The sequence below is a fragment of the Apium graveolens genome, chromosome 8, assembly GCF_009905375.1.
Source record: "Apium graveolens cultivar Ventura chromosome 8, ASM990537v1, whole genome shotgun sequence".
NCBI classification, from domain to species: domain Eukaryota; kingdom Viridiplantae; phylum Streptophyta; class Magnoliopsida; order Apiales; family Apiaceae; genus Apium; species Apium graveolens.
Window position 1 is genome coordinate 264,678,119 of NC_133654.1, and position 142,368 is coordinate 264,820,486.

General features: G+C 34.5%; 17 protein-coding genes and 1 non-coding gene across 25 annotated transcripts; 10 read left to right on the top strand and 8 right to left on the bottom strand.

Moving 5' to 3' along the window:
* Positions 1-1,363: 1,363 nt before the first annotated feature.
* On the top strand, positions 1,364-9,391 carry LOC141678319 (uncharacterized). The gene is made up of 9 exons (XM_074484608.1): positions 1,364-1,742; positions 2,743-2,835; positions 2,916-3,020; positions 3,992-4,144; positions 4,976-5,074; positions 5,149-5,277; positions 6,011-6,190; positions 6,946-7,062; positions 9,000-9,391. Exons 1-9 carry the CDS (start codon positions 1,455-1,457, stop codon positions 9,159-9,161), a joined length of 1,326 nt encoding a protein of 441 aa, XP_074340709.1. The 5' UTR covers positions 1,364-1,454; the 3' UTR covers positions 9,162-9,391.
* Positions 9,392-9,999: 608 nt separating this feature from the next.
* Positions 10,000-18,282, top strand: LOC141678492 (O-fucosyltransferase 1-like). The gene is made up of 10 exons (XM_074484830.1): positions 10,000-10,130; positions 10,442-10,631; positions 12,050-12,128; positions 12,255-12,325; positions 13,044-13,132; positions 14,330-14,453; positions 14,530-14,813; positions 15,256-15,385; positions 16,937-17,619; positions 17,830-18,282. Exons 1-9 carry the CDS (start codon positions 10,123-10,125, stop codon positions 17,513-17,515), a joined length of 1,554 nt encoding a protein of 517 aa, XP_074340931.1. The 5' UTR covers positions 10,000-10,122; the 3' UTR covers positions 17,516-17,619; positions 17,830-18,282.
* A 2,158-nt stretch (positions 18,283-20,440) lies between these two features.
* Positions 20,441-25,256, top strand: LOC141678944 (small ubiquitin-related modifier 1-like). Its single transcript, XM_074485406.1, has 4 exons — positions 20,441-20,615; positions 22,970-23,119; positions 23,419-23,565; positions 24,946-25,256. Exons 1-4 carry the CDS (start codon positions 20,613-20,615, stop codon positions 25,000-25,002), a joined length of 357 nt encoding a protein of 118 aa, XP_074341507.1. The 5' UTR covers positions 20,441-20,612; the 3' UTR covers positions 25,003-25,256.
* Positions 25,257-27,418: 2,162 nt separating this feature from the next.
* LOC141679026 (putative small ubiquitin-related modifier 8) lies at positions 27,419-30,315 on the top strand. The gene is made up of 4 exons (XM_074485507.1): positions 27,419-27,657; positions 29,170-29,322; positions 29,611-29,757; positions 30,080-30,315. Exons 1-4 carry the CDS (start codon positions 27,655-27,657, stop codon positions 30,155-30,157), a joined length of 381 nt encoding a protein of 126 aa, XP_074341608.1. The 5' UTR covers positions 27,419-27,654; the 3' UTR covers positions 30,158-30,315.
* Positions 30,316-30,900: 585 nt separating this feature from the next.
* LOC141678504 (ER lumen protein-retaining receptor) lies at positions 30,901-35,606 on the bottom strand. Its single transcript, XM_074484846.1, has 6 exons — positions 35,326-35,606; positions 33,804-34,069; positions 33,560-33,675; positions 31,630-31,703; positions 31,454-31,517; positions 30,901-31,318 (listed from the first exon to the last, which is right to left on the bottom strand). Exons 1-6 carry the CDS (start codon positions 35,414-35,416, stop codon positions 31,282-31,284), a joined length of 648 nt encoding a protein of 215 aa, XP_074340947.1. The 5' UTR covers positions 35,417-35,606; the 3' UTR covers positions 30,901-31,281.
* A 3,325-nt stretch (positions 35,607-38,931) lies between these two features.
* Positions 38,932-46,539, bottom strand: LOC141678269 (protein ZINC INDUCED FACILITATOR-LIKE 1-like). 2 transcript variants are annotated; one of them, XM_074484547.1, is made up of 17 exons: positions 46,117-46,539; positions 45,248-45,288; positions 44,767-44,827; positions 44,568-44,670; positions 44,369-44,471; positions 44,160-44,213; positions 43,923-43,985; positions 43,603-43,649; positions 43,452-43,527; positions 43,119-43,325; positions 42,245-42,332; positions 41,353-41,438; positions 41,164-41,271; positions 40,550-40,594; positions 40,359-40,447; positions 40,015-40,058; positions 38,932-39,351 (listed from the first exon to the last, which is right to left on the bottom strand). In XM_074484547.1, the coding sequence occupies exons 1-17, from the start codon at positions 46,262-46,264 to the stop codon at positions 39,266-39,268; spliced, it is 1,449 nt and encodes a 482-aa protein (XP_074340648.1). In that variant the 5' UTR covers positions 46,265-46,539; the 3' UTR covers positions 38,932-39,265. The 2 variants fall into 2 exon arrangements, 1 of the variants encoding a protein (XP_074340648.1); XR_012557673.1 differs by lacking the exon at positions 38,932-39,351 and having other exon boundaries at positions 40,020-40,058; positions 41,364-41,438.
* A 6,109-nt stretch (positions 46,540-52,648) lies between these two features.
* Positions 52,649-55,706, top strand: LOC141678746 (purple acid phosphatase 15-like). The gene is made up of 7 exons (XM_074485117.1): positions 52,649-53,230; positions 53,320-53,511; positions 53,941-54,274; positions 54,363-54,580; positions 54,676-54,866; positions 54,963-55,247; positions 55,364-55,706. The coding sequence occupies exons 1-7, from the start codon at positions 52,957-52,959 to the stop codon at positions 55,475-55,477; spliced, it is 1,608 nt and encodes a 535-aa protein (XP_074341218.1). The 5' UTR covers positions 52,649-52,956; the 3' UTR covers positions 55,478-55,706.
* Positions 55,707-55,890: 184 nt separating this feature from the next.
* On the bottom strand, positions 55,891-59,573 carry LOC141678747 (PLASMODESMATA CALLOSE-BINDING PROTEIN 2). Its single transcript, XM_074485118.1, has 3 exons — positions 59,098-59,573; positions 58,633-58,666; positions 55,891-56,244 (listed from the first exon to the last, which is right to left on the bottom strand). The coding sequence occupies exons 1-3, from the start codon at positions 59,405-59,407 to the stop codon at positions 56,013-56,015; spliced, it is 576 nt and encodes a 191-aa protein (XP_074341219.1). The 5' UTR covers positions 59,408-59,573; the 3' UTR covers positions 55,891-56,012.
* On the top strand, positions 57,139-57,211 carry TRNAA-AGC (transfer RNA alanine (anticodon AGC)). The gene has a single exon. It is a non-coding gene; the product is annotated as a tRNA-Ala (tRNA).
* An 847-nt stretch (positions 59,574-60,420) lies between the features above and the next one.
* On the bottom strand, positions 60,421-67,373 carry LOC141680987 (ubiquitin carboxyl-terminal hydrolase 2-like). Of its 2 annotated transcripts, none has more exons than XM_074487054.1 (3): positions 67,120-67,373; positions 63,107-66,117; positions 60,421-61,241 (listed from the first exon to the last, which is right to left on the bottom strand). In XM_074487054.1, exons 2-3 carry the CDS (start codon positions 66,097-66,099, stop codon positions 61,001-61,003), a joined length of 3,234 nt encoding a protein of 1,077 aa, XP_074343155.1. In that variant the 5' UTR covers positions 66,100-66,117; positions 67,120-67,373; the 3' UTR covers positions 60,421-61,000. The 2 variants fall into 2 exon arrangements, with proteins under 2 accessions (XP_074343155.1, XP_074343156.1); XM_074487055.1 differs by lacking the exon at positions 67,120-67,373 and adding an exon at positions 66,360-66,601.
* Positions 67,374-80,902: 13,529 nt separating this feature from the next.
* LOC141678170 (ethylene-responsive transcription factor ERF062) lies at positions 80,903-82,428 on the top strand. The gene has a single exon (XM_074484422.1). It carries the CDS (start codon positions 81,218-81,220, stop codon positions 82,313-82,315), a length of 1,098 nt encoding a protein of 365 aa, XP_074340523.1. The 5' UTR covers positions 80,903-81,217; the 3' UTR covers positions 82,316-82,428.
* A 162-nt stretch (positions 82,429-82,590) lies between these two features.
* Positions 82,591-86,410, bottom strand: LOC141678770 (high mobility group B protein 15-like). 2 transcript variants are annotated; one of them, XM_074485151.1, is made up of 7 exons: positions 86,292-86,410; positions 85,261-85,469; positions 84,875-84,953; positions 84,523-84,682; positions 84,316-84,444; positions 83,464-83,864; positions 82,591-83,359 (listed from the first exon to the last, which is right to left on the bottom strand). In XM_074485151.1, exons 2-7 carry the CDS (start codon positions 85,446-85,448, stop codon positions 82,859-82,861), a joined length of 1,458 nt encoding a protein of 485 aa, XP_074341252.1. In that variant the 5' UTR covers positions 85,449-85,469; positions 86,292-86,410; the 3' UTR covers positions 82,591-82,858. The 2 variants fall into 2 exon arrangements, with proteins under 2 accessions (XP_074341252.1, XP_074341253.1); XM_074485152.1 differs by lacking the exon at positions 86,292-86,410 and adding an exon at positions 85,582-85,951.
* A 712-nt stretch (positions 86,411-87,122) lies between these two features.
* Positions 87,123-89,328, top strand: LOC141680916 (uncharacterized). Its single transcript, XM_074487003.1, has 2 exons — positions 87,123-88,231; positions 88,839-89,328. The coding sequence occupies exons 1-2, from the start codon at positions 87,123-87,125 to the stop codon at positions 89,326-89,328; spliced, it is 1,599 nt and encodes a 532-aa protein (XP_074343104.1).
* Positions 89,329-94,759: 5,431 nt separating this feature from the next.
* On the bottom strand, positions 94,760-101,634 carry LOC141677356 (uncharacterized). 5 transcript variants are annotated; one of them, XM_074483248.1, is made up of 5 exons: positions 101,352-101,634; positions 100,433-101,131; positions 98,535-100,027; positions 95,172-95,233; positions 94,760-95,091 (listed from the first exon to the last, which is right to left on the bottom strand). In XM_074483248.1, exons 2-4 carry the CDS (start codon positions 101,124-101,126, stop codon positions 95,180-95,182), a joined length of 2,241 nt encoding a protein of 746 aa, XP_074339349.1. In that variant the 5' UTR covers positions 101,127-101,131; positions 101,352-101,634; the 3' UTR covers positions 94,760-95,091; positions 95,172-95,179. The 5 variants fall into 5 exon arrangements, with proteins under 5 accessions (XP_074339349.1, XP_074339348.1, XP_074339345.1 ...); XM_074483247.1 differs by having other exon boundaries at positions 94,760-95,047; positions 98,535-100,060; positions 101,352-101,633; XM_074483244.1 differs by having other exon boundaries at positions 98,535-100,060; positions 100,433-101,141; positions 101,352-101,633.
* A 10,139-nt stretch (positions 101,635-111,773) lies between these two features.
* Positions 111,774-114,524, top strand: LOC141679036 (receptor like protein kinase S.2-like). Its single transcript, XM_074485519.1, has one exon. It carries the CDS (start codon positions 111,814-111,816, stop codon positions 114,346-114,348), a length of 2,535 nt encoding a protein of 844 aa, XP_074341620.1. The 5' UTR covers positions 111,774-111,813; the 3' UTR covers positions 114,349-114,524.
* A 1,215-nt stretch (positions 114,525-115,739) lies between these two features.
* Positions 115,740-119,720, bottom strand: LOC141678946 (protein PHR1-LIKE 2-like). The gene is made up of 6 exons (XM_074485409.1): positions 119,449-119,720; positions 117,866-117,942; positions 117,611-117,665; positions 117,124-117,202; positions 116,975-117,044; positions 115,740-116,270 (listed from the first exon to the last, which is right to left on the bottom strand). Exons 1-6 carry the CDS (start codon positions 119,633-119,635, stop codon positions 115,851-115,853), a joined length of 888 nt encoding a protein of 295 aa, XP_074341510.1. The 5' UTR covers positions 119,636-119,720; the 3' UTR covers positions 115,740-115,850.
* Positions 119,721-121,803: 2,083 nt separating this feature from the next.
* Positions 121,804-123,789, bottom strand: LOC141680917 (putative pectinesterase 29). Its single transcript, XM_074487004.1, has 5 exons — positions 123,560-123,789; positions 123,225-123,384; positions 122,926-123,135; positions 122,572-122,813; positions 121,804-122,138 (listed from the first exon to the last, which is right to left on the bottom strand). Exons 1-5 carry the CDS (start codon positions 123,787-123,789, stop codon positions 121,964-121,966), a joined length of 1,017 nt encoding a protein of 338 aa, XP_074343105.1. The 3' UTR covers positions 121,804-121,963.
* Positions 123,790-140,015: 16,226 nt separating this feature from the next.
* On the top strand, positions 140,016-141,520 carry LOC141680919 (F-box/kelch-repeat protein At3g23880-like). The gene is made up of 2 exons (XM_074487005.1): positions 140,016-141,104; positions 141,455-141,520. The coding sequence occupies exons 1-2, from the start codon at positions 140,016-140,018 to the stop codon at positions 141,518-141,520; spliced, it is 1,155 nt and encodes a 384-aa protein (XP_074343106.1).
* The last annotated feature ends 848 nt before the right edge of the window (positions 141,521-142,368 follow it).

The following is a 142,368-nucleotide window of genomic DNA, read 5'->3' on the forward strand; positions in this document are numbered from 1 at the left end:
GAGCAGATGCATAAGTTGAATGGGGAGGAATCTCCACGGTTGACGAAATCACCTGAGTTGTCCCTGATGGTGTTCCTTCCTCCAGAGCTCTAATTGTTCTCCGTGTTCTCGCCATGGTTGTTGTTGTGCTTTCCCACAGACGGCGCCAAATGTTATGGATTAAAAACTAATATATATAATTGCTGTATTTATTACTAAGGAACGTGAGCTTCAAGGCTCGATTTGACTGCTCTTGTGTTTCGTGACTCAATCTGCCTTAACAAGATGCCTACGTACCTTGCTGATTGCCAAGGATCAAGTCAAGAAACGTAGTTCTGATTTGTGGGGTGAGGCCCCTTATATAGATGTTGGGAGTCCTTGAATTGGACTTGGTATAGGAGACCTGGTGGGCAAGTCTCATAATTAGAATGGACTTTGGAGTCCTAGATAGTAGGAAACTGATTCCTTATCCTTTTAGGTCCCCTTGAGGATAATCTATAAGGATTTATATCCTTATCAGGACTCTTCTCAATATCTGATTTTTCCCTTATTAATTAATTACGAAATTAATTAATAATCAGGGCTTTTGGGCCTCTTTTATTCCATCAGACCTGATCTGGTCCATCAGGCTTAACCTTTCTGGTCTGAATATCATACATCTTCTTATTGGGCCTATCAGCCCATTAATTATAAAATCAGGACTTATTTATCCCTATCACTTATGAATGAATAACTATATTGCTACCTGTTTACATTATTCTCATAGAAAATATTACAACCCCATCACTTGATGTGCTACACCTTCGATGACTATTCCTTAGGATGGTTAGCCATTAAAGGTTACAATTTTCCCTAACATAATTATACAATGTGATTTATTTATCATCAGGATTTATACTTGATCTCTTAACAGTAGATAATATAGTAGTAGGGGTCATTTGGAATAGGTATTACAATATCATATATCAAGTTTACTTCAGATTTATTTTTCTCTAATTCAATACTCAACCCCGTAGATTTTTCATATATAATGGGGATGTAGGTACGAGGGAGTAGTACCATAAATCAACTATATTTCTACTATTTATTATGTATTTAAGTAATCAAAAGTAGTTATTAATACCAAAATAAATTAATAAACCAAAAATACATTACAATTATAGTAAAATTAATATTTTTAATTAATTAAAATTAATGACTCAAAAATATTTTTAATCAAACAGATTCATTCTAACCTTTAATTAAACACATATATATGATAATTCAATCTCATACCGTCCTAACCCGATTTCTGATTTCAAGTCAGAACCATTCCATAAATCAAATGATGGTAATGATAATAATAATAATAATTAGGAAAAAATATTATTATGAAACCTCATGTTTGAGAAAAATGAAATGAAAAATCCTCACGACACCTGCCTATACACACATCTATACATACACAAATCCCAATACAATTTCTTCAATCAGCGATGGCAAAAAAGCAACTCCCTGATTGGCTCAACAGCTCTCTCTGGTCCACCAATCCCCCGCCGGCCAAGGCTCCGTCTCCTTCCGATCACTCTCCGGTTGACCGGAAACCGGTTGTTCCGGTGACACCTCAAACCGCAATTAAACCGCCGGAGCCGGTGAAAGTCGAAGTAAGAGATCCGTTGCGCGATCGTGTTGGTAGCGATCATCAGAATGAGATTGATAGTGGTGTTAGTTCTTCGAATTCTCCGGTCGAAGATGTTTCGAAACAGGCTCAGCTCTTACAGGAGGTTGTATATAGGATTATATGTGATTGTGTGTGTGTGTTTTTGTTTAATTTCTCGATTTTTTATGTAATGTGATCATGCTTGACCTAATATCGAAAAGTGAAATTAGAGAGCGGAATAGGAGGGGGAGTTGTAGTCTAGTTTGATTGATTATGATGAAATGTGCGTTGTAAGTAATTAGCAAATCGATAGTTTAGGTAGGTTGTAGAATTAACGAGAATTACGAGTAACGGATAATAAAGTGGAACTTCGTAGAAAAATTTCTGTAGCGCAATTTAGTGTAGTGGTTATATGTATTGTATTGTTGCTATCATGTACAGGAGGTTGTGTTTACTCTTAAGTTATGTAATATATGTGATTGAGTGTGCGTGTGTGTTTGTATTTGTTTAATATCTCGCTTTTTATGCAATATGATCGTGCTTGAACTAATATTGGGGTGGGGGGAGAGAGATGCAGTTGTAGTCGAGTTTGATTAATCATGATGAATATGTGCGCTGTAAGTAATTAGCGAATCAAGAATTTAGGTAGCTTGTAGAATTAATGAGAATTAGAGTAACTGATAATAATAAATGACAGATGAATTTCTGTTGCTCAATTTAGTGCAGTAGTTTTATGTATTGTTGCTATTACACTTATAGCCACTGATTGTATTATGCGCATTTAATTTGATGCATGTGTTGTGTCATTTTAATTGATTGTTTTTTATTGTTAACTTACTATCACTTAGAACTAATTTTAAAAGATCTGGTAGAGAAAGTAAAAGGAGAATTGAAAAGATTGGTGTTTGAGTTCGACTGGATTATGAATAGAAAATACATTTCAAGTATTTTAAAAATCGTGTAATCACCAAGAAGGAAGAGTGATTGATAGTTAAATGCTCGCCGTTGCTTAATTTATTGCAGAAATTTAATGTACCATTGCTATTACAGTAATTTTCTATATTTTTATTTGTGTTTACGACTTATGTATTCTGATCATTGATAATGTATCTGCGTTAAAATAGATATCGAACAAGGTTATCAGTTTGAGTGAATTGCGGAGACTTGCATCCCAGGGTATACCCGATGGTGTTGGTGTCAGAAGTGCGGTTTGGAAGGTATTCAATCTTTCGAGTGTTAACTAATCTGATGTTACTATAGGAATCATTGTTTGCTAGTGACTTGTAACTTATTTCAGTTGTTATTGGGGTATCTCCCTAGTGATCGAGCGCTTTGGCCTTCTGAAGTGGCTAAGAAGAGGTCTCAGTACAAGAACTTCAAAGATGAACTTTTGATGAATCCCGTAAGTTCTACTTTCATTAATTAAACATCTATTCTGTTGATCTTTTTCTCCAATTTTGTAATATATTATTAATTGTTATTTAAAATGTGAATCACACTTATAAGCAGTGTTACTTGGTGACCAAAGTGTCGTATGTGCATATCCTTTTACACCCTTTTATGTTTCAGACTTTCAGTTGTAAAAGCTTTTAAGTGGTCATTTATCTTTTTAAATCTGGAATATAATTTGGATGAAAACAAGCACTATCTCGAAAATGTTTTCTTTGTGCATGCAGTGAATGAATAACTTTCTCCTAAGCGTGTTTGACTTTTAGATTAGTTGTACGCAGTAAGAACTAAGAAGATTGTTAAATGCTGAATTTAGACTTTGAAACAAAAATGCATGTCCAAGTACTATTTGGGGATCAAAAATGCTTTTCGCTTTCCGACGGTCGTTTGGTGTTGCAAATTTCAATTTTTTGATAAATTGCAGTATGTAATAAAGTCGTATGCTTTTATAAAATTTAACTTTAAACTATTAACTAATTTAAGAACAAATATTATAAGTTGCTGCAAATTCTGCTGCATCATTAGGGGGCTTTAAGGAATTATTCACCCAATATTGCCACCTGAATAATCTTGTAGGATAAAATGAGTCGTCTGCAACTCTGCTTTTAACCTGCTGCAGGAGTCATAATTGAATACCTAAATTCGTGCATGTACCTACTTAGTGAACGAATTGTTATTGATTGGACATAGGAATGTTTCAGCCATATGAATCATATGTATTCCTCTGTTAAATATTACGAAAGGTGTATTTATGTGCCAGATAATATAGTTCAATGCTTACTTATGCTGTGTGTATATTTTAATTTGATCTGTAGTATAGCCACTTGCTCGGTATCTTATTAGGATAGATAGTTGAGAATAATGTAATTGAATGTTAAAATACTGTTTCATCTGTTGATATCTGAATGATTCATGGCTAGTCAGTCAGAAATTGCAAGGAAGAATGGAAACTCAGTCAGTTTAGTCTCTGATGAAGCAAGGAGTGAGAGCAAGGGTCTACTCTCAAGATCAGAAATCACTCATGATGAGCATCCTTTAAGCCTAGGGACGACAAGCGCCTGGAACCAGTTTTTCCAGGTACTGGCCTCTAGATTCTGATACCACAGTGCATGCCTATGAAGTATAAACTGTTAAACTCACAAATACATTGCATTGGGGTCTATCGCGGTGCAAATATTCCAATAAGATCCTGGCTTTGAGTCTCTTACATGATAGATGTTGCTCCCACATAGTGTAGGAACTTTTGAAAGGCATATAACTTGTCAAATTTTAAGCAATTAGCATTAGTCAAGAAATACGAAGATGGTTGCATAATTTGCATTAGGTATGCAAACATTTTCACCTTCAATTTAGTTTCTTACATATCTAAATGAGTTGACTACTCGAGACTCCATTTGGGTGCAGTTAGCTGGGCTAAATGGAGTCGAAATACTAGGTCATTACTCGTCTCTGCTTTCCTGTTGCATGTGATTTATGATCTGGGGTAGATAGCTTTAGTTCCTCGTTGAATTGACCAGAAGAGGATCAGAAACTTTGTGATTTAGGTACTTAACAGAATCTAACTGGGTATCTCGTATCATATCAATTCCTCAGCACTAGTCGCTCATATACAGTCACTTCTACAGCCATGTCAGAACTTAATGCTGCTAAGGAGATTCTCAATATTGATATCTCATATATAGATATAGGTCTAGATCTTTTCATTCATTTATTCAGTTTCTTACCAAATTTATCAGATTGTAGCTGCGATGGTGCTTCACATGTGCTTCTTATATAGGCCTTGCAATTTCAATGCAATGGAAAATTGACGCAGACTTGTTAAAGTTGCAAATAGTATCTTGTATTATTTTCAGATATATGTAGGTGATAGAAACTGCATTAACTGAATCGAAGACCTCCGCTTTGTAGGACACCGAGATTATTGAACAGATTGACCGAGATGTGATGCGTACTCATCCTGACCTTCATTTTTTCTCAGGAGATTCGTTGTTTGCGAAATCTAATCAGGCAAGCTCTACTTATGTATCTAATGAGCTGTTGCCTTGCTGAACAATTTTCTTAAATGCTTTAGCTACTTTCAGGAGGCGCTGCGGAGTATATTAATTATATTTGCCAAATTAAATCCTGGTATCAAATATGTTCAAGGAATGAATGAAGTATTGGCGCCTTTGTATTATGTGTTCAAGAACGACCCCGTTGAGGAAAATGCAGTAAGTAACACCTCTTGATGCTTAAGGTTCTACTCTGATACATATTTTTGATTCCAAATAGCAGTCATCTACATGCAACACTTAAATTAGATTGCCTTTTAACTATTGTAACTATTATTCGTATTATGGTATGCAGCATTATCTGTATGGTATCTTGAGTTCTTCCATGTTAAATCTGAAGCCATTTTGCAGTTTTGGGTTAACCGATTAGTAGGATTATTGATTTTTTACCATCACACATTTTTTTGATTGAGCAGGTAGACATGATCTTCAAACATCAGAACTTTAATGCATTTTCAAGATATATTTGCATGCATAATTAAATTTCAATGTTGAGGTTACTCCACTTGCAGTTTAGGCTGTTTAGCATATCAGTCCTTTAAATTTTTGGCAATTGCTGTACGGAAAAACATTTTATAAACTGTATATGTATAAATCATAGTATATTTCTCAGGATAGAAGTATAGGCAAATGATATTCTATTATATCCATCAAGGGCAGTGTTGGAGACCGGAGTTGTAGTGGAGCCTTCACAAACAAGAGTTATTAAAATCTGGTAAAATGTTTGGAATATGATTTGCAAAGTCACCTCTTCATCATTCGGTGTTTAGTCTTAGCTGAACATCGAGCTAAAGAAGTTTTCATCATGAGCTGCTTTAGTATCTCCATTGGAATAATGATTGGACATATTTTACCATAATATTTACTTGTTTTTCCTTTTCCACTTGTGCAGTCCTCTGCGGAAGCAGATTCGTTCTTTTGTTTTGTGGAACTGATAAGTGGATTCCGCGACAACTTCTGTCAGCAACTTGACAACAGTGTGGTGGGGATACGTTCCACAATTACAAAGTTATCACAGCTTTTGAAAGAGCATGACGAAGAACTTTGGCGTCATCTTGAGGTCACAACTAAAGTAAGACACCGACGACTGACGACTCTCAACTCCATTTATGATTAAATTTGACTGATCATAGGAAATGTTTATAGCTTGAATACTACATTCTTCCTGTTCGAGGTACACCAGCTCCATATCAGTGCATTATCATGTAAAATAAGAATTGCATTCTGTTTGTGACCACTTTGTATTACCACTTAGTTGTCGAGAAAGTACTCATGGTTCCTGATGGTAATGAAAGACCATCCCTTATTTCACAGGGTCTTCTCCTTATCTACTCCATCACACACTCTCTTTGTGCCGACTCCCTGGACCAGTGTTAAAATATATGAACTGTTTTTTCAAAATTTTAATGTCCGAAGGGTCTATATATTTATGACCACAGGGGGACTGCGCTAGCCCCCTTGACAGGCACTCTAGAATTCACTAATGCTCTTCTTCCATAGCTCATGCCGGGTGCGGCTCCAGAAAGTGGATTCATGGGTCTACCGAGTAGAAACAACATGTCTTAAAAGATAAAAAGTGGATCTTTTTTTAAGTGCAGATGAACTTTTACAAACATGCTGGGCGTAGACTTTCCTCCTGAGAGCTCCTACGCTCCTCCAGTTACATATTTCTTTTTTCTATGCCTAGTTACTATGACACAAGCAAAAGCAATATAGATCTATGAACAAAGTAGTCTCATGCTGGGTCTTCAGTGATTGTAAAATGCATGTGTTGTGGGTATTATAGAATCTCTGTCCTTCCTGATTCTGATATTTTTTAAATGACAGGTAAATCCCCAGTTTTATGCATTCAGATGGATCACCCTACTATTGACCCAAGAATTCAATTTTGCCGACAGTCTACACATTTGGGATACACTCTTAAGTGATCCCGAAGGTCCTCAAGTGAGTAACTTTTGTTTTCTTATTTCTGCTCATTTAGTTCTCTTTATATATTTTAAATTATTCTTTACGCTGTGCTGCTTTTGGCAGTGGGTTTAAAAATTCAATAATTTTTTGGCACGACTGAAGGCAAGTTCCATAATTTTCTTGTGGTAACTGAAATTATACAGTAATCCTACACATTACCTTCCAGTAGAAGTCTGATTATACAAATATTTAAAAACAGGAGGAATAACTGTAGATGCACCATGAATCAACTGTATATTATTCTTTGAAATCTGTATTTATAGAGAGTTCTATACAACTGCTTTTGTCCAATACTAGGTCAGCTCTAATTATAATTGAATTTTAAATACAAGTAGAAGTTAAATACAGTAAAACCTCTGTAAATTAATACTCGATTAATTAATAATCTCTCTAAATTAATAATTTTGTCCGGTCCCGACTTGGGCCAGTTCAAAAAATGATCAATTTCGATAAGATAATAAGATAATAATTTTTTTGAAAACCCTGTATAAAAATATGGTCCCAATAAAACTATAAATTAATAATTCCCTTATATTCATAAAAATATAGCTATTACATCTTTGTAAAATATGATTCAATTGTAGTTTGCTTTTTCATATAATTTAAATCAACATGAAGCTCATCCCTAATCTTCCTTATTACATCCAAAAGCTCGGGTGTGGTGCTTTCATGTTGCATCAAAAAGTTATTAAGCATTTTTGATGCCTTGAGTGCTTCTTTACGTGTAACCGGCTCCAACGGTGTTGTATCGTCTTCAAAATCATCTTCAACACTATTTTCAAGGATGGTGTTTGCAATCTCTTCTATACTCTGGACCTCGGAACATGATTCATTTTCACCCGGATAATCTAAGAAGTTATTAACATCCATTTTATTACGATAACCTAGATCCTTAATCATCACCTCAAGTTCATGAATGTATTCTTCCGGAGTTGTATGTTCATTTAAATTGCTCGAAACTTCATCTATGGAACGAATTTTGCAATGTTGAAAGCACCTTGCTATTGACTCTTGTTTTACATTTGTCGTCCACGTCGCGACTGCATAATTGATAGCATCCAAAACATTAATCTTTCCTGGATCAGATTGTCCCAACTCATAACCTTCTAATAACCCACGATAAAATCTCCTGTGATAGTGCATCTTGAAAGCTCTTATAATTCCTGCATCACAAGGTTGGATTTTTGATGTCATGTTAGGTTGGATTTTATATTCACATAATGCTTTTCTTGCTTCATCCGTCATTGTTGATTTTGTGACACCTTTTAGATGAGAAGCCATTGTTTTGTTTGTATAATTTTTCCCCCGATCTAGTATATACAGTATATATAATATATTTTATGACTACACATACATTGAATACTTTCTATGTAAAATACAATGAATTAAATTAATTCATGTACTTTGAATTTTCCTAATATACATTGAATATTTTCTATGTAAAATACAATGAATTTAACTTATACACTACATGGACTTTGAATCTAATATATTGTACATTACATTGACTTTCTAAATTCATATACATTGAATTAATTGAATTAAGTATAAAATATAAATTGTACAATTCATTTTATTTAAATTTATGTGAATAAAAATTTAATCAAAAGTTAATTTTGTTTGCTACCGAAAATTCTCTATAAATTAATAATTATTAATTTATCGATTAATTAATACCTCTCTAAATTAATAGAATTCTCCGGTCCCAACTATATTAATTTATAGAGGTTTTACTGTAGTGAATAAAACTAGAAAATTTAAGTAGGCTGGGGAGAGATAAAAATTCAGAAGTCAAATAAATGGAAGTCTTTAAATTTATAGACAAGCACCTGTATATTCAGTAGCTTTACTTTGATGGCAAAGCATCACAAGCAAATGACATTGAAAAATATGATATGCCGCTGGTATTGCAGGAGACATTGCTCCGGGTATGCTGTGCAATGCTCATTCTCGTGCGGAAGCGTTTACTTGCTGGTGACTTCACCTCCAATCTCAAGCTGCTGCAAAATTATCCGTCATCAAACATTAGCCACTTGCTTTACGTTGCCAATAAGTTGCGTTCTCATCCTGGCTAGATGTTGAAGTACTTTTTCCCTCCGAGGAATTGTTGTAGTGTACTTTACATGTGTTTTTGTACAACTAGGTGCATGTAAATTGACAGCAAATTTCTCTTTTTTCTCTAATATTTGATTGGCATATGTACTATTAGCAATTTTAGCATAGTGTATCATGAACGCGTTCCTGCCAAAATGATTAGTAGAACACTTTTTTTTTATATGAAATAAAATATTTATCATTCGTTTTCCTTGTCCATTTTCCGTACATTTCTTCTATTGAAATATGCTTCGATGTTTTTTTTTGTCTCAGTATGCTAGGATGCTTCTATTAGTACAATTATTCATCAATAATGCTACTTACCCCGAAAAAGATTTTAAATTTTTTTCAAATAACATGCCGTTATTTTATTCGTGAAATTTCATATTAATATACGAATGGTCCATTTCACTCATGTGAACTCAACTAATATCGTTACGACAACTTAATATTTGAATTTTGAACGCACTTTCGGGTACCGTAAGTGTTTCTCATTATTTAACGTTAGAATGAAATTCTAAGTATACTTCTTATAAAAGAAACAAATACATAGAAACAATTGTAATAACAAAGTTTCCTAATAAATTTGAAAAACCATAAGTTGTGGTTATTTTTTAAAATATTTGATATAAAGAAATATAGCAACACTATTAATTTATTAAATTCATTTGAAACATATATAAGCTAGTACATATTTTCTTGTTTATATTATATTTGAACTAGATTAATCATTAAATTATATTTTATGGATCTCCTAATTTATAATTTATTTAAAAAGGTATAAAAATAGAAGGTGTAATAGAGAATCTAGAGCAACCGCAGCAGCAGAGTAGATTTGTAGTTCTGTGTAAATCCCAATTTCTCAGTCACCGACTTGATCATAATTTATAAAATCAAATTCAAACCTCCTCTCGTCCTTCTTCTCAATCTGGATCTCTCTAAATGCGAAGGTCTCTCTCTCTCTCTCTCTCTCTCTCTCTCTCTCATCTCTCTCTCTCTCTCTCTCTCTCTCTCTCTCTCTCTCTCTCTCTCTCTCTCTGTCTCTCTGTGTGTGTGTGTGTGAATCTCTCTCTCTCTCTCTCTCTCTCTCTCTATCTAATTGATAGTTAGCTCTCTCTCTCTCTCACAGCACATACAACACAACACATTTGAAATCTCTCTCTCTCTCTCTCTCTCTCTCCTCCCCCCTCTCTCTCTCAACACAACACACAAATACACACATTTTTATGGAAATATAACTGTGATTTGTTAATTGCATCAGAATTGGAGATGCAATGGCACCGGCGAAGCGTTCCGGAGCTCATAACCGTCATCACCAGCTGAAGCAACTGAGTGGCGGAGTGAAGAGACTTTTCGGAAAGTTATCGATTGCGATTATCGTGCTTGTGATATGTACTCTCTCCTTATTATCATCTACCAAGACTTATAAACCACCTACAACTCCTTCTAAGGTAACTCCATCGCATAATTTCCGCATTTCTGCAGTTTCTTAATATTTTTCAATTAATGTGAATTTTGCTTATAACTTGCTTATTTTCGCGTTTATGTTTAGTTTATCACGTGTAATGTGATTTGGATTTATGTGTGTCGTATAAGTTAAGTAGGGAGGTTTGGATTAAAGTTGGTTGTCTTATCATTAAATGTGAGATATGATTATGTTTGTTATCCTATTTTGCTTTGTAATTTCCGTTTATGAAATGTGTTGCTAATACTTGACTGTTATTTGCGTTCAAGCTATTATGTTTATTTGTTCGATGTTTGTCGTAGAAATTATGAAGCAAGCTTTATTTGCAATTGATTGTATTGTCATGAATTACAATTTTTGAAAATATTGGAGATTGTATGTTTTTTGGTGGACATTGGAGATTGTATGTTACTAGTGATTTTGACTATTATTTTTATAATAACTAATTTTGTTTGTGGCATGTAACAGAAATTACGAGCCAAGCTTTTGGTTAGAATTTACTGCGCTTTCATTAAATTTTACTATTGTTCGCATTTACACTAATATGTTTATTATCAGCTGAAATCTTGTTCAATGTTTATCGTAGAAAATCAGGAAGGGAGCCTTAGCTTGTAACTGATTGTATTTTCATTGTCTTTAAGGATATTGGGGATTTGTGGTACCATCAATTTTAGAAAGAGGGGCTCTGTTTAGATGACCTTTAACGTGTGCATAGTTAATTTTTTTTAATTAATGATCTATGCCCCATTTGGCATGTTATGTTTGGAGAAGATGTCAATGTACAGAATTTGGTAGTTGCCACTTGCCACGAGTACTTATCTGCAAAACTATTCACATATATACACACACACACACACACACACACACACACACACACACATATATATATATATATATATAATTTTGTCACTTTCTGCATTTAACACAAAAAATGGAATATTTTATAGATATGTTGATGTGAAAATGTGAGTGGCCTTCCTTAGTGATAACCATAACCCAATGTGGTGTTGTTAACCTGACATGAGAACTGAATATGATCAAATGAACGAAGCCAAACATTGTTATCTTTTATACAATGTTTTTAAAACTGATCATTTGCATTTAGCAAAAAAAGAAAGTGATATTTATTTTTTGAGGCTTAGCCTGGTATATATCATGTCCAGTTTCCACATGAAATTCAATCCAATCCCGATCATTGCTTAATGCAGGCCTAAAATCTAGTTATTATTGATAATCTAGTATATAGTCATAGACTTCATCTTTTTCTGCGATATTCAAGTTTCATAATTGGTTCCTATTTTCTTTGATTTTTAATTTTCTTAGTATGCCCCACTTTAATTTTATATTATATATCATATATACATGTATGTGTATTTAGTTATCTCTTTTACTACGTGTATGCAGATTAGCGTAGAGAACCTTTGGGGTACTGTCGGATCTGACGGTTGGAGACCGTCATCTGCTCCACGATCTTATTGGCCTCGTATGTAAATAAACTTATTCAATACATATGCCAGTGTAGCTGCAGTCCATATTATATTAAAAGATCTACTTTCTCTTGGATGTGCATATTTGAAATTTCGTTTATTTTTCCCTTTACGAATGGCAGCTCCTCCAAATGAAAGCAATGGCTATCTGCGTGTTCGTTGTAATGGAGGTTTAAATCAACAACGTAGTGCGGTTTGTTTCTCCTTTTCTACATGAGCTGTGTTTCCTTTGCACTTGTCATAACATATTCTTTTCTGAAAAAGTAAATGTAAATTTCTGGTCTTGCTATGTGATTAAAAATGCTTACCATTAATATAAGTTATTTGTTTAAACTTATATTTTTTTTCCTTTGTGATTTAGTAAGATCTAGTATTTGTTTATATCTGTGAACTTACATAGATATATATTTTAATAAGATTTAAGCTACACTGTTTTTAAAGAAAGTAAAACAAATCAAAAGTCAGGTGTAGTTAATTAAGAAAGTCTTATATAGAGGCAACGATATAATTTTCGGGGGATCAGAAGTCATATCACTAAAAACTAAAAAGACACTATTGACTTATCATAAAAAAGGGACACTATTGAAAAAAATTCCTCATTGGATGTTGGAACTTGGAAGTGGTTTGCAGAATGAGAATGGCATATAATTTTCTGTTAGATGCAAAGCATCTGGCTTTGCAAAGTATCATCTTAAACTGACTTGCCATGACATGTTTAACCTCTATTAACAGAATGACGTTCATTTCGAATGCTTGTTAGATATATGTCTTGGCTTCTAGAACAATTGGAGATAATATTACAGTTAAAACACTCATTTTATATATGCGCGTTCAATCAAAAAACATCTGATTCGGTATTATTTTCAGCCTTGTCAACAAGGTTTACTGATCAATGCTACCTACTTTTGTAGATTTGTAATGCAGTTCTTGCTGCAAGAATTATGAATGCTACACTTGTACTTCCTGAGTTGGATGCAAACTCCTTTTGGCATGATGACAGGTATCAACAATTTTCAACATTCGTTCTACATTACCTTTGGCCTGAATGCACTGTTCATAATTATGCACAATACATTTGAACTTGATGGACATGTAACTCTCAAGTCAAAACTATAACAAATTGGTTAGAATTGAAGCATAACAAATTATTTGCGCAAAGTTCAAACTTGAATGCCTCGTATTACATTGACAAATTATCATAATTTGTAGTAGTTCCAGTTGGTAAAACCGAAGTTAGGGTTGTCAAACGGATAATTCGGATACAGATCTGCCTGTATCCGTATCCGGAACCGATTTTGAAAATTTATATCCGTATCCGTATCCGGAAATATTTAAAGAATAATATCCGAATCCGGATCCGACGGATACTATCCGGATACGGATAATATCCGGATCTGAATCCGATTTTCAATCAGATGTTTTATTTTATATTAAAAATTAAAAAATATTGAAAAAAATATAGTAAAAATTAAAAATTTATTTTTAAAAAATAAAATAAGAAATATAGTGATTTAATCATATTTTATTTTTTCAAAAAAATAATTTTATTTATCTTTTCAATATTACCGTTATCTTTAAATTGTTGAACTCAAATGCTTTTTTTCTATGTCTATAAAATTTTATAAACATAATATATCCATGTATACACACACACACACACACATAAACACACTATAAATTTAATATAATATATTTTTAAATTACTTAAATATTTAAATATAATAATATATATTCGGATACGAATATTATCGGATACGAATATGCCTATATCCGTATCTGTATCCGCAATTGTCGGATTCAAATACGGATAATATCCGCTATATTTCGGATACGAATGTGGATTTTTCGGACGAATATCGGATTTTTCGAATTTTTTTGACAACCCTAACCTAAGTATCGGTCCAACAAAATTTACATTTGACTTCACATATTTTCAACTAGAATAATGCTTTCAGTATCAGAAATGAGAAAACAAAAAAAATTGTAAACTACTTTGCTCAGTTTCCAGATCAAATGATCACGATGCTAAGTTTTGGTAGGAAAATGAGCGGCCAACTACATATGCAGAAGTTAAATATATTTTAGATACAAAAATTCTGCAGACGAGATGGCAGAAGCCGGAATATCTATTGGTAGCAATAGTTTCTAATTCCATAACTTGATAATAATTTTCAACAGTATTCCTATGTTTTCTCAGTGGTTTCCAGGGTATATACGATGTCGAGCGTTTTGTTAATTCACTGAGGTATGATGTACGAATAGTGGAGAAGATTCCTGAAATTCGAAAAAATGGAAAGACAAAGAAGATAAAGGCTTTCCAGGTAAAGAAGCTCAACTTTTTGTCTCCAGTTTATTATTCGTAGAAGCTTAAACAATATTCGTGTCATTTTGGTTTAGATTCGACCTCCTAGAGATGCTCCTGTCAGTTGGTATACAACAGAGGCTTTGCAGAAAATGAAAGAACATGGTGCTATCTATCTCACTCCTTTTTCACATCGTCTTGCTGAAGAGATTGACGTACCGGAATACCAGCGGTTGAGGTGTAGAGTTAACTACCATGCCCTCAGATTCAAGCCTCATATTATGAAGTTAAGTAACTCGATAGTTAGCAAGCTTCGTACACAAGGCCACTTCATGACAATCCATCTTCGGTTTGAGATGGATATGCTATCATTTGCTGGGTAAGTTTTATAAACATTTATGGTCTGAACATGTTAAGTATTAATATTTACTTCAACTAGTATACCATCAAATGTTTAATTTATACCAACAAAGAAATAATTAAAAGGTAGCGTTGAACCATGTGTTTGCACGCGCTCACACACATATTGTATCTTTCATCCTTGATGAGAAGGAAATAGTTCCGGGGGTATTTATGTATGCGTCACGCAGTCTACGAGAAGCCCAGTCTGAATATACCCATTATTGTTCTTGTATGGCTAATTGTTTTAGTCAGTATAGATGTATAGTACTATAGTGAATTATTGGTTGTTATGGATCTGATCAGACAATTACTTTTTAATTTCCTTATCCAGTTTTTTTTTTTTTTTTTGCTAAATTTATCCAGTTAATTTTATTATTATTAAAGTTGGATCTCTATATACTTTGATTTGAATCTTGCAGATGCTTCGATATATTCAATCCCGAAGAGCAGAGGATATTGAAGAAGTACCGGAAGGAAAATTTCAAAGACAAGGATCTTAAATATAGTGAGCGAAGGGCTATTGGAAAATGTCCGCTAACACCAGAAGAGGTATAATTTCTTAGATTTTGCTTTTGGTGCTCATTGCCTAACAACCTCAATCTTGTTCATTATGGTCAATGATGCTTAATATTAAAAAATGAATACCTATATATATGTATTCAGTCAAATGAAGGATCTTATAGTTTTGATAATTCATTTAGAAGAACAAAGTCTATGTTTACATTAGAATATGTTCTGTGTCTTATGTCTAATAAATAAAAGTCATATGTGTTCACACTAAATGTCTTTTCAATTTTCAAGGTTTTGCCTAGCGAATACCCTCCCCTTTTGGTTATAAGAGGTCGAGGGTTCAAGTTGGGTGGATGCATGTGTTTTTTAAATTCTGTAATAGACTATTAACAAGAAATGGGTCTTTCAACGAGTGGGAAAGTAAAGTCTAATTAGATTGGAAATCAAGACCTTTATAGGATGTATTTAACAAAAAAAGGACCTTTATAGGATGTGAATATGTTTTGCCTCCTAGAATTATAGTAATACAAGAACTACCAATATATTTTCGGGCAAATTTTTTTTTGACTAATGAATCGGGGCACTGATAATTGTATTGTTTTAGTGATACCATAATTACATAAAATTTGTTATTATTGTTAGTATCTTCATCTATTCATGAACTTGAAAATACTTATGAGTTAGGTAGTTTTTAAAGTTAAAAGCTTTAATCTAACCAATATAGAAATAATCAGGAATATGTGTCTATAAACCCTCACCATAAGAAATTTAAATTCATATATCTATATAAGTTAAATTTTAACAGAATGCAAATTTTCTTTTATGTACAGAAAAAGTTATTGTTTGCATCAATATATTTTTTAGTTTTTTTATCCAATTTTTGAATAAATTGTTTTAACCATTAAAATTATTCATTATTTTATATAAACTTGAAAACACTTAACTTTAACAAGAAATTAGTTACTGGTCGTTGTGATAAGTTTCTACATTGGTGGATGTACTCTAGTCGCTCATTGGTTGTATGGAAACCTAATTTCGGATAATTGTATACCCAGTAATACTGGGCCAGTATTGTTCCTGTGACAGCCATGAAACAAAATACCGTGGTAGGGGTACCATAGTTGGTGCTATTAGAAGAACATTGCTAAGAGCAAGTCCAATGGTGTGCTTTATTATGTTCTATACCTATATTATAGAAAAAAACTAAAATTTATCACTCCAATGGTATTCTATATTTTGTGCTAAAATAGCACAATCCTAAAATTTGTGCTAAACATAGAACAAAAGATAGGTGGAGTTATAATTCACATCTCATCCCATCTCATCAAAAAGTAAAAAGTTAGCTAGAAAAATTAATTTTGTATTCAAAAGAGTGGGGTACTTGGGGAGTTGTTAATTTGGATCAAAGATTCAAAATATAGAACCAACCATTGGAGTCATGATGTTATTTTAGCACAAAAACTACTTTTTGGTGCTAAATTATAGCAATAGCTACACTTATTTTTACACCACCATTCTAAGGAGTTATCTTCTCAATGAACACAATTGATTTAAGGTTCCATTAACATCTTCTTGCCTTTTGGTATGCAGGTTGGTCTAATTTTGCGTTCGATGGGATTTGATAATTCCACAAGGATATACCTTGCAGCTGGAGAACTATTTGGTGGTGAACGATTTATGAAGCCTTTTAGATCCATGTTCCCACGCCTTGAGAACCACAAAACCGTTGATACCTCTGGCGAGTTAAATGAGAATACACAGGGCTTATTAGGCTCTGCTGTGGATTACATGGTTTGTCTTTTGTCTGACATTTTCATGCCAACATATGACGGACCTAGCAACTTTGCCAATAATCTAATGGGCCATCGCCAATACTATGGTTTTCGCACCACACTCCATCCTGATAGAAAAGCCCTTGCTCCAATCTTTATTGATCGAGAAAATGGGAAAACAGCTGGTTTTGAAGAAGCTATTAGACATGCAATGCTTAAGACAAACTTCGGCGCTCCTCATAAACGAGTCTCTCCCGAGTCTTTCTATACAAATTCTTGGCCTGAATGCTTCTGCCAAACATCTGCAAAAAATCCTGCTCACAAATGTCCACCTGAAAATATACTGCAGATACTAGAAAATCAAATGGATAATGTGACTTCTGTTGAAGAAAATTAGGGAAATCCATGACGCATTTAAGTCAATTAGCTTATTAGCTCTATATGTAAAGTATGTTACCCACCACGAGGGCAAAAAGGTTTTACCAACAGTTTCATCTGCAGGTATGTATTTATCTTTAGTTGTCATTTTTCTGCAAATGAGTATGCTTACATTTTTTGCTGCTTTATATGTATGGCTAAGTTAATTTATTTACGCTTTCATATTGTGCCGACTCTTTTTTGATATACCTATTGTCGCCACTCAGTGATACTGATACATACCAACCACATTCTGTGTATAAATTTGATTCTGATTAAATTTCCGTTTTCCAGAGACTTTGTGGTGGCTCAGGCAGAAGGTACCAGCGTTTGAGGTAGGAGCAGAACTTGATGAATATCCTTGACGGAGTTCTAAATTATATGATGCGAGGTTTATGTACACTAATAACAGTTTTGTTTACCTTCCTTAGTTTGCTGATGATAACAATCATGATATATAGTTTTCCAAACCAGAGAAATTATAGCTGATGTTTAATGTACAGGTTTGTCGAGAACCCATCATTGTTTAAGCGCAGAACGTTTGAACTTAAAAGTTGAATCACTTAACTTTACTTCAGTATTAATGGTCGGTTTTGTTTTTTAGAATGCTCTACATGACTGTAATTGCTTGTGTAACTACCGAATCGTAATTGTTAAAGTTGCAACTATTTTTCGTCGGAAAAGTGAAGGAGTTTGCTGATCGGAAAAACTCAAGCAGCAAGTCATTAAAAACCAATCTTTCTTGCACATGATTGCTAACACCCTGGATAAATTTTTTAGAAAATTATTACTACATCATACAGAGCATATAAAATTGTGTATTTTATTGTATTTTGACCATATTTCAAAAACTATTATTTTTATCAATTTTTAATTAAAATAAACCATCATGATTACGCATTTTGAAAATCGGAGCTAATAGTTTGAGCCTTTGAGGTACCAATTTTTTATTTATCGAATATGTTACTATGATTTTTGAAAAAGAGAATTATGGACTGAGGATTACCTCATATATGAGGTAGCCTACTAGAGGTTATATCATTTTCCCGTAAGGGTAAATTTGTAAATAAAAATAAAAATTAGTATTTATAAATATATTATTAAAATATATATAGAAGAATCTTATAAACTCATGAGTTCATGCTCACCCATTTTTCTTTGTAAAAAAATCATCGACTCCGTCAAAACACTTGCATAACTGTGTTTTCAACTAATATATTTCCCACATTTTCAATTTCATTGGCTCGCCAAATTATTTTGATTCGAAATTGTAACAGGTAAATAAATCTATATTAAATTGTCACCTCCAATAGATATTACTAACAAAGTTGTCAAATGATGACAAATCATTAAATATATTATTTTTTAATTTTCTCTCAAATCCATGTCACTCTTGGCAACATTTATTAAAATTTTGCTCCAATAGTTAAACAACTTTAAAGGTTGCCAATGTGATCCCTCTATATTAATTTTATATTTAATTCAATATAAAAGTGGGTTGAATAATATACAATTTAGATGTTTTTTACGACTTTTTGCTACTTTAGGAAATTGCGGGGTTGCCAAATTTTGATAACTTTGGTAGACAACCTTTTGACAACTTCCCAACTCCAATAGGTAGGCAACCAAATGTGTTATGCCACATAAATTTGGCAACCTGCTTGACAACCCCGATTGGAGATGCTCTAATAAAGTTCGTAACAAGTATACTAATTGAGTATACTAGTACTCCCTCCGTCCCGTTAAATATTGTTCCTTTTGATTTTTTATACTGTTCACGTTAATTGATTGACTACTAATTTACGTTTAATTTATAATATCAAATATGTTCATGAGTGATTTTGTTGGATTCATATTTACGAGTACTTTAATACAATAATTTTTTTATATTTAATAGTAATACGAAATTAAAGATATTAATAATAAAAAATGTGCATTGACAAACATGTACAACACAAATAGCAAACGTTTTTAGGGATCGAAGAAGTAATTATACTCTATTTAGGCCTAAAATATCGATAGGCTATACAGCCTACAGGCTACTCCTAAAGAAATGAACAGACACTTGTTTGGTTTCTTGTCAAATCACTTTTGGGTTGTAAAGTGGGAATATAAAGGCTTATATAATTCACTCATTATTTTTCTCAATTTTTTTTTTCTAAAATAAAAGTTTAATGTTACAAATTTTTTCAAAACAAAAATAAAAGTTATTTGTGAAACTCTCTTTTTTGTAGAGTTGAAATAGTTCTACAAACTTAAAAAAATGAAGGAAAAAATAATTTAGTTGACAAGATTATTTCTGAAATTTAAAATGTAAAAGGTGAAAATTAAAGTAGTAAAATGTTATTTTAGAGCAATTTTTTTTGTTTTCATTGCAATAGAGTGTGAAATTACCAAATTACCCTTATTTTAATCTTTTCTAGAGCTATTTATCGTAAATGCATGGGCAGTTTGATATTTTCACTCTTTATTTGTTCCATAATTTGATATTTTTATTCTTTATTTGCTCCTGAAACAAAAAACTTTCTCCGAAAATAACATTTTTATTAGTAATGGGCTCCTATAAATATGCAATGGTTTACTTGAAGTAGAAAGTGTGTCAGTGTGCGTGTCTTAAGTAGAAGCACCATTTCTGGACAAAGTTTTGAACTCTCGTACTTTAAACGGTCTCTCTAATGTGTGCCCAATGTCACAATAAATACTAAATTTTATGACTTTGGTGCATTTTTATTGATGGATTTGTTGTAAATGCACGGGGTCGTCAATATTTATGATTAGATGACCAATCAAAATACACCAAACTCATGTGAGTTTGTATTTATTGTGTGCACTTGGTCACACGATACAAAACCCGTATTTTAAATACTAGGTACTGTTTGTCAGTCATGGCAGACCTATGCAAATGCATCAAAATCTTAGCTTCCTTAAATCTTCTAACCAACCAACATTTAATTACACATAGACTTTCTCTCTTTTATCTTTCTCTAGCTAGTATTCAATATACTAAACAACTAAAGCTTTTTCAAGAAAAGGGATCAGAGTTTAAACCTCCAGAGTTCATTTAGCATTTCTTGATCATGGTAAGTATTTTTACATTCAAGATTATTGTTGAAATTTTATAGTTTGATCTTGTACTGATATTTGTGTGATCAGTGTTGTACATTTTGGTACCTAGAGTAGCTGGCCAGGTTCAAAATAGCTAATTTAGTTTGGTATATAAACACACACAGAGAGAGAGAGAGAGATTTGTAGGGGGAGAGAAAGAGAGTAGTGTTTGCAGGGGAGGGAGAGAGAGAGAGAGAGAGAGATTTGTAGGGGGAGAGAAAGAGAGAGTAGTGTTTGCAGAGGAGAGAGGGAGGGAGAGCGAGATAGAGATTTGTAGGGAGAGAGAGAGAGAGGGAGAGAGAGAGAGAGAGTAGTGTTTGCAGGAGAGGGGGTGAGAAAGAGATCCGATTTAAGTAGGTAACTTATTTTGTCTCCTCAGACGCATTTTAACTATGTTGTAAGTTATTTATATTACAAAATTAATTAGTAATTTTGGATGTGTTAGTGTAATTTTATCTTTTGACCTGATAATTGTTGTTTAATTGTTGATAAGAATGTGTATCATGTAATTTAAATACGTAGTAGTTAGTTACTTTTGGTATGTTAATCGAGGACTTCTAATTGTAGATACTTTAGCCATTGTTAGAATTGAGTCCTTTAGGGCTTCAAACGTATGTTGGGGGAAAGGGAAAAAAGTGTTGTCAGTAAGTTGACGAATTCCTCATTTTTGTATCAGTGACCATCGTAAACTTGTAGGTTCGTTTCTGTATTGTTTTGGAGATGTGTAACTGTGCAACCGTAGATGAGCAAACAATTGTTCAGCTAGGAAACTCTCTATTTAACAGAAATACTAATGAGTGCAATCATTACCCGATACTTCAAATAGTGGCATAAGTAATGACTAGCTTTAGTACATTAAAAACACACACACACACAACAATCGTCATTGGTGATTGAGTAGTTTTTGATCTTTTGCAATGCTTCTTAGTAGTACTTACACTCTGATTTGAGTGCTAAATGTTTGAGTTCTTTATTTTGGTTTAAAATAAAGACTCGCAGTATTGACATAACTGTTTGTATGTGTATGTAAACTTATGTTTCTCTTGCTTAATTAGTGACTAAAGTTAATTGTTATATTACATCAAGTCAGGTTAATTGTTTGTAAGTTTGTAAATGCTTAGAATCTCTAATTCTGAAGATGAGGATTATTGATATGAAGTTATGAACTATTGCTTTTGAATTTAGCTAGCATGCTTGTTATTCCAATTCAAATGTTGCGGATCTAGTCAAATACAGCTTAACTGCACAAGCCTTGAGCCTCAAATGTGTTCAACACAATATTTGTATTAGTACCTTCATTTTGGTGCCCTGTAAATCTGAATTTACTCTGGACTCGTAATACTTATGAGTGAAATGTAAAGTTAAAGGGGATCCTTATCAATCGACTTCCATGTTTCTTTTTACGGCGAAGGAGAAGTAGGCGAATCATCCCCAAAATACTTTATAGGTGAGGATCCACCGAAGAAGTAAGGAAATGAGTGGCAACATCTCGATCCTAGAAAGCAAAACTTTCGCCCGCTCAGCACGTACTTCACCACACCTCTTGGCTTACGGGCAATCTACCTTTCAGTTACTTTGTACGAGACGGCAGCGGCTGGCTTACTTTCCTCTGCTCTTACTCCCGCGCTCGGGAAAAAAGGAGCTACTGACACTGACTACTCTCTGCTATCTTTTACATTACGCCATTAAGGAAGCAAACTCTTACCACATCATTTAAAAACCAGGTATACCAGTTGAAATGGTCATGGAGCTCTCTGATTATGTGGAGCGTTGGGAAATTTTGTCTTAGAATTCTTTAGGGTTCGGAATAAGTTGGGGGAAGCAAAGTGTTTTCAGTAAGTTTCCTTATTTATGTATCAGTGAGTATCGTGAACTTGTAGGTTTGTTTCTGTATTGTTTTGGAGATGTGTGACTGTGCAACTGGCTTTAGTTTCTAGTGATGGAAAGTAAGGGCAGCGGGTTATTTCTTGTGTTGATTGTTTGGTTATGCTCGATACACTACGTTTTCCAGAGGTTTTCAGTACATTTATTGTACTAGAGATGTATAAGGTTTTCTACTTTTCTTATTCGCAGTCTTAGTTACGAGGACTTGAAGGGCAGAATATGGAAGAAAATCGTCTTGTTTAGTTATTAATTAATAGATTTTTGCATTTGCGTAACTACCCAATGGAAATTGTAGGCAAGCTAGAATTATGATAATTCTATGCTTATGGTTTTCGTTGAATACATGCTTTACATGATTCTTACTCTAGTATTGGATGGGATGACTAATTGCATTGCTAGATGATCCCTAAAGTGATGGCCTTTGTGTTAAAAAAAAATTTTGAAGGATAAAATGTTCGAATCATCATCATCCCAAGGACATCTAGGCAAGAGGCCAGCATCATCATCAGCTGCTCTAGAGAAACGAGGAAAGAAACGAGCAACAGAAGGGCAGGAGGAATCTCAGAGACAAATTTCACTCACAGTCAAGAGTCAGGTAATATATGTTTCGTAGTTCAAGCAAATGTTAGCCACAAATTTATTAGGATTTATATTACATTGATAAATCCGATAACATTGCCACAAGTATTAACAAAGTTTGTTCTAAAAAAATGTGTGTACATGCTTAATTGAATATTCACAAGTTTGATTCGACTCTCTTTGAAATGTGCAAGTAAATTCCCATAAATTTTCTGATAATCATTCATTCTAGTGCAAGTAAACCATTCATTTGTTCATTCCTTCTAGTGTATATAATCTGCTTCACCTCTTTTCTTTTATCTTTTGTTTTAAAAGGATAAAGAGGTCCACTTCCAGGTTAAACGTTCAACTTCGATGGAAAAGATCCTCAGGAAGTTCTGTGAGAAAGCTCGACTAGAATACAGGACCATGAAATTCTTTATGGACTCCCAGAGCTTCCCGGTGAATAGCACTGCTGACGAGGTAATTTATTTCCCATCAACTTGATAAATACATTTCCATTCAGTTTTCTGGTCAATGCCATAGCTTATAATAACATTGTACTGAATCTACTGATACATGCTGGTCAGTTTAAATAGGCCAAAAATTTGTTTTATTACTGAAGGGACAATTTGTCCACAAGAGCATAACAGGAAAATGGCCACTAATCCTCTAAGATAGAATCTAGATCACTAAAATATGTTACAGCTTTTGCAACTCTTTAGGCTGCAATGAGTTTTAAGGCTTGGATTTATTGCAACTTCTGGCACCATAATTGATACAGAATACTTGTTGCAATCCTCATCTAGTCTACCAGTCTTTTCCTAAATAATCGAGGGATCTCTTTGTTGTTAGATATCTTATCATTACGTCAATTCCATACACACCAGAGCATTGAGATCCCTAGTTACTTTTTCGCGTCTACTCCCTTCCAAGTCATGAAATGGATTTTAAAATATGTTACAGCCTCCTCGCAACTAACAAGCATCTCAGAAACACTTTTGACCTGGACTGGAGTGTTAACACACCGCGTGCAATCCTCAAATTCTAGTAGGTGCCACTGTATGAGGAGGGCTCTAAGTGGTAGTGATTCCTTGCAAATGTGCCACAGAAAAGGTCACGTTTTAGGTATACTTGTCAAGCTTTCAGATGTTCAACCAAGCCTGGTGAAAATTTTCCAAATTACAGGACTTCCATAGCATTTATGATTATGTCTTTACCAAGTACCTTTCATCCTTAGAAAGAGCCCAAACCAGACAATCAGCTGAAGCATGCGTACCAAATGGAATTGCTTGACTGCAATTACCCCCCCCCTCTCTCTCTCATGCTCTCTCTCTCTCTCTCCCTCCCTCCTCTCTCCCTCCCTCTCTCTCTCCCTCTGAAACACCTTATAGCTCATCCACACCTCAGCACTAAAACTACTTATGCTTAGAACTATGGAACCCCAAAAACAATGATTTCTTGTTTCATTGAAAATAACAACACCTATTTAAGGACATCTACCAACAGTTTGTGTTTTTGGATGAGTTGGTTTTAACATGGTATCAGGATTGTTATGGTTGTCCAGTCCTGCAATGATAATGTTAGAAACATGATACATTCAAATATTGTGAACTCTTCACCTACTGAATAGAATTGCATTCATTTGTTAGAGAGCATATTATTGAACTGCTTACTCACTTGTCAGTTGTCACTTAGACTAGGGATTTTTCATCATTTTTATTGTAGTCCCCTGGGAAAATAAGGATAATCTACAGGGTAAAACAGTGTTCTAACTTCTACTGCATTTGCTTCAGCTTTGATGTTATGCTTCTTGCTAGTTTAGTTTTCACATATGCATTCAACTTTTCTGTTTGATGATAGCTTCACTTGAACGACGGTGATGAAATCGAAGCACTGGGATGGCAAACCGGAGCCTGAGCTTCGCGCTGAAGATGAAACCATGAGGTGGCTATGCAGCTAATTGTAGCAGGAACTGCAACTCTATTAGTTAGTTTCTTTAAAAACTGTGGAAATTTAGGATGATTGTTAGTTTAATTTCAGAACTTCTAGATCCATGTTTTCTAATTCTGTTCACAAATTCCCCTAATCTGTAGTATAATATTTAACAATCTGCATTATCATTAAACTCAGCACCCAAGTAACTGTTCATCAGTGCATTTGTTTCAAGATCATTTCAATTCTTCATTAGTATTATGGCAATCTTTTATTTGAACTGGTTTTCCTAACAACTAAGTGATACCATGTTACTCGGACGTAACTAGAAATTTATATATGGTACTCGGACTCAGGAGTCCGAATGAATACATGTTCAGGTATCGGAACTGGTAACACACCTTTCAAAAAATATACATATTTTTGACCTATAATAATTGTCCAAGTTCGAATGCTCATATTCTTGTATCCAAGACGGGTGCTGGTGCTGGTGCCGGTACTCGAAGATAAAATGAAAGATATTTCTATTGCACAGAGTTCAAGTGAACATACACATACTATCAGGTATGTCACAACTTTATTCTTAGTACACATAGTTACACACACTAGCAAGCACAACCATGCTTGCAAGACACCTTACACACAAACTTAAAACAAACCAACACATATTAGACAATCAACACTCAAGCATGCATCCCCACCGCAACACAAGCAATTGATCTTCAAGAGGCGCATGCAACACAAGTGCAAGAATCACCACACTTGCAGAACTCCTTCCCGGCCCGACCCGCAACCTTGTTGGAGCAGTTACAAGGATTGCAGCCACAGTGTGAGCCACAAGAACACTGCTTATGCTCAGTTGCAGTACTAGTACTGTGACACCGGCATCCTTCACCACCGTGACACGGTACCGGGCAACCGCACGTGTGGTTGCAACCGCCGCCACCACCACTGCCTGATGTTCTTATATCAGCCATTTTAGCTAGCTCTTGGTTTTGATGAGTGTTTTTGTTATGAAGATGAGTGAACAGTGATGAGGCTATTTATAGATAAATATGAAAGGTGGGGACTTATCTGTAGTTGTGAAGGAGACAGATGGTGCTTGTGTGAGAATGACACGTGTGTTATAGTTGTGTTACGTGGCAACATCATGCATGCAGAGGCTGACACGTGCATTTTAACAGTTAACTGGTGTTGAGTATACGGAATTACTCCCTCAGTCCCTTCCAATTCCAATTGTTGTCCGACAAACGCATAAAAAATATAGTTATGTAACTTATTTTTACAATTTTCTTTTTCTGAATAAAAGTTGAATATTTTAATTTTTATTCAGAAAAATAAAATTGTAAAAAAAAATTACTGAACTATACTTTATATGCACCTTAAAATGCATGTCGGACACTCTCTAAAAAATATAAATAATTGAAAGCGACGGAGGGAGTACATGATACATACTCCCTTCTTTTATACGACGTTTGAATTTTGTAGACATGATCACATAGTTAAAATAATAATTTTTAAATTTTTTTTTTGTGAATAAAAATATATAACTAAAATTTTAATTCGTAAAAATAATTTTTTATAAAATATTATTTTAACTATATGGTCAATAAATTTAGAAATGTGTACACAAAAGTCAAACGACATATAAAAAAACAGAGGGAGTATTTATTTATCCAAGGAAATGTATTTGTTAGACTTTTATTTATTTTTTGTTTAATGTTTAAAAGTGATCATCAATTAACTTAATTTGATCATTATGTTAAAATCAAAAATGAAAATTAGCTAAAATCAGAAAATGTTAACCCGGGAAGGTAGGACTCGTTCTGGTCTTCAATATGGTTATTAAAACTTGTTATTTGACTCATGGATTCATGACGAAATCTTGTTTTTAATCTTCAAAATCTCAAAAATAATAAAAAGAATCAAAGTCAAATTTAATCATGATTCCATGAGTCAAATATAAAGTTTTAGTAATTAACTAGCCTAAAACGAGTTCTACCATTCTATTCTATGTTATTATTTTTCGATTGGGGTAATTCTTACTTAATCAAAATAATCAAATTAAATTAATTAATAATCAATTTAAGTCAAATTTGCAATCTCTACTTAAGTTAAATCAGCCAGCTAGTTAATATTTAACCCATTATTTTTCACACTCCTTTAATTACAGCATAAATTTATCTAAATTAATATTTTAACTAACACATTTTAAATATTTTTTTTGAAAAAATGACAGTTAAAATAAACTTCAACCACATGAAAAGTTTGTTCACGTCCGAAGGTAGTATTCGACACACTAATAGTAAAAATTATACATCAAAGAGCATCATTGTTGAGATAGGGGAGGTGAAAGAGCATTTATACAAGAAACTATATATGCACTGTATTTCCTCAAGTAGAATGAGTGTCAGTGTGTTTGTGTTTGCTAAAACCATCAGTTCTGGGCAAAGTTTTAAACTCTCAAACTTGAATGCAATGCTGCTGTTCAGTGAACTCATATTTAGTTGCATATATAATAGTTGTATCTTTATCTTTGTCTGTTTCTCAAGAAAACATAGAAAATAACTAGAGCTTTTCAAGAAAAAGGATCCAAGCTAGTGCAAAGGCCAGAGTTCATTTAGCAATTTCCTGATTATGGTAAGTTTTTCCCTGCTGAAATCTCTGTATTCCTGAAGTGTTTGTGTGTGTGTGAGAGAGAGAGATTTGTAGGGAGAAAGAGAGAGAGAGAGAGAGAGAGAGAGAGAGAGAGAGAGAGAGAGAGTAGTGTTTCCAGGGGAGGGAGAGAGAGTGAGAGAGATTTGTAGGGGGGAGAAAGAGAGAGAGGAGTGTTTGCAGGGGAGGGAGGGAGGGAGAAGAGAGAGAGAGAGAGAGAGAGAGAGAGAGAGAGAGAGAGAGAGAGAGGGAGGGAGAGAGGGAGGGAGAGAGGGATTTGTAGGGAGAGAGAGAGATTTGTAGGGGGGGGAAAGAGAGAGAGTAGTGTTTGCAGGGGAGGGAGGGAGAGCGGGAGAGAGAGAGAGAGAGAGAGAATAGGTATCTGATTTAAATGTTTGAGTTCTTCACAGTATTGACATAACTGTTTGTATATGCATCTAAACTTATGTTCCTCTTGCTTAATTAGTGACTAAAGTTAATTGTCATATTACACCAAGTCAGGTTAAATGCTTTTAACTTTGTACTTATACCTAGGATCTCTGATTCTGAAAATGAGGATCACTGATATGAAGTTATGAACTATATTGCCTTCGATTTTAGCTAGGATGCTTGTTATTCCAATTCAAATGTTGCGGATCTAGTCAAATACAGCTTAACTGCACAAGCCTTGAGCCTCAAATGTGTTCAACACAATATTTGTATTAGTACTTTCATTTTGGTGCCCTGTAAATCTGTTGATCTTGAAGGGAAAAATTAGGAATCAAATGCATTATAATAGATGTAGGTGGCAGGTCACACTTTAGGTTATAAGTTTGAAATTAGCCTAGGGCCTCAGAACTCTGAATTTACTCTGGACTCGCAGTAATTATGAGTGAACTGTTAAGTTTAAGGGGATCTTTATAAATCAACTTCTATTTTCTTTTTACGGAAAAGGAGAAGTAGGTGAATCATCCCCAAAATACTTTATAGGTGAGGCGACATCGTTTTAAACTAGGTATATCAGTTGACATGGTCATGGAGCTCTCTGATTATTTGGAGCGTTGGGAAATTTTGTGCGAATCAAATGCTCTAGAAGAATTGTTGTTTCTTTGTGTGAAACACTGAACTCGTTCTGGACTAAATTTAGAACTCAAGACAGTATAATCTAAAATGCATAGTTTACACCTTCTGCAACTTTGTTATGCTTGCATTCTTCTGCAGTTTCATATGTGGCCATTTCGTGGTCAGAAGATGGAGACATTACCCCCTTCTTTTTAACTTAGCAGTATAGATTATTTTCGTGAGAACCTCTGGCTGTTAATAAAAAAAAAAAATTTGCTCGAAGTCAAGATAATGAATTCTTTGGTGTTTAGCTTCAAATAAAGATGTAGGAAATTTTGATTGAATGTTTTGACGGGGAAGCTTCAAAAAGCTATTAGAAAGCACAATGCAGGGGGATGTGATAAACATCTGTTTAGATAATTAAGGCGTGCTATTAACAAAATGTTTCTCCTGAAGGATAAAATGTGTGAATCATCATCTCCCCGAGGTAATCAACTGGGGAAGAGGCCAGCATCATCATTATCGGCTCAAAATAGACGAGGCAAGAAACGAGCAGCAGAAAAGGATGAAGAATTACATGGTTTTATTCTCATCACAGTCAAGAGTCAGGTAACATTTATTTTCTAGTACAAACAGATGCTAACAGCTTTAGTATGATTATATTGAATTGATGAAGTTAATATAGTTGCTAATAGTAATAAGTAATAACAAAGCTTGTTCTAAGAAAAATGTTTACACGTGCTTATTTGATTGTTCAAAAGTTCAATTCAATTTTTTCAACAATGTGTAAGAAAACTTTAGATATATTAATCTGATAATCAGTGATTGGAATGACATGCTCTGCTTTCTTGTGTATCTAATATGCCTCACATCTTTTCCTTTATGTCTTGTTAAAAGAAAAAAGAGGTCTGTTTCAAGATTCAACGGACGATTAAACTGCAAAAGATCATCAAGGTATTCTGTGATAAAGCAGGATTGAAATTCAGTACCATGCAATTCCTCGTTAATGGCTCTCGGATCCCCCTGACATCAACTGCTGACGAGGTAATTAATTGTCTGCAATCGAATATAACAGAACTCCATTTCCATACTGTTCTCCGGAGTCTGATCAATGTCAGTCTATAGAAATACAATTAGTGCTTTAAACAATCACTGTACTAGTCTTTTAATTTTTGAAATTAAGCTTGAAATCACTGTATTAGAGTTGCAATTATTTGTTAGGGAGCATATTTAGAACTGGTTGATTTCTTGTCAGTTGTCACTCAGACAAGGAGTTATTTTCAATTTTATTTAATTTCATGGCAGAATTAATATTTTCCTTAGTGTAACACAGCCTAATTTGGTTTTCACAATTGTTGGTTGATAGCTTGGCATGAGCGATGGCGCTGAAATTGAAGCAATGGCCTTGCGACGCAGGGGTGGCAAAGCAGCTGGTGTTATTTAGAATAGTGTTCTTCCAGTTATAACAACTTCATGCATTTTAGCTTCTGTAAACATGTTCCCCAGCTATGGATGCTGATTTTTAAGAAAATTCATGTGCAACTCAGCTTTTAATTACCTGTTTGATCTATGATTTCGTATTTCATTTGATCATGAGATATCACCATTTCATTTGGTTTTGAAAAATCATGTCCATTCTACATGAATCAAATTGCAATCTTTAGATTCCTGGACTTGTTTTCTGACAGAAGTACAGATTTGACAATCAGATAATGAATCTTGTAATTGTAAATTATTTTCACCTTGAATCAAAATTGTATTGTACATATGCAAACATAGCCATACTTTCACCAGGCCTTGGTACATGCAGAAACATAGTTGAACTGTTGAAGCAACAAACATCTGCTTGAGCTTTTTTATAGAACCTGACAGTAATAGCGCGCGATTTACTTGCATTCATGTTAGAGCGCATGAAACAAATGCATCGCCTGTGCATTCAAATCTGGATAACTAAGAACAGCAGATGTTGAATCCAGCATAAACCATCAAACCACCATGAATTTCATGCATGAACAGGAAGCAGAATTGTTAATAACATTTTTGATTGCCAAAAATGACACATTTTTGGTTTTATGTTTTGGACATCTCGACTCGACCCCAATTTGTGCCAAATGTACACTTTCTCAATGTTCAAGCATAAATTCAAAAAATATTGAACTATCATACAAGGACATAATGGTTTGTAGATTTTGAAAAAGAGCGAGTGTAATCTTTTTATAATTGAAATGTAAGATTCCGTATCAGGACAAGGATTAGTCCTTGTTCAAACAACTGTGTAATGCAACAATTGCAAAAGATACTTAATACTAATTTAACTAGGTGTTCAGTAATGAACAACACAACACTAGTGCTAATGAATGTCTTTTGGTTCCGTATTTTACTAAAAAACACCACCGACCTCACTATTAAACAAGAACAATTCTGCATTTGACAGGCTTACACAAAGCACAAAAAAGTTGATAATAGACAACATCAAAGTGCTAACACCTGCAACCAAACACCTATATATTCGCGTATACATCTTCAGCACTGTTAAGTGTTAACCAGCACAGACATTCAAATTGGTGCTCAAGCTGGTAACTGAAGCCTTACGTTATTCTTCCAGCTGCACACGATTGCAACGATACAAAACCAAGTTAATACGTAAACTTATATATATATATGTATGTGTGTGTCTGGGTGTGTGTGTGTGTGTTTTTGTGTGTGTGTGTGATCCACATTTTAAAGGTGAACATACTACCTTTGGAAGTAGTAGTAAAAGAAATCAGCGTAAAGCAGTGTCTGAATAAGCCCAGATATCCAAGCTGAAAGTTGCAAGCATTTTCATTTTGTTATGGATAAGAAGAAAAGGATTACAGGACTGATGGAGAAAAGGAGTGTAAACCAACTTAAATAAAAAAAAAGTACAGCACATACTTATCCAATGAACAAAGTGGGGTTCCGTGAAGTAGCGGTATATCCAGTTCAAGATGTATAATGCTCTATATGCACTGCAAAGAGAAAAAAACGTTACGTGCTGCTTCTCATTCCAACCCACAAGTAATAACTTCAATAGTAAGATGGTGTTGTAGACTATGTGAATAGTACACAAGCAGTCGTGTTTGCTTTGTGTTATACTCTATATTTTAACTAGACTACAACCAGCTTTACATAAGAATGATCCATCTCACACGATGTAGATTTTGAAATCAATGGACATATTTTTTTATTTTAAAGTTACTGGATATATCAAATGCCACCCTGACTTAAGAAGTACATGTCAGTGACAACTGACTAGATCTTCCAGCAACACATGTTTATTTTATAAAATCATAGGAGTATTATTACCAAGTATAAAAATATGTCATATTCACGTTTCAAGGTGGGAAAAATATTAGTTGGTTATGTAAATTATGAATTTTCTTTAATTATTATATCCACGACAAAAAATAACCATGACCATAACTATAATTATCTTTAAATGATTATGTTAATAGAACCATAACTATCTTCTACATAATTATATAAATGAATCAATTTTTTACAAATAATTAAATAATAATAGTTGTCAACGAATAAAGGAATTCTATATTTAAATTCATAATACTGATAAACGTGAATGTCTTTATTACAATCAAGAATTTATTATCATGCTATATATTTATTTTATTTTAATGGAGATTTTTTTAAAAGTGTTGCTTTCCAAGAGCTATATTGAATGATGTGCCCTGAACTGAGTTGTACGTAAAAACAGAAGTTGCACTTGAAGTACTTATTGATATGGTCGATTAGATACTAAAGATGTGCCCTGTAGTGCAGGGCCTGTACTAAGTTAAGAATGCAAAGGTCCTCTAGTATAATCATGGTATGTATAGACTGTTTACTCCACAGAATGCTTTCAAGTTCATCCTAAGATATCAGAGACTATACAAGTCACCCCAATAAATTTTCATCTGCTAGTCTACGACAACCATCCTGGACCTTCTAATGTTACTAATGGCTCAATTTGCAACTATTTGCCCTGTACTGAGTTGTACGTGAAAACAGAAGTTGTACGTGATGTACCTTTTGATATGTAAAGTCAGATTACTAAAGATGTGCCCTGTACTATGTTGAGAATGCAAGGGTCCTCATATTTAATCATTTTATGAATAGACTGTCCACTCCACAGAAATACAGAATGCTTTCAAGTTCATCCTAAGAGATCAGAGACTCTAGTATACAAGTCACCCCCATTCAATTATCAGCCACTAGTCTACGACAATCATTCTGGACCTGCTAATTGCTTAGAAAAAACATCAATTCGTTCCACAATTACTCAATTAGTGCAAGTTAACATTATTGAATAGTAATATCTTTCTGGGACACAGAAGTATGCTAGTATGTCACTGTTTTCGTTATCCAGGACCAACAAATGTCTAGAGAATTATCAGGAATTGATCATACATTAAGGAATTGATCATACATTAAGGAATTATCATAATATATCTTGTTTGTTAATTCAGTTTATTGGATAAATAAGACTCACAATCAAATGCCTAGCAAGAGAAGCTTGAAAACAGAACATGATATATGCTTTCTCATGGCATCTAATTCAACATCAATGCTAAATTAAATTTTAATGTTTTAAGGCTTTAACATGTCAAAGTTCATAATGATGGTGTGTAAGATAAATAAACATGTAACTATAATCTGTAAAATATAGCCAGAACAGAATGAACCCCTAGACTGTAAAGCAATTGGCATTTAGACCCAGTACCCGCATATCTATAGTTCAACAAACTACAACTAATCATGAGTAAGATAATTGTGCATCTTGTAAATGAACTATTTTTTACTGAAACAAAAATCAGTTTGAAGTCATTACCCAAGAAGGAACACATATTGCCCGGTCAAATTGTCGATATTTCTTGTCCTTTGTAGCAACACCAGCTGAGGAAGTATGGCAATAGCCTCCAAATATAAAGAAAACGTCCACATTACCTGTTCAAATATACAAAAAAGATGTAATTAGGAATCATCTTATAGCATCTCAGAATTGCTAAATTAACTTAACACCCACCCACACACACACAAAGAGAAGGGTATGCGCAGTACTGGGAATATAATACCTCTCTAAAGGTGAACCTTTCATTTATTAATAGGGCCAAAATAAAACAAGGCAGCAAAAGAAAGTAGTGGCGAAAGGTGTCTTGGTCTTTATCATAGGATCTGCGGACAATTTTGTGGCGTCTTATGTACCAAACAATCGAGAAGGAGCTTCCCAAGAAGATTAGCTTCATTACAGTATTGTATAACGAGACATAATCGGTAAATATATCCAAGTAGCGAGTAGCGAAGACAAGAGCATAAAGCTCTTGAGTCTTTAGTGAAACCCCTGAATGCAAGTTAAGAAGCCAACAGTCAAAGGTCAACACGTAACAGTAACACGAAAGTCAAAACTGATACCCCGACATGCAGAGTATTGGCAAAAGTCCACTAGCAAAACTAATAAGTGCACAAAAAAAACCAGCACTGTGTGCGTATAAAAATGTAATGCAATTAACTTAAAAAATATTGTGTGCATGATACTATTCCTTGCCATTTCTTTGATATGTATCCTCACAAGTTTCAGATAACCACACCACTTTCGCTTTCAAACTTCTCAACTTCTTAAAGACCAAATTACAATAAATGTTCCCTAGATGTGCATACTGCAAATTTACCACCAACACCAGTTAATCACAGTATAAATTATATCCGTCCCACCAGTGATAAAAGATAAAACCATATAGCTGACTGACATTCATCTTATTACCTGACGGGGAACCCCTATGTTCCATCAAGTGAATATAAATCCAGTTGAAGTTACTTTTTACTCTTCAAATTCCATAATCATGAACTCTCGATACCGTTAAACAGTCCTAAAACCTTAATGCTCTGTTTAATCGGAATGTAATGGAAAATCATGAACATACAAGGAGAAATAAAGACACAAGAGGAAAGAGTGAACAAACATGAGGGAGTGCGAAATTTTCCATGACAAAGTTTGTTATAGAAATGAGTATGAAGGAGAATGGAGCAATTCTCAAATGGGTGGGAGTTCATATATATTTAACCTCAGATTCTAAAACACAAAACCTTCGAAACATGAAATATTCGCAACAAATACCTTCATATTAGAAAAAAAACTTCAGGGAACACATGTAACTACTCGAAAATCCACAAACCCGCAAACTAAACTAAAACCCATCTTGCAATTCCACCAAGAAACATCAAGAAACCAAAAGGGTATGCTCCAATTGACAAGAAAAGGACAAATACACACAAACATACATAAATTTTACAACTTTAACCACTAACAAACAAAAACTTAACAACTTCATAATCAAGAAACCTAAAGGGTATGCTCCAATTGACAAGAAAATGAGAAATAACACATCAAAGTACAAAAAGTTCGCAACTTCACTCAGTAATATACATAAAGATAACAACTTTATAATCAAGAACCAAAAGGGTATGCTTGAATTGACAAGAAAATGAGAAATAGCACACATAAAGTTAACAACTTTAAACACTAATTTGCAAAAAGATTACAACTTTATATTGAAGAAAGTACAAGAATGAAGAAATGTTAGTTGGGAAAGAAGGTACCAGCACAAGATTTAATGGTGTGGATCTTGAGAAGCAAAACAAGAACACTGGCCAAATGGGTCATATCCCCTGCTAATCTGAATATATTCATCCTTTCTTTGTATGTGTGTGTGTGATTTGTGTGTGTGTGTATCAGTGAACTGGGAATTGTTAGCAAAACTAGAGATGATATGAGCAGATCTGTCCTAATCCTAAACCAGAAACAAAACGAGAAAATGTTGATTTTTGATTTTGGGTTTGTTCTTAGCAAGACTGTGTTTTTTGAGTTTTTGTGGATTTTTTGGTACTTTTTTTATAAAAACATTTTATTTTTTTAACTAAAAAATGTTAACCTTCTCTCTCCTTGTTATATATTAAAGTGCTTGCAAATTATATTTAAAATTATTATAAATTGAGTCATTTTAATAATCGTAAAATTACCGAGATTTGAACCTTGTCAATGTCACTCTATTGAACTTTGACATTCTATTGTGATGTACATGTCATTCTACCGTTACGTATTGAGTCAATTTTATTATAATATTTTTCTATTATTTTAACTTAAGCAAAAGTTTGTATATTTCATTGAGTCCTTACTATTATAATATTTTTCTATTATTTTAACTTAAGGAAAAATTAAGAAGACCAAATATATACATCAAAATTCGAACATTGACCTTTATTGTTAAGTAGATGTCACTATTATTTTAACTTACGCAAAAATTAAGAAGACCAAATATATACACCAAAATTCGAACCCTTGACCTTTATTGCTAAATATATGTCAATACGCATATCTCATTGGGTCTTATTTAAAAATCTTATTAGATAAATCACATCTATTCTTTTTATCATAATATTTTTCAATTATTTTAACTTTTGAGTAAATAAAATGTTGTATTATATTATTTATGTAACTCCATTTTTTAGTTTTCATAGTTTAATTTATAATTATATCTCCTTCTATATATTAAAATATGACTTGGGGAAATTGAACAATTTTAATGATGGTAAAATTATAATTTTGCCCTTTTATGTTGGAAAATTATAAAAATGTGTTTTCTCGCACAATTTTTGTTAAAAATAGGTATATTATTGTATCCACTAAAAATCAAACTCTAAATCTCCTAATCAAAGATTTCATATCACTATCATTATGCTACATTGTGCTACATAATATCCTTACTTACTTTAAAATTCTTATTAGATAAATCACATCCTCTTTTTTATCAAATTCTTCGTTTATTACTTTAATTTTTGAGTAAATAAAATGTTCGTTTATATTATTTATGTGTCTTCTTTTTAATTAGTTTTTGTAGTTTTATTATAAAATTTTATAAACGCCAACACCTTATATTTGTTTCACTCAGCTTATATTCATTTCCAATTTATTTCACTCACTTCACATTTTTAAATTCATTTTGTCTATATATATATAGAAAGAGAGAGTATGTTTATATATTTTATTAATTTATTTTTTTATAAAAACAGTACTTAAAAAAATTATAATAATTTTAAAGTAATCTATAATTTTATTAATCAAAATTTTACATTATAATAGAATACACATTTTTAATTTGTCATTCATTTACATTATAAATCAATTTTAATATGATTTGATATTAAAAATATGAGCTATTATCAATGTTTGTATATATTACGAATTATTAGACTATTATTGCCCGCATCCCCGTGGAAATCCTTGTTCCGGCGGAGATCGGTAATGAAAAGAATTTCCGTTTAGGATTCAAGGTGTGTTCGGGGATCGCGGGCGGGATTGTACTCCCCGACCCTGAAGTGACACAATGCATGTCCCTAAAAAAACTTCAAATATTTTTGTTATAATGATATAGTTTTCATTTTTTTTAATAACATATAACTTACAATAAATATCTAATCTCAAACTGCCGGGGTAAGTTAAAATCGAACTCTACGATAAAAAAACAAACTCTCATCACTTAAGTTATCCAATACCGCTTTAATAATATGTATGTAAAGAAAAATAAGTAAAACAATTCAGTGAAAAGTTAAAATAATTATTTATCGTATTCAAAAATTATTTCTGTATAAATACAAATTTGTTTGAGATAATATTTCAATATATATGAAGGCCCGTGCCTCGCACGGGTTTTTACGCTAATTTAATATTAATGCAGCCAATTTAGTTAAATATTTGTTTGGGTTGTGATTTGTAATTTAGATGAATTGTTTCCAAATTCTTTGTTATATGAGCAGATATGTAAATACAAACTGAATTGTGTTTGTGGGCAATTTTTCTAAAAATGTGAATTTTGAAATTTTTTTATCATAGTTATTTGTTAAATTTAACAAATCAAATAAAAATATTATATATGGTCAGAAATTTAAAAAATTTGATAGTAGATCGATAGGTACATTACTCGTCTTTTATCTTTTAATATTTACATTTTAGTAACTCTATTTTATGGTATATTTTGTGACATAATGTCATAACAAGACTAAGTCATACTGACAACCTCAAGTTTAGTTGTATTCTTCATACTTGTAACACTTAATGTCTGTAAAATGTAAATGGAGCAGACTGGAGCATTTTTCTCTAAACAGTGTCAAGCCTAAGAATTCTATCTGGAAGAAGATTAAGAAGGTCATGCCTCAAAAGAATTATGAAGAAGCTTGGAGTTGAATAAATCTGTTTGGTGAAAAACATTCTAAGTCAAGATCTCTACAAGTCACATAATTAGTGTTATAGAGAAGTCATTCGAGAACTCAGAAAGACCTATCGAGAACTCAGGAATTGTCTATCGAGAACTCAGGAAATGCTATTGGAGATATCGATAAGTCAGATACCCATTTGAGAACTCAGAGATATCGACAATTGTACATTCATTAGAGAACTCTGAGTTATCGATAAGTCAAAATCCATTAGAGAACTCTGAGTTATCGATAAACCAAACTTCACTAGAGAATTCAGAGTTGTCGATAAGTCAAGTCAACAATGAAGTTTCAGAGATATCGACAAGCCAACATGCCTATCGAGATGTCGAGTTCTCTACAGCTTAATTGGAGATCTCGAAGTGAAGAAATTTCTCTAAGTACAGAATTGCAGAACAGTTCAATATCCCAGGTTGCAAATCAACAAACAATTCACACAGTTGGATTGACAAGTCTACAAAAAGCAGCTTGAGAGATGTGCAAGATCAATGACAAAGATTAACTGACAGAGGAGATTAAAGTAAACACGGGATGCTAAAGATATTGTAAGCCAGAAATGGAAGATTTGCTTTTCTATAAATAGAAATGACAAGTGCCAGTTTAGAAAAGCTAATAGCATATTTATTACACACTGTGTAAACCAGCAGTTAACTGAGTTATAAAATTAACACTGGTCTTTAGTCAGAGTAGAGAACCAAGATAGAAAATCTAGTATTCTCTCTCAAGAAAGAAGCTAAGTTCTAAAACAAGAACTTAGAGATTTTGTAGCAAAACACTGCTTGATTTTTAATATAAAATTAAGTGAGTTTTGAAGATCTTTGTTCTACATATTTACATTGTTATTTATGTTTAACATCTACTCCACAAAATCATTGATAACAATCAACTGTTAAACTCAGAGCAAAACCAAAAAATAAACATTTAAGTCAAAACACATTCACCCCCTCTGTGTCGTATTCATACCTAACACATAAACATTGAAAAGCATCCAGATAATAATGCATCCTGGCTTGACACACTTCTTCTGGTTGCATCAGTTTCATGAGCTTTGAGGCCTAAATTTACTTGGTTGTGCTTGTACTTAAAGATAACAAAGTTTGAACTATACTGCAACTATTTTTAAGTTCTAAGATATACTACTAATAGTCTATCACAGTAATATTAATTTGCACTTTGTAGCAACCAAACTACAGTACAGTAACTTTTTCATTTCTGCTACAATGATTGATCCAAAGTATAACATTACATTCACTGCAACTAATTTTCAAGGTTACCGCAAAACCAGAAATGGTTCAAATGTCAATGCAATTCCGATTGCTTCGACTACATTCAAGATGAAGAAAACTATCTGATTACCTACAATACCAAAAAGATTTATAAGATGGGATGCATCATGCATGCATGTAGTTAAGCAAGTAATCAGTTACAGATAGAACATCATTATCAGAAAATGATGGCTGCTCTTATATGTATGCTCAAACTTCAATAAATTTTCGTTGTTTTAGCTGTTTTTTAGATAAGCATTTGTTGTTTTAGCTTTTCGGTGAACAAGTTGAAGACTTGGCAGAAGAATGAACTTGGTCTAGCAAAGTGTACTATGCAGATACTCCTGAAGATATCTTGATTTTCTCGGAATCACTAGCAGATGAAGCAAGAGCTCAGAGCGGAACCAAGGGGGCTAACCTAAGCTGAAGTTCCGAATAAGATTTTTTTTTAAAAGCCCCGATTTTTGGTTAAAATTTGTAGAAATTTTACTTTGAGCCCGGCTAACCTCATGAGATTATTAATAATTCTTTTTAGCCTCAGCTGTTTCGTGATCCTGGTTCCGCCAACCACCAACTGGGAGTGTATCATGGGCATGGTTTTCCGGAAAAATAACTAAAGTGTTGGCTACGAATCAGAAACACATGCACATGCGAAGGGACAAACAAGATATTGGAATAGAGATACAAGCCCTAATAGGCGATTTTCAAAATTAGGAAGAAAAAAATTTACATGGTAAGCATATAGGAAACATACCAGGTAGGAAAGCAGCATCTTGGCGGCTTTGCGCCCAAGAAAGGCTGCAGCAGGAGGAAAATATTAGGTGAGAGAACAGAAATATTCATGATCCATACTAAATGCAGCAGTCTATTTAATATACATACTGGCCAATTAAAATGACCACTCACATGATCGATTACTCGACTCTGTTGTGTATTTTTACATTATTCAGATCTCTTTATCATTTTACTTTAGCTTATTATGATTTATGCTCAACCGAGAATCAGCACAAAATTACAGCGGTATGAATGAATTTGCTTGTGAATCTGCAACATTAGGCGGAAAAAAAATGGATTGAGGATTTTGATAAAAGAACTTACAGTGCCCCTCCACCTGCTGGACCAATCGCCTTGAAAAATGACATCGCAGTCATGGAAATGCCATTAGCAGCACCTCTCTGGTGTTGATCCTGTTGTTATCATCCAAGGCTTTATATATGATACCATTACATATAAGAATGAATGGAGAATTTTGAGAACGAAATACCAAACTAAGAGGAGACAGAAATTACCACAGCCCTATTTTGAAGTATGAAAATGCCAGTTGTGATGGACACCTGGGAAAAGACATGACTATTAGGTTCAAGAATCAAGAAAATTAAAGCAAAGATCTCTAAAATTCGGTTCACTGGACTACGGGCATCTGTGAATGAACCTCTTTTGAGGAGAAAGTATTGATAATAAGTTCCGTTCTTCATCTACTTATTTATCATATATTAAAACAATTTGCATTCATCATTGCAAATAAATTTACATGCTTTAATTTGTGTAAATGAATGATTGCTACTCTTCCGTTTGCCAAAACACCTATCTTCTCAACTAATTCATTGCTCATTCACCATCATCAAGACCAATATCGTAGTCTCTTAGAGAACATCTGATAATGGGTTGGCCTTTGTATTTGCATTTTTTGATGCATTATGTTTCAAGGAATCTATTATACCAGATTACAGATGTCCTCATGTCCATTGGAAAAGAATATTGACGCGTTTTGTAAATTTCAATAGATCCATCGTCTAATGCTATTCGAAATTAGTGTAATCAAGCAACCAATCTTAAGATACACACTGCATACGTTGAGTGCTGGTAGATGTTGAGAGAGCAATCAATTAATTTAGGAGCTTACAGATAGTATATTCTTCAGCACAGAGGCACATGTTAGTAAGACTGTAAGGGTGACCCCTGATAGCAACGCAATATAGGGATAACTTGTCAAAAGCGGAATACAGGCAAACTGTACAAAAAGTTGTGCACCTGTTAGATTCATAGGTACATGAAAAATAATATATCAAATGCAAGAGGTTATATTGCTTACTCCTGACACACGAGTTACAATGAGAAACCCGAATCTCCTCTCTAACAGCGGAAACAAGAAAAGTTGAAAGACTAAAAGTCCCAACCCTGCAGATAGAGCATTTTATTAGAGTGATTAAATCACAAGGTTCACAAGAAAATAATTTGGCTCATTATGATGCCTACTTGGTATGAGTTGAATGATACTGTAGCATATCGGCAGGTTGTTAATAGTACTGCAAAATTAACATACTTGAGGTATACTACATGAGATTACTTCTACTGTATAATGTAAGAGGGGATTCCCAGCCAATATGTTAACATTACAGCTAACAAATCCAAATATTTTTAACTATTTGAAATGCTTAACATATTTTATGCTAATTATAAACTTAACATCATTATCATCCTTATTATTTGGGAATAATGATTACTATTCTTATGTTTAATTTGGTTTTTGCTGCATCTTCTGCTGTTGTGCAGGTCAACAATTTTTATACCTATTCTAGTATCTTCTTTAATCTTTATCGTTCCTTGAAGAAGGTAGGTTCTCAAATTTGAAATCATGCTCTTGCACAAATTATGAGCAATTCACAATATCACAAAGCATCAATGCTCATTAAGTTTAAGATTATCTTGATCAGAGTAAAATCGTGGTCAGCATAGGACACAGAAAAGGCACATAAAGTTAAAACTTGATAGATAATTGATCTAAATCAGGGACTTGCCCTATACTTATTTTCACGAATCACCAAGGAAGCATTATATTTTAAGTAAAAATCAGAAGATTTTGAAGACATAAGCTTGCTTGGACTTCTCTTCCGGTTGTTAAAACACAATTTAAGATGTCCTTAAAGACACAAGGGTATTCGGACTGGATGTGTTTCTTAGAGGAATATCGTAGATCCATGTACCTGAAAATGCTAAAACTTTACCAACACCATCAGTTGAAAAATTCAGCCCTCCTAATTTCCTAGGGCTCACTGCCCACAATGAGAATATCTGCAATATACATGAATTAACTGAATTAGCAGCAAGAAACGAATTACTCTTCAAGAATAATTTTTTTATTAGGAGTCAGCACTCTGATTTATCAAATGTCTAGTACGGAGTAGAATTATAGAAACAGAAATCATCCCAAATAGTTAAGTACTTGCATATATGCTTTCATTTGACCATGTAACTTCAAGTTTATGTAATACGAGAAGGTAACACGGAGAAGGTTATATGTTGAGCTTTGACATGTATTCCTATCTTCAAATAAAGAGATGCAGGGGTTTTGCAGCTGGTTAGTTTCTAAACAGAAGTATTTTGTAGTAATAAGGTTAGTTTCTAAAGCTGTATAAAATAACTATTTTGTAACTTCAGTAACAAAATTCTAGGGCTCTTCATCAGATCAACTGAACGCATTTTGCAGATGGTTGCGAATTGAATTTTAGATAAACGCTAATTTAATCACAACAGGCGGATTAAATCAATATTGCACTCACTGCAGGCATTATCTTTAAGTAGTACAATAGACAAAATTCAGAACTGATGTAAATTTTATGGCAACCTGAGTCAAAGTCATGATCGGATGAAATTACGAGTGAATATTAATTATTGATTATAACTGAATATATAGTTAGTAGTTACTAACATTTTTTATGAATATAATAACCAATATCCAGATATTCTAGTGAAAACAATGTAATATATATCCCCAAGTCAAACATTAGCAATAGCTATTGTTCTGATAAAATTAAGAATTAAGATAACATTGTGTTTTAAAATCGAACTGTTTCTTACCTCTTGGTAAGCTATATCGTGAAGTGAAAAAACACAATAGACTAAAATTGATGACATCAAGGGCCAGTTCTTATACAGACTTTCAGAAGAATCTGTTTTCATAGTATTAATCATGACTTCCTTCCTGTCAGATCCATACGCACTCTCTAACTTCTCTAAAGAGTCTTGACGCGGTACCTTGTGGAATTCTGGCATGTGCAGTGTCTCCTGTCAATAAAAAAGCTCTTGCCAAGTGAATACATCTTAGGTCCAACAGGTCCTTCTTTAATTGACCCTACTGGTAGGAATGTGAAGAATTCTTATTACAAGAAGGATAGTGTACTAAAAGCATACCGGAAGCCAAAAGCAAGTGATACCAACAACTAGTGCCACAAGTGATATAATAAGGCAGGGTAAAAAATACGGGAACCTGCACAAAGGTCTAAAATTATGACATCTGTACTTCAAAAATAGAACTGTAGTAAAATAATCAAGAAAATATTACCTCCCAAATATAGATTCTTGAGAAAATACTGAAAATTTATCTGCAGGCTGAGTTTTAAGGAGAAAAGAATGAGCCAAAATGACTACATGCATCACAAAAAAGTTGAGAAACAAAATGTTGGGATAAACAATAAGTGATATAACTGAGGCTATCAATTTACAGTTTTTTGTGTTTCTACTTCAGACTTCTTTCAGTAGTAGGAGACATCCCCAAAATAATTATATGACCTTGAATTATCAATTTTACATAAAAGAAGCTTAATATCCACAATGAATGTTCTACATCACCAGTTCTTGAAATAGGAAAACGTAAAAAAATACCTGCGCAAAGAAGCCTCCTAAAGCAGGGCCAATTATCAATCCTGCACCCCATGCTGTACTAACCTGACATCAGAAACGATAATAATGAAAATACGAAAATAAGAGTAACAGACTGATTTCTATAGAACTGATGTACTATGTTATTTAAGATGTGTAAATGTAATGTCATGTGCCAGTTCAAAGAAATAATGTACTATTATATAGAGAATGTACAATGTCATGTTCCGGAAAGCTTACAGTTGCTAGCGCTAAGGCCTGGTATTCGCGCCGGACAAACTCACTTGCATATGCCTGACAGAAGTTAACAATGCAAGATTAATGAAATATATCGTGTACACGATAAGATTACAGACACATACCTGCATCAACACATGAAACATCACAACGGAAAATTAGCAGTCAAACTATTGTGCATAACTGTAACGAGTCTGATATATCAGGGATACCTTTATTGGTCCAAGTAATCCATTTAAGCTTCCAAGAAGAAACCTTGTACCAATGGCCATCCACAAGTTTACACTAAGGCCGAAAAGAGTGTTGAACACAACTCTGCAAATGAAGAATAATTGAAAATTATATACATGAGAAGCTTATTGAAAGTAGCCAAAAAAGAATCTGTTAGCAAGGTATTGAGAAGTCCAGTACATTGCGAAAGTGCCAAATATTATAACTACTTTGCGACCATATCTATCAGCCACCCTGCCCCAAAAGACAGATGTGAGAGCCCTTCCCAGCAGAAATGTAGAACCTTCATAAGTTTTAGAAATCGATTTGAATCAGTTAAAGTGGCTTGTTATAACACACTGACAATAAAATTTCGAAGAACATGGAAACATTTACTCACCTACATACCCTGCATAGTAACTTATATCCTCTTCTTCTTCCGCAATATGAAAGTCTCTTACCTGGCCGGGAATGATAATGTGGAACTGGTGAGTCTACGAAGAATTGTAGAGTTATGACCATAAGAGATGTAGTGTGACCATGTGAGTGATGATTACGCAGGTTCTATCATGCATGATTAAATTGCTAAGAAAGAGAAGATGAACTAGAAGTAGGTGGCATTGATTTCACTATGAATGTATGGAAAACAATAAGTACACAACACAACTAAATAGTAAAAACCCTTTGAACACATTTCATTAAGGAATAACTTTTTCTTTTACAACAGGTGCAACCTAATGGATATATAATTGTTCTTTTAAAACTAACTGAAGAAATTGATGTGGGGATAACTTTGCATATCAACAGAAACATGTACTTACCATAAACTAAAGAAACGGGAAAAGAGAAGATATTGGCAGAGCTGCAAAACATGTACTTACCATAAAATAAAGGAACGGGAAAAGAGATGATATTGGCAGAGCTGCAACAGGTATTACAATGCAGTAATAGGCATTAGAACCTTATGATATGCGCAAAACATAGCAGATTAAGAAGACAGGAAATTTATAAAACCCTGTATGTGATCAGCATGTATTACGGTTATGGTGCTAGTATGTGTGTGAGCAATGGTAAAGCAAAGATACTGATTGCAACTTGAGGCATAAAAATTCTGCAACTTTAATATAAACATACACTTGAATTTTCCTGGCATTATCTTTATTAGAAAAAACGCATACGCCTGCCACATTTTTGCAGTTAATTCAGCGAGGTTGACGACCTTCTTATCTAAATTCAGGCATACTAATCCAAGGACAAAAGCACAATTGATCACTCGCAATCATTTTAGCTCTTACAGTAATAGGCCTACCTTCAGATGCTCTGATAGCCATGTCTAAACAAAACTGTTATGCATCTGTTGTCAAATACCTAAACACAACTATAATGCATCTGTTGTCAAATGCAACATATACTTCCTCTATTCCAGAAATATAGTCTCATTTGCTCAATTTCTAGATGTACTCATCTGGTTCCAAATCTTTTTTTGCCTTGGATAGGACTGATTTGTACTGAATTTTCAGTCACGGCACTCTCAAAATAAGGAAGACGAAATTTACTTCACGGCCAATAGGGTCCTGTCTTTACAGGCATTGGTTCGTGCTACTTAGAAAAACCAATTAGAAATGAGAAATTACCAAAATTTCCTTAGGTCGAGTATTAACAATTTCTAGTCAAAAGGTGCACCTTTATTGTTACATACTAGTATAGCGAGTAAAATTCCATATTATTTGCACATGTTCTGTTACCTCACCTGAAGCAAGCACCACAACCCATATTGTAAAGACTTCCTTGTATGGCACACCTTGTTGCAACAGTTTATGCCTGTCAATTCTACAGCCAGGGCAATTCTCATTGTAGCCTTGCTCCAGAAGCGTCTCGTTGATATCTTCTGTAGCCATTTAATCTAAACCAAATGCCTGTCGCCACTGCCTATATCACGAGAAAATCCTATCCCACCTGCACAAACAACTGAACTGTTGTAAACATTGCAACAGAATTTCCTTAGATGATGCCTAGTAAATGGTTTGCATTCACATCAGTGAACCTAAAACCTCAGGTTAAAGAAAAGAATAACAAATTTTTAATTCTACTTGAAATTAACACATAGTAAGCCCCTTTCTGAATAGATGCATATGTAAGAAAGCAATTTGCTTTCGGAATTTCTGTATGCAGTTGGACAACTTCATACCAGACAACAGATCATAAAAACAAACACAATTCAAATTTTGGCATTTATCATGTCATGACAAACATGTTCCCCCCTATACAGTTTCAGCAACAATTCAAGAAAACCGCGGTATTCAATTGCCTAAATATGTTACTATAAGTATGTCTCCACTCATTTAACATCAAATTTAACATCGTCACTAAAATAGAGATACTAACATCAAGTCAGTTAGACAGAGATGCTACCTAACAACTTCATATACCGAAAAAAGAAAAACCTTTATAAAACTATCAGAAGAATCAACAAGCAATGCTTCTGCACATGTTCTCTGTATACTCACCGATCAGTTACATTACACCAGAAAAACCTTTTTTTTTGCATTCTGCATTATAGACAAGAATGCCTCGAATATTAATATCAGGGGCGGCCCTGAGATTTACGGGACCTTAGTCGAAATCAGTTTACGGGGCACTAATGTACCTATAATGTACCTATATCATGCAATCTTATATATATTTACTAAAGGGAGCTGAAAATTTTGGGGCCCGAGAAGCACGTCTTGCTCGCCTACAGTACGGGTCACCCTGATTAATATGCAAACAAACATACTCCAGCTCTTAAAGTTAGAATCTTAAATTCTTAACATTCTCTTACCACAGCACTTGATTAGGCCACAATTTCCAAATAAAAAGAAGTAAAGAATTTACCAATTCACCGTGCTTTCGGAGTCGAAAAATCCAAGAATGCAGACACACAGACAAGCTTAGCTGCAGATTAATCCACCCTTTGAATCAAAAGACAGCATGCAATGTATCAAACAACAAAAATGGTCAAAGAAAAACATGAAATGAATGTGAAATAGCAAAGTTGAATACATGCAAGTTCTAGCTACAGAGTAAATATGACAAGTATCAAGAAATGTTGTACAAGTTTCATTAGAACCAACCATATGCCAAATGTATAGACCCTGGTTTTCAGGACCTATGTACAGGTTGAGGGGCACCAAATTAATTTCTGTGACATTTTTGTAAAATCTAATTTTTATGAGGCACTTCAATATTTTTACTGCTGCTTACAATTATTTAAAAATTTCAAATTACCCAAAAAAAGGATTCAGTATGTTGAGGGAAAATTAAATCTCTGACCTTATCTTAATTATTTTTGGTACAATCTATAAATTTAATAAATAATATCTGGCGAATCAATCAAAAATTGAATTCAAGGGCCACAAGAAATAAATCTTTATCACTAGATACTACAAATACCCTGAATTATCATAAATATTTTATTCAGGTTAATGTATTTAATATTGTTATTAAACCAATTTTTGACGAAATAGCCGGAAATTCGTTGATCTAATAAAAATTAACTCTATTAATTTACGGGCTACTTCGTCAAAAATTGGTAATAGATCGATGGCCGTCAATTTTTATTGATCAATTAATAAATTATAGTTATATCACTAAAAAAATTATTTCGTCAAGTAACTGCAATTGAATGCTTAAAAATCTAATTGTTTGACGTATTCAAAATTTTATTACATTCTTTGAATTTTAAGTTTAATAAAAAGAATATGAAATTTGGTGGTATTTAATAAAAAATTTGAAACTTTAACGACTAACATCCAGTGTTCTAAAAATCCCCGATTTTTAAAAAATCCCCGATTAATCCTTAAAAAATATTTGGCCGATCTATTTTTTAAAATCTGATTAATATTTATAAATTATTTTTGAATTATATATTTCATAATAAATAAGGTAAATATATTAAATATTATTAAAATATTTAAATATATCCGATTTCTGTTCCGATTAATCTCTCCGATTAATCCCTAATTTGCCGATTAATCCCTAATCGGTACCTAAACCGATTAGTACCGATTACCGATTACCGATTTTTACAACCATGCTAACATCCAATTGAGATTATGAAAATGCAGATCTATTCTTCTTCTTATTTTTGACAACTCAAAATTAAGTTGGTGACAAAGATATTCATTTTAGAATATTCTATATAAACAGGGAAAATCTTTTAAATTTTGTTGACTTTCAAAAATTTATTGACTTGAAATTTTTCATAAAGTTGGCGAAGATTTCACATATATTTTTTACGGATTTTCACAAATCAAACATAAATGCAAGAGATTTTGATAAGATACTGATGGATTTGCATAATCCTTTTAAAATAATCAACTTGTTAGTTATAATTGGTTGGTTAAATTGGACTATAGGATATTATGTAAAATTTTAACATGTAAAGTATTGTATTTCGATGTTATAGGCGTTCTTTTACATATTTTTTACAGTCCGTAGTTGTTTAACAAATATAGACATCATCAAGAGTTTGTCTATAGTTGTTTATTAATCGCACTGATGAAGAGGGGATTAAAGATTATTTCATGGAGAAGGAAAGATTGAACGAGTTGTTGCTTCATGAAGAAGTATATTGGAAGCAAAGGGCGAAAACGTTTTGGTTGACTGAGGGAGATGCTAATACAAAATTCTTCCATGCGAGTGCATCAACTAGGAGGAAAACCAATTTTCTTCCTTTCCTTGAAACTGATTCAGGAGAGAAAGTGAGCAACCTTGAGGATATGGGTCGGATGGTAAAAGATTATTATACTTCTGTGTTCACAAATAACAATTCTGCTGATTCAATCCACCTAGGTAAGGCTGATAAACGTGTTACGGAGGAGCAAAACGAAATGTTAGTTGCAGATTTGTCATTTGAAGAATTTTCAACTGCAATCAAGCAAATGCACCCTGACAAAGCTTCAGGTCCAGATGGTTTGAACCCGGCTTTTTTTCAAAATTTCTGGTCTATTTTGGGGCGTGAAGTCTATGAATGTTGTAAGATTTGGCTAAACACTATTTCTTTTCCAGCACAACTAAATGATACAAATGTTGTTCTTATTCCTAAGAAGGAGAATGCTTGTTGTATGAAAGACTTACGACCTATAGTTTTGTGCAATGTCTTGTACAAGATTCTAGCTAAGGTGTTATCAAATCGGTTGAAAATTCTACTGCCTAATCTGATCTCTGAAAACCAATCCGCCTTTGTGCCGGGCTGTAGCATAACTGACAATGTGCTAGTGGCTTTCGAGGTTGTTCATCACATGAGAAGGAAGAGTAGAGGTAGTGAGGGTGAAGTTGCTCTGAAATTGGACATTAGTAAAGCCTATGATAGGGTTAATTGGTCATACTTAAAAGCACGGATGCAAGCTATGGGTTTTTGTCAAAAATGGATTCAGTGGATCATGCTTTGCGTTTGTACGGTCTCTTATGAATTCTGTTTCAATGGTGTTTCTGTAGGACCGGTTTGTCCTTCCCGTGGTTTAAGGCAGGGGGATCCATTGTCCCCGTACTTGTTTCAATTCTGTGTGGAAGGCTTATCAAATGCTTTGGACAAAGCTGCTTGTGAGGGTCGTATTCGTGGTTCGCAGGTTAGCCCAACAGCTCCAACTCTTACACACTTGTTATTTGCGGATGATAGTTTTCTGTTTTTTCAAGCTAATACAGTTGAAACTACTGTTGTTAAATCTCTGTTGAACGAGTATGAGGCCTTATCGGGACAATCTGTGAATTTTCAAAAATCTGCTATCATGTTTAGCTCTAATGTTCGACAATCGGAGAGGGCTGTTTTGTCTGGTATCTTGGGTGTAAGTAATGATCTCCAGCAGGGTAAGTACTTGGGACTTCCATCTTTTGTTGGTCGCTCTAAGAAAAGGGTGTTTGGTTTTGTTAAAGATAAAGTCCGTAAAAGGTTGCAGGGGTGGCAGTCGAAGTCGATATCTCGAGCGGGTAAATCAATCTTAATTAAAAATGTGGCACAATCTATCCCCTCGTACTGTATGTCATGTTTTTTACTACCCAAGTCCTTTTGCCAAGAACTTGAAAGAATGTTGAATAAGTATTGGTGGTGCACCTCTTCAAATGATCGACGAGGTATTAGCTGGCTTTCATGGGACGCAATGAGTTCATCGAAGAGTAAAGGTGGTATGGGTTTTAGAAACCTTTATGGTTTCAATATAGCATTATTGGGGAAACACTGTTGGAATTCTATAAAAAAGCCTCAATCATTGGTTGCTCGTGTTTTTAAAGCACGTTATTACCCAAATTCACATTTTCTTCATGCCTCTGTGAGTCCAGGCTCTAGCTATGTTTGGTCAGGAATTATGACGGCAAAGAATAGTATTTTTAAGGGATACAAGTGGGTGCTAGGAGATGGTGTGGATATAAACGCGGTTAAAGATCCGTGGATTCACGGCATGACTGATTTCTGTGTGACACAGGGCATTGAGTACGGAACAAATCATATCCCTGTTTCAAGTTTTTTCCAATCTGATTCTAAGAGTTGGGAGGTTGAGAGGGTGAAATCATTTTTCACTGAAGCAGATGCTCGCTTGATTCTGGCAATGCGTATTCCTCAGACTAATGTAGTAGATAGACTAGCATGGACAAAAACAACAAATGGCCAGTACACAGTCAAAACTGGGTACCAACTTTGGCACGAGTCCAATGTGGGGGTTGGCACTATAATTCAATCAAATGGCTGGAACAAGCTCTGGAGATTAAATCTTCCTCACAAGATCAAGATCTTTCTTTGGCGTTTCTGCAGAAACAATGTGCCTGTTAGAAGAAGATTAAGTGCTAAAGGAGTGCGATTACCAATTACGTGTCCCATGTGTATGTCAGATGTTGAGCATATGGCTCATGTGTTCTTTGACTACCCATTTGCTCTCAGCTGTTGGCAATATGCTGGTATAGTTTATGATATGCAAATGGTGGAAGATGTTACAGAATGGCTCCTTCAGAAGATCAGTATTGCTTCAAGTGAAGAGACAGAAGTATTGGCTAAGGTATTGTGGGGCATCTGGTTTTTCAGGAATAAAAAAGTCTGGGACGACAAGGTAGCTACTAATGTAGTGGCTATGGACTGGAGCACTAAATCAATAGTAGACTGGAAGCTGGCTAAACAGAATAAGTCTTAATTCCAGGCACTGAGTGCAGGAGTTATTGCTCGATCGTCTCACAAATGGAAGCCACCTGATGAGGGATGTTTTAAATTAAATGTTGATGCTGCTATAAAACTCGGAACAGACACTTTTACTATAGGTCTAGTCCTTCGAGATCATCGAGGACATTTTGTGGCAGGTAAAACTATGTGTATCCGAATGGTGAGCACTGTCCTTGAAGCAGAAGCACTGGCCTTGCAGGAAGGAATAGTCTGGTTGTTTTCGATGACCCACCAAAAAGTATGCATTGAGTCTGATTCTCTCCTTTGTGTGCAAGCGATTAAAAATGCTCATGAGATTCATTTAGAAGTAGGTCACATTCTGGATTATTGTCGTGTGGCACTACTATCTAGACCAGGTTTTTCAGTAATGTTTGTTAAACGGCAGGCAAACAAGGCAGCCCATCTTATGGCTCGTTTACCTTGTTCGCTAGATTGTCCAAACATATTAACGTCTCCTCCAGAATTGTTGTTGGAGACTCTTTTGCTTGATGTTTCTTAATGAAATCCACTCATTTTCTTCAAAAAAAAAAGAGGTTGTCTATATTTATAAACTGAATGTACATGAATTTTTTTTACATAATCTCTATTTTTTATTTATATTATGTATTAATGATTTTTAGTTAAAGGTTCCATGTGGTCGGACAATCTTTTAAGGAAAATATAGAGATCCCAATTTTTTATACCAAAAAATTCCCCAATGTGTCATATGAATATTTGGTAACTTTCCTAATAATAATATAAGACCCTGTGCCTATAAATTAAAATCAGTCATGTGTCAGTCAAGTCATTTGGTAAATTTTTTGGGAAATTTTTTTTGATACCTAGCACTACTCATCTTTTAGTCAACTACATTTTAATGCATACTCACCTTCCCCACTAATTTAGCTTAACACTAAAAATGATCAATGTGGGCCACCTGTTTGTCACAATCTTTGCTGATTTATTGATATGAAACCAGAAAATGTAACAAGCAAGTTAAAGAAGAAAACAACTTAATATAGCATGATGAAAAAACCAACTTAACATAATATGACTAGCAGTGGTCGAGGTCTCGATTTCTTTTGAGAGAGGTAAAGAGTTCGGCAGTGTGCATAAAAAAAAAATTAAAGTATACAGTTGACATATATTCTGCTGCAATTTGATCAAGAGGCCTCAGAAACACTAGCCCATTTGCTCTTTTTCACTTTCAGTTTTAAAACAATCCCACTTTTCACAAACAAATTAACAAATTATTCCCACCATTTACTCCAAGTTATATATTTCTTAACAATCCATGCAACTTTTTGGTTAAATATACAATAAAAAATCTAGCCACATGCATAAACTTGCCATATAAATGTATGTTTGTGTTCTTGGAAAACACAGCTTCAATTCTTCTGTCAACTTGGTAATATTTACTGCTATTATATGAAGCTTAAGATGAGGTTTTTTATGGATTTTTTGTTGTTGATTTTAGTGGAATTTGTAGTGGTAAGATTAGTTAATGGTGAAATTCCAACAACTCTTGAAGGACCATTCAAGCCAGTTACTGTTCCATTGGATGATACCTTTAGAGGGCATGCTGTTGATTTGCCAGACACTGATAAAAGACTACAGAGGTCTGTTCATGGCTTTGAGCCTGAACAAATCTCTGTTTCCCTCTCCTCTACTTATGATTCTGTTTCGATTTCGTGGATCACTGGTAATGTTTGTGTATGTGTGTGCGCGTGTTAATTTGATTTTTTCGATTACCTTAAGATGTTTGATATTTGATTTTGGTTAATTCTGCAGGTGAGTTTCAGATTGGAGATAATATTAAGCCTTTGGATCCAAAAAGTGTAGCAAGTGTGGTCTATTATGGGAGGTTAAGTTATTTCTTGAATAAAGGAGCAAAGGGAAAGTCTCTCATTTACAATCAGCTTTATCCCTTTGAAGGCCTTAAGAACTACACTTCTGGTATTATTCACCATGTGAAGCTTACAGGTACGAGCATCTCCAACGTTGCTAGCTATTTCTCTTGTTTTCGCGTTATAACAATTAACAACTATAACGCTACGATATCGCTAGTCAAAATTTCGTGATCACATAACAAATATAATGTTAACTAAATTTCTGAAGAAAATTATATATAGCTGGTTTACTTGTTCTCTGCTAGATAAAATGCAATTCTATAATTTCCTATGTTACTTGGACTCTTAATTTTACCTTCAAGTACCCGTGTCGGATACTCGACACTTGGATATGGACGCTCGGACTCGGACATTTTTTTTAAGCCAAAAACATGTATATTTTACAAAATGTTGCCGAGTCCGATACTTGACACGTGTCGGTGTCGGACACTTCTAGCCAAGTCCGAGTAACATAGATAATTTCTAGCAACATGGTAAATTTGGATTTTTTTTAATTTTGCAGGGTTGAAACCGAAAACTAGATACTATTACCAGTGTGGGGATCCTGATATAGCAGCAATGAGCAAAGTGTTGAGTTTTGTGACCATGCCTGTATCTGGTCCAAGGAGTTATCCTAGTAGAATAGCAGTGATGGGGGACCTTGGCCTCACATATAATTCTACCTCTACAATTGACCATATGAAAAGCAACAATCCTGATCTTCTTCTCTTGGTTGGAGATGCATGTTATGCTAATCTGTATCTGACAAACGGAACAGGTTCTGATTGTTACTCGTGCTCGTTTGCTGATACTCCCATACACGAGACTTATCAGCCTCGATGGGATTACTGGGGAAGGTAATTAATATCGCGTTAGCCTTATAAGTGATTAACTGATTCTGTCATTCCAGTTCTATAATGTAATGCAATTATGTACTGGTTTCAGATATATGCAGCCTCTGATCTCGAAAGTTCCAATAATGGTTGTGGAAGGAAATCATGAGATAGAACTGCAGGCTGGAAATTTAACATTTGCAGCTTACAGTTCTCGATTTGCCTTCCCTTCTCACGAAAGCAAATCTGCATCTACAATGTATTATTCTTTCAATGCTGGTGGCATACACTTTCTAATGCTCGGATCATACGCTCCATACAATAAATCAGGTAAATTTATGATTTTCATATCCTCATTTCAGCTATGAGTTACCCTTAGGCCTGTACAATATAGTCTGCATAATCGATTTATTGTCATATTTCAGATGCTCAATACGAGTGGTTGATACGAGATCTAGCTCGAGTTGACAGAAAAGAAACTCCGTGGCTTATAGCAATGTGGCATGCACCCTGGTACAACACCTACAAGCCACATTACAGAGAAGCTGAGTGTATGAAGGTTGCAATGGAAGAGCTGCTATATAAATCTGGTGTTGACATTGTTTTCAATGGTCATGTAAGTTAATCAAATTTATTTTGATGTAGGAGTATTGATAATATTTTGTCGATATGCAAGTAATTGTGACTCTTGTACTCGTTGGATGAAGCGCAGGTTCATGCCTACGAGAGGTCTAACAGAGTATACAACTACACACTAGATCCCTGTGGTCCTGTTTATATAACAGTAGGTGATGGTGGCAACAGAGAGAAAATGGCAATCAAGCATGCCGATGAGCCTGGTCACTGTCCAGAGCCATCTAAAACACCAGATGAGTTTATGGGCGGATTTTGTGCATACAATTTCACATCAGGCCCTGCTGCTGGCAAATTCTGTTGGGATCGACAGCCTGAGTATAGTGCAATCAGAGAAAGTAGCTTCGGTCATGGTATCCTAGAGGTCAGTATCGTTCTTTTTCAGATAGTATTGCTCGATCTCTGGGGATACACGAGTACCAGACAGAAGTTATGAACAAATGTGAGTTGATTAATAGTGGATGTGTGACTGTTGTGCAGGTAAAGAATGAAACGTTTGCACTGTGGACATGGCATAGGAATCAAGACATGTATGAGAAAGCAGGTGATCAGATTTACATTGTAAGGCAACCTGATAGGTGCCCAGTTGAATAAGGTAACGAAGAACTGGACTATAAGCACGTATGGGTATGGGCACACACTAGACAAACCGAATTATAATTTGATGCACAAGGAGTTGAAGCAAACAGTGTCCATCATCATATTCACACACACAAATTTGCTTAGTTTTACAAGTCTGTCATTTATCAGATTGTGAAATGATATTTTTATTTGTATTATCAGAGGAATAAAAGATTTAAATTTTGCCGAAGTATAATTTTGAGAAATATTATCGACGTTTGATATCATGTTAAGTAACGGATAGGCCTATCTTCACCTATTTTGAGAAGTAACTTGTACTAGATAGATTGAAGGAATTGAACAGAGTGTGAGGCCTTAACATGGCTATCTAAAGCGGGTTTTTCTTGATCTAAATTTGTTTTTAACCACCAATAAATAAATTCCTAGCTGCAGAAGAGAAGAACCAACTTAGAAGTTTTTACAAAAGATGGCTTCAATTCTAACAAAATTGTACTAATCTAATCTCCATAGTATTACGATGATCGATCTAAGCGATCGTCTACTTGGGTTAAAAGACAAACAAGACAATAAGAGGGAAAGCAAGATGAATCAAGATTCTTGTAACTGATGACTCTGCTGAAGCCGATGAAGGTGGTGCATCAGGTAATGGAGCGCCTGGGTTCAATCCCGTAGTTCCAAAAGTCGGTGAAGTGCCAAGCGGTGGTGGTGGTGCGTTTATAAGGGGAACTGTGGTTGGTGTAGTTGCATCTATCCCTGGTGGAAGTGTCCCTCCAGCAGTGCTGCAATTTGAGGAATCGAATAAGTTGTTTTCAGAAAAAAAAGACAGACAGAATCTAATCTTCATAAAATATACACATAAATCATTGCTTTACTCATTAATCTTCAAGCTCATTATCTTCCAACTTTTACTTAAACTAATTAGATACTATATTTTTCACTTGCATAAGAGCATTAAACAATGTTATAACAACGACACTTTAAACATAGAAATTAGTTGTAATGATTACCGGAAGTGTTATGCTAGGAGTGGGAAACAAGTTCTGAAAGAAATTCTTTTGTTTAACAAATGCAAATCAACGTACAAATTGCAGTCTACATGCAGGAACAGCTTAAATTTCTTTAATTTATCTTTTAATTATTTTAAACTTCTCTAATGCATCTTTTACCTCCTTACACTACACTTCTGCATCTAACATCCTTTGTTTAAGAAAAAGGGCCAGAATAAGAATTACTGAATACTAATTGGCACATTCATTAGAGCATAACAGAACAGCTTAAGAGGCGAGAGTAAATAATTGGCATCTCTTGAAAGTGATCAATGTTCGGAACCATTTCAAAACTCATTTCTAAAAGTTGCATCCTCTCAACTAGACAAGGTTAACATTGCCCCAGTTGGACTCGTACTTTCTACGGTCGCATCACAAATCTCTTAATTCCGTAAAATGATCCAAATCTACCAACATATAATAGATGGGAGAATTACGCCACGTATTTCACTATTTCTAATCCACTCCAAGCTTATATTCTTCTAGTTCTGGTCCTGTGAGTATCAAACCACATTTCATGGCATAGACTACAGACCCAGGGGACTAAGGGACCACTAAACTGTTACTATATTCTTACTTTTGTGATTCCTCCTTGAGATAATTTGACTTGTATAACGTATCCATCATGGGGATGTAGCTCAGATGGTAGAGCGCTCGCTTAGCATGCGAGAGGTACGGGGATCGATACCCCGCATCTCCATTTTTTCCCATCCCACTTTTCCGCCACAATTTTTTTCTGGGCAAATAATGTGGATGCACATTCCTTTATGTATAAATCACTTTTCGAGCAAGAACATCATCTCAAATTTCTCACATTTCTTTAAGGGTTGTATCAATAACAAGGAAATTTCAAGCTTGCAAATTCTTTTCGGATTAGATCAACGAGGCTAAGCATTGTCCTTCACCGTTTTTATTTGTCAAATAATGTCGATGCACATTCCTTCACAAATAAAATCAGTTCTCAAGCAGGCAAACATAGAACATCTACTTCCTATATAGTATTGAAACCTTATAGTAAACTTATATGTATTTTCATTTTTTAGAAAACTCCGTAATTATGAATTACTCCATATATTCTATCTATTTATGACTATCGTCCATCAACCAGTGTTCTAAAAATCCTTGATTTGTGCAATTAATCCTCGAGTTTCTATTTATGACTATCAATCAATGTTATAAACAGGCAAACAGAGAACATCTACTACCTGTATAGTATTGAAACCTTATAGTAAACTTATATGTATTTTCATTTTTTAGAAAACTCCGTAATTATGAATTATTCCATATATTCTATCTATTTATGACTATCGTCCATCAACCAGTGTTCTAAAAATCCTTGATTTGTGCAATTAATCCTCGAGTTTCTATTTATGACTATCAATCGATGTTATAACATCCTCGGTTTTTCGCGGTTAATCCTGATTAATCCTTAGAACATAATTAACCGTTTCGATTTTTCAAATATATTTATATTTAACAATAAACTATGCATATATAGTACAACTTACCCTGTGTAAGTGTCACGGATAAACTAAAGCTAGCAATCTAGCTAGACTTGTCTGACTGCATAGTGATAAGTACAAGTCTGGTCTTTGGTCAAAGAAATAAAGTTGCCATCTGCCAACTGTACCTTGTCCACTAATCTTGACCCTTGGATTAAAAACAGATCAAACGGCTATAAATCACTGTGACAACCTCAAACACAGATGGACTCCACTCATGCATACACACTACTACCAATGTAAATCATACTTACACGTGGCATGCATCTGTAATAATAAAAGCACACTCTCTCAACTCTGATTCACCAACATTTACACGTGGCATCACATCAATTACAATGACACACTCAATTTTTCTTAGATTTATCTTGGTCAAGAATCAAGAAATTACAACTATTCACAACTTGTGTGTTTAGAATATAGTTGCATATGCCTATGTTCAACATGTACTATAATTAACAATACTTTTACGAGATGTCGAGGTTCGAATATTGTCAAATCGAGGATGAGTGCTAGTGTGTTTATTTAGAAAAGAAGAAAAAAAATAAACACAAAGAGGTACATGACAATGCAATGAATATATTAAGATAAAGAGGGACAATAAAGATAAAGTTGATACCTTGAAGAAGATGGATAAACACAAGATCCATAACCTGCAAAAAAAAAAAAACCAAACCAAGGTTATAAAAATTAGAAATCAATTCTAACTCAATTTAATTCCAGAGATTACACAGAATGAGTACTCGGAAAACTAATCAGATATACATGCATAGATTGCTAGAGGTCCGAAACATTTTATATTCTGATCAATGTTTCGGACCTCTAGCATATAAAAATATAAATTGATAAATGTCCGTAACATTTATCAATTTATATTTTTCGGTAACAAGTGAGAGGGAGGGGGAGGGAGAGAGGGAGGGAGGGGGAGGGAGGGAGGGAGGGGGAGGGAGAGGGAGAGAGAGAGAGAGATTTCAAGTGTGTTGTGTTATATGTGCTGTGTGTGTGTGAGAGAGAGAGAGAGAGCTAACTATCAATTATATATATATATATATATATATAGAGAGAGAGAGAGAGAGAGAGTAACTGGGATCAGTTTTGGCAACAGTAGCAGAAGCAGAGAAGTCACAAGAGCCAGGAGCCATAGCCTTCCTCTGAAAGAAACTATTAAAAGCATAAGAAGCATGAGCTTGAATGGTATTAGGCAAAAAACAGAGCCCAGAAGGTTGAATAGGAGTGCAATCAGCTCCAGAAGCACATGCATAATCTAGAGCCAGTTGCAATGTATCATCACTAGCATCACTTCTGGCAACACACCAGGTTCCTGTCAATGGTGCAGCCCTGGCTAGGTGAATGGTTAGTGAGACTAGCACTAAGAAGTGGAGTTGTGTAGCCATGTGGGCTATGTGAAAGTGTTTGATGAAATGGAGTTTTGTGGTTTTGTAGTGTTGGTAAAGCTAAGGAGATGTTTGATAATAGTAGTGTTTGTGTGTGTGGATTTGTAGTGCTTTTGGTTTCTTTTGTTTATGTTGTGCTGGTTCTTTTTCTTTATCTAATTGTGGGCTTTATCATCTTTTTCTTTCTTTTTATTCTACAGTGAGACAATGGTGCTGGGGCTGGTGCACATTATCGGTGGCCAAATCTAAATTTCGAAATAGTCGGAGCTAAAAAATTATACCGTTTATGCAAAATTAAAGAAGAATTAAATTTCGATTTTACTGAATTTCTCTTGAAGATTGAAATTTAAAATTACTTTTTTACTAGTATAAAAGATACGAACATATAAATAAATAACGACTCAAATTATTTACATCTTCTACATGAAACGAGAGAAATAATGGTGGCTGGTGCACATTATCGGTGGCTAAATCTAAATTTTAAAATAATCGGAGCTAAAAAATTATACTGTTTATGTAAAATTAAGAAAGGATTAAATTTTAATTTTACCGAATTTCTCTTGAAGATTGAAATTTAAAATTACCTCTTTACTAGTATAAAAGATACGGACATATAAATAACAACTCAAATTATTTACGGCCTTTACATGAAACGAGAGAAATAATGTTAATTATTGTAATATTATAGGTTTTGTTTTTATGAAATGCTAGAGCACCTGCGGTTATTTTACTGATAATGAGATGAAAATTCGAGTGCATATATATGTAATCATAAATTAAAACGTGACAAATATTATGTCACATCATTTTGAAAAAAAAATTGGGAACTAACACTATTTAACTACTTAAATTATTCTGAGCCCAGACTTATCTCTTGTCGTTCCAGATTCTGGTTTCGATTCTCGCTCACCCCAGAGATTTGTTACCACAGATACTCAATTGTAAGGCATATAAGCCAAATTAGTAAAAAAAAAACAAAGCAAATTTAACAAAATTACTTTTCTTCTTAAATATGAAGCACTTCAAGTCTAAATTTATTATTTGTCGACTGATCTAAATCTAACCGTCAATTTGACATAGACTGGCACGTTTAATTTCTGCCCTTGGTTCGAACCTTGTCAAGAACAATGCCGATCTGCGAATGTGTTTAACTAGCCACAAAAATAAGAAAAAAAAATACTAGAATCTTGTAGATAGCTAATACTTGAGCTATAATAGAGTATACAATATGGTGAAGATTTGAGAATTTACTGCTGCCACAAACACTGAGACTATCAAGTGGTGCAGTAGCAAACCACGGTATCGTATTTGTAGAAAAGATAGTAAACAGATTCCGGAGGGAAATGAAATGTGTGAAAGACTGAAGCCAAATCCGGTCAATATACCGGATTAGGCCATCAAACCTTTGTCTGCCAAAAAATAGCTCATATGAACTTTTAAACTCATTTTGCCTTAATATAGGTATACAACTTTCGTAACTTCTGTAACAAACTTCTCTGCTTCCCCCCATTTCCACTCCGCATGTGGTAGAGGTGCTCATTAGAATTTCTCAACTCTTTGAAAAGGAACAATAAATGAAATGTGAATCAACTCTCAAATTTCATCGTAGAACAAGATATAGGCGTCACACCGTAGAACTTCTTCAAAAGAAACCTGGTGAACATATGCATCACTGGCGTGGTACCATGCATAGTCACCACTACTTGCTTTCTCAGTTTCCACACCGTTCTTTATGCCTCCTCGTACATATGCCACATAGTGGCCTCCTCTTATCGTCCCCAAATGCTCAACCACACCAAGCAGTCGATAGATGCAGCTTCTTTTTTCTGTGCACCTGTAAATTTAATTCAGAAAGTTTAATATAAAACATCTCTGTTATGCAGATACAAAGACTGTGCATAAACTGCCACTTTAAGGCTTTATAAACATATGAACTAGTGGATTCAAGGTTGCGAATAAAGAAAAAGCGCACACAATGATGGATATGATAATCACTTATTGAGCACAAAATGAATAAATATCTGGTTGTTTACACATTTCCATCCATGCATCATAGAGATTAAGCTAATATATAGGACAGACTCATAATGCTGACATTGCTTCGAAATTGTTACATTAAATGTTCAAAAACCGTAATTCAACTTACAACAGTACTACCCATTATGATGTTATAATTACCTCTAATTACCTCAGCAACATATCCTTTGCTGGTAGTATCAGAGGTGTTTTTCGATGTTATCGAAAGAGTTGCTTTAGCGTAAATCGAGTAGGCTGAAAAGTATTAGGCATTGTTTGAGTCTCCACTCTACAGTGCCATAATTCTAACCTAATGACATAATTGATATCAAATAAAAAATTCAGGCTCTCTAAATCATTGTGCTATCAGACAACTCTCTTATTCAGCTTACTCATGATCTCTGAAAAAGTAATAACTTTTAGTATTACAGATCAGGTCCACACGGGAATTACACTAGCAGAGTCCGAGTAACTACTGCCTGGGTAGGGTGAATCACACATCATAAAAACAACCAGGAAGTGCAAGCTGTCAAGGATACTAGAGACTAGACAGAAAGTATTTGCCTCAAAAGTGTCAAACATTTTATTTCTGGTTGATGCAATGGGCAGTTAAAGCTGGTGGCCTACCCTGCCGAAGGACTACTATAATAACAATCAGTTCCTGTGGATCTGTGCCTAGTCATCAGAAATGCCGACACCGTCTTCCTCTGACCTGTGAGTTAGAATCAAATTCCTAATGTCCTAATGTCTGTACAAGACTTAATCAGTTCACTTAGAGGATAATAGGAAATTTTATCCAAAGCCTATGTTTCTCAGACACGATTCACATTCAAGTGTTGCACACTGTATTCCAGAATTTTAAGACACGGGTAAGGGGCCAAGGCATACAAACAAGTGCATTAAACAACAATCAGGTTTGTCCTGAACAATGAGAACAAGATCTATAAGAGGCCAGACAACTAAATTGCAGATTATATCCCAAAATGCACATGTCTCGACAGCCATCCAATAGCTAACTTCACACATCTCAGACTGGCATTTACACATAAATAAGTGAATCTTTCTTTGGACAGAAACATCTCCACATGATGACACTAAATACAAATATAACTTCGGTTTCAAAGTTTCTATTTTCTAATAACATTAATATTAAATCCAAGTAAACAAGTTGGTGAATTAATAAAAATTCTCTTCGGGCAACAGAGTAAGGAGTACACAATTCCTGTTATAATTTCATAAGAATCACTACACCTAAAACGGAGAGGTGTAATAAAGGTATTGTTATTGAAATATAAAAACCAATGTAGTGTGTGGAGGGAAGATAATATCATGCACATTTTGATTTAACCCGAAACCCAACCACAATGTGAAGGTTGTGCTTTTCTAGGGACCTATACTTATTAGCTTCTAAATAGAACCGGGTACCTAGGTTTATTTCTTAATTTTTTTTCTGTCAGGATTGTGCTTTTCCAGAGACCTTTACTTATTAGCTTCTAAATGGAACCACTTTCCCAGGGGTTTTTTCTTAATTATTTTCTTGGAACAGAAAAGGAAGAGGTGTGCCACACTGCACCTTTGCTTTGCACATAAGGTTAAATAAGAGTCCTATATTATTATTTAGTAATAAAGCACTTATCAAATTATATTATACACTTAGAAGTCAAGTGAAAAACAAATTCACACCTGGGATGCATGTATGGTCTTAGATCAACCATATCACCAAAATCTACATGACCTTGCAATTTACTAATGCGACCACGAGCATCCTGGCTGAACCTCTTCAGATGAATGGTTAAGATGGGAGGGGCCCTGTCAATCAGAATCCTTTTTGTTGCATCTCTCTTCACCTTAATACTTTCCGCATCCACCTCTTCATCCTCACTACCTGATTCTTGTTCCCCAGACGGGGAATTATGTTTACTTTCTTGAGCATTATTAGTGTCACATCCAGCACCGCCAGATTCATTAATATTGCAAGAGTCATTTGAATTCTCCCCATTGATTGTGAGCTTCTGAAATGAAACACCAATCTCATATTTTTCTTCTTCCAACAGGGGCTCTACTGGAAGATGATCATCAGGTTTCTGATTACTTTCACTTGTGTGGCTCAAATCACCATTAATACTTCCATTGCTTGAAACCAACGTTTCATTAAGATGATCAGGTACATCACTTTTGCTATTTCCATTACTGAGGCTAATGCTGCCGATAGGAAGAGATTCATGATTTCCAGAACCTAAAACAGGATCCTTAACTCTGTCCACACCTCCATTCAGTGAAACGTTTGATTTTGATTTATTAGCCTTCATTAATCTCCTTTGTTCTAGCAGAATTTTGGAACAATTTTCACATTGCCATGCATGTTCATCTTCAAAAAGTAGCTCTGGCTTTGTAAAATAAGACATGCACTTCTCCACCGATACTGGAGCATCAGTATTATCAATCTCATCTAGATCAGATCCACTGCTATTTCCAAAAATAGTACCAGTTCCTACAGCTTCATTTCTGTTTAAAGGCATCATAACGGGACCTTCAACAACTTCAGGTTCATTAAATAGATCTCCAAACACGCCGAAGTCCATGGCATCTTGTTCATAACCAACAGGTGACGGTACGACTTCAGCTACACTGTTTGATGCGCCTTCAGTAGTAAATATCTCGTCTTTGTAGGGAAGTAACAATACATCTGAACTTTGAACCTGCAAAAGGGGCTCATCTTCCCATGAATTTACTCTATATAACATTTTACTGCTGGAATCGTAAGGCACAACCAGGTCACTAGATTCTGAGCCATGATTTTGAATTTCACAATTTAGAGTAGCATCCTTGATGACAAAATCTTGCGTTGCAGATATGTCATTTCTTTGAGAATACGTATGAGGATCGTTGGATACACCATCTGGTTCAAGGTAATCCATCGACGTCATCGACGTCATCGACGTACAGTTTTCCGCAGAAGGTTCTGTTTGTTCCATACAAGGTAAAGCATCCTGCTTACTAGATTCCATAAGTGCTGAACTACCAGCATTTTGCAGTAATACAGTATTCTCAGAAGCATCCTCATTACCAGCATCCATAATCTCGTCTTCTGCAGCCAATTCAAAGTCACTGAATACTACATCTGGCTCAAGGTAATCCAGCCATGATGTATCTTCATCTGTAGGTACAGTTTTCTCCACAACATTGTCGGGCAACAAATTATTAGATTCTTGCTTCGCAGGATTATTCTCTAAAACTGAAACATTCTCATTACTGGCAACAATTTCGCCTGTAGATTCTGATGTAGAAACAACTAAGGGAGGCCTTATGTCCTCCACACTGAGTGCCGTACCCACCATTTGGGAAGAATTCTGGTCACCGTTTATTAAGTCACTCCGCATATGCACTATATCCGCACTTCTGTTAACCTTTGAACGTATCCTTTGACTACGTTTTGGGGGAAGCTTTTTTTTGGGTGGAGTAACTGGTTTAGCCTTTTTGGATGGAGGTTTTTTACTTGGTATAGGAAGTGAGAGATCTAAAAACGGCTCATGAACTACTGAGGAGTGCGAACATTTCATACAAGTAACAGTACTACAAAGCATTCCCCCAAATATAGCATCTACAAAAGTAGAAGCAACATTTGGAGACGTCTCGTCCTCCTCTAGAGATTTGGTTCGCTTTCTCCAACTTGACTCTTCAGTACATAACCCATCCAGCAAACAACGAAGTAACTCATGACTATCATGTTGCTGAAATCCCCTAAATTGAGGAGCCTTTACACAAACACATCCAAGAAAGGCTTTAGGAGAAATTACATTCCTCACTCCAGTGCCGGAATATGCTTCAACAAAAAGCTTCTTGAGAGAAACTGTAAGTGGCCCGATTGACTCCTCCATTTGTAAGAAATAATCACGCAATTTCTGCATGGAAAGAAGATTTTGCAAAACCGAGTTAAAGAAACAAGTGTTTCCTAAATTAGTTAATCCTCTGGCCTTATAGCCACCTCCAGCATCTAAAATACTGAATGAAGCATTTTCCGTCTTCATATCACTTAAAACACTCCCACTCCCGAACCATACATCTTCAACATCAGCAGATGCTCCTTCAGATGGTCGTACCTTCATCAATTTCACAATGTCAACCAGAACATCTTTTGGGTGACCATTCTCTTCTGAGTGTTCAACCGGAATCAACGTACTACAGGGAAAGCACCACCGAAGTTGAGGTTTTTTAAATTGAATTGCCAAATGATGCCTGTTTTGTCTGGCATGACGAACTGCGTGACTTTGAGGCGTTGTTGGGAATCCGATCCCTCCACATGAAAAATGGCCACATTCCAAGCACATCCATATAGCCTTTCCCGCTGAATTTGAATCCCCCGACCCACCTCCTTTTTTCTTTCCTTGTTTACCTTTTCCCTTACCTGCTCGCCTGTCATAGGATTCTTCTCTACAATCTTCACATTTTAAAGGACCCGGCGACCCTAGTTTAAGGGACACTTTAACCTGGTTAAAACCCTTGTCAAAGTGAGGACATAACCGCCTTTCTTCCGCAGCTGGCACTATAGCGTCTGTAGCCTTAAGGCCAACAGTCTCATTTGCAGGAGCAGATTCTTCAGAAGCAGTGGCTAATTTAGCAACTCGCTTCTCCTTGTTAACAGCCCTAGCAGCCTTCTTCTTGACCTTCTTTCCCATTAATCCCTGATACTAATCCTGTAATTAACATTAAAAAAAACAACATTGAAGAAACACAAAAATTAAAGCAATGTTTACAATACAGAAGCAAAAATAAAAGGAGTACAAAAAGGATCCAAAGCCTTTTAACCTTAGCCGTAAGATTGTAAGAACCATCACAACCATTCAATCAAAAAGTATATTAACATAAATTAAAAGATACATTAACACTTGTAAAAGCAAAAAAGGTAATCTGGCTAGTGGCAAGACTACTTCCCGACCTCCCATATGCCCAAACGTCATGAAATGGAATCTTTACTCTCCCCTCCCAGCATACTTATAAATCTAATGCATTAGAAGAAAACACATAACACACGCAGCATAGTACACTCGAGCTCAAGCTTAGAACAGTTCTCAAGCTAAGACCAGCTGTTTTGCAGTTTCGCTCAAGCTGAGAACAGTTCTCAAGGTAAGACCAGCTGTTTCGCACTTCCAAAAATTCGCAAGACAATCTGCACCGAAACTGCAGAACAGTCATTCTCACGCTAAAACTACATAGGCACCATTTGTGCACACATAATCTGAACTTGTCTACAAAAACCTACAACTAGAGAACCCGTATTAATTGAAATTTGCCCTAAAACTATATAAAGATATAAACTGAACTAGTCCAACTACAAAAACCTACAACTAGAGCACCCATATCTATCTAACTTTGTCGAAAAACTATATGCAGTTATAATCTGAGCATCTGAGCTACTCCAACTACACGAAAACTGCAAACAACTAAAAAACCCAAATTTATCGAACTTCCAAACCAAATCTATCAACACAAAAACAAAAATCATTCCAACACAAAAAACCAATCAGCTGCCTATACATACAATACACACAACTATAAAAATCACAATCAGCAAACTATAAATTACACACAAAACTATCAAAAGAACACATACCATACAAAAATGAATCAAAAAGAAAGATACCCAGATGGGCTAATACACATACAAAAATCAAATAATCAAGAAAACAGAGATTTACCAAAACCCAAATCAAGAACCGGGTCAAGACCCGATTTTTAACATGACCCGGAAAATAAATTAGGATCTGAAGCAAACCCAACAAAGCTGTGGGCTTGTGTTGTGTGTATTTTACTCAATTATTATATTTGTATTTGTATGTATAGGTGTATGTATAATAATTAAGTGAAGTGGGGAAAGAGGGTTTATCTGAGGAAGAGGGGTTGAATTGTAATAAGAACACCCTTTGGGCCTGGTGGTACTTGGTGCAAGTATAGACCAGTATTTTTTTACAAATGTTGTTGTGCTTTGCTTGCCCTGTTCAACCTTTTTTTTGCAATTTTATGGTTAGGTAAAAATGGAATGAGTTATTTTTTCCCATAGATTATTATTTCTAATTTATTTTTTTGACAAATAATGAAATTTTATTAAAACTCCAAATCACTTCTCAGTACATTCTGAATCTCAACAGGAATAGAACTCTTATCGAAAACTCGATCTGGAAAAAAACATGACAGACGAGCTAATTCGTGCGCCGCCATATTAGCAGATCGTTTAACAAAAAATAGTGACATTGTATTTGACTCCACCAACATATTCCGACATGATTGAATAACCTGCCCGAGAGGAGACACCATTCGCGTCTTACTTCGAATGGCGTGAATAGCAGTCAGACAATCTGAATCCACCACCACCTTATTACAGCCCTTGCTTTTAATCCAACTGAGTGCTTCTTTAATCGCCAAAACTTCAGCCATAATAGACGACACCATACCTGGAAGATACTGAGTTCGCGCTTGAAGAAGATCCCCATGATCATCCCATTGCAATCAAAGCCAAACCTGAAGCATTATCTCAGAGAAAATTGTTACATCTGTCGAGATCTTCATATATTCAATCTGTGGTGCAACCCAAAGCTCCTTCCCGTCACCTTCAACAAGATTAGGATAACGTGATGATTGTTTATTCTTTTGGGCTATATTTCATTGTAGAATAAACTGCCTAACTTTTGCTATAATAACATTCAGATGAGTATAATTCTTGTCCCAGACAAAATCATTTCTAACTTTCCATAACGACCAACAAACTGAAGCCACTTCTGCTCTTTTCTCGTTGTCACAGACCTCTAGAACTCTCTGCCACCATCGGAAAAAACTATAATTCCCGTTTGCAGTGACGTGAGGTAATAGTTGTTGCCAACATTGAGCTGCCAAAGTACAATGACAAAAAATAAGCTCCACTGTTTCATCACCATTTCTGCATACTTGACAAACTAAGCTGACAGGTACGTATTTCTGCATTAACATCATCATTGTAGGCAAACAATTCGACAAAACTCTCCACATGAAATTTAAGATCTTTGGAGGTGCTTTTACTCTCCACGTCTTTCTCCACGTACTATTATGATCATCATGTCTACATAAATTCTTTTGTTATTGAAGAAGTCTACAGACACTTGAACAGAGTAATGCCCTGACACTTCTTTTCCCCGGTACAATTCATCATCCTCGCCCGTCTTTGCCAGATTTATACGCCTAATGCACTGCTGGTCACGAGTATTGAACATGTTACTCAGAATTTTCACATCCCACCCCTGTGATCCGTAGACATTAAATTAAGAGAGGTTTTAAGATTGGCTAGATTTTATTTTGTTTCTATTTTGTTGATGCTTGTGAAGAGGTGAACAATTTATCGGCACACAAGTCCAGAGATAGATGCAGTGCAAGCGTAATGCACTTCTTTTCATTAATTAGATAATTATCTTTTACTAGTTTTTTTCTTCGGGACGTTCGCTTTTCGGACTTTAAGATTTTATTATCTAAATTTTTGGGACATCATACATAATCTTCGGTTATATGATAATTTTTACTATAGAGTCTGATTGCATGGTGGTTATTCAACTAATCAGGAGTAGCACACCCATGAGATCGAGGTTTGGCATGGTAATTGAAGCTTGTAGAGGAATAGTTTATCAGCATAACAACTTTAAGTTATATTTTATTAAGCGGTCTGCGAATATGTCGGCTGACGAGCTTGCTCGAGTGTCACATATGTATCCTGATCGTACGTTTGATTGGAGGTCTGTTCCGATCAATGTTAAGGATTGTATTCTGAATGACTTAATGATATAAACATCCGCATTTTGTAAAAAAAAAAGATCAAGGGTGTATTGTTCGGCTGCTATAACACATACTCGTATATGTTTGGGTTTGATTTTCTCAAAATTTGAATTGATCGACCCGTTTTTTAGTCCTAGTTAAAATTAATATTATTATAATGAGAAAAAATATTAACTTACCAAAAATATTATTACATTTGTCCAATCTGACTAGCACACGTTTTAGGAAATTAATGTTTGACTTGATCTTAATCACAAAAAAGAGCTAATGAATATTAAATTAAGTGTATTTTATTAATATGTGAATATTAAAGTAAATGTATTATACGAATCTGTGATTGCAATAATCCTAATGTATGCCGTAAGTGTGAAGTAAATGGGAAACGCATGTTATAAATAGGGCTGAAAACGAATTCGAGTAATTTGGGTTCGAATCAAGATTCGACTCTTTAATAATGAATATAATTTGTATTCGTACAAAAAATGGGTGAATTCAAATCCTAAATTAAAATTCAAACGAAAATCGAGTTCGAGTCGAATTTCACCATTCTAATATTGCGTCATATTTATACAGCGCAATCCGAATAATTTCTCATTGTTAAATATGTATTTATTAAAAATATTTGATTCGAATATATAAATTATGTTCATAATATATATTACATGTCATACATATATATTAAAATAATTATGTAAAATGATCATATTTTAGTTTTATAATTATTAATTCGAGTATTTTTAATTTTTTAGTATTATTTTAGACGAATTCAAATATATAAAATGAATAATCTGGTACCTAATCGAGTCGAACCGAATCAAATACAAAGAGTCGAATATAAGCAAAGTGTAAGATTTTTTATTATATTTCAGACCGAATTCAGACGAGTATTTATAAACTTGAGCTGAATCTTTATAAACTTGAGCTGAATCTGATCATTTATTTTTCACATTTATCGACTCATTTTCACCCTTAGTTATAAATGAGAATTTAATTTTTTTTGAACTAGGAATGACAATCGGGAAATAGATTTAGCAAAAACCAAACCCGAATCCGTTTTTTTTTTGCAGAACCCGAATCATTATATCCAAACCTGAATTCGTCTGGTTTTGTTCGGGTTCAGTTCAGATTCAGATTTGTAGATCTTCACCAAATTGCATCTTAATTTCCACAAATTATAGTGAAAGATTACTGAGTCTGATTTGAGCAAAATGCTCATAGATCTGACGATATTGAAATTTGAGGTTGAATAAGAGGGTTAAGAGAAAAAAATGGATCATACTTATAACAATAAAATTATTGGTGAAATAATGCAACAATATTTTTTGTATACTGTTGAAAACATGTTTTACGATTAAAGTCCAACAATAATAGATTTTAATACAATAGTTTATAAAAAGTATAATTTTTAAGTACTAATTTTACCAGTAATATATTAGTATAATATTGATACTTTTAAATTGTAAAATATTATTTATATATTAACACGGGTTTCTGACTGGGTTTGGGTTCAAGTCAGAACGTAATGAGTTTTGGATTTTTCAGGTGGGTGCGAAACGATATCCAACCCGAAAATAGTTCCAGTTTAAAAATTAAATCCAAACCTGAACCCAAACCCGAAATATTCTAATTTGATAAAATCCGATCGAATAGATACAGATAAAAAAGGAAAGTAGGTCAGGTAATCAGGAAGTTCGAGTATTCATTTTTTTTTTTTTATATTTTGGTGTATCCGTTTGTGCTTGTACTGACTTTGCGTCAAACTACTACAAACCGCACACACACTTGTACATTAGAATCAGACACACACACACACACTTACATACAGCCTACATCTCTAACTCCAGTTTCTGGGTTGTCATAGTTGACCTCAACACCTCTTCACCAGCTGCTTCACAATGACTCATATCCTTCATTCTTTACTTCTTGCTGTATCTTTGTTTTACTTGCATGATGTTTTTCAAGATCTTTATAATGCTTTGTGTGTATTTGTGTGTGTGATATTGTTGAATATGAATATGTATATGTTGATCTTTAATGATGAGGATCTAACGAGGTAACCAGAGAGAGAAGGATAGAGAAAGAGCTAATGCTAGAGCTGGTGCTGGTAAGAAGGGTAAAGATGATGGTCTTACTCCTGAACAACGCAGAGAAAGGTATGCTTACATCCTATACTTAAACTTACACATTTGTTTTTATGTCAAATGGGCTTATTTATCTTGTTGTTGATTGAAGATGTTTAATGTTTTGTCATGTAAGCATGTTTTTTTGTAGATATGTAGATTGGGTATGTATATTTAATTAGTCTTCTTTTGTTAAAGTAGTCATTAAAAAGATTTAATCTGTGGTTGTGTGTGTGAGTGTGAGTGAGAGAGGGAGATAGATAGATGGAGAGAGAGAGATAGAGAGATAGAGAGAGAGAGGGGGGGGGGGGAGGGAGGGAGGGAGAGAGAGAGAGAGAGGGAGAGAGAGAGAGTTCATTGATTGAAATTGTTCTTGATTGAAGCTCTTGACCCAATCTCCCCTTGTCATGGATACATATTATTTATGCAGATACAGTTAGAGTGTGTTTAAGTTTTGATTTCTCTAATCTAGTAAAAAGATGTGATTTTTGTTTATTTTGGAGGATTTGTTGTTTTTTAGTTTAGTGGGGGTGTTTTTTGTGCATATAAATCCAATGCGATAATCTTGTTCTTGCTTAAAGTTGTTAAAACCTTTCGTTAAATTTATGTAAATAGAGTTAGTGTGTGACGTTTTTGATATCTGTTCTTAAAGATAGTAAAAAGATATGATCTTTGTTGATTTTAAGTTTGAAGGGGTTTATTCTGTGTATGCAAATGCAGGGATGGAAAAGCACTTCAAGAAAAACAGGCAAAGAAGGCAGCCGGGGAAGCAGCAGGAGGGAGTAAAGATGCCGGAGGTAAAGGCACTAAGAAATGAAGGAACTATCCGGGTTCTGTGAATTGTGTGACTCTTTTGTTGAATTCTCTAATGTGAGTAAAGGCAACATAGTCTTATGTGTTTGATCTATGTTCTGTTTTGATTTAGTTGATCAATTGGACACCATTTGATTTGTTTTCAAGAGATATATACACTATAGTATCATGTTGTTATCTTATGAAGATCTACGTTTACTTATCTTTGCCTTTTTATTTTGGTTCCTTTCGAGGCAGATAATTTAAATGATAAAAATGATACAAGCTTTTGAATTACCTCATGCCGGCCTTTACTCAAAAAAGCAAGCTTGCGAAGAAAGATTTGATATTGATTGTGTTGAAACCTCAAGATAACAAGTTAAGATAAGAGCTTAACTTGAACAGATTTAGTCAATTGTGGTAACAAGTTAAGATAACAGCTTAGCAAAAGGTAGAAGTAGCTTTAAAGTAGTATAGTTTAAAGCTGATTTAGGATTATTAGTTGTGAGGACTCTAGAATTATTAATTGTGGGGACTTTCTAATAGTTATTGCTTAGACTTTAATATGTTGTTTTGGTAATATATTACTGTATTGTATATTAATATTTTTATGATTAGGTCTATTGTAATTTAATGAAAGATGACCACTAATGATAACATGATTGAACTTTAGCAGTTTATCGTTATAATGTGAACATCTGATTCCTTTGTATATATATAAAATGTCGGTTAGACATAATTTATGCATACAGTATGTATCATGTATCTCTTCTACGCTTTCATGGTGGTAACATCCTCCTTTATTTGTTTCCAAGCACCCAGAGCTTAACCAGGATGCTTATTGGAACCGTAAAAGTAATGTCTAATTTTTCACAAATACTGTAGTAAGATCCACGTTTACTAAATTCTGCCTTTCGTGTTTTAGTTTCCTCAAACGCGTATAAGCTTCGGTAAGAAATGACTTGTTAATCAATTTCTTCATGTTGGGTTTATTTTAACATTGCAGTTATTGTTTACGAGGCATGTTCTATTGGTTTCTTTAAAGCTCATTATTTTGAATTTGTTTTCCCTTCTAAAAGATTGAGATAGTAATATCATGAGAGACCTAATAGCTATCACCACAAAAATGCTGCTACTGGTAGCACAACTAATATCCTTGGAAGAATTTTTGTTTAGGACTTCTAGTTTTAATAATTTTAACTCCTTGTTAATTGTCACTTGACCATTGACGTGGTTATGAAGAGAGACCACTTCAGTGGGACAATCACGCAATTATTATAGGTCCAGTCTAGTCTAGTAATGTGATTAGTGAAGTATGGGCTATTCACAGTCACAAGATCGGATCTTTATGGACTATAGTCTTATAATGTGAAAACATGATTCCTTGTACATAATAACTTCATAGGTATTATCATATCTATAAGAGAAAGTAAATGTACCTCTTGTACAACGTATTTTCTTACTTTCTTCTTAAACATTTTTAGCGTGCCTACTTTTCGGAGCGTGCATTGCTTGCTTGACCATGTTACTTGCTATAACTATGAGAAACAATATCCAATGATCATGGAACAGAGTAAATTCAGAAACACAATGGTTTTTTGTTGCTGCAAGAATTTGAAATTAGTTGGTCAGGTAGTCTTGTATGATAATCCTGATGATTTTTAGTTGATTGCTAATAAAAGCAGTATATGCGGTGTTATTTAAAATAACATCACTTGTCCTTTAAAAAACTTCTTTAGATAGTGAGAAACAACCCCATATTGTCCATTAGAAGCCTAATTGAGTATCGTTTAAACTAAAAAGTGATGAATATGAATGCTGATATCGACACCATCCCCTTTATTACATGACTAATAAGTAATAACTGATTTGCAGTCTGGTGAAGGTGGCAAAAGTTGTAGGCTTGTCTCATAGGGAGTATGAATTCTTTAATGCGTTAGATCTGTTATAAACTTAGGTTTGAAAGGAAAATAATTACATCCAAAAGGATTTTTTTTCTTTGTCGTGCATATGTCCCATTAGTATTTTCATACTCAACAAGGTATAAATGAGTTTGTGACGTTTCTTCAATACGAAATTTGCAATGTATGTCGCGCCACTTGTCAGTTGTCTAAAAATGGGCTAGTGGGAGTCATTTCTTTTTATATATAAAAAGTCTGTTGCAGTTTGTTGTATCTGTACCTGTTCTATTTAGATGCAAAATGCAGATGATTTCCTTATGGATTTGTATTATTATTAGATACTAAATCTGATCGGAAATGGTTATAAGATTACCGTCAACTTACAGCTCAGATGCCTAGATCTTACGTATCTATCTCTTTGCCGCTTTGAGTAAATTTTAATGTACTAGATTTAATGTTTTAGTAGTAAAGCTGAAATGGTATTAACAGTAACAATACAAAAGGGCCTTAAGATCCAAAAAACTGCAGAAAACGCTGTAAATATTAATACAAAACTCTGAGTATGCTAGATATTTAACAAATAGTGGGGAATCACTCTGCTTTAGTTAGTGATTTGTTATACAAGGTTCTAGTGGCATTTGATGTCAAAGTAATGCAGGTACGGCAGGTAATTAAGCGGATATACTTAAATATTTATCCAGATAGACGATCTGCAACAGTTTTGCTTCAAGCAGTAAGTTAAGCTTCCAGGACTGTAATGCAGTCGATTGTTAGCTGTTAGACGGCATTAGTTCAGGGGTTTGGAGTTGCACGGAAAAGCCCCTGATGTTTTAACCTTCATAAACTTCATCTGCTTGAGCTGATATATCTTGTCAATTCCAAGTAATACTTGCCTACAACAGGTAGATATTAATATTTTGTTATGCTCGTCGTTTTTAAAACAAAAATCTTTCTATCTATATACATTTGTCAAAAAGTTAGACATGGTTATTAGTTGAAGGAGACCTGATTAGTTCTTTGTTGTATCTGTAATGAAGTATGATGCTTATAGAAGGTGCAAAGAATTGACTATATATGCAGGTGAGCTGTTTGTTAAAAATATACTAAAATACACCAGAATGTTATTTCTGGTCCTATTCCCCGTAAATATAGATATAAGGCCTTCAAGATTTAGGGCCCTATATTTTTAGGGAACTTTTGCGGTGGCTAATCCTGCGCTGCACCAACACTCTCTTTGGCTGAAGTAAAATTTATAGTTAAATTCCTAATACTCATATCCGCAGTTGGTTGTGATGCTTTGTATGTTAAAACGGACTATGCTGCTGATGAAAATAGTATTTGAGGGTTGTTTTGGTTTACAGCAGCTGCGATTTCAGTCAGGAGTGTTTACTGTCAGCATTGTTGTATTGAATCAACCTGAAATTATTATTTCCTTATGAATAGAGTTTAAACAAAAATTGGTTTATAAATTTACAGATTGCAAGTTCCGATACAGACTGTGATATTAGTTGTTAGAGCATGTGCAGTGCACAAACCCAAGTCCACTGCCAAATTCTGACATTTGTGTGCCAGGTAAGCAGCAGCGGGTTCAACAAAGAAGCTGGCCAAGTTACTTCAATGCAAAGCCCAACTCTTAATTTTCTGTAGGCCATATTTACACTTTCTTTTTTAAAAAAAAAACTAAAAAAGAGCCATATTCATACATTATAATTACATTTTATTGTACGCTACATTTCCTTTTGTTTACTAAGCAAATTAAATATTATATTTAATTAGTGATATGATAAATATTCGTCTCTTTATTTTTATTAAAATTATTTAAATAATTAAGAACTTAAAATTTTTAATAATTAGTGAAATTTACAACGGCTCACTACTTTTTCAGAATTATAATGTTAATATTAACGTTCTGTACACATATTCACAGGAAACATTGTTAAGTTTGTGATAGAAGAAAGATAAAATATAATAAAAAAATAAAAAAGTAATCAACTTGCAAGAGTTGGCCAAGCCCAAGTAGCCGGGCCTGACCAACTTTCTTGTTTCCACTCCAATGCATGTGCCTGACCTAACTCACTCTCTCTCTCCCACATCACACACTCGGGCTCCTGCTGCACTTGCTCTTAGCACCACTATATGGAGCGCACGTAAATCTTGAAGCCCTAGCATTCACAGGGCTGTATCAACTTATTGGTTTTAATTTATTTTTTTACTGAACTTCAATTTTTTGTTTCAATTTTTGCTGAATGTTGGGCTATTCGGCATTGGGGACATCAGTATCAGAATGTGTAAAGTGTAAACCTGCATTTTATAATACTGTATGTTGAGGCTTGGGACAAATGTTGTACAAAAGTATGTTCAGATATATTATGTGTCCGTTTGGGAAATTTTAAAATAAGTAACTTATGACTTAAAATGAATAAGAGACTTATAAGTGATAAGTAGATAAATACTTATAAGTTAAATAAGTGTTTGGTTAAATATCAGAATATTTTTTACTTAACTGAGCTAAAATAAATAAATTTCAAATATAATTATCTTAATTCGTAAATTTTAAATTAGAAAGATATATAAAAACATTAATTTTAAAATAAAAAATAAAAAAAAAAACAAAAAAAAATGAAAAATGAAAAATAAGTTGGGAAAAAGTACGTCGTTGCTAACATTTAACTTATAAACTTATAAGTTGTAAATTCAGCTTATAAGTTGGGTCGACAAACACTCGTCGATAAGTATTTATTGACTTATAAGCCAATAAATTACTTAATCGGGAGTGGCCAAACAGGTCCATAATATATGTTTGCAAAAAGGACATCTAACAACACAAATTGGGGTCATTGGCTCATTGCTTTGGCCCTTGCCCCTTGAATTTATTTAGTTATACCACTACTTGGATGACAGCATAGCTGTGAGGTTAAATCCATAGACATCTCATTTTATACTTTATTTATATATTTATTTATTTTGCTAGTTATTTTTTTAAGAAATTGGTTAGGAGCAAATGATTGTTAACAATATATCGGCCTGGTTGACGATTAGCTCTTAAGCTGTAGCAGATTGACTTGACTATTTTTACTGGCCGATTGAGTAAATTGTTTTGACTCTTTATATTTCTTATAAATGCACCTTAAAAATTCTAGATACTGTAACAATTGTTTGGTCCTGACTTTGTTAGGTATATGCTTATACTTGTTTATTTAGGGGTTAATTATCAAAAAAGTCACTTACTGCATTCAAATGTATCCAAATGTTTCAAATGACTCACTGATCGCAAAACTTACTCAAATGAGTTACTCAAAAATTTATATCAAAAATATCACTCAAAAATTTATATCAAAAATATCACTCTATCGTTGGTCGAAATTCTTTAAAATATTATATATTGAGTTTCACATATTTTTTATGAATGATATTACATCCAAATGAAAGGTTCCGAGTTCTACTATTTTAGATAATATTGTTAGATTTTTAAAATTTTATCACCTATTTATTTTTAACTTTTTTTTATTGTTTTATTTGATTTAAATAAAAAAAATAGTAGATAAATTTTTAAAAATCTAAATAATATTATCTAAAATACTATATTTCAAAATCTTTAATTTAGATGTAATATAATTTATAAAAAATGTGTGAAACTCAATATATAATACTTTAAGAATTTTGACTAATGATAGAAAGATATTTTTAATACAAATTTTCAAATAAGTAACTTATTTGAGTCAATTTTGTAAACAGAGTCACTTGATACATTTGGACCCAGCAACTTCGTCTTACTTGCTAATTAAGCCGTTTATTTAGAGAACAAATGTTGATAGTAAAGCTCTAGTATTATCATCCCACGAGTCACGACATGAATGAACTAAAAAAACTTATCCAATGACTCCTACGCATGTCAAGGGGAATGAATCCACAGTCGATACAGATGCATACATGTACGAAACTCATATTTTATATATACATGTAGAGCCTCAACTTCTTGAATATTATGAAAATAATTAGTGGCTATCCATTGATCACCATACTAGTCACACTTGTGAGAAATGTTGTTTGTAAAACGACGTGCTCGTTTCAATAGAGTTGTTCACAAATCGAGCCGAACGGAGTTTTGATCGAGCCGAAATGAGCTTTAATTTTTTTTCTGATGAATCGAGCCGAACCGAGCTTTCTTAACGAACAGAACACGGTGTTCGAGCTCGAGCTTGTTAACGAACAAGCGAACACGAGCTTTTATCGAACGTAATCGAGCCGAACACGAGCTTTCTCCGTGAAAGTAAATAAAACTATGTATATCATACCCTTTCATGATCATGCTTTGATTTATGTTTTACATACGAAAAATGTGAGAATATATTAGATATAACTAACTTAAGTTGTTAGGAATCATCAATTTGACTCTGGTACATGTTTAATAATAAAAATAGTGATTAGTCAATAACAATCCAGCATTTGCGATTAATGACATGAATGTATGTAAGCATAAGAATCTCAACTAATTGTAGGTGGAAGTCATGATTAAACTCGTGGAGTCATAAGCAATTACAATTAATTTTCAGATTAAGGATAATATTTCTTAATCTATCTTCTAATTAAAGGGTTCCTGGCTAACTGCATTTTCAAATTTTGCAAATTTGTACAAACAGTGTGAGTTTTTTTTTAATTCACAACAATCGATTGTCGACAACCTTTAATCCGCTATAATTTTTCGCGTTAAATGAAAAATAGAAGTGATGGATTAAGCTCGAATAGATGATCGGGTGACCTGTATTCATAATTTAAGTATGATATAGGTGTATTCATGCTACAATCAGTGTTCCTAAAAATTTCCGATTAATTCTAAAAAAATATTTGGTCGATTTAATTTTTGAAATCCGATTAATATTTATAAATTATTTTTGAATTATAAATTTCATAATAAATAAGGTAAATATATTAAAAATTATTAAACTATTTGTTAAATATATGATTCTATTGGGGCCTTCCTCTAACACCTTAAGGTTTTAGATGAGCTAGTTACTCAACATGGTATCAGAGCTTAGGCTGACGGGAGAACTAAGGTTCGATTCCCAGCCACCCCAACATTCTCACAATTTATTGTGGACACTAAATGTAATTAATGCCCCAAAGATGCGCGCCGATGTTCCACTTTTCGACCCATAAATGGGCTTTCGAGTAGGGGGAGTGTTAAATATATGATCCTATTGGGGTTTTTCTCTAACACCTTAAGGTTTTAGATGAGCTGGTTACTCAACACTATTTAAATATATCCTATTTTTGTTTCGATTAATCACTCCGATTAATACCCGATTTGCCGATTAATTCCTAATCGGTACCTAAACCGATTAATATCGATGGCCGATTTTTATAATAATGACCGCAGTACAATGTATTTGGAACAAAACTGTATTTATTTGGTTAAGAATCCTCCAATTTTAACTTAACCACTCAGTCACTATCACTCAAAGAATATTATCATTCTATAAACTGTACATATCATCCTGCATGTTCTCTCCATAATTAATACTATTTTTTTTTATAAATACTGCTAGGTTAAGAAATTTCCACACATCATCCTTGTTTTATGACTAAAAAGTAGTGGTTGATGATGTGCTGCAAGGAACAATTTTTATTCTTGGGAGTTGTTTTGTAGTGTCTGAACTAAGGACAAAAATCAAAATAAATATAAAAAGAAAAAGTAATGTTTGATTAAGAAAGAAACTAAACTAAAGAATGGCAAAAAGCAACTTTGGTAAACATGGGTTTATGTCTATTGGTCTAGTTCATCATATCTTATTATAATTTGGCAGCATAATTTCATGTTACTCCTCTTGTCACATTGCCAAAGGCTATGTACTATAGGAAGAACTTGGTCATGTCCACAAAAGACCAATTTCATAGTGATTAAAACAAAAGCTGTAAACAGTGTACAAGACTCGTAAACAGTGTATAAGACTCTTGCATCAGCCTATCTCGAAAGTAATGGCTCAAACTTGTTAAGGTGTAGGGATAATGGGTTGTTAAAGTGTCTTCAAAGTACTAATTTCATATCGATTAAATCAAAAACCGTAAACAATGCACAATACTCTTGCATCAGCCTATGTCAAAAATAATGGCTCAAACTTGTACAGGTCCGGGGAACTGAGTTGTTAAAGTGTCTTCAAAGCCAACTATGAGACACGTAGAGGAGATGCCAGAGAAAAGACAAAATAATGTATGAATTGATTGGACCATTTACTGAATACTGGATCTACTATTAGAATACTTGCACTAATGCTTCTTTCTTACTTGTTTAACCAATTTCATATAAAATTTGGAAAGTTTCAACAAACCCTTTTGTTTAAGTTAATGACTTTGTTGATGATAATATTAAGTACTAATTAACATGTTTTAACTGCAATATAATTGTGTTAGTTCCAATCATTGTTATGGACCACTCTTGAAGGGCAATATGTGTGTTTAGTGTGTGCATGTGTGTGTTTAGTGTGTGTTACTTGAATATAGAAAGTTTGAAGAAGACAAGAAAATGAGGGTTACTTAACAAAAATTACATGATAACTGAAAAAAGCTTACTTAAAAATGGTGCAGCCAACTTAAAGAAAGAGGAAAAGTAAAGCTAGCTAGAGAATGAACCATAGAGGTTCTTTAGGCCCTTGTCATGGATCAATGTATATTCATCTTGCCAACCCTAAAGGACATGGAATATATTAAGCCAATAAGAGATGCATGAGTTGTCTCCATTTTATTGGCCACCAGAAAAACTGAGTTGGGAAGCATGAATGCTTTTGGACTAAAAAAATACTACTCCATAAGAGTGAGTAGTTTTTTTACGGAAACAACCTCTCTACGGAGCTGAAATAAGATTTGCGTATATTTTATCCTCTTCGCTTAGTACTTACCGTCCTAAGTATATATTGCTTTGGTATGGTTCATGTAGTGCTTGTGAACTATGCTTATGTGACTTCATGCCTAGTTTACCTTGCCCTTTAACCACAGCTTTGACACCTCATTTCTTAAATCTAATAACTACTTGGTTTCCTCAATAACAGCTTATGTTAGGCTGGTAATACTTGTATATATAAGGTTGTCTAAATCTACACATTATTGCAGTCATTTGGGATCCTTATTGCTTATTGTTCACTGGCTAGCTCATTGTTTGTTCTTTTTTCTTTCTGTTATAATTCACATTCATCATGGATCAACAGTTCCCTAAGATAGAAACCTTTCTTCCCAAGGAACTAATGTTGCCTTCTTATTATCAAGAAATAGTTCAAGGGTCTCAAAATTTTGCAGATCCTAGTGTTTGGAACATTTTTCAGTCCAGCTCCGAGGCCAATTCTCCGGTGGATCAGAAGTCTTCTGTTGCAGCTTTGAGTACTTGTAATGTTTCAAACTTAGAAAGGGCTCAATTTGCTAAAGAAAGTTCATGCATTCCTCTCAATTTTCTTGAATCTTTTCCGCAGTTGCATCAACTTAGACATGATCATGTCTCTAAACACAGTTTGGTTTCACCAAGTACTAGCACAAGATTACCAAATCTAAGCTTGTTTTTGAATGATCCTTCAATCTTAAATGAATCTAAACAAACATCTAAGTCAGAAATATTTGGATGCAATGTCTCAACTTCTCAACACAGTGATCAGGCCAGTTCAGAATGTCTAAGGATCAACCAAAATTTGTTGACTAGTTACACAACTGAAGGTCTTAGTGACTACTGGCTCAGCACTACAAAAACTCAGCCAATGAAAAACTCGGGGAAACGAGTCCAGAAGCCCTCATTGACAAAGCTGTATAGGGGAGTGAGGCAAAGGCATTGGGGGAAATGGGTTGCGGAAATAAGGTTACCAAGAAACAGGACAAGGGTGTGGTTAGGGACTTTTGACACAGCTGAAGAAGCTGCTGTTGCATATGACACAGCTGCTTATTTGCTAAGGGGAGATTATGCACATTTGAATTTTCCAGAAAAGAAACACCAACTTAAGGCCAATTCTTTGAACGGCAGTACTGCAGCATTGCTTGAAGCAAAACTGCAAACAATGTCTGGGAATAAGAAGGCAACTGATGAAAGATCAGCAACATCCAAGAAGACTTGTGAGGAACCGATAACAAGTAAAAACTGCAGAGTTGAAGAATCGAAGGGAAAAAGTGGAATAATATTAACTGAGAAAAATAAGAAGCCACAGGAGATTTTCTGTGCAGAGAATGTTGATGGTGTTGATCAGTTAAGTAGAATGCCATCTTTGGACATGGACATGATTTGGGATGCGCTTCTTGTCTCCTCTGATTCATGATAATTTTATGATTGTACCATGTTTTGGACTTGTAATTTAAGATTTTTGTATCTAATTTTCTTCCAGATTTGGAGGATCCATGTGTTCTTTTTTCAAGTAAAACCTCTTGTTTTATAAATCTTAATCTTTCTCTCTTATGCTACTTCTATATTTGTTTGGTCATTTGCCTTTCCAGTTCAATGGTCTAGATATGATTCCATCATCAAACTCAGAATAATATCATTAGGATAAACACTATAAGATGGCTTTATTGCAAGCTATAAGTGTTTATTTAGATGAAGAGATGAAGACTGCAAGATGTTTTGCACAAACATGACAACCCTTAAAAAGTACAAGAATAAACATTTGACAGCATTTGGATTCTTCATAGTTAACATAAGATATAGAAAATCAAGAAAAACAATAAGAAACAATTCTAGAGAAAGCCTACCTTCGTACATTGCATTGAATCTTGAATACATTGTATGTTGCTTCCTAGCTCACCAGATACTGGTACTTAGGTGCCAATTCTGTTCCAGTTCTATCTCTGGTAGTTATCTCGAATCACATACCGATAGCTACTGTTTCACTCTGTGTTAGTTTTTCGGATTCTGTCTCCAAATTGTGTGCAGACTTTTTCTGCAACTCCATTTGATCATTGGCCTCCAGGAATTTTTCACCTTCATGTCCATTCTCAACAACTTTCTTCTGCAACTCTAAGGCCTTTTCGTCAACCAAAGTTTCCATATCAACACTCTGAGCTCCAATATCTACACCAAGAGACTTCACCATATCTCTGTCCCTATCTGCTGTCATACTGTCTAACAAGTTGCTCTTGTCACTCTTCCCAGAACTCGAATCATTTTCCGGAGTTTGTGGAGAATCTCCACATTCGGTTTCAATATTCTCATCCCCATCTGTCATATTGATATCAATATTCACAGCATGCTGTTGCTGCATTGGTGAAACATCACCTACAACTTGCCCTGTCTTTAACCTTTCTCGGTAATTATCCATTTCAATCCTGTACCTTTCTTTGTCTCTGACAGCTTTTTCCTGATAAACCTGATAAAAAATGTCAAATATTAAGCCAGATAATAATTGAAATACTAGTTATTAAGCAAGTGCATGAACTTAGTTAAGCAATGTTGGTCAATTTAGTTACTTACTGCTTTGCCAGGTTCAGTAAGTTTGTTCCACAATTCACCGATCATCCTACTGATTTTTCTGTCCTTTCCTGGATACAGAGGTTTCAGCCTTGCATGCTGCTCGGCAAAAAAGAAATTATAGCCACTTCTATTAGGTTTTGGATGTGCAGGATCCCTCTTTTTCATCTCACATTTCTTTCTACGCTTGCGTCGCTGCACACCAGTTGTAGCTGTGTTCTCATAAGTTTTTGAACCTGTACTTATATTTTGCTTCACTTGATCAGCAGCTGCATTTTGTGGAGTGTGATAAAGGACACCTCTGAGTGTCTCGGAGCCAACTGTAACAGTAACAACATATCCACATTCAAATTTTGCATCGATTACCCCATTCACAGTTGGAGGAGCTGGAGTTGCTGGTACCACTGGAGAAAGAAAAATCATGCATCACAAAATCTATTTTATGACAAAGCATGCTTGGATTTTGCCTTAAAAATATATCGTATTGTGTCACTTCTGCTAAACTAAGCGTTCATAGGGGGGTAAAGGTTGAGCAAACCTATCCTAGAATTAGTAGATACCGCGAATGGAGGTTAAGGGTCTCCCTAGTGGTGAATGTATTACTTCCCAGACAAAGATTCTACTCGTGTGAGAAGTCAAGAGTAACTGTTTCTTGAATACAGATGGGAAAATGCATATCTAAATCATGCAATTAATCAGAAATTGGAACACAGTACAGTACAAACTGAGCAAATCCTTGCTGGAAATTTACTTAAAATTATGTGATCCCCCTAGGAAAAGTCAGAAACAACCATGATCAAATGCAACACAGTGTTCTTATACTCATTCGTTAGTCGAGGGGGAAAAGAAAACCACCTCCAGAAAGCGACTGTGCTGTGTCCATCTGGGGTTGCAACGGAGTCTCCTGAGCATTTGTTATTGGCAATGCAGATGAATGCATAGCATGGCATGAAGCCAACACTGTAGGGACCTTGTGTGAAGCATCTGCAGATTTTTATTTGTTTCATAGGTAAGATATTTCACAAACTTAAATGTGTAAATTTGACAAGGACCTGCACACACCAGCAGATTCAGTCCATCCCATTGCCTTGAAATAGTAAACTTGTTCATAGTGTTGAAGCAATGAACAATAGTATTTGCGCAAAATGAAAGAAGCATTTGTAGCAGAGGAAGGAAAGTTAAAAGTAGCAGTCACTTCTTTCCATCTTTTCTCACCTAGAACCTGTAAAATTCAATCAACCTTGTGAAGCAGCCTTAGACCAACACATCCAATAGTTTAAGTCGCTGCAAATCCTAAAATGAACAGCAAAAGGAAAAAAACACTGATCTGGTGCCTAAATTCGAGAAAACACTTAGACTTCATGAAGTCCTATTTAAATTAAACAGATGTTACAGGACAGAACTTCAGCATTACCCTTCCAATGCCTCCGCGAGAAGTGACCTCTACGAAAAGGTGATGCAAGTCCAGGTCTTTGCCCCCTATAACAGGTATCCTACAAGAAGCATATGTCAGACAGATTACAGAACAAGAGTAAGAAAGGGAAAAGGACTGAAACAGGAAGATACAATAAGGGGTGCTGAAGTCTGTAGGGTTCTCAACAAAAGAGCATTTTTCTATTGTAATCACAACATGATAGTAACTAAAAATTTAGTTCATCATTCATAAGTACTCCAGTCAAATGCATGTCTATCCAATTTACAGAAATTATTGGAACTTTTAAAATTTTATTCGCGGGACAATAAATCAGCAAGGAATAACATCAAGAGGCTACTGTTCAAGGTGTTAAAGAGGTATCTAACATGAATTTGGTTCCCATTGTAGCATGGAGCTTCCCCAGAGTATCCATGAAGAGTTTTCCGGAAGCTACAACATCCTCGTATCCAGCCAAGGCCTGCGGGTATGGATGATAACTCACCGCAGAAGCACTGTGATTGGTAGCAGCTGCAGAAGATGATGAAGCCATGGCCATCTTCCCCTGTTCAACCATTATCCACTACTGTTCTCTTCACTGAAACAAAATGCAGATAACAAGATATTATTACTCATGCAATATTGCCAGTAATTCGAAACTGCTGAGACATAATCAACAAACAAAATCACCACAAAGGCTGAAAATATACCAAAAATGATAAATTGATGATATAGTCCCATGCACCAAACATAATAATCTGTAATATCATGCAAAGGTGCTAACAATTTCTGATTAATGTATTACTTTAAGTAGTTAGGGTCACCCCTCTGTAAAGCTCTGTATTTTTTATACTTATAAGAAAATGCAGTAGCAAAAAAAACAACTGCCATATACGGGTCTATTTCGATCCCAAACATAATCGTTTTCCGACTATACAAAGATACAACAAACAACATAGATAAACAATCTCCGTCATAACGCGTTTTCAGACTACAAAGATACAACCACTACATAGATAAATAACCCCGACGTAGCGAAAATCTTTATAACAAGGAGTCGAGAATGACAAAGATTTCCGCTACGTCAGGGTTGTTTATCCATGCATGTGTGAAAGATAAAGAATCATAAATATTTCAAAATTTCGCATCAGAAAATGTATCACAAAAATGTACAGATACAGATACCCACATTGAACCATCACCATAATTTTGCACCTCATCTTCAATTAAAGACAAATGTACAATATAATATATTTTAATCATATAGTATTATGTAAATGTAAATAGATGTAGAAATGTTTGTTTGTGTGTGTTTAAAAGTGACAATAATAATGGATGAATATATGAACATGTTACATGTATGGTACAGTAAAAAGCCTGAGATGAAGAAATATAAAGAAATTACAGTGGGCAAACTTACCAACAAAGAGAGATAAGAGAGCTTATGATAAGATATGAAAATGGAAATTTATAAATTATGTTAATGAAGATATGGCTTAACAGTTGCCCTTTAAACGGACGGAACGTGTTCAGTTATTAATTATATCAACTTCTTGATCTTTATGTAATGACAATTTAGCCCTTTTATACATTTTAACTTGCTAGTCTTTCTATTAAACTAAATCATAATGATCCACTTAATTCTCCTCTCCCATCCCTTTTTATAGCAAAGTGCATTAAAACTTTACACAGATTTATTGATACAAATGAGCCGCAAGCAGAGATGCACAAGAGGGCCAATGGCCCAAAGTGATACATTCTTGAAGGGTCGTATACGTTGTTGTATCCCCGCATAATGATGTATATGTTCTATGTCAGCTGCCACCTCAATATTGCTATCTCAATGCTAGCTGCATGGACCACCCAGTTTATCGTTATTGCCTTCTGTATCAATTATGTTTCTTTGCATTTATGTTCTATGTTTGGACTCTCTAGTTTGTTACTAGTATTTTGGCTTTATGGCTTATTCCAAATGTACTGCTCTATATAGTTGTATGAAGTTCACTCACTCAGTTGAGAATGAATTATTATTGAAGCACTGCTTAGTATTACTTGTTCATTGCTTTGTCTGCTTTTCACTATTAGATCTAGAAGTCTACATGGTATCAGAGCTAGCACTGCAGATTTAGCTTCATCTCTTTACACCCATCTTATCAAAGCACACTTCTTTTATTTCATTCTCCTCAATTCTTGATTTGACCCTTCCAGATTCACAAAGAGACAAGTCATTTTCTTGAGACATCTCTGTATCATGGCAACTGGAGGACGTCTTACCTATGCAGATATGCAAAACCCTTTGTTCTTACACCCATCTGATGGTCCACTCTCAATCAGTGTGGCAAAGCTGACATGGAACATATGCATCATTATATTACTACAAATTAACACTGCTCATGATATATGGCTTCAGCTTGAAAAGCGGTTTATTTTAAGCAATGGGTCTAGAAAGTATAAGTTGAGTAAAGACCTCTTTGGGCTTAAACAAAACAAGCTACAAATTAATGATTATTTTACTACCCTCAGTAGCTTATGGGAAGAGCTTGACTCTATGAATGCATTGCCCACTGTGACCACCGTAGCTATTGATGTGACCTCTCTTTTAACCGCTATTGAGACCCAAAAGGCTGAGTCAAAACTGTTTCAATTTTTAAATGGTTTAGATGAGTGTTACTCTGCTGTTTGTAGTCAACTTTTAATGCAGATTCCCTTACCTAGTGTGGAAATGGCATTTGCTGCTGTCCAGCAAGAAGAAACCCAAACTGATGTCCTACACCACAGTGAGTTTGAGCTGTCAGCCATGTTTAGTAAAACCAACACAGAAAATAGGCACACAAATTGCTCTGCATGTGGGGGGAAGGGGCACAACAGTGAGAGATGTTGGACTGTAATAGGCTACCCCAAGTGGCACCCAAAGGCTCGTAAGCCTACTTTCAGAGGGTCATCTACACCAAATCGATGGTCAAATCATAAAGCTGATCACCACAAAATGGCCAACAATGCCCATGTTAATTCACAAGCTTCTGATAAAAGTGAAGTTGCTTTTACACCACAACAACTACAACAATTACTAAAGCTATTGCCAAGTGAGGGTACATCCCAAGTTAAAGGCTATGAAACCGAGGATGAACTAGAAAATTGTTTCTCAAGAATGGTGTCTTGTAATATGTTGAATGTAGACAAGGACACCTGGATTATAGACTCCGGAGCAAGTGACCATATGACATCAAGCCTTGATAATTTGATGAATGTTCAACCTGCTAAAACTGAACTTATTATCAAGTTACCAACGGGTGACACGACAAAGATAACTCACACTGGTGATGTCAAACTCAGGAATGGCCTGGTTCTGCATAAAGTTTTGTACGTCCCACAATTCAAACACAGCCTGCTATCCATTCATAAGTTGTCAAAAGACAACAATTGTGTTGTCAATTTCAGACCTAACTCTTGTGAAATCCTGGATTCCTGCACCAAAGAAGTTAAAGCTACAGGGCACCTATACAGTGGCCTCTACTACCTCAAGAATATGCCTAATAACTCCCTAAAACCTCATGCCTCTGCCAATTCCAGCACAACCTCAAATGCTCTTTATTCCCTATGGCATCACAGATTGGGACATGCTCCTATGTCTAAACTCAAACACATATCCATCCTACAATCCAAGGTTCAACCTACCTCTCAAGTATGCATCACCTTCCCAATGTCAAAATTCTCAAAGCTACCCTATAATCTCAGTACCAGCCATGCTGCTGTGCCATTTGAACTTGTACATATTGACACATGGGGGCCTTATCGGGTGCACACAAGAGGAAAATACAAATATTTTTTGACTGTAGTTGATGACTGCACTCGTTTCACTTGGGTCTTTCTCATGGTTCAAAAATCAGACTATCTGTCAACCTTGAAGATGTTCTACAACTATGTGGAGACTGGAGACCCATTTTAACAAGAAAATTCTGCATCTCAGGACAGACAACGCACCTGAATTCTCAGATATAAATTGCAAAGCACTTTATGCAGCTAAGGGAACACTCCATCAGACTTCATGTGTTGCAAGGCCACAACAAAATGCCAGGGCTGAGAGGCGTCACAGGTCTATACTTGAAATTGCAAGGTGCCTCAGATTTCAAGCGGGATTACCTCTATATCTATGGGGAGATTGTGTCATGACTGCAGTATACTTGCTGAACAGGCTGCCTACGCATGTCCTAGGTAATCACTCTCCTTATGCCGTCTTATTTCATAAAGAACCTGACTATGATGCACTCAAAATTTTTGGTTGTTTAACTTTTGCCTCCAATCCTGAACATACAATTGACAAGTTTAAGCCAAAGGGGGTCCCTTGTGTTTTTCTCGGATACCCTGTATCACAAAAAGGCTACAAACTCCTAGATTTGACAACCAGACATGAATTTGTCTCACGAGATGTGACATTTGCAGAAAACGTATTTCCATAAAACACCTCAAAACACACACCTTACATGCATCATACACCCATTCATCTCCCACAATCCTCTGTATATGATGATGAACTCTCAGAAGTTATCACATCTCCAGAAGTCTCGCCAACAACCCCTGAACGCTCCTCCATTCCTCACCTGACTTCCCCACCACCTGTGCGAAAGTCCACTCGACCACATAAATCACCTTTGTGGCTTGATGACTATGTCACCAACCCTACTTCTGTCAATGCCGTACCAATAGTGGATTACAATATACCACCAACTTTTCACTATTTTTTGGCTACCCTCACAACTCAACCTGATCCAACATCCTTTACTCAAGCTCTTCACCACCCTCACTGGATACAAGCCATGAACCAAGAACTAGAGGCCCTTGAGGATAATAAAACTTGGATCATTACAACCCTTCCTCCTACAAAGAAGGCTATCGGGTGCAAATGGTTGTTTAAAACAAAATACAACCCCGATGGTTCCATCGAAAGATATAAATCGAGGCTTGTTATTCTTGGATGCAAACAAGTATATGGGATCGACTACTCTGAAACCTTTGCTCCTGTTTCCAAACTTACCACTCTTCGAGCCTTGTTAGCAGTTACAGCAATTCAGGGATGGCAAACAGTGCAAATGGATGTAAGTAATGCCTTCCTAAATGGCGATCTCGATGAGCAAGTTTACATGAAATTTCCTCCTGGATACACTGGTCTTGGTTCGAGAATTAAAGCTGATTCAATTGAAATTGCTGTCACATCCCTTGTCTGTCTTCTGTTGAAGTCTCTCTACGGGCTTAAGCAAGCCCCACGCCAATGGTTTAGTAAATTATCGTCTGTTTTGTTGGGCTTGGGATATGTTCAATCTCAAACTGACTATAGCCTGTTTGTTAAACACACGGACAATACCATTACTCTCATCCTTGTTTATGTTGACGATTTACTTGTAAGTGGTAATTCTGCTACTGAAATTAAAGATATCAAAGAAATGCTATCTCAGCAGTTTCACATGAAGGACTTAGGTCCAGTCAACTACTTTCTAGGATTGGAAATCTCACGTTCTCCAGCTGGTTTTTTCATCTCGCAAAAGAAATACACCTTGGACCTGATTCAAGAATATGGTTTGTCTAATGCAGCACCCTTGAAAGTGCCTATGGACACACACCTAAAGCTCACTCCTACCAAAGGTACTCTACTTCCAAACCCTCACCCTTATCAGCGTCTTGTTGGAAAGCTTATCTATTTGACTGTCATGAGGCCGGATATAGCTTTCCCAGTTCATGTCCTTAGCCAATATATGCATCAGCCAACAAACGTTCATATGCAGACTGCAAAACGCCTTTTAAGATACGTGGTGTCTAATCCTAGTCAGGGTATTCTGCTAGCAACATCCTCTGCAGCTTCTCTTCATGCATACAGCGACAGTGATTGGGCCAACTGCCCTGTTACTAGACGCTCAACCTCAGGTTTTTGCATTCTCCTTGGGGATTCTCCAATTAGTTGGAAAGCCAAAAAACAGAATGTTGTTGCTCGATCCACGACTGAAGCCGAATATAGGGCAATGGCCCTCACTGTGTGCGAAGTGTCTTGGCTACATGCCCTTCTCAAGGACATGGGCTCGCTTAATCTGCCACCCACTGTGCTAAAATGTGATAACCTGGCTGCACTGTCTATAGCTGATAACCCTGTTCTACATGAAAGGACTAAGCACGTCGAAGTCGATTGTCACTTCATTCGAGAGAAACTCAGGACAGGCACCATGACTACTTCATATGTTCCATCCACTGAGCAGGTTGCAGACCTTCTAACCAAACCTCTATCAGTCAAACAACACTATCATCTGCTACACAAGCTTGGAGCAACCTCTCTATCAGCTGTTCAGCTTGCGGGGGAGTAATGATGTATATGTTTCATGTCAGCTGCCACCTCAACATTGCTATCTCAATGCTAGCTGCATGGACCACCCAGTTTATCGTTATTGCCTTCTGTATCAATTCTGTTTCTTTGCATTTATGTTCTATGTTTGGACTCTCTAGTTTGTTACTAGTATTTTGGCTTTATGGCTTATTCCAAATGTACTGCTCTATATAGCTGTATGAAGTTCACTCACTCAGTTGAGAATGAATTATTATTGAAACACTGTTTAGTATTACTTGTTCATTGCTTTGTCTGCATTTCACTATTAGATCTAGAAGTCTACACCGCAGATATTTCTCTTTCTAACCAAACAATTACTAGTAATTATTTTTTAGTTTTTTGTGTCATTAGGAAAACAAAATTTGATATTCGAGATATCACATTGTTCGAGGAACCCTAGATGTTGTCGGAGTAAAGGATCGTCAACAAGGGCGTTCTAGTGCGTTGTAGCCGGGTTTTTGGGTTTTGACTTTGACCGGGCCGGGCTTTTCGAAAATATCAGAGCCCGTTTGGGCCTTCGAGGCGGGTTTTACCGAGTTTTTTTTCGGGCCGGATCGGATCGGACCAGACTTTTTCTAATTTAAATCGGATCGAGTTTTATTAGAGATTCCGAAAACTACATATGTTAGCAACTAGATCATCGTAAAAATGTATTAGTTTACATGTAATATTTTATGAAAACATTACTTCGTCGGAAACATTTAAGTTCGGCAAAAAATAAACATGTTTATAGAATAATATGTTTTATCATTGTTATCCAAATATGTATAGTGTACGTACTATATCTTCTTTCATTATTTATGCAATGAAGTATATAAATAATATTATTAATTACAAATATGTAAATATATATGTGTTTAAAGTATTATTTATATTTATAGTAAATTTGAATTCATAAATATATAAGAAAATATATTTGAATAATCGGATTTTAACCGGATTTTTCGGGTTTTTTAATCGGGCCGGGCCGAAGCCCGGACTTTTAACCGGGTCGGGCCGGGCTTTGCCTAAAGATATAGGGCCCGTTGAGGCCCTAAGCTTGGGTCGGGCCAGGCTTTGACCGGGCCGGACTTGACCGGGTTTTGACTAGATCGGGCCGTGCCAGATTTTCGAGCCCAGACTTTTTTTGCATCTCTAGCCACAAGTCACGGGAGGGAAAAATCGAACATGTGATCTATCGTACTGTTGATAGTAAGCTCATGAAATTGAGAAGAAATAAGGACTTTAATAAGCACATGCCGATGGGTAGTTGAAAGATAAGACAATTATAAAAGACTTTCAAGGACCTTCTCATGAATGAAATGAGTAAATGACAGTCAAATTCAATGTGTTTGGTGCGTTCGTGGAAAACATGATTTTTAGCAATATAAAAAGCTGATTGATTGTCACAATGTAAAGTGATTGGGGTTAAATCAGTCACACCAAGTTCAGACGCATCAACCAAGTTACTTTAGAAGCTACGACAACCTTGTCACGATATTCTGCTTCAGAGGAAGAACGGGAAACCGTAATCTGCTTCTTAAACTTCCAAGAAACTGGACTGTTACCTAAAAGAACTACATAGCCGGTGATAGAAGACTAACTGACTAGTACTTGAATATGATGGATGTATGAAGTAAACACTAGAAGAATCTTGTGTAACTCTAATAGTCGTCTTAACAATTATCTCTCAATTCGTGATAAAAAGAAGAAATCTCGACGAGATTAAGACATGTGAAGGAGATCAAAGTGATTTAATGAGACGTAAAGGAATCTCAGGCGATTAGTAACCAGAATCAACAATCTGATAACTGATTACACGGAAAGCATATATTCGAATCTAATTGAATCAGAACATTCCTCAAATTAGGAGAATTGGAGTGAAATCACCCGAGATCTGTGAATCGAGCATTGTTCTTGATGAATATTGTGGAATTGTACATAGGATTTCAGCCTTCATCAACAGGACAGGGTCGAACTGAACTTGTAATCTATCATACATAGACTTAACTCGTATAATCTAAGCTTTCGTCAATAGGTGAGCATCTCATTGATATTTAATTAAATATTTATGCCTGGGCAACATTTCAAATAAGTTATTTATAAAAAAGTTTCAGTTAGTTAAAGAGGGGATAATTATCTTCTTGGGCACGGTTTCGAATCTCACGGGAGGAGAATTTATGATTATGCCTCATGAGTCAAAGCATGTTACTTAAATGCGGTTTACCTTGGTTTACGTGGTTTACGGGTTATTACGTGAGCCCGTAGGGTTTACCCAGTGCGCACCGTAGCGGCTGCGGGTTACTAACGATAAAAAAAAAGTTACCATTTCTAATATTTAACAGATTGTTGTAATCTGGAGGATCGTAAGAAGTTTTCGATATAATGTAATAGAGTTAATTGCACATTGCAACCCCCACCTTTCAATTAAAATCAAAATAGTATATTTACTTTGTAAAACACAGTTTGCAACCCTTAACTTTCAATATTAACTTCAACATGCATCCCTTCCGGTTATAAAATTGAAATTGAGATGTTAATATTAATTATTTAAATTTCAAATCAATAAAAATATTTATTTTAATGCATATTTTACATGAAAAAAAATTATACCCCACCCGTTCTTTTGGTGACAGAAAATCGGCACGAATTTTAAAATTTTCGTAAAGTATGCACAATTAAATAATTTTAATTATTCTTTCTTTTAAATAAAAATATAATGTTTAATTTTTTATATAGAAAAAGAAAATTTTAAAAATAAATTATAAAATAAATTTTATAATAGCCTTAATGCGTGCCAAGCACGAAGAAAAAATAAGTAAAAAATCAGGGAGTAGCTATTTTCCATTAATAATACTCTAAATTAATCACAATGCTAAATAATTAAAATATATTTATCAAGCAAAATATATATTTTTATATATAATCATAAAGTTTATAAATATATTTATATTTTAAAATTTTAAAAATTAATATAAAATAATTGATATTAATATTAATTTGAAATTCTAACTTTTAGTTTAATTAAAAAAAATATAATTATTATTTAAATATTTTGTTAAATTTCAATTTTACTCTTCAAAATATATTTTTTTTTAACAAAATGGTTAAAGGGATGCATATTGTATTTGATGTCTAAAGTTAGGGGTTGTAAACTGTATTTTTGAAAGTAAGTATATAATTTTGTTATTGAATGAAAGATAGGGGTTACAAAATGCAATTAACTCAATGTAATATTATAATGTAATCTGCGGGTTTCCTAAAGGTTCTAACGAAGGCTAAAAATTTATGCTCAGTTCAAATCAAACGACGCAAAAAGGGGAATTTGTATCATTTTCTGAATTGAAACTGAATCTATAATCATGAACGTTTCTACATTTCTACTTGATTCGGCTATTTTCTTAACCGAATGAACACATCTGGGTAGAATCAAGTCAAGTCGAGCCGGACACAATAACATACATATAACTGTTTCCTCCTTGTCGGTAGAAACATGAGATCAGTCTCACAGTTTCTGACCAAAACTATAATTATATACAAACTGTACAACTGCAAAAGCTTTTATTCATGCTTCATTCTGAGCTTTCATATTTACATAACTGAAAGTGAAAAGTAAATAAAACTGATGAAAAGAAGTTATAAGCGAGTGGTACCTACACAACGATTACATTTTGATTATGTGTTTCTACATCAAAACTAAGCAACTATTTGTAACACTCGTCGAGACTACACGTATATATATCTCCTACAAATGATAATTCCGCAGCACCGTAATCTAAGTAGGCTTCAAGCGACACTTGGTGCAGATTCCAACTTTTATGATCACGATGCTGTGCCACAGATACAGTACACTTATCTAAACATGGATGATCTTCTGCAACAGTATATGGAACCAACTACTAAATTTGATATATTCACATTCAAAATATATTAGCTAGACACCAGATTCCGTACCTCAAGGCTCACGAGCTGTTGTTTACGTATGTACTTGGATGCCTCCTTTTCTTTGTTACAGCCTAAGATCATATATAATACAAATCATTAATTCAATAATCATGATATGGAGCATGGAAAGAAAATTACTGTTTCTTTTTTATGCTTTCATTGTAGCAGGGTATCACTAGGAAAGCAAAAGGTAATAACTTATGCCCATATAACAAAAACATGCTTTACAAACATAGCATCACTGCTCTTGATAAAGTAAAGTTCAGTCTTAAATTGAAGAGCAATATATTCTCACACAATGAAAGATACAACAAGAAGAATGAAAAAACCAGTTCCTTCTTAAAAATATAGCAAATCTGTTTAAGATTATGAGGAGCAAATTGAGAGCTATTTATGTAACATACAATCAGCAAAATAACACAATTCACCCCTTGCCGAGAAACCAGCACATTTATCATAAGTTATGCCTTTAAATATACTAGTAGATAATCCATGCTTTGCACAGGCCAAGATCAAAATATAAATATTAAATAATAATAAAATTTTATTTTAATTTTTCATTAAAATATATAATCAATAAAATTTTACGATTATTGCAATTTTTTTTAAATTATATGTAGTTTTCATTAACTCAAATCTTATTAGAACAACAAACTCAACGTTATTATGTATCTTTTGTTCAAAAAGACATAACTAATATTTTACATCGAAACTTTAGTCGCAACACGACTGATGGATAATTTAACAAAAAATTAAATCAACATTACTAAGTAATTGCATATTAAATTTCTTATTGTTAGCTGAATTTATATTTTATATAGTCTGTGATTGCATAATTTTTTTTAATAAAAAATTCATTATGTATGTATAAATTTGCATTTGGTGCTAAAATAGAATAATGTAGGTATGAATCTAGAAATTACAATGTATATACGATTTCGTTTATATAAAAACAATATAAATATGTGGTATATAAAAATCAAAAAACGGTTAAAATATTATATATATAATTATAAGTCATATATGAATAAAAAAAGAATAAAAATCGTATAGTTAGATCTATAGTAAGATTTAAAAAGGGGTGAAACCAAAAATTCGTAAAACCGAAAAGGGTGAAACAAAAGTCTTAAAAGATGGTTTCCTTATTATTTAATGATAACATTGTGTAAAGGATTCCATTTTATTATTTTAATAAAAAATAAAAAAGAATTCTACGAAAAATAGAAATATCGTAATTATAATATTATTCCAATATATATATTGTTAAAAAATAACATAGAACTCTACATGAAAGAGAAATATAGGGGTGAAACCAAAATACGACGTAACCGTACTAAACCAAGTACCCTATCAAGAAATAATTTAGATTTCTACGAAAATAGAATTATAATCATATTACGGTTTGAACAATTTTATTATTTTCTAATGGTGAAACCAAAATACAGTTTTTATAATATTCATACTATTTATTATAATGGAATTCCACCAACAAATTAAAAAATTCCAATTTAAACACATGACTTATTTACTTGGTCGTGGTTTATATTTCTCGGAAACTATTTAGTTGAGCCAATTTATGCACTTATTTATTTTAAAATATAATTAAAAATAGGATTCAAACCTATAAAAATAATAAAAAATCATGGCTTATAAAAAATTTAAAAAATAAGTAAAAATAATACATATAGAATTATAAGTCATATAGGAATAAAAAAGGATAAAAATAATACACTTAGAGTTATAAAATTAATCATAAAAGGTGAAATCAAAAGATAGTGGAACTAAAAAATAAGTGAAACCAAAGTACCACTTAAAAATAGGTTTCGTTTATTATAAAGAAAAAACGGGTAAAAATAATACATATACAATTATAAGTCATATACGAATCAAAAAGGATAAAAATAATACACTTAGAGTTGTAAAATTAATCATAAAAACTAAAAATAAAAGGTGATAGAACCAAAAAATAAGGGAAAACAAAGTATAACTTAAAAAGTATATTAATAAAGAAAAACGGGTAAAAATAATATATATAGAATTATAAGTCATATTGGAATCAAAAAGGATAAAAATAATACACTTAGAGTTATAAAAAGTAAAACCAAAAGGTAGTAGTACCAAAAAATAAGTGAAATCAAGCTACCACTTAAAAAGAGGTTTCGCTTATTAATAAAGGTTATTAAAGTATCACTTAAAAAGTTTATAATAAAGAAAAACGGGTAAAAATAATATATATAGAATTATAAGTATATAGGAATTAAAAAGGATAAAAAGAATACACTCAGACTTGTAGCATGAATCATAAAAAGTGAAACCAAAAGGTGGTGGTACCAAAAAATAAGTGAAACCAAGGTACCGCTTAAAAAGGTTTCGCTTATTAATAAAGGTTATTAATTTTATAAAAAGCTAATGTAACCACTGCCGCGGTTAGTTGTTTAAGATGCACAAAAAGACAATTTTAAAAAATTTCAAAAAACATAGTTTGCTCTTGATGGAGAAAATAATATTCCAAAAAGCAGAAGCCTATAACATTATATAAAAAGAAAAAAATACTGGCCTGCTACCTTCCATCAAAGTAAAATGCTCAAGCAGCCATTTAAAAAAAGGAAACCAAATTTCAACTAGCACTCTATATAAAAACACATATTTAGTATAGTAACTCCATAAGCGAGAATTTTGCCTAGGCCAGGAGGAGTTGGGACAATGCATGAACGTCCGCGTATAACATCTCCAAAAATGATGCAACTGTAAGTCAAAAGCATATCATTATCTTTTTAAGTAAACAGTGCTAGTTATTCCAATTTCCAATGTCTTCTATAGACTCAGGGTAACAAAAGAATGGCGTTAGAAATAGCTTTATAAACCCTGCTTTTTTAAGTAAATACGTGTTTTTTAACAAATCTACCATATTAACCAATTTACAAGACCTATTCCTATTGACTATTCAAAGCCCTGCTACAATTTTAAAATAGCATAGCTCCAATGTTCACGAAGCCCTTCACATGTAAGTATCTCGGAGCATGCTCAAGGTCCATTTATCTATTTAATATGTATATTTACTTCTAAATGACAAAATTGCCTTCAGGGTAGGGCAAAACTGTCACAGAAACAAAGTGAATGAAGTTGTACAAATTGTGTGACATAATAGTGTGCAACTGACAGTGGAACATTTCCCCCCTTTCTCCCCATCTAAGACAAAGATACAAACCAAAGACTGCAGCAGCACACTTGGCACCAGGAAATTTATAACTATCCAAACCTCAGTCTGAAAGCATAATGATTAATACATTTAGAAAAATAGGACAAACATGTATTGGCACATTGTGTCCTAAACATGACTACATGTGTCAATAGAGAATAATAAGGCCTCACCTTAGAGGATGGAAGTGGTAAAGACGCATGTCGCATCGCCTGTTCAGGGTTGGTCATCAATCGAATTTCTCGAAGCTGGGAGGCGATATCCTCTAGCAGTTGCAACTGCTGCTTTTCCTTATCATTATCCGCAGAGATGTTAAGCTTTGTTCTTCTTTCTCGCACTGCCTTCAATTTTTCTCTTAGCCACTCAACTTCTATATCAATTTTTAACCTTTCGGTATCTGATACAGAAATAGAACTTCTGCGGGAAACAGGCACAGATTTTTCCCTAGGACCTGATGGAGGCAGCCTCATGGCCATGTCTAAGCTGCTCCTGTTTAAGTCTGCTGAAGTACCCATCTTGCTAGTATTTGGGGAATCTCTTCTAATCTCGTTATTTTGGATATCTGAAACTTGTGAGACATCAGGACTAATAACCTTAGAAGTATCAGTCTTCGGCAGTAATTCAGTCTTTTTTCCACTGGCCTCATCATAGAATTTGGACTTATCATCGATGATATGAACATCATAAAATCGCAGCTCCTTTTCATTAGCTACATCACTTTGAGCTATGCTTCCCATCACATCTTTTCCATGTTTCTTCATATCGTGATCATCACTCTGAATCGGTACACTACTATTTCCATCCTTCGTTAAGCCTTCATAAATATCCTCAAAACTATTTTTCTCATGTTCATCACTAATGAGGGGAATGGGTGACTCGGAAATATGGGGCTGTTGAGAATTACTTGATCTTTGCCCTTCTATTGGTCGAGCAAGTTGACTTTTATCATTGGCCACCATCTCTTTTTCCTGTAGCTCCTGGTTGACAACATCATCTTCGTCGCATTCTGAACTCCCTAGCTGAACAAGAGGTCTTTGCAGTGTATCCTTAGATGTCACCTCAGCATTTAAACTTCTACCTTTAGCCATTGCATTCTTTTTAATGGATTCATTAAGCTCATGTAGCATCAAATCTGTATCCTCAGACAGATAACCTGAAGAGAAAACCTCTCGTCTCTGTTTGTCCACCATACTTTGAGTATCACCTTCTAACTGCTCCTTTCCGGAAAACAACATCTGCCTATATGCTTCAACTTCCTTTTCCAAGAAATGTTTTTCCCTCTCTCTCCTTAAAACGATTTCTTTAAGAATGTTCATTTCTTCTGTATCATATGCAGACTTTTCTTCTATAACTCTTTGATTATGTCGTGCTTGCATTTCGAGGGATGCTTTCTCCTCTTGCAGGCGCAGAATCATGGCCATGGCTTCATCTGCAGCACCAGCAGCAGCATTCCTCTCCTTATCAAGCTCTATGTAAAGCGCTACACGGGCAGCATGCTCCTCCTTAAGTGCTTGCTCCAGAACTCCAATTGTATTTATCTCATCACCAAGGGAAAGAGCACCTCGTGCATCACTTTTTAAGTCTTCAATACACGATCCATATTTCTCCTTGAAACTCATTTCAGACATAGATCTCTTCAAATCATCGTCAGGCGAACCACTACCACCTGCACTCATGACACTAGGAGCCTTCCTGTCATCTGAATTTAGATATGATGAAGCCATTGGCATTAGCAGGAGCAGGATTATAAATACATTATTCAATGTAGATTCATAATTTACAAGTTACAAAAAAAATCTAAAAGCTCTTTCTGTACATTATCCCACAGTATGCTGTTCTTTTCATTTTCTCTTGTTTTAAGTTCTACATAAGACAGAACATCATCCAGATATTAGAAATGAAATACTAGTAAGCTTATTCCTCTGCTCTTCTGGAGTTTTTCATCCTATTTAAATATTTAGATGCTTCTGATTCTTAAAAATGTTAATATTACAGGCATAAAACAAACATCAACAAAAACAATAATACTGAACCTAGATCATAACAAATAAGATGCATAAATAAAACTTACCAGACAAGTAGTTTGTCTCAGCTCCATCAGAAGCGGACATTTCACCCAATTCCTCATTCTTTTCCTTCTTTATGCTACCAGAATACCGAGGAACCACTACTCGATCATGGGATGATACACTAGAACTTCTTCTGTGATCAAAACTGCCTTTTCTACGACGACGAACATTGGCTCTCAGTCTGTGATTACCAATCCCCTTACCCTTCATATCAATCTTCTTATCCGGCCACCTTCCTACATCAAACTCAAAACCATTTCCATTCCTCGAAACCATCTCCTTTTCACCCGCATTTCGCGACACCTTAGCATCCGAAGCTGAACTACAAGACGCCTCACCCTCATCAACATAATAACCATTACCATGATCACTTCTATTCTCAACCAACTTCACACCAACATTCTGATCATTCACCAAAGCAGAATGAAATGGAAACTTATTTCTAACAGAACATAACACGTATCCAACTTTCTCATTCGGATAATCAACCAACAACCTCTGCACACAGTAATCATTCCTCTCTCGGGTAAAGAATCCATCACAAGGACAAGGCAACCTCAATCCAAACAAACCAAGAAATCCGGACACGAAAAACGCCAAGCTTGATGCACACAATATGAAATAAGCAATACCAAGATCAAGAAAAGCACCAACTAGGCCAGTAAAAGTCCAAAATTGCATATTTTGACAAGGCATCTTCCCTAAAAATCACTAACATCAAATTAACAAACCCACAAATTTAATCAATCAAACCAATAAAGATTCAAACTTTTCACAAAAGGGTATCTAAATCATCAAACAACTTTCATTATAACCCACATCTTCATAAAAAATCAAGGTACAAAACATAAAAATCAAGAAAATTCAAGAAAATGCAAGAAAATGTATAAAACATGATCAAATACAGAAAGTAAGAGATACCCTTTTCAAAAGATGGAAACTTTGAATGATTGTGATAAAGATTTCTTGTTCTTGATTCCTTTTTGTGAATTTAGAAACCCTAGAAAATGAAATTATGATGGGTATATTTTTTGATATTTACAAAGGAAAAGTGAAATGTTGTGTTGTGCAAATGTTTTTTAGACATACAACAATGATGGGTGTGTATAAAACTTGTACCTGGCATGTTACTTTGTGTTTGTGTTTTTTTATGAAATTTGTTGTGTGAAAATGAAGATTTTAGATGAAATGAAATGCATGAAACGGCGTGACATGTTTGATGGATTTTGAGTTCAATATTTCGAGTTACAGACGGCGTCATGTTGTCGTCCGGTAGTAGAATACTAGAATGTAGTTAATGTTGTTTTTGTTTGTTCGTGTGATGAAATCATAGTCAAAGTTTGATTACATGGTGAAAAAATTGCAACTGAGGAGTCAAATGAAGATAGAGTCAAATGAAGATAATATTTTTTCACTTATCTTGTTTAGATTATATATACTTCTATTTAATAACTTGTATATTATTTTTCTTATTATTACAATTGAGATTTTCATTAAAACACCCTCCTTTCTAATACAGGGATATATATATACCGGAGCTACTCCAATATAAACCGATTTAGAATAAAAACTAAAAACCAAATTTAAAAAAAAAAACTAATTCGAAATATAACACATATGATATGCAAATCGATCGTTGAGAGATGTAGAAATATATAGTGAAATCGGATTTTAAAACAAATTTACGGTCTGACGGGAAAAATCAAATTAAAAACGGAGGGAAAAAACTGAAATTGGTGTGGAAGGGTGCAGAATAGTTGGATGGGGTGATTCAGGGGGACCATTAGATTGGGTAGATCTAATAACTTATATTGGTTCCTAGTTTTTATTTTAATTTTAGTTTGTATTTGATCATTCCCCTATATATACTAGTATAAATCTTGTGCGATGCACGAGTTTCCATTAATATTTTAAATTTTTATTTATCAAGTTATATTATATTTTTAAAATATTTATATAAATATATAATGATTATAAATTTATAATAAAAATAATAGAATAACATGTGGTCGTAATTTAATAGAATAAATAGATTATTTCTAGTAGTTTAAGAATTTAGTAGTTTAGGAGATATGTAACACTATTATTTATATCTTTTAATAATATGATAAGTTGTATTCGTAGTTTAATAGGATAAATATACTATATTTAGTAGTAGTTTAATAATCTAGTAGTTTATTAAATATATAACACTATTTATCTATTTTTGTAATAATTAAAATTAGAAAATTATCGTTGAACTAAACCGTTGAATCAAATTATCTATATTCCGGCTATTATAATATAGTATAAATATATATTCATAAACAACAATCTCCTTTCTAGTACAACATCATTTAGGTATGTATTAATTTATGTATATATTGATCATTTACGTATGTAATAATTTATTTATCTATGTTGGACATTATTTACATATGTATTGATCATTTACATACATTTTAATTTTAATATCATTATATCTCATTAGGGCTCTACTAGATATATTTAATTTTAACAAATTATTTGCTCACGGTATTCTCTTACTTTATCATCATTCTTTATCTCGCTTTTTGTCCAGAACGGAAACATCGAGGGCTCTAAGAGCAAGTCCAATATTACCTTAAATTGTTGCCCTAAATAATAATTTAAGGCATTTTGATTAAATAAATACTCCAACAATGTCCTAATGGTGCCTTAAAACACTAGGACATCCATCAAATGCCTCATTTTTAAGGCTCTACTAGGAATGCCTTATTTCAATTTTTACAATAAAAAATTTGCTTCCCTCTTTTTTTACACATATCTTCTCTCTCATATTTTTCATTCCCTCCAAATATAATTCAAATATAATATTATTTTAATGATAAGACACAACTATAAGATATTGTTGTTGGAGTACATACATAAAAATATTGTCCTAAATTACTAGGAAATCATATTTTAAAATATTTTTAAGACATCTTTTAGGACACTCCTGGAATTGCTCTAATCATACGGAATTATTATATGCGAATCTCCTTAAGCATCACAAGCATCATTTCTTGAATTTTCAACAATGGCGCTTTCTTTCTTTCGATCTTAATATTTATCGATGATGGTGGTGACTTCTAGTCAACTTTTATGAAACAAATTCAAAATCTAATTTCTATCGTTGGTGATTGAAATGTGAATGAAATATGTTTCTCATCATTTTCTTTTAGAAGCTGTGAAGATAAATAACATATAAAAATGTACGTGTATGTCATGGGGGAAAATCTGAGATGGTTAATCATCCATTCCTCCCAAATCCCATCAACACAACCCACATCTCTTCATAATTACTTTACCTATAAGACTTTAAACAAACTGAACCGTTCGTTAAGTTCGTCCGCTCGTCCGAGTTCAAGTTCGATAAACTCGTCCGATAATCTTATCAAAGTCGAGTTCGGACAACGTTTCTCGTCTGATAATTTTAACAAACCAAACTTTTAAGGTGTTCGATTTGAGTTCGGTTCATTTTCGGTTTGTTGTTAAACTCAAGTTCGGTTCGAAATATAGTATATTTATAATATTATATGTATAAATAATAAGTGTAATATTAATAATATATATTAATTATATTTTTTAATGTTTTCAAATAAATATTTTATTGGTGAAAATATTTAATTAATAGTTGAATAAAAATTTTTACTTAAAATTATTTTTTTAAAAAAATACATATAATGTTCACAAACATTTCGTATTCGGTTCAAATATTACCGAACTTGTTTTCGGACAAGAAATTTTGTACGATAAGATTATCGAACAATACTCGGTTCGTTAGGATTTTATCTGAATTCTTTAAAAATTCGTCTGAGTTTGGGTCGTTTACAATTTTACTTATTTACGTTTATCATACATTAATTTTATCGTGGATTAAGCCAGAGGTTTTCGTAAGAACAACCTCCATATTATTCGGAATAGGAGCATGTTCTGTATACATTTTATCCTAACGGGACACGGTTTTAAGCAGATTTTTAGTTTAGTTTGGTTTAATTTTATCCCATTTTAAAATAATTTTCAACACTTTAAAAACATTTACTAATATTTATTTATATACATGACAAGTGCATGGGTGAGAAAGTAGTATAAAAATATATTATGAGAATTGTACAAATCATATGTTAAATAGAGTTTAAATAATAAAAGTTGAATTAATTCATCATATATTCTTTCTTATGTCATAGGTCGGATATGCTATAGATCAAAGACCAACAGAATTAATCCTGCAGCTGCCACGTGTGACGTGAGCATGCACACATTTCAAGGGTACTTATTTTTTTGTTAATTAATACCCCCTCTCACCCATTAGTAACTATGCGTTAAAACGTGAAGTTCGGCACCTATTTTAATACTCAGAAGTATAATTATATAAATTAATTTTTAAAAAAATATTTTTTTTTGATGTTTAAAGTTTAATATAGAAAAAAAACATCAAAAAATAAGTTATCTAAATATACTTTATATTTATCTTAAAATATATGCCGAGTATTTATAAAAAAGCCAGGTAAATAATTGAATGAGACGGAAACAGTAGATACTCAGGCGGGCCTAATTTCAGAATAAGAAGTCTGGGCCATTGAGATAATGGACATCTAGAAGGCCCAAAATTTCTAAACATAAATTTGGTACGGCCCAAAAGTGGTGAAAGATACCGAAAAGGAGAAACGATAAAGTTGCAGTCTTTGGAGACTAGTTAAAGCTATATATTTTGCTTTCTTTACTTATTTAATACAAAGTTTGTTAAGTGGGACTAAAAAGCCACGTAGATGGCGACATGAAAATATAATTGTAAAAAGTCACCGTGTGCTAGGGGTGAAGGAAAATATAGCTTATTTTTATATAAAATTAATATAAATGATAAATTTATAAAAAGTTTGTCAATTTTAACCGATAGAATACCTAACTGTCAGTGAAATATTTATTTTATGAAATACTCAACTACTAGTTGAGTATATTATATAAATTGGGATATACAACTGACAGTGAAATATTCAGTCGGTTAAAATTATTCACTTTTTCATAATGGCTAATTTGGTTATTTTTTTTTAAAAAAATAACTATTTTTATCATTTTTTCGTGTTTGTTAGAGATGGTAAAATTTAAAATTCTGTGAGACAAATTATTTCAACTTTAAGCCCCGAAAATGTTTAAAATCACCCATTTTCCTTTTTATTAGATTGTTAACGATGGGAGAGCGCGGGTCAGATCGGGGTGAATTTTACAAAAACCCTAAACCGAAACCACATGTCTAGGTTTTTAAAAATTAATATCGTAATCGCAATCGAGGATATTAATTCAGTTTCGGTTTCAAAAACCTCCATTCAACTTTTATTAAATCGATTTCGGATAAAAAGTTGCCTCAAATATAATTGACAAAATAAAATACGATTAAAATAGTATTGCAATTGATGATCAAATTATAACTACCAAAATTTGAACATGTTCTACGTTGACAATAACAGCTTCTATATCTGTACTAGGGCTGTCAATGGATCGGAAATCCGGTCCGATCCGATCCGATCCGAAGGTTAATGGAGCGGATATGGATCAATTAAAAAAAAATCCGATCCGGTAACGATCCGATCCGATAAGAACCGGATATGGATTTAGGCCGATCCGATCCGTTAATGATCCGATCTGGATAATTTATTATTTATTAAATATATATATATATTATAATAAATTATATAAAAAAAATATTATAAATTGATCACTGTCTGAAAGTTCTGATAATAGATTATAAGTTAGCATATCCAAATGGTACAACAACAACGGTGCTTATCAATGGGTTTCATACTCCCAAGAAAGACAAGAAGGCGAAGTAAGAAATTTTATTTGACTGTGTAATCCTTTTCTGAATAAGAAATTGATATCTGGATAACGAGAAATATAAAAGTTATCTACTTTCTCATCATCTTTTTGCAGGAAGCAGATTCATGGATTTATATAAGAAATTATGTTTGTATTTTATTTTTTTAAATATAAACGGATCGGAGCTCCGATCCGTGATCCGGTGATCCTAATGGATCGGGTTATAAAAAATCCGACAAAAATCCGATCTGAATCCAAATCCGGTAAAATTAAATGGATCAGGATATGGATCAAGGCCGATCCGATCTAGATCCGATCCATTGACAGCCCTAATCTGTACTGCCATGCCAATTAAGCGTTAAAGTGTAAAGTCTGATTATCTTCGTCCAAAATAACTGTCCAGCTCCATCGCCTCTTTAAACAAAACAGGTGTATAAAGACCGGAGTTTCGGGAAGAACCAATAAGGCTAGGGTCGTTTGGTTTACGAAAATTTCGAATCAGGAATATATTTACGGAGTGGTTGGTTGATGATTAATGTATCCGGTTAACGTGAATTGAAATTTTAAACACAAGTGATAGTATTTGAATTATCAACCTAGTGGTGGGGAATGAGAACTCCATTTTCTCTTGGTGGGTAAATCAAAACTCCCATTTCTATATTGTTCATTCTCATTTTCGATTTTTATTCCCATGGTATATCCAAACGCCTCTTTAATATGGATCAAACCCATATTCTGCGTTGATCGGGTATTTTTTAATTTTTACACGCAATTACTTAAACCTTCAATATATAGATTTTTCATACCCTATGATAATTCTATACAGTAACTTAGCATGATTTATATATAATAAATATTTATTTATTTTCATTTATCAATTCATATCTAATTTTTTCGATTTGGTTTACTCTTATAGTCAGAATCGGAAAATCGATTCCAATTTCAGTTTTCAATTTTGCGGTTTCGGATCAATTTTTTGCAATTCGGATTTTAACAATTTTAACAATTTTAAATCCAGACCTTTTTGTTTTTCTACTTTGTTCTAATTAATATTGTTCAAATTTTTTCTCACATAATTTGAATAATATTAAAAAGTGAATAAAATGAAATGAGTATTGTTCTATCGGTTTGTCTGGTGTGTGCCCCTGAGCACATGCTAATTAATAAATTGTAAGAATTTTATTGGTGAAGATTTTTGTACATACATGCATGATTCATTATTATTAATAAGCTTCTCACTAATATTTTATATACATATTATGAAATACTAATTTTTAATACGTGCTCGTGGGCATATACCTATCCCTTCTACATAACTCTTTATGTATTACACGATTTTCAAATTTATAGAAATTAAAGTGCAGCACAATAAATGATTTCATGTGCCGCACAATATATTAAAATTTAGTGCAGTGCTTAAAATTTTCCGGCACTAATATTAATCGATCATGGACGCATGTGACATGTGCGTGTCATTCAAAACACAAATTTCCGGCACTAATATTAATCGACAATGGACGCATGTGACATGTGCGTGTCATTCAAAACACAAACGAAGAAAGCTGGCACTAGCAGCCATTTTCTGGTCCTCGTATTAGACAGGATTAAACGACTTTGACCACCTCCAAAGTCACCACACTTTATTTCAACTGTCATACTATAATCTGTAAATAAATCCACTGGATACTGAATTACAACCACAAAAAATACGCGATTAGGTTTGGTACGATCGGAAAGTGAAATCTGTATCAAATTTTTCATTGCGATTTTATAAAATTTTTGTGCAATTATGGTTATTAACAAATTTTTAACTGCGAATTTACGGTTGCAAATAGATTTGTGATTCAACCACCTATTAAACTTGTATAAAAAATTATACTAAAAAAACTATACATGAAACAACAACATAAACAATTATTAATACATAATTTAATTTCGACAAACTATTTTACAACTAAAGTAATTTTTTTTATAAATAACTTATATTACGGTCTTTATATATTATAAATTATTTATAATCTAATTTGGGTTAAATTAGTTGGACTTCATTAAAAGTTTAAAGTATAAAAACCCAAAACTCTTTATATATAATATATTATTTATTCATTTGTGTTTATAATTGTATGTAATTCTAATTATTATATTTTTAATATATATATATATATATTATATTGCGGGTTCGGTTGAATTTTCGCGGTTATTTAAAATTAAATTCGCATCCAATTTATGAATATGTGGTTTTTGAAATTTCAATCCGTATATTACGAATATTTGCTAAATGCGATTCAATTGCGAGCGGTACGTGCAATTAGTGCAGTTCCGCGAATTATCACCCTTATTCGCTAAATAATTTCTATTTTTTTATTAGAAATACAAATTATTAAATTGAAAAAAATTCCTTAAATTGCTACTCATATTGAGTCTAGAACGATAATTCATATCCGCTAAATACCAAACACATGATTTTCCTCTTCCAAAACATTAATTAACCGTGTAGGTGAAATATTTTACTCCTTCAGTCCCATTAATTATTATACGTTTACTATTTGCACATATTTCGAGATCTTTATAAAATATAGTTTCAAAATATTTTTTTCAATTTTTTTTTTGAATAAAAGTTTAAACATGAAACTTTTATTCAGAATTTTTTTTTTTTTAAAAATATTATGAAATTATGTTTTAAATGAGCATTAAAAAGCGTGCTGAAAAGTAACGTATAGAAATCAATGGGACAGAGGGAGTATCTAAGTAACTTTTGTAATGAATATTCGTTATTTTTTTTAATAAAAAAACAAGTAAAAAGAAACTGATGGTACTCTACCTTGAACATTTATTTCAAATTCTGATTCCGTAATTATAATTAATTATATAAAGTATAATATAATATATTTTTCTTATATTAAATTTTACCTTGATATCAATCAAAACATGATTTATTTTGAATAATTTCAGAGGTCCCAAATTGATATCCAAAATAGATTTAAATTGCCCGTGTTTTGATTGACCGTAAATTAATTAATAATAGTGGACCTCTGTATTCACGTAAATTTCACTAATAAAAATATTTTAAATTATCAAGTCACCAATGACGATTCATATGAGATCAAATTTTGGTACCAATTTAATACATGTAGTCCTATTTTTTTTAAGCCAAATTTCAGACAACAAAACCATTTTTTAAAAGAAATCAGATAACAAAACAATTTTTTAAAAGAATCTGTACGACCCCAATTCAAAAATATTCTACACTGAAATGATAAGTTTAAATATTACTCTCTCCGTCCCTTTCAATTGTTTACATTTTTTTAGAGAGTGTCCGACACACATTTTAAGGTGTATATAAAGTATAATTCTGTAATATTTTTTTACAATTTTGTTTTTCTAAATAAAAATTAAAACATTCAACTTTTATTCAGAAAAAGAAAATTGTAAAAATAAGTTACATAACTATACTTTTTATGCACCTTAAAATGCGTGTCAGACACTCTCTAAAAAATGTACTCCCTCCGTCCCACCACGATCTTTACATTTGTGGTAGGCACGGAGACCAATATATATATATATATATAAGTAGATAAAGTAAAGAAAAGTGATGAAAAGTAGTTAAAGTAGTGTGATCTATCAATATTTAATAATAGATTTGAGAGAGTGGAGGAAGTTAGCGGGTGTAATAATGTTTTATATTATTAAAAGTTTACTATTTTTGGAATGTAAAGAAATGGATGGGACGACCAAAAATAGTAACTGTAAAGAAATGAATAGGACAGAGGGAGTAAACAATGGAAAGGACGGAGGGAGTACAATATTAAATTTAGCTTACAAAATCGAGGCATACATAAAATAATGATAAATTTAGTTTTACATCTCATGTGTGTTGCCTTGCCAACTTGCCAACCAAAACATACGGTACAGTGTACACCTTAAATTCCACACGCAGATGATAAATGACCATAGTTGACTTGCAATTTAATTCACAATTTATTTATTTTTATCTACTATTACATCCGTCTCAATTTATTTGTCTAATTTAATTTTAATACGTAATTTAAGATACATTGACCGTATATTTTTATTAATTATTTTTATTTTTTATAAATAAAAATTTAAAAAAATAATAAGCGAAATTACATGATTCATGTACCTTAAATTACGTACACAAATTAAAGGGGACAAATAAATTTGGAGTATAACTCTACTATAATAATCCAGGAGTATTTAATTTTACAATCATGAATCATGAGTACAATTTTATCACGTTAAAGACTTTGCTAATTATTATTTTTTGTTGATTAAAAAAACACATTAAAATAATGAGTTTTTTTTTCCTAGGAGCTAATATTCGAGATCGAAATACTGTCAGAACCAGATTGAGGCTCGATTGCAAATTCGAGTTAGATCGAGTCTTAAAATATAAGTTCGAAGCCTAATTTTTGAAAATTATGATGTGTTCAGAGTCAGTTTGAAAGATCGAACCGATTCACCAAATTTTAACAAAAACTTGAATTTGAGCTGTTCGATCTGATTAAATATACATGTTAAAAAATTATAAATATATTTATATAAAAATTAAAAATAACAAAAGTTTAATTGTGCTAATATGCTTACAAAAAATCAAGAATTTGATAACACGAGCCCGTCTTATAAAGTCTCAAGTCACTCAAATTTAAACTCGATACAATTAAATATTAATTTGAATTCAAATAATATATGAGACGAAGTCGACCGACTAGCCGATAATTTAATCCGTTCACAACTTTGAATTATATTTCACTCAATCATGTCCATCTCATAACTTGAGTGGATTAGCTAGGCTTAACCAAAAATCAAAGCAAGTTATCATAACAACTTACAAGTAATCCTAACATAGAAGTTTCCACTAATATAAAAATATACACTATGAGCTGTATATTTCACTTTGTACAATACAAGATTCAACCTCAACTATTACCTTATTCCTAGTTTTAACGTCATGGATTTGGTCATCTTTGGTGGGACAATTTGCAATATTAGAACTCTCTTATACTAAAATAATAATCAACCATTCAAAGCTAACGCGTTAACAAAGTTCTAATACAAATATTATTTTTTGAAAAAATTACTTTTTCATAACATTAATATATAAAGATCCCGTCAACAAAGTTTTAGTACAGTAGTTGAATTCTTATATCTTACGGGAGTTCAGGAATTCGATCTGACATTTGAAAAAAGTTATTTTTTCATAACATTAATATATAAGAGTCCCGTCAACAAAATGTTAACGCAGTAGTTGAGTTTTATATCTTGCGAGAGTTCATGAGTTCAGACGTTCGATCTTGACATTTGCATGTATTAGATAAACGATCCTAGAACCCTTGTATATTTTTTATTTTCGCTAATTGAAAAATTCTTGAAAATTCCGATATGTGAAAAATTATTGTGGATCGGTAAAATATATTTCGATATGAGCCCACGTATGTAATGAATTTGAAACAGTGTGTTAGATAAGCCGCACTGATACGGTTGTCAAACAACACCCATTATATAATACTATAGATACAGATCATACATCCAACAGGTTCATTTTTCTCCAATGTTTCAAACCAATACCAAAACAACCAATATGCAGATGAACCAACACCACCTTTGCTTTGTTTTACCTGATGAACCTGATGATGAAGATGAATATGTAGATGTTACTCCTCTTGTAACACCCTCAAGACAGCCTCCACCGCAACCTCGTCGCCGCACATTTTTCGATATTCTTGTGCATACCTCCGTTTACAGATTTTTCGAGACAAAATTTATGAGGATGGTGAAATTTCGACAACCGAAAAAACTAGTCTCCAGTGTGTACTTGGACACTGAGGGAGTACAAATTCTTGAAAAATTTGGAGGCAATAGTAACCCGAGAAATTTTAGTTATTCTGAGCTTTATATTGGATCGAAAGGCTTTAGTCAGGATGAAATTCTTGGAAGTGGAGGTTTTGGCAGGGTTTATCGAGCTGTTTTGCCTAGTGATGGATCAGTTGTTGCTGTCAAATGTTTAGCTGAGAAGGGAGATAAGTTTGAGAAGACTTTTGCTGCTGAGTTGCTTGCAATGGCTCATTTAAGGCATCGAAATCTCGTTAGTCTTCGAGGGTGGTGCTTGTATGATGATCAGCTGTTTCTTGTTTATGACTACATGCCTAATAGCAGCCTGGACAGACTTTTGTTTCGACAGAAGGGATCAAAGACTCTGGACTGGGAGATCAGGGTCAAGATTGTTAATGGTCTTGCAGCTGCATTGTTTTATTTACACGAGCAATTGGAGACGCAGATCATACATAGAGATGTTAAGGCTAGTAATGTGATGTTGGATTCTGAACTTAACGCGAAGCTGGGGGATTTTGGATTGGCTAGGTGGTTAGAACATGAGATTGAGTACGGCATTAGTGCCCCATCTGTGAAACATGAGAAGCAATTTCTACCACCAAATAAGTTTAGACTAGTTGATACTACTCGAATTGGTGGTACTATTGGGTACTTGCCACCTGAGAATTTTCAGAGACATGGTTCTGCTACTGCGAAATCAGATGTTTTCAGTTTTGGGATTGTAGTGCTGGAGATTGTGGCAGGGCGAAAGGCGGTTGATCTTGCTCACCAAGATGATAGGATTGTGTTGCTTGATTGGGTACGAAAGCTGTCCGATGAAGGGCTCGTGTTAAAAGCAGGTGATAGAAGGATTGCTGAGGGGTCTTACAAGGATTTAGACATGGAACATTTGATCCATTTGGGGCTATTGTGTACTCTTCATGAGCCTCAGTCAAGGCCTAATATGAAATGGGTAATGGAAGTACTTTCTGGCAATCTTTGTGGGAAATTACCAGCACTTCCTTCATTCAACCATTACCCTCAATACATTTCGGTGTCAAGCAAGGATACTGATACCAGCAACATAACCACCACGGGACCATCCAGCGCGACGTTTACACTGACCTCTAATACTACTGATACTGTCATAGGTGATTCTGATGCATATTTCACAGCCAAGGGTGAAACCTTATATGCAAGTGCTGATGCTAGCCCCTCGAGAAATGGTCGTTATCGTACCTCAAAAGCTATGCCACTCATCAACATTCCGCGTGAAGTAAGCTTTAAAGAGATTATTGCCATAACAAACAACTTTGCAGAGTCTCAGAAGGTGGCTGAAGTAGGGTTTGGAACTGCTTACCGTGGTTTTCTTGACAGAAATAAGCATGTTTTGGTTAAGAGATTAGGCACGACTCCGTGTCCTCAAGTGCGTTCGCAATTCTCATATGAACTCGAGAATCTAGGCAAGCTGAGACACCGGAACTTAGTACAGCTTCGTGGATGGTGCATTGAGAATGGAGAAATGCTTGCTTTATATGATCACAATGCAAGGAGTCTATTAAGCCATTCTTTGTTCCATCCAGGTCATAGGAGACGAAATCAAATCCTACAATGGAATCAACGATATAGCATTGTCAAATCACTTGCTTCGGCTGTTTGTTATCTCCACGAGGAATGGGATGAGCAAGTAATCCACAAAAACATCAACTCTTCATCAATCTTTCTTGACTCAGACAACAACCCGAGGCTTGGCAACTTTGCCCTTGCTCAATTCTTGACAAGAATCGAGGAAATTCAACAAGTCGCTCCTCAAAAAACCTGTGGCAGCGATGGAATGTTTGGTTACATGTCCCCTGAATACATCATAAACAGCAAACCAACAACAATGTCTGATGTTTACAGCTTTGGCGTGGTCGTGCTAGAAGTAGTTACTGGACAAATGGCTGTCGACTTCAGAAGGCCTGAGCCATTACTAATCAAGAGAGTGAATGACTTTGAAACGCAAAAGAGAAGATACGAAGATTTGGCAGATCACAGACTGGACGGCCAGTACAATCACAAGGAACTAGTGAGGCTAGTGAAACTAGGAATGGCCTGTACACGCTCTGATCCGAAAGAAAGGCCAAACATCAAGAGCATACTAAGCATACTCAACGGATACGACAGATGTTTCCTCGAAAAAGGGCTAAAGAAGGAGAGAAAAGAAGAATGGAAGCATAACAACATTGATTCATTATCACTGGTTAAGAGAATTCAGGCCTTAGGTATACAATAAAATCATTAGCAGCAATGTTATAGTATTACTGGTTTGTTTGTTTTTTTCTCAGAAAACTTGTTTAATAGCAAGATACATGTCATCTAATGTATTTATATAGCAGATTTGTGATGAATGTCAAGTTTTACATGTACAGAAACACAGAACTACCAACAGTGAAGATAATTAGCAGAGAAAACTTGCCTTGTCTCCGATAATTAGCGCACTAGCAGTAAAGATGCACCTTTCCGAGTTAAATAATTCCACTGCTAGTGAAATTATTTATAATTAGTACAACCAATACACAACAAACAACAGGTTTCCGAGTTAAATAATCAGTGAAGTGGAATTATTTAACTCGGAAAGGTGCATATCCACGCTAGTGCGATAATTATGGTAGACAAGGCAAGTTTTTCTCTGCGTTCTTATTTGCATATGGTATCACTGCACATGAGCAAGATTAAGGCCAAAATAACTGAACAAAACGGAGTGAGCCTAGTGGTTATAACAGCAACATCGCATAGTGTCTTGCATTTCACAATCACCTCGCTTAAGATGCATTGTTTGTGTGCAATCTGCATTGCACTGAGCCTCTCCAAAACCGTTTCTACATGCCTGCATGCAGTTAATCTTGAACGATCTGTCCCCTGTCACAAGATAGAACAAACAATTAGTCCTATAAAACATAATTCGATACTAGGATTCCGAAGAATTCAATCTTTTGCGACTAATATTCAAAATCGTAGGGTTCGATTTTTAGAAGCCGGAAATAGAGCATAGATTAGACACTTCGAAAATTTACCACGATCAGGGCTGACTAGGATTCCGAAAAATTTAAAATTTTTCTATCAGTGCGCAAACCATGCGGGCTCAGACAATAGCCTGCAAATCAGCCGAACCAAGGTAAACCACATTTAAGCGACAGACTCTCATGAATTCTCCTCCTGTGAGATTCGAACCTGTGACAAAGAAGATAATTATCCCCTCTTTAACGAACTGAGACAACCCATCATTAGCGTGTAGATTAGACTCTTCGAAAATAGAGCGTAGATTAGACTCTTCGAAAATATTTCGATTTTTCAGAAACCGGAAATAGAGCGTAAATTAGACTCTTCGAAAATTTACCACGACCAGGGTTGACTAACCCATCATTAGCGTTTCTTGCAGTGCAGCTGATAAAAGTTGAGGCCGAGACAAATAGAAATAGAACCAAAATCTTTGAGAAATTCATTTTGCACTTTCTAGTTTTTTTCTCTATTGTCCTCTCTACCTTTTCTTTTATAGGCATCTCCGTTATCTTTGGCCTCATTTGATAACACTAATTTAGTAATTTGAATGGTCAAAGATCATTTGTTTAGTTGTTTGATACTTGCAATTAGTGAACGACCCAAATTTTGTGTGGACCATTGGAGGAAAAAAGACTCAACTGATCCATTCATAAAATAAGTACATAATAATCAGCCATTTCAAGAAGTGACAAAGAACAATGCATGAAAGATGAATCTGAAAGCTCATTTCGAAACTTAGCTAATATTACTCATCATCCACTCCACTTGCCTCAAATTGCTATCTAAGGGGGACAAGTTACTGAAAGTTCTTGATCTCTTTTTAAGTGCGGCAGCTTGTGAGCTCATGTTCATTGGATAAGGTGGATTTCCATTTGATGTCAAGCTGCTGTCAAGGAAACGGTCACCGATTCTACCAGAGACACCGACAGGATTTTTGCTTTCGAGGGATGCAGCAATTTCGGAAAGTGAAGGGACTGACGTTACTTGCTGACAGTCATTTGCGACCTTGATGGCTAGTTCAGAGAGTTCTTCTCTAGCAGTTTCAAGCCCTACAGAAGCGACAGTTTGGTCATCAAGAGCTTTACAAGCTTTCTCAAGAATTGATTGCAGGTATCTCCCTTGGGCTTCGATACGTAGCTGGAGACGGCGCTGGACCTAGTTTGAGTGGAACCACAGGTAATTAATATTTATCAGAGATCTTAGTTAAGGTAGCTAATTAACAGCATACATGTACGACGGTGACTGATAAAAGTGGAAACAACACAACTTTACTGACTCGATTGTTCATACATAATGGTTTCTGCGGGTACTCTTTGCTTACTAATTTGTAAATACATTAGAAAATTGCCATATCACAAAGATATTTTGTTGTGATAAAAAAATTCAGTATGCATATATCATTATCAAAGCTCTCTTCAATAATAAATGAGTCATTTTGAGCTGAAGTAGTTGAGTAGAATTTAAATTGGTGTTTCCATAGGGGACTGTGGTCACCTATCAGGTAACAAATGAGAGTATTCAGTATTTCTGCAGCATTTTATCTGACTATCTAGTCGTAGATTCTTCTTATCATCTATTTGTCTGTCTAATTGTAACGTAAACGTGTCAAGCAATTTTGTAAGAAACCTTCTATTATTCAAAACTATATTTGCAGACAAACTTTTTCTAAAACATAAGGCTACTATTTAGTCTAAATATATCAAACTAAACTTTGACGATGAAGACCAACCAAATAATTGTATTCTTTTTGAAATTCTTTATTACTCTGTTATTTATATTTTTCACGGAAGAATGCTTATAGTGGTCAAGGCAACATTGAACATTTTACATATTTCAAATTGATACGCAAGAAGACTAACCTCCAATTGGTCATGCAGCCTTCTTTGAACTTCCATCTGAACTCGCAAAGCCTCGGTGACTTGGAAGCCACTGTTACATAAAAAAAAGGTTGATTAATAGGTTACCTAGATGAATGTTCTTGATAGAGGGTCTAATATGATTAACATACTCATTCAAATCTTGTGCCATCATTCTTGATGATGCTGATGTAGATGAACCAGTGTCCTGGCTCTCTGCAATGCATGATGCTGCAATAAAAAATAGAGATTAGTAGTGAACTTGAGAACTCCCAAGTGTTGGTTATCATACCAAGTATATTGCTTAGAAGTAACAAAGATTCATTAGCTTACTGTTTCATAACTGTGTCGTACACACACACACACATTCTCTTGCATACATTCACAAACGGAAGCATATGTCAGCCGACTAAATAGTACACTCCTTTGAATGATAACTCTAGCCAGCGAGTATACTATAAATAAGGCTTTTCTGTACAGCACTATGATAAAACGTACTTTTGTAAGTACTCCTATTAGGACAGTTCATGTGCATGGAGCTTTTAATTTTTTCCATGCTCATATCAAGCAAAATGGAGCAACCTCAAGATATACAGGGTGATGAATCTATTTAGGTAATGCTGAGATCAGAACTAGTACCATCTTTAGAATTTTCAGTGAACTCCTTGGAAGATTGCTTTCCCAACCGGAATTTCTGCAATAAAGACATTAAATGTGTTACATTTCTTATTGTAGGGGCATCAAGTGCACAGAAGAAATCATAAAACTAAGCAATAAAAGGTTTCAGTCAGGATCAGAACAGAGGATTTTACATCCTCTTTCAGTGATAATTAGGCCTGTTCTTTCTTTATATATTCTTTTTCTAAGATTATCACCATTATGAAAAGGCCTAACCTGAAGATGCGATTTTAGATGATAAAGGGTCAAACCTTTGACCCCCATTGTCCTCAAGATTGTTTTAGGTGTTGCCTCTGCAATTTAATCACAATTGCGGAATGTATTAGATAAGATTACCAAATTCTAACTAACATCCATCATGAGGAAATGCAACAATTTTTTTTTGGCCTTCGCTAATATTACGTATGACGATTTCAGAAGACATACAAGTATGCCGTACAATTAAAAAAGGGCTCCATTTAGCACATTAAACCGATACATCCCAATAGATAAAAACATATGTTAACATCTCTGTCAGACTTAATATATAACCAAAATTTTGCTAACAAATTTTCCAGCACCTCATTCTTATGACATAAAGGCAGGGATTCACTTTAACAGACATCGATGTTTTAGTCAATGGAATATGACATAGAATAGAACAACTATCTACTATGAGACAAAAGAGAAAACATAGAAAAATTATTGTATACATTTAATAAACACACAGAACTTAAACATCATGCTTTTACAACCTAGGCCAACCAAACCACAGATATACATAAATAAACTATAAACTATATACAATAATCAAGTTAGTTTGTACCTGCCAACAAAATAATATAGGAAGCACATAATTGAATCATAACATATTATGAGCAGTCCACATCTCTACAAATCATATAGTTATTAGTTGCAAAACACACATGATTCTTTTAAACTATTCCCATTTATTTACAAAACCTCAACGGCTTACACCACATTAGTACAACCTTGAATGTTAACCAAAGTGCTAAACTTGCTGCAACCTAAGGATCACCAGGAAGCTCTTTCGCTCTACATAATTTCTAACACCGGCCACATAACAAGTATGATATTGTCGAGAACAAGAGAAACCAGATCAAAAAATGAGATTGAGAACCAAAGGTTTCGAACAACAAATACTAAAACTTCTGCATTTCATGTTGCGCCGAACCTTTGGTTCTCAGGCTATCTTTGGAACCTAGTCTATATGTATATTCAAATAGAACATATCAACATTACCCACAGGCCACAACATTATTTAACCATATGAAAATCTAATCAAGAATAACCAAAATCAAAACTTTAATAAAAAAGATTAATCACTTAAACTTAAAATTAAGAAGCTTTTGAACCTAACCCTCAAAAAATAATAACATCAAAATTAGCAAATCAAGAACCAACCTTCAAGAAACTAAACTTAAAACATAACATAACAAAAAGGATAAGAGAGACAGTGAGAGAGCACATCAAGAACCGCCCTTTAAGCTTAAAACATGAAATAAACATAACAAGAGAGAGACCAAACTTAAAACATCATAACAGAGAGAGACTTCAAGAAACTAAACTAAAAACACCAAATAGGAGAGAGAGAGAGAGAGAGAGAGAGAGAGAGAGGGAGAGAGGGAGGGAGAGAGGGAGACAGAGAGAGATAGATAGAGAGAGAGAGAGAGAGAGAGAGAGAGCCAGAGAGAGAGACAGAGAGAGAGAGACATAGGGAGGGAGAGAGAGGGAGAGACAGAGGGAGGGAGGGAGATAGAGAGAGGGAGAGAGAGAGAGAGAGGGATGGAGCTAATTACTATCAGGGCCACCAAGCTGAGTAACAGCATCAACAAATCTTTCATGAAGCTCCCCAGTCCAACGAAGTCTAGGCTTAGGATCAGAAGTAAGAACTAAGCAAGGATCCGAACACAAACCCGACCCATCAACCGAGTTATGAAACTCACCATGCCCATCCAAAGGCAGTGAATGAATGGAGGAGTACATCTTCAATTTTTAAACAAAAAATAATACACAAAAATGTGCTTTTTGCTGTGTACCACTTTTTGGGTTTTGGTTTTCAGACAGCAGAAATACAAAATAGCGTGCTTTTAAGTACTTGTGTACATGTCAATGTACATAATGTTATGTTAAATGATAGTGATACACAAATAATACTCCCTTGTCGACATAATTTATCGGTCAAGTTTTACTTTTGCACGTAGTTTAATAGTCCCTCATCGATATAATTTATCTGTCAAGTTTGACTTTTGCACGTAGTTTAATAGTTTAATGTACGCATAGTTCTATTGATTATTTTAATTTTTTTTAAATAAAAATTTAAGATTTTAATATTTATTCATTTGAAAGATAATCAACCAAACTAGTCGGTCAATGCACCTTAAACTACGTGCAAAAATCAAACTGGGAAGATAAATTGGGACGGAAGGAGTATTAAAATATCTTTGTGCATTTCTGTTATTATTGTGGCAATTATAAATTATTTTTTGGCCGGTGCATACATGATACAACGATAAATTAGTTCTATTTTTATAAATTTGTACAAATTCAACGGTTTTCTACTTTTCTTTTCTAAAATTCATTTTCAAGGATTTGTTTCGTTTTTCAAATTTATTATTCACTTTTGCTCTAAATTTTTTATGTATAATACTAAAATATTCAGGGAAATAAGAAAGTTCATTTTTAGTTCGGGTTGTAAAAAAATTATCTATTCTAATACCGGTTTTGTGTAAGGATGTAATTCGGGCTTATTAGGACGAATTTGGAATAAGCATCGTCCCAATTGTTTAATAATCGATTCGAGTCGGCTCGTTTAGTTAATTGTGTTTGAACTTTTGGCTAAACTCGACTCGTTTAGTCGAGTCGAGCTGAACTGACACATTTAGCTAAACAAGCCGATTCTAACGAGTCGAACTAGCCGACTCATTTAATTTTACAAATTGAACCTAAACCTTTATCTAAATACGGCTAACTTAATTTCACACGAATTCGGTTTGTTTAACTAAAATAACTGAATCAAGTTTAATTAAACGAGTTTGAGCAACCAAATTGCAACCCCAATTTTTCGAGTTCAATTCGGCCTTATTCTCGTGTCAAAAAAAATTCGCCTTATTCTCTGATCTAATTTATAATATTACTCCTGACAATTTTTTTTTATAATATTTTATCAAGACAGCCACGTTTTTAACGTTTTGTGTCACTATGCTATGGCCATTGCATTATTCATAAATTTCTCATTTTGTTTTGTAATTTATTTCTCGATTATTGAAGTCGCTTTCTTGTTAGGGTTGTAATTGGGGTCGAGTGAGCCGAATTTTGATCCGAACGTAATTTGAGTTGAGTTTAATTAATTGAGTCGGGCCGGTTTATTTAACTAATAAAACTTAAATCTCTGCCCGAACTCGACTTGTTTAAATGAGCCGATTTTAACGAGTCTGACACACCGACTCGTTTAATTTTACACTTAATTGAGTTTAAATCTTTACCCGAACTCAGCTCGTTTAATTTCACAAGTCCAGTCGAATCGGTTCCGATAATTAATCAAGTCGAAACCTTTCCCCGAACTCGACGCATTTAATTATACAAACCGAGTCGAGTACATTTAAACGAGTTCGAGCTAGGCGAGCTCGCGAGCAGCCCGACTCGAATTACAACCCTATTCCTCATGCACCTTCTCATTTTATGGTGGACAAACAGAAGATTAAACGCATATAATTCTACGAGATAATTTACAACCCATATGATGAAGATCATATCAATATTTTGCTGCTGACTCGAGGTTTAGTTGTAAATTTCATCTTATTGTTCAAAGTTTCAGCAAATACTTCAACAATGAAATGAAATAACTAAGTCTGTGTTCCCGAATCTAGAGTAGAAAAGAAAAGAATAGAAAATAACCAATTTTTCTTTCTCTCCTAATCTTTTCAAAAATGGGAAGAAGATTTTGGAGATAAAAATAAAGAAAACTTATTTTCAAATCTGTATCTTTCTTTTTCTTTCTTTCATAAAAGTTGTTTGGAAACAAGCTGAAGAAATATATTTTTTACATTTCTTTTCATTTTTCTCCAAAAAAAATTTCCGAAACACAGCGTAAAGTACATGTCATTAGACAAATCCAAATCCACTCTTTGAGTGGATTCATCAAACACCAAACATATTATTGACATATAATTATTCAATATACAAGAGGAACACAAGATTGTGTACAAACCAGACCAGAACATAATTACAAACTAAAAATTTGTTGTCAAGCCTCACAACAAATACAAACTATGTTACATGCTGCAAACAATCTTCAGAACAAGTGAAATGGTGCTAATCAGCCAGCATGTTGAAAGGCTGGCGACCAATCCAGCCTTCATTGTCAATGTAAGAAATGCTGGTAAACTCCTGCAACTGATCTTCATTTAATCGACTTTCCCATTTTATCCGATCTCTACTGTACGATCCTGGCCCGTGACAGAATTTCTCAGCAAACACTAAATTGTTCCTGCATCAACGTTATCGAGGAGAATTAGATTCAGATACCAAACCAACCAAACGTACCCAGTGTATCCCGTCAAGGGTCAGAAGATAGGACGTGCACAAATTTTACTGTTATTACTACTAATAAGAGAGATTAGAGAACTTGTTTCTGCAAAGACCATTAAAAATAAGGGCCTAGTCATCTATGTTACATGACTCTACCAGAAGTGTCGGACATGGATACGTGTCTAAGTATAGGACTTGGCAACATTTAGGTAAATTTACATGTTTTTAGCCCTATAAATAAGAGCTGAGTTTGACTGTCGAGTGTCCGACACGAGTACTTGACGGTAGAATGAAGAGTGCGAGTAACATAGCTAGTCATGAATTGGGATAGTGCTTATTGAATTATCCTTTGACAGACGCATCATATTGATTGAAGTATCGAGATGACTTACACGTTGGATGAAGCGATCCACGGATCCCAACCAGCAGGAACAATGATACCGGAAAATGTAGAGTTGTAAAATATGACTCTAGCATATGGTCTCCAGGGTCTTCCCAAGTAAGTCCATCCAGTGCCAACAACAACACAATCTTTGAAAACAAAGCCACTGGGATCCTTTTCATCACCTCTTGCTTGTGCTGTTATATATCCTGGCCCTTGTAGAGCTGCTCCATTAAACGATATTACACATCCCTGCATACGTAACATAAATCTGTCATTACAGAGTAAATATCACAAGTTTCTTGCATCATTCATGAACCGGAAAGTCTCTAGTTAATAACAGAGTACATAACACATTGTGTACCTCGTAAATAGATTGTCCAGCCCCGAAAATGAAATCAACAGCTCCAACGATAGAACATCGATGAAAGTAGTGACGACCTACAGAATCCCACAGAGTGTCTTGTAATCCAACAAAACCACATCTGTAGAAGCTGTTTTTATCTCCTTCAATCAGCGCTGCCACTGCTGGCTTTCGAGGAACTCTCGGATTCCAGGGATAGTTGTGAGAATTCTGTTACAATTCTTTATCATATAATGACCAACCATGCAAATTATCACATAAAATCTATTAAGCATCACAAAAACACACAATTGATATACCACAAAACTTATGTCTCGAGCAACAAAGTTATCAGCATACACGGTGAAGGTAGCGCTGGTGTCCAGCCGTTCACAGGCATTCCAGACTACACTCGTGTTCCATTTTCCTTTCCCCGTGAGTTCTATAAATTGCTTGTCCCGGGGAACCTTAACTTGTTCTCTTCGCGCCATCAATGAAAATACACCAAATTGAACACACACAAAGTTAGCAGCTGATCAGGTGCAGTTCCCTAATCAGTAACTATTACGGAGAAAGAAAGAAATTTAAATGGCACTTCAGGCTACAAATTTAGCTTCCTCTACAGGATGTCGAGGGTTCAAAAAAATTTAAGTACCTGTAAACTCCTGCTTCAACATAAATACGAACCCAGTTGTCATTATTCGACGGAACAGAATCGATAGCAGTTTGAATACTAGTAAATTTACCACTACCCGAATGACCAACATAAATTGTTCTCCAATGTGTTGCTGCTCTGCCAATTCTCCAAGCTTCACAGTTTATTATCGCGATTGCAATGAACATTAGAAGCCATAGATTGCACAAGAAACATTTACCAAGCAACATCTTTTAGGCCTTGTAGATGTTGCTTGATCAACAACACCTCAAGGCTGCTGTAGTTTGAGATGAAAACTGTTTAATTTGCTTGTTATTTATAGAGGTTAATTAGAAGGCTTATTAAGTGGATTAATCTGAATGCAATCATAGCATTGCAGTAAAGCCCAGCTGTTACAAATTTTAATTTTTCAGTTTTTTTTACATGATTCATTCTCCAATTGATTTGTGTTTATCTTTAGGACATAAATAAAAGATTTTGACTTGTCATTTGAAAAATCTGCATGATTTATTACCAATTTGGAGTAAGTTTGTATAGAAACTGGGGATATAACTAGGAGGAATTTTAGTTATTACCAAATCTGTGATACAAAAAACAGATATTTTCCCTAAAATTATGCAGACATAAAACAAAATATTAAATGAAAAGACCTCTAACAAGATTTAACATGTAATGCCATGTACTTTTTTTCTTTAGGTTATATAAAGATTGACTCCTTGAGAATTTTGATCTTTTAACAAATAATTACAATTAATGATAATTACAATGTCTAACGTATATCAAATACAAGTTGATTGTTGATAGGGATAAATAAATTATGATTGTATAATTAAATACTGCATTAATTGTACAAGTTGTGGGCTGCTAGGCCCAATAAAAAGATATATGAAACTCAGACCAGAAAGGTTAAGCCTGATGGACCAGATCAGGCCTGATGGAATAAAAAAGGCCCAAAAGCCCTAATTATTAATTAATTTCGTAATTAATTAATAAGGGAAAAATCAGCTATTGAGAAGAGTCCCGATAAGGATATAAATCCTTATAGATTAGCCTCAAGGGGACCTAAAAGGATAAGGAATCAGCTTCCTACTTCCTAGGACTCCTAAGTCTATCCTAATTCAGAGGCTTGTCCACCAAGTCTCCTATACCAAGTCCAATTCAAGGACTCCCACATCTATATAAGGGGTCTCACCCCCACCAATCAGAACTACGTTTTTTGGCTTGATTCTCTAATTCACAGAGATACGTAGGCATCTCGTAAAGGCAGATTGAGTCACGAAACACGAGAGCAGCCATTAAAGGCCTTGAGCTCCCGAATCTTAGTATTAAATACAGCAAGTAATACCTTGGTTTTTTATCCATAACATTTGGCGCCGTCTGTGGGAAAAACGGAACAACAACCATGGCGAGAACAAGGAGAACAACCAGCACTCTGGAGGAGGGAACACCATCAGGGACAACCCAGGTGATTTCATCAACCGTGGAGGTTCCTCCCCATTCAACTTATGCATCTACTCAGGGGGAAGCCCAGACAGGGATAACTCATCCTCAGCCACAAGGGACAACTCCCCCGACTATTCAAGGTACGAATCCTCAAGTTCAACAAATACATATACCTGTGAATTCTCGACCCGTCGGGTATGAATATTCAACTATTGTTACTACTAACCCCCCTTATGGGATGCCCCTTCACCCTGAGGTTGGAGGAAGTGGATATGCTGGGCGAAGCGAAGCACGAGGGCGGTCGCCCCCCTATATACGAGGTTTGGATCCTATCCCTGAGGATCGGGAATTTTCTGGTCCATACACTGAGAGAGACTCCGAATCTTCGGATGATGAAGTGGCCCCGAGAAGGAGGCGTCCTGGAAAAGAGCCAATGGCCGATGGAAGGCAACGCCCCCAAAGCACCCCAGGGGCGAATCCCCAAGAAGTGCAGGAAAAGATCAGGGCTCATGAGGCTGAAATCCAAAGGCTGAGGCGTGACTTGGAGGCTCACCAAGCCACCAGAACCCACATACCACCTAGGGGGAGAAATCCTCCTCCTATCATAGACCTGGATGGTCCGGTAAGAAGAAGGGCTGCTGTCCCAAGAACTGATCCAAACAATCTCCTTCCCCTTGGAGATCCTGATGATCCAACTCCACCCTTCACAGAAGAGATAATGAATGCCCATATCTCAAGGAAATTCAAGATGCCCACTATCAAAGCCTATGATGGCACGGGAGACCCCGCTAATCATGTTAGGACATTCTCTAATGCACTGCTGCTGCAACCCGTGAATGATGCTATAAAATGTCGGGCCTTTCCTCAAACCCTGTCGGGTATGGCTCAAAGATGGTACAGTCGCCTACCCCCAAATTCTATTGGATCATTCAGAGAACTAAGTCAGGCTTTTATTAAGCAATTCATCAGTGGAAGAGTCCATGAGAAAAGTTCAGCATCTCTTATGAGTCTTGTGCAGGGAGCTAAGGAATCCTTAAGAGATTACCTGAATCGTTTTACAAAGGAGGCTTTAAAAGTCCCAGATCTTGATGATAAGGTAGCCATGATAGCATTGCAACAAGGAACTAGGGATGAGTTTTTTAAGATGTCTTTGGCCAAACGACCCCCTGAGAGCATGTTGCACCTCCAAGAGAGGGCAGGGAAGTATATCAAGGTTGAAGAAAGTATGAGGAAGACCGTAGTAAGTAATGAGCCCACTGGAGGCAAGAAACGAAAAACTGATTTGGAGTATATCGCTAAGGACAAATATCCTAGAACCGAACAAAACCCTGATTCAACCCCCAAGAAGGGAGGACCTGGGCAAAAGTTCACTGAATACGCTAAGCTGAATGCTCCCAGAAGTCAGATTTTGATGGAGATTGAGAAAGATAGAGATATTCGCTGGCCTAAGCCCTTGAAGGCTGATCCCGCCAAGCTAGATAGGGGCAAGTATTGCAGGTTTCACAAAGATGTTGGCCATGACACCGATGAGTGTAGGCAATTGAAAGATGAAATTGAGTTTTTGATTCGAAAAGGAAGATTGAATAAGTATACTGGAGATGGAGGGGACAGAAATAATAATGGAAGGAAGAACTTTGAAGATCGTAGGAGGGACCAAGATGATCAGGGGCGGAATCCCCAACCTAGAGGACCAGTTATAAACACCATTTATGGAGGGCCGAGACCTCAAGGGCCTGTGATAAACACGATCTTTGGAGGTCCAACTGCTGCTGGATTGTCCAAAAATTCCAGAAAGGCATATACTAGAGAGGTTATGCATATTGTTGGAGAAGCCCCGAAGAGGGACAGGACAGAAGTAACATTGGCTTTTGATGATTCCGACCTAGAGGGTGTGAAGTTTCCCCATGACGACCCGCTGGTCATAACACCAATAATAGGAAATAGCCCGGTTAAGAGGGTCCTTGTGGATAATGGTGCTTCTGTGGATATCTTGCTCCACGACACCTTTCTAAGGATGGGGTATAACGACTCCCAGTTAACACCAACCGACATGCCGATATATGGATTTGCTGGAGTAGAATGTCCTGTGGAAGGGATAATCAAGTTGCCAACCACCATAGGTACGGAGCCAAGGCAAGCAACGCAGATGCTGGATTTCGTAGTGGTAAAGGCTAGTTCAACTTATAATGCTATCATGGGGAGAACAGGGATACATGCCTTCAAGGCAGTCCCCTCTTCCTACCATTCAGTCATGAAGTTTCCCACCCGAAACGGGATTGGAGAAGAGAGAGGAGATCAAAAAATGGCTAGAAGCTGTTATGTGGCCTCCTTGAGGGCAGATGGAGTCGGGGGGCAGGTTCTTCCTATTGAAGATATGGATGTTCGAGAAAATGATGAGAATAGAGGAAGGCCAGCAGAAGAATTGGTTTCGGTTCCTTTAGATCCCAAGAATCCTGAGAGGATGACTTTCATTGGAGCCACATTAGAGGGGCCCCTTAGAGGGAAGTTAGTGAAATTTTTGCAAGAAAATAGTGATGTGTTTGCATGGTCAGCAGCTGATATGCCAGGCATAGACCCGGAGTTAATTACTCACAAGCTAAACGTGGATCCAAGTCGGAAGACAGTGAAACAAAAGAAAAGAAATTTTGCCCCGGAAAGACAAGAGGCTATAAAGCAGGAAGTGGAAAAGCTCTTAGAGGCTGGTTTCATTGAGGAGATTCAATTTCCGGAGTGGTTAGCAAACCCTGTAATGGTGAAGAAGGCTAATGGAAAGTGGAGGATGTGTATAGACTTCACCGATCTGAATGATGCATGCCCCAAAGACTGTTTTCCGCTGCCTAGAATTGATACTTTGATTGATGCCACCGCTGGACATGAGATGCTGAGTTTCATGGATGGGTTTAGCGGATACAACCAGATCAAAATGCATAAGGATGACATTCCAAAGGTATCATTTATCACTGACTTTGGTATTTATTGTTATCTTGTTATGGCGTTTGGTCTCAAGAATGCAGGAGCCACCTATCAAAGGTTGGTGAATAGAATTTTTAAGGATCTTATTGGTAAGACTATGGAAGTCTATGTTGATGACATGTTAGTCAAGAGTCTAGTAAAGACTGATCATATAGTCCATTTAAGGGAAGCTTTTGAGGTCCTGAGGTACCACAAGATGATGTTGAATCCGACGAAGTGTGCTTTCGGAGTAGGATCTGGAAAATTTTTGGGATTGATGGTCTCAAAGAGGGGAATTGAGGCTAACCCCGATAAAATAAAGGCAATCCTGGACATGGAACCCCCAACAACTGTCAAGGATGTTCAGAAACTCACAGGAAGGGTTGCTGCGCTAGGACGATTCATCTCCAAGTCAGGAGACAAGTGCTTGTCATTCTTCAAGTCATTAAAGAACATTAAAGACTTTGTATGGAGTGAGGAAAATCAGAAGGCATTTGAAGAGTTAAAGAAGTATATGGGCCAGGCCCCGTTGTTGGCCAAGCCAGTTCTGAGGGAAGTTTTATTCTTGTACTTGGCTGTTTCAGAAAGCGCCTTGAGCGCGGTGTTGGTTAAGGAGGAACTGAAAGTCCAGAAACCCGTGTACTACGTCAGCAAAATTTTGCATGGTGCTGAGTTGAATTATTCAGCCATTGAGAAATTCGCTTTAGCCTTGGTAATGGCTTCAAGAAAGCTGCGTCCTTATTTTCAAGCTCACCAAATTGAAGTGCTAACAAATCAGCCACTGAGAAATATCATTCACAGTCCCAAGGCAAGTGGGAGACTGATTAAGTGGGCAATAGAGTTGGGAGAGTTCGATCTCAAGTATAAGCCACGTACGACCATAAAAGCCCAGGCACTAGCTGACTTCGTGGTGGAATGTACCATACCCAACCAAGAAGTCGGGGGGCAGGAAGATACCATACCTCAAGACAAGGGAGTCGACAATGGGGACAAGGAGAAAGAATATTGGGTTCTCTATTTTGATGGAGCATCAAAAACAAATTCCAGTGGAGCAGGGTTGGTTTTGCAAAGCCCTGATGGATTCTTAATTGAGTATGCCATGAAGCTAGACTTCCCAACCACAAACAATGAGGCAGAGTATGAAGCCCTGATTGCTGGCCTTGGTCTAGCTGGGACACTTAGAGTCAAAAACTTAAAGGTCCGTGGAGACTCGAAGCTGGTCATATCCCAGGTGAAGGGAGAATTTGAGGCAAGAGATGATACGATGGCTAAGTATGTTCGCCTAGTAAGGGCTGTGATGACCCAATTTAATGAATGCCATGTTGAACACATTCCAAGGGAAGAAAATGCTAAGGCAGATGCGCTATCAAAGTTTGCTTCATCTGAGATTGAAGAAAGTTCAGGGAGTGTGTACTTCCGTGTTTTGAAGACACGAAGCATAGATGTTAAGCTTGTGGCTCCCGTAGACTTGAGGACGTCATGGATTGATCCCATCAAGGCTCACATTCAGACCGGTTGGTTGCCAAGCGATGCAATTGAGGCACGGAAGTTAACTGTTCGAGCACTAAGGTACTCTTTGATAGATGGGATTCTATATAAAAGATCTTTCGTGGTTCCTTACTTGAGGTGTCTCAGGCCCGATGAGGCACGCTTAGCTCTTGAGGAAGTGCATGGAGGTATTTGTGGGCAACACTTGGGGGGCAGGGCCTTGGCTCATAAGATAACTCGTTTAGGCTTCTATTGGCCAGAAATGATGGCTGATGCCAAAGAATATGTAAAGAAGTGTGATCGTTGTCAGAAGCATGCACCAGTCGCCAGACAACCCCCCGAGATGCTGACCTCTATCAACTCACCTATTCCCTTTGCTATGTGGGGGATGGATATTCTAGGGCCTTTTCCTATGGCCACAGCACAAAGGAAGTTTCTGATTGTAGCCATTGATTATTTCACCAAGTGGATCGAAGCCAAACCTTTGGCCAAAATCACAACTAAGCAGGTTGCACAATTCCTGTGGGAAAACATTATGTGCCGATATGGAATTCCCCGTATCCTCGTCACTGACAATGGAACACAATTCAACAACGAGGAATTCAAGAAGTATTGCGAAGAAAATGAAATTGAGTTACGGTTCACCTCTGTGGCTCACCCGCAAGCCAATGGGCAAGCGGAGGTAGCAAATCGGATAATCCTGGATGGACTAAAGAAGAGGATCGAGAAGTCAAGAAATAATTGGGTAGATGAGATACTTCCAATATTATGGGCCTACAGGACTACTTGTAGAGTCACGACAGATGCAACTCCTTTCATGTTGGCATATGGGGCGGAAGCAGTAGTTCCCGTGGAGATATCACATTCCTCTCCAAGGATTCAGGCCTTCGATGAGAAAGAAAATGAGGAAGGGCAGAGATTAGCCCTGGATTTAATTGATGAAGTGCGAGATAAAGCACACGCAAAGATAGTAGAATATCAGAAAAAGGCTTCATTCTACTACAACCTAAGGGTTAAAGAGAGGTTTTTCAAACAAGGTGACCTAGTCTTGAGAAAAATAGAGGCTTCTGGTGTCGGACAGAAAGGAAAGCTTGCCCCAAATTGGGAAGGGCCGTATAGAGTCAAGAGCGTTCAGGGTAGAGGAACCTACAAGCTGGAGACTATGGATGGTTTTGAAGTCCCGAGAACCTGGCACACACAAAACCTGAAGGTTTACTACGTGTAAGATGGTCGAAGTACGATTCTCACTTGTCATTATGACAAGTAGGTTTAAAAGCACCTTGAAGCTTTGTTTGCATAGTATTTTTCTTTTTTAGCTATTATAGATCAGGGTCGAACCCATATTAATGCAAATAAGGAAAGTAGCATAGCCCCGCAGGGTAATAAGTTTTAATACAAACAAAAGTCCAGACATAAATTAAGGATAAAATTACAAAATAGAAAAACTACTCCTCCATGTGGGAGCCTTCATTCTCTTTCTCCTTATCAGCGCCTTCAGCGTCCTTCGCAGGAGAAGCGGGAGGAGAAGCAGTGTTAGGATCCAAGATGCGATCATCTGGCTGAGGAGAGTCGAAGAGGGCGTCTATGCTGTCCTCTGACTCAGCCTGCTCAGGACTTATAAAGTCCTTAGGGTCGACTAAGCCCTGGTACTTCTCAGAAACAGCCTTCACGGCCGCATCCCATCCCTGAGTGAACTGTAGGGAGTAAAGACCCTCATCATGAATCTCCATGAGATTCTTAAACTTGTCAGAATCCATGTAGTCATCAATGAGCTTATCCTTATCGCTCCTAAGTTTCACCAGCTCGGAATGAGCCTTAGCCAGCTCCTCTTTCTTCGTGTCCAGCTTCTTCTCCAGGACCTTGGCTCTCTCCTCCCACTTCTTCATCTCCTTCTCAAAAACATCAGAGTTACCCTTCCAAGATCTAGCCTGATGTAGGGCCGCCTGGAAATAGGTATTACTCTGCAAAGAAATATGTATGAGTTGGCGCAAATTCATTGGGATACAAGAAAAGTTGAAATTCACAAAAGGAAGAGAAGAAAAAAGAAAATTACCGCAGCTTGGGCTTGAGAACCCAGAAGCTCAATAGTCTCGACATCACTCCCCGTAACAATGTCAGTGAAATCATGGGGAGTGATGGAATGGTACGACCAATCCTTGGCATGTTTGGTGGATCCAACCACCGTATCGCTCCTCCTGAAGCCCCAGTTAGGCCTGAAGGAATGTGCCTTAAGTGGAGGATCCACATCGTCCCCTAGCTCGACCACCGGGACGTGGGGCTTAAGGAAAGTAGGACCGTCAGGTTTGCTCCTGGGGTCCCTGTTTAACTTGGCCCTCTTCTGGCGGCCAGATTCCCCCTCCTTGGGCCTATTGACATTATTAATAGCCTCACAAGCTGAAAGGAAAAGCAGAAGGAATATTAAAATCCAGAAAAAAGAAAAATGTGAGATGAAATGAGAAGTGGGAAGTGAAGTGAGGATTCTCACTCCACACTACACTTATATAGGCGAAAAGCTCGGAATACGAGGCGTTTTTAGGCCCATTTAGCCAGGCCCAACCTAAAGGCCCATCTACAAGAAGTATCAGGAACAATCTAGAAGCTCCTGTGGAATTTAAAAAGTCAAAAATCGACCAGAACCTTAATATGGTTTGATCAGAGTCCTGATCGATGCAAAAGAGAGTCCTGATCGATATCTTATTCGAACAGAAGGGAAGAAATCTCCTAAGATCGATCAGAGTCCTGATCGACAGAGAAGAGAGTCCTGATCGATATGCTATTCGAACAGGAGGGAAGAAATCCCCTAAGATCGATCAGAGTCCTGATCGACACAGAAGAGAGTCTTGATCGATATCTTATTCGAACAGGAGGGAAGAAATCCCCTAAGATCGACCAGAGTCCTGATCGACGGAGAACAGCATCCTGATCGATATTCCATTCGATCAGAATGGTCGAGAGCCATTTAATTCGTTCAGAGTCCTGATCGAAACCGATCAGGAATCCTGGTCGATTAAGCCCGTGTAGCAATCGACTAGGGTGTCACTTTGAAGGCCAATTCGGTCAGAATCCTGATCGAAATCGATCAGGAATCCTGTCGACCAGAGTGTAAGATCCTGAGCTAATTCGATCAGGATCCTGATCGATTTTGGCTGCATCCTGATCGATTTTGGCTGCATCCTGATCGATTTCGAATGCATTCTGATCGATTTTAAGGATAAATCCCAGAAATTAAGGGAAAAATCCAGAAATTAAGGATAAATCCCAGAAATTAAGGGAAAATTCCAGAAATTAAGGATAAATCCCAGAAATTAAGGGAAAAATCCAGAAATTAAGGAATAAATCCAGAAATTAAGGATAAATCCCAGAAATTAAGGGAAAATTCCAGAAATTAAGGATAAATCCCGGAAATTAAGGGAAAAATCCAGAAATTAAGGAATAAATCCAGAAATTAAGGATAAATCCCAGAAATTAAGGGAAAATTCCAGAAATTAAGGATAAATCCCAGAAATTAAGGGAAAAATCCAGAAATTAGGGAAAATTCCAGAAATTAAGGATAAATCGCAGAAATTAAGGGAAAAATCCAGAAATTAAGGAATAAATCCAGAAATTAAGGATAAATCCCAGAAATTAAGAGAAAATTCCAGAAATTAAGGATAAATCCCAGAAATTAAGGGAAAAATCCAGAAATTAAGGGAAAAATCCAGAAATTAAGGATAAATTCCAGAAATTAAGGGAAAATTCCAGAAATTAAGGATAAATCCCAGAAATTAAGGGAAAAATCCAGAAATTAAGGGAAAAATCCAGAAATTAAGGATAAATCCCAGAAAAATAAGGAAAAATCCCAGAAAAATTAGGGAAAATCCCAGAAAAATTAGGGAAAAATCCAGAAATTAGGGAAAAATCCCGGAAATAAGGGAAAAATTCCTGGAAATCAAAATAATTCCTAAATAAAAGGAAAAATTCGTTGTAAACGTGTAGGTCGCTCCACACTTTACGGAAAAACGAAACCCTGTAAGGGAACAAATAGACTTAACTTCTGCGAAACCTATTCAATGTTTCCCAAAAGTTGGGGGGCAAATGATAGGGATAAATAAATTATGATTGTATAATTAAATACTGCATTAATTGTACAAGTTGTGGGCTGCTAGGCCCAATAAAAAGATATATGAAACTCAGACCAGAAAGGTTAAGCCTGATGGACCAGATCAGGCCTGATGGAATAAAAAAGGCCCAAAAGCCCTAATTATTAATTAATTTCGTAATTAATTAATAAGGGAAAAATCAGCTATTGAGAAGAGTCCCGATAAGGATATAAATCCTTATAGATTAGCCTCAAGGGGACCTAAAAGGATAAGGAATCAGCTTCCTACTTCCTAGGACTCCTAAGTCTATCCTAATTCAGAGGCTTGTCCACCAAGTCTCCTATACCAAGTCCAATTCAAGGACTCCCACATCTATATAAGGGGTCTCACCCCCACCAATCAGAACTACGTTTTTTGGCTTGATTCTCTAATTCACAGAGATACGTAGGCATCTCGTAAAGGCAGATTGAGTCACGAAACACGAGAGCAGCCATTAAAGGCCTTGAGCTCCCGAATCTTAGTATTAAATACAGCAAGTAATACCTTGGTTTTTTATCCATAACAATTGTTTATTAATGTGTATTATTTTCATAAAAGACAATACTAAATTACACAGCGTTTCAAATATAACTCATTAAGAAAATATATATATATATATATATATATATTCTTATTTGTGTTATATAATTTGTATTTAATGAATGAATATAAATAGGGTAGTCCGTGCATGTTTAAAACGAAACGATTATACTTAATCTTAGAATGCCGTTAGTATGTTTACAAATAAAAAGTTAAAAAATAACATTTACGTTGAATACAAAGTTTACCAAAAATTTTGAATTTTATTTAAATAAACTAAATGTACTTGTCTATATTATTACTGAGTTCACTACTAACTTACAATTAACTTACTCAATTTAAAAAAGATAAAAAATGCATAATTGAAGTCAGGATGACTTGCAATCATAATATACAATAATGTAAAATTTACACTATTGTTAATATAAAAGTTGATTTTAATGAAAAATGTTAGTTTTTGAAATTTAACGTATGTATGCATGAAAAAATGTTAATTTTTTATTTACACTACAGTTACCAAAGTAACATTAAGTTATATGTGTGTGTCTGCATGTAAATTGTCGTATGTTAAATTTTTTAGTAAATTACGATGGTTTCAATTATTTATATGCTAAATATCTGATTTATGTATATTTTTAATCACTATTAACATCTAGTGAGATAAATGATTACTTGAATAACATGCATTTATAATTATTCAAAAATTAAAATTATGTAATAAATAAATTGCAATAATCTATATATGATATTCATATTATCACTTACAAACAATCTATATCTAGTTTTTTACGCAACTGAGTATCAATCATGGTTGTAACATAAAAATATATTATATATTATAAAGACTTATTATTGATATTCATGATATTTTTCAAGGATTCGAAGGAAAAATTATAATTATATCGTTATTTAAACCGTTTTTAATTTCCTTTCATTATTACTCTAATATTTATTCATATAATAATTTGATAACATTGTATACAATTCTCCTAAAATTAAATATTTTTCAATTTGATAAAGTTTTATTAATATCAGTTGAACTGGTTAATTCATTTAGATTATTGAACAATATAAATTTTTTATTTAAATAGTATAAAATACATTGAATCAAAATATAATATAGTATAAATATAACTTTTATTTGAATAATTCAAAATATAAAAATAATTCAAAATATTTGTACAATATTATCTTGATCAATGAATATTATTTATCTAGAAGAATTCTTTTTAAAAAGTTAGTTTTTTTTAAGTGAAAAATAAAAAATAAATCGATTTAATATATTATCGTAGTTTTAAAAAATCTCGTGAGATCTCATATCAAATCTCGAATGTTTATAAAATCGGGACAAGTCCCAAAAATAATAATGCGCTATTAGTGAAGTTAGTAATTTTAATATAAATAATCAATTGATTTGATCTTATAGACACCTCAAACACATTAATTTATATTAACATAAGATATTAAAAAAATCATATTATTGGTAAGATATTCTCGCCGAACTTGTAATTTAAATTTACTAAACGTAGAATGTGACGATGTTTTTCGGCCGGGTCATGTAGTCAACTTTCGAGTATTTTTTGAATAATGGGTCAAGTTCTAATTGCAAATTGGAAATAAATAAAATGTTTTTACTCATTATAAATCGAACTCATCTAAATATGTAATACTATTATAGATTATTTATATATAAGCGATTCTATTTTCAATATTTTCTTTAAAAATTATACATGTACATTTTAATTACTTTTTATAATAATAAAATATGTTAAAAATATATGAGATACATTTTCAAACTCAAAAAAATTAATAAATAAGATAATAATTCATTTATGTACTATGTCTAATTTTATATCCGGAACTTAATTCTTTAAAATTAACTGTACAAATATTAAAGTAACTATCTTTTTTTTGCGGAATTCAAGTAACTATCTTTAAAATTAAATAAATATTAATTTAGCACAGTTACATATTATGTGTATGATAAAAAATACATGTGACATTATGGTGTAGTGGTATGAGTTTGTATAGGTGAATGAAATATCTCGAGTTCGATTCCCACATAGCACATTTTTTTATACTTTTTAATCTCACTAATTATCCCCCTGTTCTTCTATTATATATACAGAAGAGATGGGTATGAGCACTTAATTTTATATGTATGTATCTATACTTCTATACTATCTATATCTATCTATACTATACTATAATAACCGAAATGAGGTATAATTTGGTTCAACGGTTATTCCCCAATTTTGGTTATTAGAAAAAATAAATAAATAGTGTTATATATCTGTTAAACTACTAAATTATTAAACAACTACACACATAGTCTACTTATTCTACTAAACTACAACCACAACTTATCCTATTATTAAAAAAATAAATAAATAGCGTAAATATCCACTAAACTACTAAATTATTAAACTTGTAGATATAGTATAATTATCCTACTAAATTACGACCACATGTTATCCCATTAGTTTTTTCATAAATTTATTATTATTATTATTATATATAAATATTTTAAAATTATAATATGACAAGATAAATAAAAATTTAAAATATTAATGAGAACCCGTGCATCGCACGGGATTTAAGCTAGTATATGTAATAGTTCAAATACTGCAAAATAGGTATAATATGTTACTAGCATATAAGCAGTGTAAGCCGCGCGATACACATACTGATTATAAAAATTTGTAATTATTTTATTTTATATTAATAAAAATAAATTATAAAAAAATATTAATTATATATTATAGTGATTAATGAAATTAAAATAATTACGTATTATTGTATTGTTATGACTACTTTTGACATGGGTCATAAACATCCCAATGTTCATTACATTACAAGTCAAATATAAACGGGCCTAATTATGATCACAAATATGAGCCCAACTAAGGATCATACAAAGTTTCCGGAAAAGGATTCATGTGAAAAGAGGGCGCTTAGGCGACACCCCACACATAATGTAATCACTAAAATAATCGCTATTGCTATTGATAGCCGGTCTATTCAAGAGGGCGCCTCACATATATTGAAGGTCATCGAACTAAGCTCTTAAGGGGCGCGTTGCTATTTAATTAATATGAAGGCTCATAGCATAACCTTCTCATAGCCACAATACATATAAAGGTCCATAGGGACCGCAGGCCAGGCCAAAGGTGCCTTCACATCTATCCATAAAAAGGTATCGTTTCATGCTATGACAATAATACGACCAATTTACCTCAAACCATGGTTGTTGGGTCCAGAATTTGATGGACTAAACGAAACCCTGACTCATCTGGAGATAACTTGTTATCCAAGAAAAACGCGTGACTTGAATCCCTATAAATAGGGTACAGGTCTCTTGTTTTGAGTTGAGAAACAGTTTGAGTTTGAGAGAATATACATATTTTCTCTGGTATTCCAATAATCAATTAGTAGAATCAATTAGTAGGATCAGTCACAACATTCATTCTGTGTGCTTATCAAAATATTTGTATTTCGTTTCGTGATTCCAGTAATCTCCAAAATATTGCATATCAAATTTTCCCTATGACACGTATTATTTTGTATGCATTATATTATTGAAGAATTCAAAATTTAGATAATTAAAATCTTAAAAAGTCCTACTACTACAGCCTATAAGTCACTTTACTGTGCGGGTGCAGAGGTTTTTTCAATATAGTTTTTTAATTTTTTCTTGATTTATTAGTTATTTTGTTATATTATAATTTGAATCATTAAAATTAATTTTGAAAGTATTTGATTCCTTAAAAAGGAGGTAATAAAGTAGTTGAGTGCGATTAAAAATTTAGTTGGATAACAATTCATAGAGTCTATAGTTATATTAGAAACATAATTTATTTATTTTTTAATTAACTATATTTGTTTAAATTTTATTTTGGAAGATATTAACATGCTTTTTAAGAAGGTGTCGACCAACATAGCAAACAAAATCATATTTCCCCTCTAATAGTACAATGTAAATATTGCTTAGATCATACAAAACATTGTCAATTTTAATGGCTTTTGAAGTCGAGATGTCTAATTAGAAAAAGGGAATTTGCCAAATATACCAACTTTTGGAAATTTATTTGCAACTCTACTATCTTACTTAAAATCTTGCAAATTTACTATCTTTTTAAACATAAAAATAATTAAATTACAAAAATACCATCTTCATCTTCCCACTCCTTTTTTTAACTTCTCTACCCCCTCTCTCTCCCTCTCTCCCCCCATTACACAACCTTATCCTCCACAATTTCATCAATAACCACCTCCTCCACTAATTCGCCACCACTCACCTCTGATAACCACCTCCTCCGCTCGTCCGCATCCGTAACCACCATCACCTCCCTCTCTTCTTCCACCATAACCACCACCACCGCCTTCATATCCACCGCCACCGCCTTCACGACGACCTCCATATCCACTTCCACCGCCTTCACGACGGGCTCCTCCATATCCACCGCCACCTCAATAACCTCCGCCGCCTTCACGACATCCACCGCCGCCGCCTCCACCGCTTCCGCGTGACTGAGCTTCGTTGACGGTGATGTTACGGCCGTCTAGCTCCTGGCCGGTCATTCCTTCAATCGTATCATGCATTGACTTCTCGTCCTTAAATGTAACGAATCCAAAGCTTCTTGATCTCCCTGTTTCACGATCGTTGATGATTTGCACATTAATCATCATTAACGATTTAGGTGGGGTTATTTTCAGTTGATTTCATGGTTGCTTTTGTGGTATTAGTATTGGCCCCGGAGGGGCATTCATTTTTCGTCATTTGCAACCACCTGGACAACTTATTTTGCAACTAAATGTAACTTTCAACATATTTTTTCAAATTTGCATTTGTGGTTATAAATATGGTTGCTAGCAGTTGCAGATATGTTTGCAAATGCAACCTCCGTATTTTTGCAAATATTTTTTGAAAGATAGTATTTTTGTAATTTATTCTAAAAACTGACAGTATTTTTACAAAAAATTTATAAAATTTAGGTATTTATGAGAAAAGCCCTTAGAAAAATGAAACTTCTAACGATGTCTGGATTTTTTTTAAGAAGTTCCTAAAAAAATAGGATATATAAGTTATAACTGCAATATTTATTGACAAAGGCAACGACCTTTTCATTGTTAACGTTATGAATGACTTGTAATTTTGAAATTATAATAATAAAATAATGGAATAAAAGAAAAAGATTAAAATTTAATAATGATTAGGATATTAAATTTGAATCTGACTAATGAATCTAAAATTATAATTTTCGGAATGAGTTATATTTTATTTTAACGGTTATTCCTTTATTTAAATTATTAATTAAAAATAAAATAAATAATATTTTATACATGTTAAACTATTAAATTGCTGAACTACGGGATATAGTCTTCTTATCCGGTTAAACTACGACCCAGACTTATCATACTAAACTACGATCACATCTTCTTGCTAATTTATTTATTATTTTTATTACAAATTTATAATTATTTTATATTAAAAAAAAATATTAAAATTATTATACACTTTTTTTGTCAGGAAATTATTATATACCTAGATAAACAAAATTTTAAATATATTTGAATATTAACGAGAATTTAAGCTAGTAGAATTAAATACTATTTTGATGTATAGGGGAGTTTTAAGCTTTGGGTTCAGTCCTCAGGAGTCGGTACCCAGTAATATATTCTAGAATACTATTGTAGTTCATTAGCATAGCAATATTATATTTTACAAATTTAAACCCAAATTTTAAACTATTTTTTATCCTCATCATCAATTGGTCTAGTTGCCTTCTTAAGTTAGGGTTCTGCATGGCCCATTGAGGATCAATAATCCCCTTCTATATATTGGATCCGCTTATCTGTAAAACCTCATGCTTTAGGGTTTGCCTCATAGTTCAGCTCTAACACCGGCGGATTCAATGGCAACTCATGTTACAAGAACTAACCCTAGCCTCCCGGACGAGGTAATTTTCGTCATACTCTCAAGGCTTCCGGTGAAATCTCTTCTGCGATTCAGGACTGCTTGTAAGTCATGGTTATCTCTTATTTCGAGTCGTGAATTTATCAAAACTCACATCTCTATATCAAATAATGATCCTCACCATGTACACCATCATCTCCTCATAAGACATCGTTCTGATAGGTCAAACCGCAGTAATTTCACGACTTGTTCCGTGTACTCTCTGCATAATGAATCCTTTACTGAGAGTATGGTTGATGATTTCAGTGGTCAAACTTTTAAGCTTGATCATCCAGGTGATATCAAGTGTGTCATTGGTTGTTGTAATGGGTTGGTTTGTGTAAGAAGTATTACTTGTAAAGGAGTCTTTTTATTCTTATGGAACCCGTCCACTAGAAAATCAAGAAGACTACCCAAACTTGACTATATGAAAACTATGTCTACAAAGTTTTGGTTATGTTATGATGAATCGGATGATGATTTTAAAGTATTTGCCATGTTTAATCATCGTCTTGGATATAAATGTAAAGTCGCGGTTTATAGCTTAAAATCTGATTTTTGGAGAATGATTGGAGATTTTCGTATTGGGGGATTACTGTATGATGGTGGGAAGTTTTCAAATGGAGCTATACACTGGGTTGTTAAAAGACTCGAACCTGTTAAATCCAAGATCATTCTTTCCTTTGATATACAAACAGAGACGTTTAGAGAAGTTTTGCTGCCAAATAATGAAGGAGGTACCGTCCTTTTAAAGTTTGACACTTTTGGTGAAAAACTTATCGTACTCATTGGATATGAAAACATTCGTTCTGATTTTTGGGTACTCGAGGAATATGGTGTTGAGAAGGGTTGGAAAAAATTGTTCACAATCCCACATGATGAAATTGGATTTTTGGCTATGAGAGAGCCAATGTACATGTATCCGAAACCATTCTGCATCTTTGAAAATGGTGATGTTTTGTTACATGTGAATTCAGCCATTGTAGTATACAGCACTGAGCATAACACTTATAAGGGGCTGCTAGACTTCGGTTTTGGAGCACTACAAGTGTGTACTTATGTCGAAAGCCTAGTTTCACTCCATCTCTGAATCAAAGAAGGTTTTCTGGTTTATGTTTTTCCTTGCTTTATATAACAATTTGAGCTTGTAGTTCTGGTTTTTATTATTTTACCATATTTTGTTTCAATTTATAGAGTTATACTTCAAATTTTCCGGCTATGGGAGATCATATTATCAATATACGGAATCTTTTGTGAAACCATTTTCTTGCTAACCATATCCTTCTAGCTACTGATTCTAAGTTTATTGTTTGCAAGTTAATTAACTAAATACTGTAATATGAATTTACTGTTTAATGCAGTGAAATAATTAATTTGATGTACTGCTATCAATTGCAGTGTCCTTATAGTGCATTTGCTGTTACAACTATGTCAAGACTTAGAGATGATAGAGACAGGGATTGAAAATATTTGATTCACGATCACCTAGCTATTGTGTTGACATATCTTGAAAATATTTGATTCACGATCACCTAGTTATTGTGTTGACATATCTTGAAAATATTTGATTCACGATCACCTAGTGTGTTTCTATTGAACAGGGTAAGAAATCACAGATTTTGATGTGCAGATCGAACAACAATACTGTCACTAAACAAATGCAAGTGCATATTCAAATACTGGGTGTTATTAGAATTACTTGGGAAATTGATGAATCAGTAGATTTCTAGAGGACATATATACCTGACCTTAACCCTAGTTGATTTTCTGAACAAAAATAGTTATTTAAGGGATTGTTGGCACTGATGAGAATGATCTTAGAGATAAAAAAACAAATGTAATATAGGGGTATTTTTGTAAATACAGATATAAAATGTCATAACCTTATGTAATTTGTCTGAGAACAACTCCAGACCCAGTTTTCTCTTACTTTAATTTGTCTGGACTATTTATTCTGATCAGAATATGACCAAGAATTGAAAAACAAATTTGAGTGCATACTCAAAACAAACGAAAGAATCACATAATATCAACCCAACTATTTGTCATAATTTTTTTATCAGTCCAACCACGTATTAAAGGCCTTTATCTGAAATCCAGTTCATACAAAATAAGTAGCTAAATAAAAAATATCAAACTGCTCAATTCCTTCTTAGCTTTATGTATAAGGCGCTTATCTGAAATTCGGTTCATACAAATTAATAATTTATATAAAAATATAAAAATATAAAAATATGTGAATTCCTTCAATTTATCTATTTTCATTGATACTATACTGATAATAAATAATAATAACATCCACGGAGTCCTCC

Coding starts and splice junctions, on each gene's coding strand:
- LOC141678747 (XM_074485118.1), bottom strand. CDS start 59,407: ATGGCTACACAACTCCACTTCTTAGTGCTAGTCTCACTAACCATTCAC. Junction 58,667..59,097: donor TGTTGCCAAAACTGATCCCA/GTTACTCTCTCT, acceptor TTTTTTTTGCAG/GTTATGGATCTTGTGTTTAT. Junction 56,245..58,632: donor GTTTATCCATCTTCTTCAAG/GTATCAACTTTA, acceptor CTCAAATTGCAG/CACTGCTGGAGGGACACTTC.
- LOC141678944 (XM_074485406.1), top strand. Junction 23,120..23,418: donor CACTCACAGTCAAGAGTCAG/GTAATATATGTT, acceptor TTGTTTTAAAAG/GATAAAGAGGTCCACTTCCA. Junction 23,566..24,945: donor TGAATAGCACTGCTGACGAG/GTAATTTATTTC, acceptor GTTTGATGATAG/CTTCACTTGAACGACGGTGA.
- LOC141678269 (XM_074484547.1), bottom strand. CDS start 46,264: ATGGCTACAGAAGATATCAACGAGACGCTTCTGGAGCAAGGCTACAAT. Junction 43,326..43,451: donor TCACTTGCTTTTGGCTTCCG/GTATGCTTTTAG, acceptor TTTTATTGACAG/GAGACACTGCACATGCCAGA. Junction 40,448..40,549: donor TACTTCAAAATAGGGCTGTG/GTAATTTCTGTC, acceptor TGATAACAACAG/GATCAACACCAGAGAGGTGC.
- LOC141678746 (XM_074485117.1), top strand. CDS start 52,957: ATGAAGCTTAAGATGAGGTTTTTTATGGATTTTTTGTTGTTGATTTTA. Junction 54,581..54,675: donor CGCTCCATACAATAAATCAG/GTAAATTTATGA, acceptor GTCATATTTCAG/ATGCTCAATACGAGTGGTTG. Junction 54,867..54,962: donor ACATTGTTTTCAATGGTCAT/GTAAGTTAATCA, acceptor GATGAAGCGCAG/GTTCATGCCTACGAGAGGTC.
- LOC141678492 (XM_074484830.1), top strand. Junction 12,326..13,043: donor TAAATCAACAACGTAGTGCG/GTTTGTTTCTCC, acceptor CTACTTTTGTAG/ATTTGTAATGCAGTTCTTGC. Junction 14,814..15,255: donor GATATGCTATCATTTGCTGG/GTAAGTTTTATA, acceptor TGAATCTTGCAG/ATGCTTCGATATATTCAATC.
- LOC141678170 (XM_074484422.1), top strand. CDS start 81,218: ATGGATCAACAGTTCCCTAAGATAGAAACCTTTCTTCCCAAGGAACTA.
- LOC141680987 (XM_074487054.1), bottom strand. CDS start 66,099: ATGGGAAAGAAGGTCAAGAAGAAGGCTGCTAGGGCTGTTAACAAGGAG. Junction 61,242..63,106: donor AGACCATACATGCATCCCAG/GTGTGAATTTGT, acceptor TTAAATTTACAG/GTGCACAGAAAAAAGAAGCT.
- LOC141678504 (XM_074484846.1), bottom strand. CDS start 35,416: ATGAATATATTCAGATTAGCAGGGGATATGACCCATTTGGCCAGTGTT. Junction 33,676..33,803: donor AAAGGTTCACCTTTAGAGAG/GTATTATATTCC, acceptor ATATTTGAACAG/GTAATGTGGACGTTTTCTTT. Junction 31,704..33,559: donor CAATATGTGTTCCTTCTTGG/GTAATGACTTCA, acceptor TTCTCTTTGCAG/TGCATATAGAGCATTATACA.
- LOC141680916 (XM_074487003.1), top strand. CDS start 87,123: ATGGCAACTGGAGGACGTCTTACCTATGCAGATATGCAAAACCCTTTG. Junction 88,232..88,838: donor CTGGTTCTGCATAAAGTTTT/GTACGTCCCACA, acceptor TCTGCATCTCAG/GACAGACAACGCACCTGAAT.
- LOC141679026 (XM_074485507.1), top strand. Junction 29,323..29,610: donor TCATCACAGTCAAGAGTCAG/GTAACATTTATT, acceptor TCTTGTTAAAAG/AAAAAAGAGGTCTGTTTCAA. Junction 29,758..30,079: donor TGACATCAACTGCTGACGAG/GTAATTAATTGT, acceptor GTTGGTTGATAG/CTTGGCATGAGCGATGGCGC.
- LOC141678770 (XM_074485151.1), bottom strand. CDS start 85,448: ATGGTTGAACAGGGGAAGATGGCCATGGCTTCATCATCTTCTGCAGCT. Junction 84,683..84,874: donor CTCGCGGAGGCATTGGAAGG/GTAATGCTGAAG, acceptor TGAATTTTACAG/GTTCTAGGTGAGAAAAGATG. Junction 83,865..84,315: donor AGCACAGTCGCTTTCTGGAG/GTGGTTTTCTTT, acceptor TTCTTTCTCCAG/TGGTACCAGCAACTCCAGCT.
- LOC141680919 (XM_074487005.1), top strand. CDS start 140,016: ATGGCAACTCATGTTACAAGAACTAACCCTAGCCTCCCGGACGAGGTA. Junction 141,105..141,454: donor TCGGTTTTGGAGCACTACAA/GTGTGTACTTAT, acceptor TATCAATTGCAG/TGTCCTTATAGTGCATTTGC.
- LOC141677356 (XM_074483247.1), bottom strand. CDS start 101,126: ATGCCTTGTCAAAATATGCAATTTTGGACTTTTACTGGCCTAGTTGGT. Junction 100,061..100,432: donor TGAGACAAACTACTTGTCTG/GTAAGTTTTATT, acceptor ATCTAAATTCAG/ATGACAGGAAGGCTCCTAGT. Junction 95,234..98,534: donor TACCACTTCCATCCTCTAAG/GTGAGGCCTTAT, acceptor ATATGATCTTAG/GCTGTAACAAAGAAAAGGAG.
- LOC141678946 (XM_074485409.1), bottom strand. CDS start 119,635: ATGTACTCCTCCATTCATTCACTGCCTTTGGATGGGCATGGTGAGTTT. Junction 117,943..119,448: donor TCAGCTTGGTGGCCCTGATA/GTAATTAGCTCC, acceptor ATTAAATTGCAG/AGGCAACACCTAAAACAATC. Junction 117,045..117,123: donor ATGGCACAAGATTTGAATGA/GTATGTTAATCA, acceptor TTTATGTAACAG/TGGCTTCCAAGTCACCGAGG.
- LOC141680917 (XM_074487004.1), bottom strand. CDS start 123,789: ATGTTGCTTGGTAAATGTTTCTTGTGCAATCTATGGCTTCTAATGTTC. Junction 122,814..122,925: donor CTGGACAATCTATTTACGAG/GTACACAATGTG, acceptor TTACGTATGCAG/GGATGTGTAATATCGTTTAA. Junction 122,139..122,571: donor TGGATCGCTTCATCCAACGT/GTAAGTCATCTC, acceptor ACGTTGATGCAG/GAACAATTTAGTGTTTGCTG.
- LOC141679036 (XM_074485519.1), top strand. CDS start 111,814: ATGTTTCAAACCAATACCAAAACAACCAATATGCAGATGAACCAACAC.
- LOC141678319 (XM_074484608.1), top strand. CDS start 1,455: ATGGCAAAAAAGCAACTCCCTGATTGGCTCAACAGCTCTCTCTGGTCC. Junction 1,743..2,742: donor AGGCTCAGCTCTTACAGGAG/GTTGTATATAGG, acceptor GCGTTAAAATAG/ATATCGAACAAGGTTATCAG. Junction 5,278..6,010: donor ACCCCGTTGAGGAAAATGCA/GTAAGTAACACC, acceptor CCACTTGTGCAG/TCCTCTGCGGAAGCAGATTC.